General features: G+C 42.8%; 8 protein-coding genes across 13 annotated transcripts; 2 read left to right on the top strand and 6 right to left on the bottom strand.

Moving 5' to 3' along the window:
* Nucleotides 1–2,270: 2,270 nt before the first annotated feature.
* pde6gb (phosphodiesterase 6G, cGMP-specific, rod, gamma, paralog b) lies at nt 2,271–2,704 on the bottom strand. The gene is made up of 3 exons (XM_041029586.1): nt 2,559–2,704; nt 2,434–2,474; nt 2,271–2,347 (listed from the first exon to the last, which is right to left on the bottom strand). Exons 1-3 carry the CDS (start codon nt 2,702–2,704, stop codon nt 2,271–2,273), a joined length of 264 nt encoding a protein of 87 aa, XP_040885520.1.
* Nucleotides 2,705–6,554: 3,850 nt separating this feature from the next.
* oxld1 (oxidoreductase-like domain containing 1) lies at nt 6,555–8,922 on the bottom strand. The gene is made up of 2 exons (XM_041029584.1): nt 8,737–8,922; nt 6,555–7,984 (listed from the first exon to the last, which is right to left on the bottom strand). The coding sequence occupies exons 1-2, from the start codon at nt 8,785–8,787 to the stop codon at nt 7,613–7,615; spliced, it is 423 nt and encodes a 140-aa protein (XP_040885518.1). The 5' UTR covers nt 8,788–8,922; the 3' UTR covers nt 6,555–7,612.
* Nucleotides 8,923–16,936: 8,014 nt separating this feature from the next.
* Nucleotides 16,937–24,435, bottom strand: gprc5c (G protein-coupled receptor, class C, group 5, member C). 4 transcript variants are annotated; one of them, XM_041029569.1, is made up of 6 exons: nt 24,368–24,435; nt 23,978–24,075; nt 21,293–22,317; nt 19,573–19,673; nt 18,819–18,953; nt 16,937–17,825 (listed from the first exon to the last, which is right to left on the bottom strand). In XM_041029569.1, the coding sequence occupies exons 3-6, from the start codon at nt 22,278–22,280 to the stop codon at nt 17,793–17,795; spliced, it is 1,257 nt and encodes a 418-aa protein (XP_040885503.1). In that variant the 5' UTR covers nt 22,281–22,317; nt 23,978–24,075; nt 24,368–24,435; the 3' UTR covers nt 16,937–17,792. The 4 variants fall into 4 exon arrangements, with proteins under 4 accessions (XP_040885503.1, XP_040885502.1, XP_040885504.1 ...); XM_041029568.1 differs by lacking the exon at nt 24,368–24,435 and having other exon boundaries at nt 23,978–24,262; XM_041029570.1 differs by lacking the exon at nt 24,368–24,435 and having other exon boundaries at nt 23,998–24,262.
* Nucleotides 24,436–28,636: 4,201 nt separating this feature from the next.
* On the bottom strand, nt 28,637–30,795 carry gpr142 (G protein-coupled receptor 142). Its single transcript, XM_041029200.1, has 2 exons — nt 30,654–30,795; nt 28,637–29,595 (listed from the first exon to the last, which is right to left on the bottom strand). The coding sequence occupies exons 1-2, from the start codon at nt 30,790–30,792 to the stop codon at nt 28,637–28,639; spliced, it is 1,098 nt and encodes a 365-aa protein (XP_040885134.1). The 5' UTR covers nt 30,793–30,795.
* Nucleotides 30,796–33,276: 2,481 nt separating this feature from the next.
* LOC121175441 (BTB/POZ domain-containing protein 17) lies at nt 33,277–42,368 on the top strand. Of its 3 annotated transcripts, XM_041029210.1 has the most exons (4): nt 33,277–33,304; nt 38,974–39,024; nt 40,487–40,760; nt 41,294–42,368. In XM_041029210.1, exons 1-4 carry the CDS (start codon nt 33,277–33,279, stop codon nt 42,366–42,368), a joined length of 1,428 nt encoding a protein of 475 aa, XP_040885144.1. The 3 variants fall into 3 exon arrangements, with proteins under 3 accessions (XP_040885144.1, XP_040885143.1, XP_040885142.1); XM_041029209.1 differs by lacking the exon at nt 33,277–33,304 and having other exon boundaries at nt 38,931–39,024; XM_041029208.1 differs by lacking the exon at nt 33,277–33,304 and having other exon boundaries at nt 38,931–39,027; nt 40,484–40,760.
* Nucleotides 42,369–43,502: 1,134 nt separating this feature from the next.
* Nucleotides 43,503–62,724, top strand: map2k6 (mitogen-activated protein kinase kinase 6). The gene is made up of 12 exons (XM_041067092.1): nt 43,503–43,889; nt 53,802–53,865; nt 54,533–54,581; nt 55,216–55,329; nt 55,785–55,904; nt 56,274–56,390; nt 56,548–56,599; nt 57,297–57,424; nt 58,546–58,623; nt 59,789–59,928; nt 61,282–61,327; nt 61,581–62,724. Exons 1-12 carry the CDS (start codon nt 43,799–43,801, stop codon nt 61,656–61,658), a joined length of 1,077 nt encoding a protein of 358 aa, XP_040923026.1. The 5' UTR covers nt 43,503–43,798; the 3' UTR covers nt 61,659–62,724.
* Nucleotides 62,725–97,197: 34,473 nt separating this feature from the next.
* On the bottom strand, nt 97,198–102,551 carry kcnj2a (potassium inwardly rectifying channel subfamily J member 2a). Its single transcript, XM_041029197.1, has 2 exons — nt 102,402–102,551; nt 97,198–100,504 (listed from the first exon to the last, which is right to left on the bottom strand). The coding sequence occupies exon 2, from the start codon at nt 100,256–100,258 to the stop codon at nt 98,975–98,977; it is 1,284 nt and encodes a 427-aa protein (XP_040885131.1). The 5' UTR covers nt 100,259–100,504; nt 102,402–102,551; the 3' UTR covers nt 97,198–98,974.
* A 2,454-nt stretch (nt 102,552–105,005) lies between these two features.
* Nucleotides 105,006–112,421, bottom strand: kcnj16 (potassium inwardly rectifying channel subfamily J member 16). Its single transcript, XM_041066420.1, has 2 exons — nt 112,294–112,421; nt 105,006–107,555 (listed from the first exon to the last, which is right to left on the bottom strand). The coding sequence occupies exon 2, from the start codon at nt 107,543–107,545 to the stop codon at nt 106,292–106,294; it is 1,254 nt and encodes a 417-aa protein (XP_040922354.1). The 5' UTR covers nt 107,546–107,555; nt 112,294–112,421; the 3' UTR covers nt 105,006–106,291.
* Between the last annotated feature and the right edge of the window lie 6,883 nt (nt 112,422–119,304).

The raw sequence follows: 119,304 nt of genomic DNA, 5'->3' as shown, positions 1-119,304 counted from the left end.
TATCATAGTTACTCAGACTCAACAAAGTGAGACTGATGGAGGATAATTTGTGTTGGAAGTGCAAAATGGAAGTGGGCACTTTTCCTACATTGCATGTGAGAATGTAAGATAATTCTGGTGGAAGCCCTGAGTTACTGGTTTAGATCAGCTATCAGGTCTCAATCATGGTTTCATTTTTGTCTATTTTTAAGTCCATGGAATAAAAAGTAACAGAGCATTAACATTTGAAGAAAGGGTCATTTTAACGTCTATTAGATTTTTTTTTTCCACTTCAAAAATTGAAGATTAACAAAATATAGAAATATGGCCAGGGGAGCCCGGACTCTTACATGCAACTGTGTCATGCTCACATGGTACATATTGAAGAAGAAGAATAAGAAGAAGGTTTATTATCTCAAAGTCAGAATGTCCCTTTTCCTAGTAATATATCTTATATGTATCAAACTAGCTGCAATAATCTTGGTTCACATCACTAAACCTTATTTTTGATGAAATACTGTATGAAAGCACAAATGATGAAACCCAAAATGTCACTTTATCAATAGGTGTATATGTAGACTGTACATGTATGTGTGTGTATGTTTGAATAGACACTAACAGGGTACATTTATTTTAACTTCAAGCCCAAAATAAACATCAGTCAGTGGCTCACTGTAAGACTGCTGACTCATACTCTGAGGAAATGTTTGATAAATAAATAAACCACTGTTTCTATTTTCCTCTTTTTATGCTTTATTTTTTTCCTCATCCTGTAGAGAGGACAAAGCTCCATTACACATCTCTTCAGATCTGGGTGTATACTAAAACATCCATCCCACTCATCCCTCTGCCATCCTTTGCTACTACAGTGCAATCATTGGAAACATCATCAGAAAAGTCCACAGGCTCTTCCATCACAAGCTTAGATCATCAGGGCAAAGTTATCAACTTCTTTGTTATTATCTTCTTGATTTGAAAGAAATTTGGGAGATAAAATCATGATCACAGAAATTACATTACAAGCCGAGAAGCTAAATGCAACTCAAGGTGTGAATGTATTGGTCTTATGTTTACACTTAACTGTCTAAACATCAACACCATGAAGGAGCAGTGATGGTGAAGAGGACGATGGAGATGAAACGATGAGAAGGGGAAAAATGTAAAATGTTCTACTCTACAAGATACAACAAATGAGAGCTCAAATAATGAACTTATAAACACAAATATAAACACAGGGCACAACAGTGTTGTGTGAAAGTATGTGAAATAAACATGCAACAATCATAAAATACATATTTTCATGTACATTGATATTATACAAGGGAGATATACAAATAGAAGAGATATGAAACTAATGTTAACACAAGCAAACACAATACTGTTAAGATTGCTAAGATTGGTTCTCAGTGTGGGCAAATGAAGAACGACACACACTACTGTCCTTCCAAAATACAGGTTGAATTGTTGCACGTTGCAAGGAAGTGGGTTCTTTCTTATTTTTGTCATGCAAATAAGGTCAGAGGTCATGTATTTCAAGCCTTTTTCCCTGAAAGTACCTCACATGTATCTAACAGGAGCAGACTTTCACATGTTATGATGGTAGAAAAAATGGAGAAAGAAAATGGGTGACAGACATTTATGCATCCTTGAGAAGGTGGTCTGCAATTAAAGGTCAAAACAGAGGGAAAAGAAGGATATCTGATGATGGGTGTTTAACGTTATCCCACTGAAAGGTTACGCTCAGCAATGGCAAGCTGGTGTCCAGTCTCTACAGAATACAGGTTTTGTATTTTATATGTTCGGCGTGGATGGAGAAAACCTCTCAGATGACGAAAGAGGCACCGAAGCACATGAAGTGGGAACCCACCCTCTTCATGGGTTTGTCACTTGAACTCACTTTGAGGCTGGCTTGCTTGCGTAAGTTTCATGTTTTAGAAGAAGAGGAAACGAGAAAAAGAAGGAGAGCAAGAGAAGAGAAAAGGATGCTGGTAGTTAGAGGAACAGTGCAGATCTAGTCAAGTCACGAGAATCAAAACAACAGATGCTACACATGAGCAGATATTGTGTGAGCTGCAGCATCAGAAGAAGAATCTGGTGTAAGAGGACAGAAAGTTGTTTTTTTTTGTAGATTTTTTCTCTTTTTCCGTTTTTTGTGTTCGTTACAGTTCATTGTGGTAGTTTGTTTGGAATAGTTCCATTTAAAGCAAGAAGATGGAGCCTGAGGCAGATGGCTTGAAGTGCATGGATGTGGCCTGTAATCCCCAGAGGACTGCAGGGAGATGCACGAAGGCTCAGATGATGCCGTACTGGGCCAGCTCATGCAGCTCCAGGTGATTGAAGGCCTCCCAGGGGCAAATGACAGTGATGTCTGCAAAAGAAGAGTGAGGTTGTTCAGGTCCCTGCAGATCACAGAAACCAATATGAGATGCATTTTAAGATCTAAAGTGAACTCACCTGTGCCCAAGCCCTCCATTCCAGGGATATCATCACCAAAGCTGCAATGACAGCATGAATTATACACCATAACTTGCCATTATTTCTAATCTTCTAAAGACAAAATGTGCATTTTCACTGCATACCCCTGGATTCCCTTCTTTGGAGGCTTGCTCTTGAACTGACGAGTCTGCCTCTGCTTGAATTTGGGGGGTCCCTTGCGTGGAGTGGCAGGGCCTCCGCTAACACGGGTGGCTGACTTGATCTCAGCTTTGGGCGGCTCAAGATTCATTTTGAGCAGTTATGGTACCTGTGTGCAGGTTGTTGGTTTGGAGACACCTCTCTGAAGTGTAGCTATCGTGATGAAATCTTTTATTTGAGGATATGAGAAAAAAAAAATTCAGATAATTCATTAAAACCAATGTATCAGAGGAAAAGATGGATGTAAAGGACCATTTCCACCAATTTATTCTCTGATATTCTCATTTGTGTGCAGCAAGTTTAATGTAAAATGTTGTATTTAACCATTAGTTTCATTTTAATAGTTAGCATACAGCCTCTGTCACCTCTGTCTGACATTACAGGCCTTAATCCTCTCACTGATCTGACGAACACCAGCCAGGATTTACACTCATATTTCCAAGTAATTGACTGTCTGAAATGGACTACCTGGCAGCGTGTTCTGTAGGGATGACCCAATTTCCCATAATCCCTGGCTCAAGTTAATAAGCACTCCCCCTCTCTGTTTCAAGCTGGCCGTCCACATGTAATCTCGTTAGAGCAAGGACAACACGGGAGATATGCTGAGCATGCACTGAGGGTCTAAATGATCAATCCGCTCACCGTGTCCCACGGACAATGACAGTCCTGAACACGTCTTAACCATTAAGGTGGTTACACTGCTCTGATAACTGCATGAACGAGTATGATCACCGTCACAGCCTAAAAAGCTTTGTTCATGTAAAAGACACTGTACAGTGAGTGAACAGTGTCTTTATATCAAATGATAACTGTAAGTGTTGACGTGTGTAGTCTTCATCTATGTTTTAAGTGACTGTTAACTGACATCAAATGTCTGTCATATTCATCGCCTGTACTTATTCTTTGATCTTATAGTTCCTGATTTAAATCATAATTTTGCCCATTTCAGACAGTTTTCTTCTGGCAAAGTTCTTGTGGTTAGATAACATTTAATGCAAGAACACTTTTTTTTGATTAAAAATTTAAAAGGGGTTTTGTAGAGAAACATGTTGTTAAGTAAAGGAAAAGAAGTATTGTTTTAATGTCAGCACCAAAACTCTGTATCAAAAAATTCAAACAATACCCAGCTCTGTTCTCTAAGCAAAGCAAACAACTGACATCCAGTGAGAACAGCCTCAGAACAACTGACTGATAAATGTTCCACCGAGGAACAAAGGAGAACAAAATATCTGGTCAAGAAAAAAAACTGCACAAGACAGTTCTAATGTTTGTTTGTTTTTCTAAAACCTTTATCTAGTGTCAAACAAAGCACAATAAAATCAAATTATATTAATGCTGCAGTCTGATCTATGGTGGTGATTGTGTTCACACCATAAACATTTTACATCTCAAAACAGGTTCATTCCAGATCCATTACATTGTTGTTGTTAAGAAAACATCACTGACATGATCAACTAAAATTTAAAAGGAAACTGTGAAGAATAGTCTGAGGCCTTATTATCTTTTTTAAAGTATTTTTTTGTTTTGTCAGCATTTCCATTTTTTCATTCACATCATTTCAGAATTTTCTTCAGGTCAAGAGCTAATAATGATAATATTCATAATATCCACTGACTTCCACTTTGCTCCAGAACAGTCACAATGGTTCCTACCACTACAATAAATCCCAAATATCTCAATGATAGCATTGTTTGTCCTCATAGTGGAGTTGTGGTCGTCTACTCACCGGCTGCTTGGGTGAAGGACAGCCAGACGAGTGGGTGTGAACGCAGCACTGCTCTGTCTAGCAAATGAGTGGAGTTTTATGCTAGGCTTGCTGTGAGGGCCAGTTGGGGCTTAGGGCCCCTCTTATATGCTGAGCCCTGCACAAGATTATGAACGCACCGCCTCCCTGTTTTAATGTCAACAGTCCACATGTTTGAGGTTTTGGTTGAAGAGGGTGAGGGTGTATGAACGTCCAAACTTCCATTTTTCTGATGATATGATCTGATCTCTATGATATGATCTGCATCTTGGATTTGTACAGTCGTTTTAGAAGAATTTTAGATGGATGATGTCAGTTTTCAGATTTAGTGCTGGTTAAAGATTCTGGATGAAAATTAGTGATTTGAAAGTCACTTTTTGCAGTGTTGACATTACACAGTGTTTGTGATGAAAGGATGAAGGATGTAAAGTGTTTGTTTTGATGCTGTTTGCCTTGTTTTTATATTTCTAAAGCATGATATGGGCCTACTGTAGGTGCATGTCTGCAGAAAATTCAAGAAAACTCTAAGCTGTGCTAATGAGATTGCTGATTTGAAGCAACAGGATACATGAGATAATACATTTGTTGATATAGATTATGGATGCAGCAGGAAGCTTCCTGAAAGGCCTACTGGCCCACTCCCTCTTTGTTGCGCAATCGTCTCACCATCTGCTTCAGGCAAAACCCTTCAATCCTCCATCCTGCAAAAGTCTCTTAGATCATCTTCATGTAATTCCCTGCAGTGAGAGTGCTCTCCATTTACCAGAGAGTAGAATAATCCAACAGCAGCCTGCACACCTGTGACACAAAATTACAATCTGAGGCTAAACTAGAGGCCACATCCCACACATCAGAAATCAGTCACTAGCCTGCTAATCAGGACTTTACTGATTCAGGAGGATGTGCCCATAACAGCTTTTTCCCTTGAAGGCGTATTCCAACAATTTAGTATTGCACATCCATAAATTTGGGGGACTTCATTCAGAAATGAAACTGAGACGTAAAACATTATAGAAATAACCTTTGAATTCTTCTTGTTTGGGGAATTCAATATTTTTTCTTTAGCAGCTTCAACACATCAGTGCCCTTAAGTTGCTATGAAATGTTGACCTTGCTCGGTATAAATGCATGTTAACACTTGAACACTTGAATTCAAATGAAATAGATTTGTCCCAGTTTCTTTTTATTGATCATTTTTTAGGGTGTGGTTGCACGTGCAGTGGGAGGGGCCTTAAGGGCCAGCTGCTCCTGATGACCCCTAAGCTCTCAGCAGGAGGGCATGAGGGTATTTTAATTATCTACAAACGTCCCATTAACTGATTGTTAAGTTGTAAACACACACACTACAGACAAGAGATCAAAACAAAAGCTTCCATCTTTAGATCAATATCGGGTTGAATTGTTTATGTATTATGAACTAAATCAGCTGAACGTCACAGAGTAATAACGAAAACATGCTAAATTTCAATCACTCAGTCCCATGAAGATCTGAAACGTCTACAGTCGACTCATGTTGGGAGAATATTACACACTGGCATGACGCAAACTGACACATTGCATGGGTGGCATGGGCACTAATCTGTGTTGAGTTTTTTCCATCACGTCAGAGTCATCGGGTACAGTGTTCTGTATATGATCAGTGAAACACCTCATTTGTAATCCCCAGTAGAACCCTGATCAACGAAGAGCTGCATGCCGTGTGGCTGGCAGGCTGGAGCCCAGTGGCTCCTGTGTAATCAGGACTTATAGAGTATCACCATTACCAGACTACTGCTGACTCAGTCAGGGAGATCAGGGTCACTGTCACCTCAGAAACTGGTCCTGTGAGATGTACAGGCTGCAGGCTGTCTTCACTCGCTGACACTCAGCTGGCTGAAAGACGTCATACGAACATGTCAGGACTGAACATGTTCTGCTTTTCTGACATGATCCCCCAGCTTATTGTTATGTCTGCAAGAAGCCTCCTTCATGCATCATAATCTCATTTAGACTGAATTTAAACCGAATATTATAACCGAATATATAACAGTCTGTTGTTCCTGCTGAATAAAGCCACATCACGATGAAATGAACAGGTTAAGAGGATCAGTCACAAATATTTTCTCCTAATTAGAGCAGATGGGCAGGTTTATGTGTATCTGGCACTCCCTAGTGGCCTGTCCATGTGCTGATGACAAGGAAAACAGTTCTTAGAACAGTTCCACATTTATTTAACAAACAGGTCTTAAATACATTTCAAATACATAATTTAAATATACTCTTAAATATAATGACACAAATGACAAAAAAATATACTCTTAATAGTTGAGTTAAAACTTCAAACAAACTGATGAATCAAAAAACAATGACAATGAATTATATTAAAAAAGTAAAAATCAAATCTGGTGATTTTCTAATCCAAAGACACAAGCTGTTCATTTTCTTATCGTGACAACAGCAAAAATCACATTTAACGTACTGATCACGTACTTTCAGAAACCCAGTGACTCCATGCACCTTATGAACTAAAGCAAAGACTAATGTGAGAGCAGCTCAGGCATTCCTCGCATGTAACAGTGGTTTGATTACATTTTAAGCGACATTTAAGCTGAAATACTTCCATTTTCAAACAAACTGGGTCGGATTTCTCCATTTTTTTGACATTATTATTGTCAGTAATAATAAATACTGGGTGAATGCAGCCTTATTAAGCATTGGTGCTTTCTTTCCGTTTGTGCAGAAAAAAAAGATTTGTATCTGTAAACACAGCAGAATTTAACTGTTTTAGTCTAAAATAATAATTAAATAAAATAATTAATAAATCCATCGCTGAAACAGCTTGGATATTAAATACTTCTGCTGACACAAAATATTAACGTACACTCTTGGTGTAGTTTAGCCCCGTTTATTTCTAACCTGTGTGATCATCTGCTGATGTTTGCCGTAGCAACTGAAGCTATCATCATAAGATCCAAATTGTAATTAACCAGAACGAACCTTTGACGTTCCTGTTTGTTCATTATCAACAGATCAATTTTTATGTTCCTCAGGCAGAGCAGGTGGATTCCTAAAGTCAACAGCTTCCTTTCCTTTTTACCAGCCAGACGTGGTAGCATGCGTCAATTTTGTGAAATGTCCTGCAGACACGAACTGTGTGACCCAAAGGACATGGAAGTGAAACTATGGAGGTAAGATCACTAACTGGAGTGTGTTATAAAGTGCTTACACTCAGTCTGTCAACACTGTGGTTTAGGCCACTGGCAGTAAATACATCACTCATGTCTTCTTCAAGAGTCTGATTTCCATCTTTAGGTAGGTTTTAAGGTTCTCATCCAGGACGTTCTCCTCCACAGCAGCGAGCGCCCGGTCGCCCCCATCGTGCTGGTAGTACGCCAACAGCTGCTCTGCATGTTCAATCCACACACAGTTGTGACAACCACTCATGCAGCAGTGTGTGGGAGCAGGTGGTGGACCCTGGTCAGGAGACCAAGCAGACGTACTGCTGCTGGGTCCTGGCTCAGTGCGCTCAGGGGAGTCAGTCATTGTGGAAGAAGAAGGTGAATGCGGTCCAGTAGAGAGGCAGCGAATGGTCCCTATGTATGGACTTCTCCTCCACGACTCCATGTGCAGTAGGGAAAAGATGCACAGCTGAAAAACAGTAAAATATATAATATACAATTCATCACTGTCATACTCTGAAAACCTTTTGCTAAGTATTTTTGTTTTATTTATGGAATCTTTCAAACATGTAAATAAGTGAGACAGAGACATGAAGAAAGGCAGTTTAATGAAAGGGGCAGAACTGTTCTCAAAGCTGTGATATCACTTACTGAGTCTGTATTTATACTTTAAGAACACTCACCCAGGACCAATGAAAATGCCCCAAAACTGGAATCTGTCTGTGCATCCAGTTATTATCATCAGCAACATCTCTCATCTTGTGCCTATTACATACACCCCAGTACATTTAAAACTGCTGTTTAAGTTAAACAGAGATAATACCGTCATCAATCACCGTAATCAAGTATTGATTTAACAACTAACACTTGAGTTGATGTTTAACTTTGAATGTAATTATCACTGCAAAGGCCATAAAGGATATGTTCACTTTTTCAGTCAGTTTTAAATCAGCTCACATTAAAAGTATTATTGGTCATTGTAGTTGTTTCCCGTGTCCATCGTGGCTGTAAACATATGGGAAGTAACAAAGCTACAAGTGGCGTTTCTCTGTCTTACAAATTACGAAGTACAAAAAACAGAGCCTCCCGCAGTTAAAGTAAAAAAAGTTTTTTTGTAAGTTTTACAAAGAGAAGTGAGTAAATGAAAGGTTAGGTCAAAGTCAACCTGTGGGACTGGGAATAATCTACGCTAGCTTAATAGCTTCGGTACCGTTAGCTTACCTTCTGTAAAGATATCGACGACCTGACTGCATTTACACCCAAACACAGCATCGTCAGAGAAAATGCGAAGCCTTCTTATGTATCTGTATGATTCATTTTCTTTGTGCTATATATTGTTATTTCGTCCGGGAATTATATCCACGGATTCACCTGAGGCGCAAGCTAGTTGCGTCAGTTCATATATAGCTGAACTATGACCTCTGTGCGTAGTTGTAAACAAAAGAGTTGATTGGCTGGCAAAAACAATAAACGGCCAATAAAATAGCACTATTTATAAATTCAAACCAATAGAAAGCGTAGAACAGTTTTGGGCGGGCCATAAGAGACGGGTTGTACTTACGACCTGTGGCCAGCAGGGGTCAATGTTTCATCTGCATTTCCTAAGCAGAGACGCAACAGAATTTTTTCTGCAGAAAATCTCACACAAATATCACAGCAAGCTCTAAAATATGGCGAGGACAACATTCACAGTGAAGCATAACTGTGTGTTTATGAATATTCTCTGACACTGTAGTACAAATTATTCATCCTTTAATAAAGAGCCCAGTGTTCATAGTGAGTTTCTGTTAGGAGTCAGAGGAAATCACTGTTGCCTAAGCTCGTGTTTATTGCGTATTGTTGCCATGCACCACTTAACAGACCCAGCTAATTGCACTGAACTCGACTGTTTGCAGCTGAGAGACTTCATGTGCCCTGTCATCAGTTGCTGAGACTGAACAGCACGATTTCTCTTCAGCGGCACAGGTCGACACTTTAACATTTAATTTAAAACCTTGATTTGTCTGACTATAACAAAGAGCCTATGATACACTGTGTCCGTTCTCCTCGCAATCATCTTTCCTTTCTCTGAATTACTGAGTGTTCTTTGAAAAATGATCACCCCGGTGTAGAAACAAATCCCTTAATACCAGCACACTTTTGCTTTTTCACTTGGAAAGACTTGATACAAAATGCAGCCATTCATGTTGCAAACTTGTGTGTTTCCCATACACCTGCACTGAAGCCAGAGTTATATTTAGGTGTAAGCAGAAACTTTTATTATTGGGTCAAAATGTTTTCTCCTCGAGATATTTTCACTGACCTAGATTTTGATGAATTATATCTCACTGCACTGAAAGAGCATTACAACCACAGTAAAGCAGATTAAGTCAGTCAGTGAAACAGCTACATTTTGCTCAAGAGTGAATGCAAAGCCCCATGATGTAGTTTTCTTTGTGTGACTGTGGTTCCAGTTTCTTAACTAGGTGACCCATGCACTGATCCATGAGGATCCATGTCTGTGTGTCTTTAGTATATGGAAGAGAAGGAGCGTGAGTCTGAGGTCCCCACAGACCTCTATGTTTGCAAGCCACAGCCATGGTAACGTGGTGTGGAAACCCAGCAGCTGCTGAGCTTGGCATGAGATACCAGGTGTGTGGTGGGGCATGTTATCTCACCAGAGGCCCCACCCGTAATGTGACTTTATCCCAAGGAGAGGCTCTCCCTCAGTCAGCCATGCTTCATAGAAACTCAGACCTCAGTTCAAACACATAAAGCCAACCATGTTTTAAAGGCTGCTGATGTTATTCTGAAAGAACAGATGGACAGCAAATCATCTAACAGAGTAACAAAGAGACGAATAGAATGTGTCTGTGTACACAGATGGTAGGATAAACATACACATGTAGCCTCAGTGATTCGGTCTTAGTCTCATGATAATAGTTTTATTATTCTCATATTAAAGTCCACTCCACAGAGGTTATTGTTATTATGAGGTGTGTCTGACCATTCCAATCTCACCATAAAAGCAAAAACACAGAATAGATTTTACTCTATTCATGGAGTGACATGGATATGATAGATAGACAGAAACCAAGACAATGAGCTAAAAGACAATAAAATGTAGAGCTAGGGCAGGTGCAGAGTTGGGTGAAAACTCTTGGTGGGTACGTCAGTAGAAATGACACCTTTCACATACACATGGTTACTTTATCAATTGTGAATTAAATGTTATTAAATGTTGATTATTGAAGCTTTAATCGGGCACTGTTTGGTATCAGGTTGTACAGGTCAGCTCAGAGAGTCTCCTAAGTATGTCAGGTATGTGCACACTGAGGAGGCGGTGGGGTCTGTTTTGTTGTTGCCCGCCCCCCACCTCCAACCCCACTCCCCAGCCCTGCTGCTGGATCAAGTTTCTCTCAACACCTTTCCCTTTGGAAATGCTGGAGCCCTTCTTCACCTCCGGCAGGCATTTCCTGAGGGGCCCTTTGCTTGCAGACTGGGAGAAAGACAGATTAAATTCAGTGAATGAAAAATGCTTAAAGAAAAGAAGCTCCAGGGAGGGAGACTATTTTTGATTGAGTTTGAAACATTTCACATGACCCACTGGTTCCCAAGGTGCGGTATGAGGACTCCCTTGGGTCCTGAATGGCTTGTAAAGATGGGTTCAGTGTATCAGCATTATTTAACTCCATGGATGTTAGCACAGAAGTAATGTAACATGTATAAGGACGGCAATGTTGATAACAAACATACCGTGTACAGATAGAGTCATAATTAAAGGTGCATTCTCTTATTTCAGTGCTCCACAGCTTTGCTCTGGCTGCAGGCTTTCTGCTGGAGCTGAGGGATTAGCTTCATCACTGATAATCCTACTGAAAACCCGAGTCACAAAAGGCCTGGCGGTATTTCTAACAACTTGTTGCACATTCTACAACCCTGTGCTGTCCCACTATATGGGAACGTTTTTCCAGGAATGCAACTCAAACAAAGATGAGGGGAAAAAAAAGGAATTTAAAAAATGCATTGAAGCAAAAATAACAGTGATATGTGCTAACAGTCAAATCTGTAGTTTATGACCTCAAATCAGGGGCAAAAGATGTGCTCACTCTTCTGGGCGGTTTAGAAGAGGGTTGTGCAGAGTTCAGGTTATCTGGGCTCATACTTCTGATACAGTAGCCTTTTCTGAATGAAGTCATATTTTCTAACTGCAGCTGTGTCAACAGTCTGGACAGGTTTCCTCAAATCCCTCAAAACACAGAAAAGTGGCAACAAGGCCTTACTGTTTCACTGCACCCATTTATGTGCTGAAATGCACCAACAGTAGTGTCTCTGATAAAGAAGCATCTTTCCTCATTTGTGGATCTGCGAGGATGAGCTCAGAATGTGACAGCCTGCGTTTAAAAAAGGTAGCAGGGAGGTGTTTTGGTGCTCAGGTGTCCTTCCTCAAGGTCTTCTTGTCTGACTCACAGCGCCAGCTTTGTCCTGAGCGCACAAAGACCACACTGTTCATTTACCCAGAGTACACGGCAGCTGTGCCACTGCCCTGAAATGACAAGTCAATGGCACACCTCAAAGTGGCAACTTGTCAGAATTTGCAGAAATAAGTTTGTGAATGAGTTAGGAGCCTGAAACAGGAGACTGGATGGAGTCAACTCACCCAAGTCAAATTAAAATGAAAATTATTATTATTATTATTACAGTGTAGAATGTTCTCACAGGCATAGAGGCTCATAATTCTAATGAGTTTCATAATAAAACAAGTGCTTCTCCCTCAGAGGATGTGCCACTAACAAGGCAAACAAGGGAGTCATCAGAGGAAGAGTCTAATTAAGCACAAACGAGATGGGAACTGTTCCAAGTAAAACTGCAAGAGCTACTAAGAATTCATCCAGCAGTTCAGTGGTTTTCAACCCTGTAACGAAGGTTTTGTCACTGCCATCCCCTAAAACAAGTCTCTGTTCTGAGATGTGTAATGCTTTACTATTTTAACCATGACAGTTCAGGTCTGATACACCTGCCGCCGCACACCCCAGAGGGTGGGGCCAAAGGGCCTATAAGCTTCTTCAGATTCGTTCAAACCACTGCTCAAGCATCTGGTCTCTTCAGAAAGAGGCAGCCTCCTGCTAACACTGATATGATATTTAGGCTCAGCCCAACAGACGAATCACTGTTCAGTGAATCAACTCCATGTTTACCCTGAACACAGGTCAGGCTCCTGGTAAATCATTCTTTAGTTTGCTGGCGAGGTCACATGAAGGTCTGCGATGGTTGAGTAACTGTAAGTGAAGGGACTTGAATGCATTGTGTGTTTCTCTTGGGTAAGGAAATGGGCACTGACCAATCAGTGGCCCTGGATATTAACACTTCAGTCACTGAACACGTCCACCGCTCAAACCTTCAGCACAGCTCAGCGGCTCTGTGCAGCAGCAGCAGGATGTAAAGCTGTTAATGAACAGACTGTTTGCTTTCTAAAGTCATAATGTTGTTTTAACTTAAATCTGCATTATATTGCAAATGTGCATTACATGATAAGAGAGAGAACCAGAACAACTGGGGGCTGTCAGTGTGTACCTTGGCTCCCGATGTGAACTCACTGATGGCTGCAGTTTGCTGAGAGGTGGGGGCAAGGCCCGCTGGGTTTGCATGGGAAGGGGGGGCGGCTCACTCGGAGGGAGGTGGGTGTTATTTTGGAGAGACAGAGGTGCTTTCACTCAGGCTGTGAAGTGCCAAAGCTCCAGGCTCAGGTTTGGCTGCCAACTATGCTGGGCTGAGTTTATCAGTGCTACCAGTGCTTTACTGGAGCAAACAACAGGAAAAGCAAAATGCAGAAGAGGAAAATAACAGTACATGTACTGCAGTGTTTTCAATCAATCAATCAATCAATCAGTCAATCAGGCTTTATTTCTCTATCACTTTTCATACAAACATAGTGTAACACAAGGGTCTTTATCAAGTAGAAGAAAAAAAAACCTCACTGCTTTCAAAGTTCTCACTGAACTGTTTTCAGAGAAAAAGCTCTGAAAAGCTTCCGTCCACTTCCTGCTCAGCAACACACAGCAGACACACTCAGTCAGAGAGCAGCTGGTGAACATAACTCAGCATTTAGCAGCTAACGAGCCAGATATTTTCCTCAGGAGGAGGTGGAGACCAAACCAGAACTAAAAGGAGAGTGAATGTTGGACTAAACATTCATCAAATGACCAGAAACACTATTCCAAACAAATACCGGTTTTGCCCTGTGTCTACCAGATGTATACAAAAGCAACTTTTTATTGACATATATGCAAAAACAAGTATAACAACCCCCCCATCAACTGACCCCCTCCCCCCTGTGACTATGTCTTCCAGTACTGGCAAACTTTACGCACATTAAAATAATAATAATCTAACTTTGTGATGCACCGTCTGGAAAGTGTGTTTTGTCTCAATCAGTGTGCGCAGGTGACAGAACCTGAGTGTCATGTGTGGATATTAAACGCTGCACTGCAGCTTCTTCCAGACAGTTCAGTGCAGTTTATTTCCGAGCTCGATCGAACACTCTGTTTGTGTTTGTGTGTTACTAGCTGATTGGACAAACAGCTCGGCGTCTCAGATACCTGCGCTATCAGCAGGATGCGGGTCCCGGCTTCTAGCACCAATTAGCTCACAGTGAGATTCTCCTCACACTCCTGACGCTGCTGTTCCAGGAAGTTGTGATACCTTTCGTATTTCCCTAGACACACACCTTCATCCTCCAACAAACTCAAACAACACACTGAGGCTTGTTGGCTTATAAGGGCATAAAGCTGTCACAGGTTTCAGGCTGGTTTTCAGCATTTATGTCAAAAATAAAAACTATATATTAAAAACTATAATTACTATGCACTAAAATGAAGAAGTCAGCGAACAATTTCAGCAAATGGCTGTTTATTTTCATAGTTTTGGCTCTGTATATTACTCTATGAGTCTGTCATATTTTCCTACATAAACTTTGGGGTAAAAGTCTGAAAATTATTTCTGTTTTTGTTGTTCAGCAGCAGGTCGTGTTTTAAAAGGTATTCTCATGTTTTCTTCTTCATGAGTTTTCTGTCTTCCTGGAAAGATAAAATGAAACTAGCATTTCAGTGCTCAGCGGCTGCCTTTCCATATGTTCACAGCAAAGCGGAGCAGCAGTCTGAGGAAATATTGTTTCTGTGCGTCAGAGCTGAACCAGGCTGTTGGTGAACATGTTAGCATTTTCTCTCCTTTGACAAACGATTTTACTTTTCACTATCTTTTGTAGTTGGTGTTTATCTTGTTCCATCATCTTCCCTAATAATTTCAGAGTAATATAACCAAGCATATTCACCTGTTGGTCACACTTCATTCAGTTATTCCTCCCTTGTTTGTCTGACTTTACCATTTTCACTATCTTATTTCAGACTCTGCCACTCCCAGCTGCCCTGCATTAACCCCAGCCCCTCCTGCTCAGCCAGTCAACTGCTCACCTGTTCCCCATCACCTCATTAGCTCCATAGTATATATGCTGGTCCACTTCCACTTACAAACGGGAAACTTCTGGAATCTTGGGAAAGTACTGGCCCTGAGCAGGGATTTTTCTTTGTGGGTGGGGGGTAAAACAATCTCCTATTTACCTGCTGTCTATAACTTAATTTATATCCCGGTTCCTCCGGACGTAGGGGAGTTGAGTTCCTTTAAATCGTTCCTGTTCCCCGGGGATGTTTCCTGCGGTGGAAGTTCACCTTTGTAGTGTGGCAGAAAAACAAGATGATTGTCAAGACATAATCCACTATGAATAACACTGACCAGCACTGTCTGTGGAGCATTTCATCACAAGGAGCCAGTTGTGTAATAGTAATCTAAACACAGCCTGAAATAAAAAGCTCCATGTCCTCGTTTAACCCTGCAAATCTTACATAATATATTGGTCCTGTCACCGTTACCTTCGGTGTAATGAATTGAGGTCAGAGATTTTATGAGTCGACATGAACACAGAAGTATTGAATTATTTCCAACAGACATAAAAGGTGAAGAAGACAAAGCTTATTGTTGCACATTCCATTTATCTTCTCACATGTCTTATCTGGCCTGCAGCAGTAGTTTGGCAGAATTTGACTGCACCGTCTATCATGTGAAAGTGAGAATCAGTGACAAAGACCCATGTGATAGCAGGGCCTGCTGAGCCTAACGCAGGCCTGGGATGTAGCTTCGTATCACCTCCTCAGGAGACTTGGAGGTTATCAGGCCACAGCAGCTGGATCAGTGATGAATCACAGTCCAAGGTCTAAACAACAACAAATTCAGCATTTTACTGTATATGGTGAATGAAACTTCACAGAAGCTGTAAACTAACAAGTGATACCAGGTGTCACATGCAAAGACAAACACATGGTATGAGAAATCTTTGCTAATTTTCTAATTAAATTTAGAGTTAATTCGCTTAAGATTTTGTGTGCTTCACCACATTAATTTGAATTTTAATGAGGTTTGTTTTTATTTTTAATTTTGTTTTACTTCTGTTTTCATTCTTCATGACTAAAGTTCTGTGAGCTCATGTGTTCTTCTGTCAGGGAGATCATGACAGGACTCGTTATATAATGTTAAAAAAAAAAAAACCCTGCAGTTTACACACCAGATTTTACCTGCTCCCTGTTCTCAGAAGGCTCCTGTATGTTTAACACAGCCAGTGTGGATCTTTGAAAGGCTGTGAGTTATGGGACTGCATGGAGGAGCTGGCAGCTGACACTGTAACAGCTGAGCTGACACACAGATGGTGGATGCTGCTGTATTCTAGTAATAAATAAAGTTTCTCTTGAATAGAGACAGAGCACTGCATCTGTCGCCACCAGTGCTGGAATATTGAGAGGATGTTCATGATTTAAATATAGCACGCTGCAGTGTTTTCCTCTCCAGCAGAGATATCGAAGATGATTTGGCATTGTGGGGAACAGATAACTGAAACCATGATCAATTATTTCCGTCTCCTCTGATGACCTTGATGAATTCAGTCCTCTGATGTCAGTGAGGCTCGATCGATTGATCTGTTTGCAGGAGTTGATGAACAAGATTGAATTTGTGCGCCTGCAGTTATTCCTCTCACATAAAACTGGACCTTCAACTCGTAACCAAGCAGGAGCAGATCCTGCAAGAACACTCATGTTGTGCGTGACGTTTGCTAGTTACTGACTGGCTGAAAGAATATGCAAAGACTGCGTGTTCATTCAAACAGAAAAACTATTATTTCTACCGGTGTGGTAAACAGTAAAATCCTAATCAAAACACACGTCAGAGTGTTTGTCAAGTCTCCAGACTGATGTTTGTCTGCAGCTGGACACACGGCCATCTTTCCTCCAGCCTCCAGAATCAGTTTCTATTCACAAGGTCCCTCCAAATGTCCGACCCACCCTCTGACCACCCTGCTGCCCTCTACATTTCGATGAGCACACACAATTCGTAGCATCACTAGTGAATATTTATTTGCTGTATATTAAAAACAAAGTGAGTGTGATCTGGGTAATCAACTTACTTAGATACATTAAAGTCAGTCTAAACAGCTGAGGTACCACAGGTGGGACTTCAGCTGACTGTTCTCATGATTATTTAATTGGGAGAAATTAGATGAAATGATTTAATAGCACACGTAGTGCTATAAATAGTATTAAATATACATATTCAATGCCTCCATGCAGTGTAGAACCATTAACACTTTAACAACATATTTACATTAATTCCACAGCAGCTCAGTTCTATGTGTGAATTTCATGGTTATTACAATATTCACAATCCAGCCACAAAAATATATATTGAATCCCATAATTAAACTTGACTGTACACAACATTTTGTTAAATATAAGTGAATGCAATAGTTCTGTTTTTTTCCAGCCTGTGTTTACGGTGTGTGCAGGGGGAAGGGGGTTCACGTTGAGCCGAAGACACCACCGACATGTTGTTTTGCACCATCAGCACCATCACTCTTCATCTGTGTGATCGGGTCCAGCAGAGAGCTCACAGTTCACCCTCAGTGAATGACAACCATTGCAAAAAGCCTTTGTTGTGCAGAAAAGCTGTGGCTTCGTCCCCTCGCTTTGACTTCCAAATGAAGCTCCGCACTGTCTGATACCCAGTGGCACATGGGGAGTCAGTCAATAGAAGGTTTAGCTGTTTTCCATCAGCAGTTATGACCTAGTGTTGTCGGGGCTGAGGGTTCCTCTTAGAACCAGCTTAGGGAACCACAAAGAACCGCAAACATACAGTCAACAAGTGCAAAAGACAAGAACTGAAATTATTTAGATGAGGTGCTGAAAGCCGTAGTGTGTTCACCACTGGGATGTCCTATGCAGCCCATTGCCCTGCAGAAGAAGAGTGAGAGACGAGTTGTTGATCAAATGGCAACATAACAAAATTTTAAACAAATACAGAAACAGAAAACTGTAATGTCACATGCCCCCGAAAGCTTTGAAAAATAGCACTGAAAAGTTTGCAGCTTCCTCATTCATGGAGAACAGCAGATGTAGTCAGCTTAGATTCACCAAAGTCACATTATTCAGTGGTAACCAGGATGTGCCGGAAATCACTCCTATTTTTTACCTACTGAATTCACAGTATAAAAATTTGCATTATCAGAAATTCTCCTCGTGCATCAGAATAGTTCAGTTGTGTACTTAGTGTCTGCTGTTCTCAATGCAACACGTTGCCTTTGACAAATATGAAAATTAGATTTATGTGACCTGATGACCTTCACAAGTGTCTGAAATCTCAATTTACTGCTCATCATGAAGTAAACTGAACATACATGAGCTCACAGATGGAATTAATAGTCTGAGAAATTTCAGTGGTTGTTAATCCATTGGAAACTAAATGGACTCCATGATGGATGCTACAAAGTTTTCAGGGCAACCTTAACAGCTTAGGAGCAAGTGTTTAACACTCAAAGATACAGATTTAGAAAATAAACGTTTAGTACAGAGAGATATGGAAAACAGTATAATGCTAACATGAGACAAAAAATCATGTCAAATCAAACACTACAGTTTCCACCGTTATTTCTTGTGTTATAATAAGAGATAGATGGAAGAAGAACAGAGTGCAGTCGACCCAACAGAGCAAGTAAAAGACACAAGGCCTTGAGAGAGTGAGCTCCGCAAGGTAAGAAAAAAAAACCCCACACAAAGAAGTGTTTCATAGTTAACCTGTAGAAGAAGTTGCTATGGATACAGCAGGAGCTGAGAGGTCGATATGCACAGAGGCAGGGGAATAGAAAAGCATCTGGAGGTAAGCAAGTGAAATGAGGAGAAGTGTGGAACGAAGAAGGAGAGACGTCGGGGCTTCGGGGTACGACCTACACTATTTCCGTTTGTCTGTGTGAATGCAGTGTTCCCAGTCTCAGTGTGTGTGGAGGGGGTGCTGCTCCCGCTGTTGGCTGCAGAGTTGGTGGAAGCTCTGGGAATGACCATGTCACAGGATGGGTCTGGAGGGTGCTGTGTGAAGTCATAACATGGGCCATGATAAAAACATCCAGGACATAGGGAGGGAGAGTTTCTGTAACTGTCTGCTGTTTGGAAAGACCTCAGGGAGGCAGAGTCTGTCTCCAGCTTTAAACCACGTCATGAAGCTCTGCGATGACTTATTCATGGTTAAATTTACCTTTTTAGTTTTAAGCATTTAACCTAAGACCCCTCAGACTTGCTTATATCCTCACCTACAGACAGTGAACTGCCTGAACTGACTGTTATTCCACCTGTCAGACTCTCCCATCAGAACTCGTGCTATCTTGTCAAACTGAGGGTTTATGATTTAACACAGAAATAAACAACACTCTCACTTTTTCCAGCAATAAACCTACATGAGACTATCACGTCAGCTTGCTGTGTGTCAGCCCTGTTCACACGCTTCACTTTATGTGTCTCATTTGTTTTGAATGTAAGTGTTGATTCAAAATAAAACCTCAAAAACTGTCTCGGTGACCAGGTTGCTCATTTTAATAATAATTTTCCTACTGCAGGATATGAATATACGATCTATTTATCTGCCTTTACAATGTTAATGTTATATTCAAATGTGTAGAACTGTAAACAAACCACATGGGAGTGTACTCACATTTCCTACTGCTTTGGTGATGAGAGCTAGTTCAGTGGGCTGGTAGACTGAACTACGCAGCTGCCCGGTGTAGCCGCTGTATGGAGACACAGGCTTGGTCCCTGTAATGGACAGAGAGACAACAAATGTCACCATTTTGTCACCTATCAAGCCCTCTGTGTGATATCTTTAGGTCTCTTTGGTGCTATCATTTCCAGCAACCACCTCTTAAATCTTTCTTTTTCACTCACTGCATCGCCATAACAAGACCATCTTGTTTGTGCCTTCACTGATGTGTCAGAGTGTGTGCTCAGCGTGTGGGAACACCCAGCAGAGATGGATGTGAGAGATCACATCCTCTGTCACACGTTGTGGCTCCTAACGTCAAATATTTTCCCCTGGATGAGACTGTTGCCACACCTCAGTTGCCGTGGAGACAATGCAAACAAGACGAGGTGTGATGTTTCTGGTGGGACTCAGAGGCAGAGTGGGAGCGGTGTGTGATACAGTGATAAGGGATGCAGTTAGACATTAGACACTCATTAACAGGAATGATTCAGAAGTCACATTCCCACTGCATCTCAGGCTGAAACTGTGGGAAAGCAACGTCAACAGACGTTTGATCAAATATTTTCATGTGCTGACGACTGTTACTGACATTTTAGTCATGGCTCACAATACAAGGAAATAATTTCACTATCGTGGGAGTTAACTGGGGAGTTCATGAGGTTAAACGTTGCTGCTCTGTGTCATAAACCCAGATCTGAACATTTTCATATCACACAGCAGGTGTGCACAACATTTCACATTCAAGAATTCAAAACAGAATTATAATGTTTGTGCTGAAGACTTGGGTACAATAAAACAAATGATGACACAACACCATCCTCGGCTGTAGCCCGTGGGGCTTCTGTTTTCTGTTCAGTCTGGATTTTCTTCACTGCGGCATCAGATCCGGTTCAGCTCAGGACTCTGACATCAGCATATCAAATTCAGCGGGGTCATCACGTAGATGCAGATCAACCTTTTGAGGACATTTTGCAGAATATTTGGTCTGGTCTGATGTTTTTGTGGGCATGAAACTTACTCATCTGTCCAAGGTCATTCTGTACATTCTCTGATAAGTATAATACAAACAGCCCAGTGCAGAGACACAGGACAGACTGTACAAGCCAATGTTCCCAGGAGTTCCCCCACGTTCCCAGTAGATTTTCATTTTAATGAACTTCCAGTTTGACCATGAGTGACATGTAGTCAGGGAGGTTAGCATGTGACTAGTGTGTTATATGCAAAGTGAATAAATGGCAAATAAAGTTTCAAAACATCGACTGAACCAAAAACTACTGTCATTTTAACCAAAGTCACCCTAAACACACCACTGCTCGAGCTAAAAGGAGGCGACAGTGTGACAGGGAAGTTTGTGGAAACGGTGACTGGCGTAAGCAATTTCTGTCATAAGAGTAATCAACAGGAATCAACAGGAAGAAGTGTATTAGGCGTTTTTTTGTGATGACCCTGGGTTAGAGGTCCTCACAAATCCTCTCTGACCCATGTGGCTGGTCCTGTGTAGGGTCCTGCTCTGATTTTTAGAATCAAGTCCAATTATCCTCAGCTATAAACATGCTTAACAATTCTGTTTTTCACAGAGAGTTTTAATTCAACTGTAAAGGTAAAATAAACAACCCACGACACCTGAAACTCAGTTATAATGTCAGTGAGTGAGAAGTCATACATTAAATACCTTGGTTGGGCTCGTCCATAGAGAAAGCCTTGTTTTCCATGAATATGCTCTGGGAGCTCTGCTCCTTCAGGATCGTTTCGTAGCCGGCTCCTTGGTTTGGGTACAGATTTCCTCCATAGCTTTGCTGGCTTTCATCCTCAGCAGTCAAACAGCAGATTTCAGGAATAGTGTAGATGATGAGGAACACCCAGGCGTTCGCCACCAAGGCGATGGCCAGGGTGGGGTCATCCCATGTGGGCAACCCATTCGTCTCATTCCCATAGACGTACATAACGATCCACGCCACCCAAATTCCCACAGAGAACAGGCTGGTCAGAAGGATACAGGCACCTTCCTTCCTCCACTGCTTATGTTTGCCCGGCATGATGGTCAGACTTGCCACCACCACAGCCAGGATCAGCGTCATCACGTAGATCAACGCCATGACAAAGTCCTGATTGGCGATGTTGCACGGTGTAGCCGTGGCTCTGCCAGTTTTAGCTGTGGCATTGAGGGGCCGCTGTGGGTGGCGCACCACTGTGATAATCAGCCACTCTGTGTTGATGACCACCTCCACCAGCCACAGCCCCAATGCCCCCAGACATAAAGCCCAAGCCCGGGGCCTGCTGTTCCGCCTGGCGAGGATGTTCAACCTCACACACTGCATCAGGAGACAGGCGAAGCAGCCACCAAACAGCACCCCGAACAGAAACCTTCGTGAGGCGCAGGTGGAAAAGTCCTTTCCCACAATGAAGGCGAAGGTCAAGCAGAAGAGACCGGTGGTGCAGACCAGGAAGCAGGCATGGAGAGCCACTGAGCTCTTGCGGTTCTTGTCGTTCATGAAGGGTAAGCTGGCCAACAGCGAGATGAACAGCACGAAGGAGAAGACGACGCCAGCCGCCGCGAGGGCCTCCAGCACAATGCCCCACACTGCACTAAGGTCACACAGGTTGTAATAGAGGGAGTCCACATTAGGGCCACAGCCCTGAGGTGTGATGTTGGCAGCCATTGTGACCAGTAGAGTTCAGTTTGGATCCTGTGAGTACCTGTTCAGATGGACAAACAGGGAGAGTCTGAGAAAGGTCTGATGAGGACAGATCTTAACAAAGACGTCACCCAGTAGTCTACACCCAGTCAAGTCAATATTACATTTGGATGAGTCAGAACACTGTACTCACAGAATCCCATGGGATTCTAAACAAAACCTTTGTTGTGATGTTTACTCAGAACACATCCAATAAAAAGAGACTTCAGTGTCATTCAGAGGTGGAGAGAATAAGAACTGTGCATCAAAGAACTCAGCAGCCACAGTAAATATGAGAGGAATGTCAAACTGAACTTTCTCCTGAACTCTGATGTTAATAATTGATAGGATCTGTCGGCAAATATTGTTTCTGTACATTACACCTGAATCAGTGAGGTGAAGGTGCATTAAACCTGAGGTAGAACAGGAGTTTTACATTTCCAGTGTAAATAATGTACACATCAAACTGAAGAGTGGGACATTTTTAGGTGTTCTGTATTGAAAAACATAAAATCAGAGTATCTGCTTTGTGAATAAACACACTACCAGTCTTGTCTTTCTGTTGTGTCTCTCTGTCCCCGTCAGATCCAATTACACTGATCTGAGGACAGTCTCCGAGCCAAATCGATTAAAGAGTGGCAGGGGACGTTCAGTGTTTCTAACTCCTGTGTTTGACTCACATCAAGGATTTTTCTGGAACAAAGAAATCACCCAGATTCAGTTGGTCCCTTACGCACCTTTAAGACTGTGTGAGATTTCAGGCCTGTGGTTAATGCACTGTATGACCACAGGTCCCATTCTGCTCAAGCATCAGCTGTTTAATGGCATGTTTAAAATTTCTGAATGCTCAGCGTAGAAGGTGAGAACAGAAGACAGATTTTCATTCCAGTATTAGGCTAAGAAAAAAAATGAAGGCATGAGGCAACAGTTTGGCTTTTCAAATATCTCACATATGTGAGCACTCAGCAGGTTCAGGTTCATGTAAACAACCTGGAACAGAAGATTAGACCAAGGACTCTCAGCTGGAGACACTTTGTCTGAAGGATCTCAAACGTTTTTTCTTTTTTAGTTTTTGGGCTTTTGGTCTTATTGCATGATCTTCATCAGCAGATTTGTTTTGGCTTGTGAAACAGCTTGTTCAGACTTTTACTGTCAGACAACGTGAACAAGAAGAGCTTCAAGAACGAGTTCAGAGAAAACTGAAACTTTGACCAATACAGGTAGAAGAAGAGGCGTCCTTGTATTGTACTTCAATCCAACGTGATAAATATACAGAAACAGGAATACACTGAGACTCAATACCAGAACATTTGACTTCATATTTTATATTTTTAATATCTGTTAATCTAACTAGTTTTTAACCTTTTCACTACCATTAATTTAGAACTATTTCAGCAGTTATTACAAAACACACATCTGAAATCTGTTGGCTACAACTAGACTTTTAAAGAACAGTCAGAAAAGAGACTGATGGAGCCTTTAACTGACAAAATATTTACCTCAATATCCTCAAACACTGCACTTATTCTCTGTTACCATGTCCAGATTTAACCTGCTGATCTCTTCTCACATCATCAGTCAACTTTAGGATGACTGTGAATCGAATAAAACCACAAAAACAAACAAACAAACAAACAAACAAACAATCTACATGAAATGAAAACCAAACAAACGTTACACACGTTAAGACGCGCTGACCCACCCGGATGTTCTCTGCAGGCTTCAGCTCTGCGCTGGCTGCTGATCTCGCTTGTTGAAACGCTTCTTCACCTGCTGCAAACTGCGGAGTTGAAGATAAATCATGGAGAGAAAAACGGAGTTATCACTACAGAAGTTTCTACTCTGAGCCAAGTCTCACATCACACCTGACGAGACTGATCTCAGTTCAGTTCATCTGAAAATAAACGACGATAAAAAAAAGTTAGTGAGTCCTTCGAGGAGCGTTTCCTCACGGTCTGACTGCTGTGATGGTCTCTCTCTCCCTCCCTCTCTCTCTCTCTCTCTCTCTCTCTCTCTCACACACACACACACACACACACACACTTTCACGTATGAATGTACAATTTTCTCACATTATCTCAGCTTCTCTAAAAATTCCCGTCTTCCTGTCAGACGCCGCCTCTGTTCACGCTGATGTGAGTGTTTCCACTGGATTTTTATTCTCTGTATTAAACATCAGGTAAACAGACCCGATGACAGAGAAACTCAAACATCGACCCTCTGGATGAAGTAAAACTGGTGTGAGGAGACATCTGGTGGTGAAAAGTCTTGAATCCAGCAGCCAGTCAGACTCAGAGGCTCGGCCACATGAAGGTGGCAGCAAAGAGCAAAGGACACAAAGGAAACTGAGGAAACATGAATTAAATGCACTAGATTTTCTATTCTTCTGTTTACCAGGTTTTTTTTATGTCATTATTTTAAGATACTGTTCATGAGAGAGTTTTATTTTGCTGTGTGTTTCCTTTATATCTCATCTTACTGGCTCATGTGAAGCCCCTTCAGTGTCCTCGCTTTTGAATACTACATAAATAAACTAACCCTGACCGGCCTTACAATGAATGACAATGTTCACAAATGGCAGAAAATAATAATCTATCATTATTATTATTTCAGTTATAATGCCCCAGTCTGTTTCCTAAATCCCAAACGTCACGGTTCCTGTCTCAGCTGTTTGTTTGGTCCATTCTGTCTCCGTCTCCTGCTGTTCTCCATCCAGTCACCAGTTGTCCCCAGACCTTCTCTAGGGGAAACTGTCCTCAGTCCTTCAGGTACTTTTAAGATTTATCAGGTAAACTGCTGTATGTCCACACAAGGTTTTATTTTCAGGGTTTTATTTTCTCAGTTGATGACGACATGATGAAGTTAGTGCTGACTGGCAGGCTGAAGAACAACAACGCCACCGTGTGGCCATTCATCAGGCACTTTATCTTTAAGCCCTCTTTTCTCCTGCAGGATCTTCACCTGCAGAGGTGCACTCTCTGGTGCCTGCAGTAAATCAAATAGGCTCCATAATCATCTGTGGTCTTTGGAGGATCTGACTTTGCTCTCTTGAAACTGGGCTGTGACACTATCAGTGAGGATTTTGGTGCTTATGATGTTTTGGTCAATGATTAAAGGACCAGTCCACCCAGAGAAAACCCCCCTCTGCTCTTTAAACGTTCCTCCAGCAGACTCTCTCTCACAGTTGTTGCTCAAGAGCTGATTTTTCCTGCTTCATTTCCCTCAGTCTGATCCCTACAGAGTGGACAGCTTCTCTGTGTGGACTTTCACTACCTCTTTTCAGCTCCTCCACTGGGCTCTCACTGATGGGAAGTCATTATAACCTGTAGTGAATCATCCTTCACTCTGGAGCTCTGCAAGGACAGATTCATTAGTCCAACCTTTCTATCACAGTATGTTTCTACATATTAAATTTCAACATAAAATTATACCTGAAACCAAAGAAGAAGCAGCAGTAGATGCAAATGACCAACTCATTTCACTTTAATGCCTGAGGACAAATTCATTAATCTGAAAAATCTATCCTGCACCTGAGCATGAATCTGCAGCTGCACAGAGTCTATAGCTGTTACTACAGCTACACTCAGCTGATACACAACATGTCCAGGCTGTAGATGCACAGTATAAATGACAACTGCAAAATCCTGTGTTCAACATTTATTTCCTCTCCATATAAATCTCTTCTCAGTGCTCACAGACAGGATCACTCTGCACTGCAATTACATTTGTGCCAAAAGAAAACTGAGGAATAGTGTAAACAGCGCACATGAAGCCACTTTAACAATAACAGGCCAACATGCAGGAGAACATGCCTTTTAACATTTACCATATTAAGTTCACTGGAACAGCAAATAAAGAGTTTTCAGACTTCACATCCAGCTTAACAGCAAAGGATTCATGTTGTTCCATAATAACGTTTTTAAAGGGCCTGTTTTAAAACCGATTTTAAAAGAAAATCAAATCAACTCTCAGAGAATTGAAACATCCCAGTAAACACATTTGGTTTCTTTTCTTTTTTGTCAGATTATTGTGTGTGGAATTATTCCAGAATAACAACTTAAAAACTCAGCAGCATCATCTTCTCAAAGAAATAATGCCCTGTTCGCTCCGAAAAACAGATTTATGTTTAAGTATTTCCTTTAAGTGTCCATAAAATATGAGATAAGTGAATTTAGACAAGTGCGTCTGATAGGATACATGTGTTACTCTCTGTGGTGCTTTGTCTTGGATTGGTTCCTTTTGACACCAGCTGAGCGGCAGGTACAGCTGAACAGAAGCAGAGTCGAAAGACATAACCAGGTGTTTGAACAGGCACAAAGGACAGATGGCAGGCCGACAGGGGACGTGTGGCTAACAGGGTTTACCTGCTCTCTAATGTCCTCACCCGTCTCCTCCCCAGCAGCTCAGTGGATGTTTGAAAGCTCCAGCACAGATTCATTTAACTTTAATCAAAGCCTGCTCTGGCTTCTTAACATCATATTATGGTCTTAACTGTTTATTTACTTGTGTCTCCGAACCCCACTGTCCTCACCAGTGGAGGGCCACCGCTCTCTCACACCCCCTCCGTTATTGTCAGGCAGCAGGAGGCATCTTCAAAGAAACGCTTCGTATCTGCATCTGTGGACGGACTCTCAGAACTCAGTGTGGGACGACCGCAGGGCCACATGAGCAGATTGACATGGGGACAGGAAGGGGAACTGACACTGTGTCTCTTACTGTTACAGTAAACACAATGAGGACTGTGGAGGGATGAGAGCAGGCAGGTGGCTTTACACTGGAAACTTTAACCCTGAATGAGTGGTCAGAGAAGTAAATGGAAGAACGAACTAAACTTTAAGGAGGAGTTGTTTGTACAGTACACACTGTACTTGAAACTGCATTATTGGGTGAAGACTGAGCTAATTCCAATAATTGCTCTCTTTTTAGCTCGGGTTTGGTCTCCAACAGCTCCTGAGAAAACCAACAGGCTCTTTAGCTGCTAAATGTTCCATTGCTAACGTTGTTTTTCTTTTGGTGCTGAGAGGAAGCGTACGGTGGGCTTATCAGAGCTTGTCTGCGCTACACAATAATTGTGTCATAAAAGCAAAACTACGAGCTGAAAGACGCTAACACATCCCTACAGCTGCAGAGCTGGGTGATAATTTGCTGTGGGGATGTCACAGTGAGGGAGCCCTTTCACATGTGTCATTAGATCCAAAAACATACATGAATTAATCTAGCAAATGAGTGATCTGCACCAAAAATCAAACTGACAGCGTCTCTCACTTTACCCGAGGGCATTAATTAAAACATGTATATACATCAACAACAGGTGGCGCATTCAGAACTCAAAATTATTTATGCACATGCAGTAAAACTGACACTGATCTAACATGAAAATCCCTGTTGTAGCAATGGAAATGTACTAGATAACATTTGTGTGCGTGCACGTGTTTGTACATGAATGTGTGTGTTTGTACATGAACGTGTGTGTGTGTGCGCAGACCATCAGGCTAATCTGTGGTTTGTTTAGCCGGAGCTGAGGCCCTGTTGGTGATGTAGCAGAGGGTCTGTTTGAAGAGCAGGGTCTTCTCTCCTGCCGCTTAAACAGCGAGCTTTCATTTAAGGCTCCATCGAGTTGCATTTCATGAAAAATAAACACTCGTCCGAGCAGCTGTGGTTTTTGTGCCTGGGAGCGCGCTGCAGAGACGGAATACAATTTCTTTGCTCGATTGGCTGTGCTCAGCAGGGCGGATTGTCTTCTCGGCATTCAGCATCCTTACACAACGGCAGAGGATGGCAGCCAGTTGAAATTAAAACTCTTCTTTCTCCCTCCCTTCAGGATGGATGTCATACCAGAGTATTTAAAAGAGATTGAAGCAAACTGCCACTTGACATCGTAAAAGAGGGATTACGTGCAGCAGCTTCATTTTTTTCACTTTTTCTTTCTACTTGTTTACTTATCACAGATCAAACTACTGATTTAATCACAGAGGAAACAAACTGTTATTCTTTTCTTTTTTCTCATAACTCTATAAAAAATATTTTGTCACATTACTACCATGTATGGAAAAGAATAAAATACCAGAAACCAACTTTTGTTTTGTCAAATTCTTCTGAAGAAAAATAAATACGTTGTCATCTTATCTGATTTACATGGACAAACAACACCCGGTGACACACTGTAATGCAAGAAACATACTTCTTCTGGGCTGAGTTCATTTCAGGGCCTTTGAGAGAGATCCCGGGTTGACTGGCAGCTGTCCAGGGTTGTAGCTGGGACCTGGGTCCCTGGGGTCGGAAGTGATCAGGGACCGTGGGATGATGGATGTTTTGGATTATGAGGAGGGGGCACATGAGCGTCATGAGGGCTTTCTCGCCCGGCGAGGTGACAAGGGGGTGGATTCCCTCTGCGAGCGCTTGTTGTTCCCACTGTACAGAGAGGAGATAGAGGCATTGGTGGGGGCCTGCTGTTGTGGCAGGGCGCGGCGAGGATACAGCGGACCCCCCCTGAGCAGTAAGACGTCCCGTACAGCGCCACGGAAAGGCTTACTGACGAAGCAGTACAGGAAGAAGTTGACAGCTGTGTTGAGCATGGCCAGCATGTTGGACAGGTCGTAGGCCAAGTGGACGCGCCAGTCTCTGTGAACTGAGGACACATACAGGTGGTAGATGACCACGACAGTCCTTGGGGCCCACAGCACAGAGAACACAGAAGTGATGGCCAGAAGCATGGCTGTGGTTTTCCCAAGTCGCCGTGGAGGCGCCGACTTCGGCCCGCTCTCCTCCTGGCAACACTGCTGCCTCTGCCTCACCCTCAACGTTTGGATTATCAAAGAGTTCAGCACCAGGAAGATGCTGCAGGGCAGGAAGTAGATGATAGTCACATGTGTCCATACGAGTACAGTGTCCATCGCTGTGGGCGGGTGGCTGTTCCTCCACATGTCCGACCACCAGAAGAAAGGCACGCCCGATGCGAGCGATAACGTCAGGACCACCACGATGATCCTCCTGGCGCGAGCCGGGTAGCTGATCTGGCGGTGGAGGAGGGGGTGGCACAGCGCCACATAACGGTCCACGGTGAGGGGTACGGTGGACCAGATGGAAGCGTGGTTGGCGGCGAATTCTGCAGCACTGACAGAGTGCAACAGGAGTGCAGGGACATCGCGGTGAAAAACCGCGGTCTCCAGCAGGAAACCGACAAAGATGATAAAGAGCTGGGAGAGAATATCTGAGCCCGTCACTGCCAGAAGGTAGTAGTACAGAGCTTTTTTGGTGCGGGACGCCAGTCTGGACAAAGCCACTGCCGTGAGGATGTTCACTGAAGGAAGCAAACAAAAAGATCAAATTAGCTGCTGTTTCCAAATGATACTTACCTACATGAAAATGTCTGTGGAGTGAGAAAGTAAAGGTATTCCAACACTTCTGTCTGGTACAGTTTGCCAGCCTGAGCAGTTTTTCTCTGTTTCTCTGTACGGCAGCTTTCTCACTCCACAGACGTTTTCATGTAGGTAGGTAATACAGTATCTCCTCCGTGCTCTTTACAGTATTTGCAGTCTGTTTTTCTTTTTCTTTTTTTTTGCCAACATTTCCACTGTAACTACTTGAATAACACCACCAGTCTGAAGACCCCTTCAGGCATTCAGCTGTTGACTCTGGCCCTTTGGCCTTTATATTTATTTCCCTTTGGGGACAATTACGTGACATGACCCAGAGGTCATCTGGATGCTCTGTTGACACGTCCGCTTGTTTTGGACACCACTCTGTCTAAGTCCCTGCTAGATCAATTCCAATTCACTGCCATCGACATGTAGAAGAAGGACACTAATGAGAGTTATGAACACTTTCCATCAAAGTGACAGTTATTTCCAGTCTCTGATCACTGAGGTGATTCCAGAGACACTTGGCTGGAGGGATGGATGGACAAATACTCATAAACCCTAACACATTGATTATTATATCTTAAATTATTGTAACCTGTGAAAAGAACCATCAGTGCTTGGTCGCATGCTGCAACAGTCTATTATTTCACTGGTCCATTAGAGCACAGGTAATGTACCTCTAACTCACTTGAGTATTGATTTCTCTTGTCGTGTGCAGTTCCCACTTCTGTTATAAATAGATATCAGTGCAGAGATTCCTGTCTCCACATTGGCTGTGGGTCAGTTCAGCTGCAGCTAATAAAATGAAGTAGTGTGTGAGCTACTTTTCTGGCCTTAAAGGTTCACCTGGTTCACCTGGTTCGCCAGTTCACCTGATTTATAAAAGGAAATCTTTCACTGTTTAACCCTCCTGGTCATGCTTTAGGTGTCTACCCCGATCGAGCTTTAGGTCAGCTGATAGTTTAACTTCTGATGCACACAGTGCTCTCCACTGTACCTGGTACTCCCACACAGAGCAGAATGCTGTAGTAGATGACAGGGATGAAGCCCAGAACACATTTGGACTTCTCCACCTCCTCAGGTTTCAGGCCCAGCTCCTGGTGGCCGGACGCAGTCACATTGGGCCAGTCGATCATGACCTTGGTCACTTCCCCTAGAGAATAAGGTAGAACTACAGTAATGTTTTCAGCACTCAAAGTCTTCGTTTCAACTAAGAAAGCAAGAAAAACCAATGATTTTGTTAAACTGTGAACTTGGATGAGGATGAGTCTGGTGATATTCTATACTTTTCTTGTTGTCAACAAATCCCATGAAAAGACCAAACCAAAGCTTGATATGTCTTTTCCTCTGTGCTGTGGAGCTCACCATGAACACGCACACACTGTAGTTTATTTTGTCCCAAATACTCTCTAGATCACCAAATGTGGATTAATCCTCCGCTGAAAATAATCCCCAGCATACACACCAGGCAAACTTTTTCACTAGCTAGGACATCTAGTTCACACATCTGGTACGCAGGTCTTTAAATGAGGTTTAATTTGCATGAATGAAATCTAAAAAATGATATATTTTTTTGTTTCTGTAGCTGAGGTCAGGAAGGAAATTACCATCGTATCGGTGACAGAGGACGGACCTGGCTGACGATGTGTCACTCTGATATAATGATATCAAGTTTCAACAAATCATCATTTGTAGATGATGATGCATCTTGCGTCAGAGTAATGTCAGGAAAATGTTGTTTGCTGTTTTTCAGAAACAAACTGTGGAAACAAAAAGTCAGTTTGGACTCAGTCAATTAAACTTCAGGTCGACAACAACAGATGGGCCGACTGTTGACCCTGTCACCCTCCACCCTCCCCTGCATCATTATCGTCTTGTCTCCCCATCTCACCTTTTCACCTGGGTGCTATCCATCCTGTTTTTCTCCGTCTGTCTCTCCTCTGCCTGCTCTCCTAATTTGCTTCACTCATCCATGAAGCCATATTTGGACTGTGTTATCTCTCAAGCTTTCAGTCACAAACCATTTGTAGATGCTCAACCAACGTAAACATCGTCATGAAGCCACAATCGCCCCATCGGTGAAACTAGCCTCATGATGTGAGTGAGGCAATCGCTACCACTAACAGTTTGTCATATTTAATTATTGCCATTGTAAAAGCTATTCATATGCCAAAACCCTGCATGTGTATTATATGACTGGCACATTTTATGGCCTGTAGTGGGATTGTGATCATAAAATAGAAGTGCATCAAATATCTTAGTGCTTGGCTGCTCAAATTCACCTCAGCACAAACCAGAAAGAAAAGCAAGGACTGAAAAGGAATAATCCGGTATGTAGGACCAAAAGGGAAGTGGTGGGTGTGATGGGAACTGTCTCAGGCATTTTGACATTTCTCAGCTCTAAAATTTTGCCTTCCTAACCTTGTGTGCTGTGAGAGATGGAGAAGGACAGTGAGATGATGCATTGTGGTCGTCTTGGACAGAGTTGGCAGACGGGAGCAGGAGGTTTGTCACTGGAGACGAACGCGTTTGATTCACAACTTCTAAAATTGTCTCCCTGATTGACGTCATTGGTCAGCGGCCGCTGAAGGTCTTTGTGTTCTCTGTTACCTGCTGAAAGACCTGAAATGTCTCGTCCTCAGTCACAGTCCACATTTTCAAATCAAAACAAAGTCACTGGTGGATCTTGCTCATTTTAATAGTTTTATCTAACATGTTGTTATTTTTTTTACAAAGCAGAAAAATAGTAGTTGACACTGAAAGTTGTTTAAATGCTGCAACAAAAGGGAAATTTGATCATCTGCAATTTCATGACAACTGGGCAAACTCCATCAGTCGAAAGCTCCAGAACAGCTGCTAAATATATATTTGTAGAATATTGCTCTTTCATATCGGTCCTGTCTACATCTGATGTATTTGTCATTCTTCAGTCTCAGCCATGATACAGGTTGTGATAAGAAGTCTTTATCGCACCACATGCTCCCAGCGTTTTGGCACAAAGACTTAAATTCAGGCCATAAATTAAATGACACGTCTGAAGGAAATGTGTGTACAGAATGATGTGATTCTGCTATTTAAGCGCAGATTGGTTGCTTTGTTTATCAATAAAAAACATTCTCATATTTCACTCTTTTGTAAACGTGTCCCATGTGCTGAGATAGGATTTCCTATTCAGTATTAATAGGGGCTCAACTCCCATAGGGGACGCAGTGCAGCTATACGGTACATTCATCCCTGCAGTGTGTGACCTCGGAGAAGAACACACCTCTGTGCCTCTGTTTTCTCTGTTGAAAATATGTATTAACTGTATAATGTGATAGTTGATGATGAACAATCTTTGTAGGCCACGTGAAAAAGGGATAAAAACTGTTATTAAACACAAAGAAGGATTGTTTTCATCATCAATATTATATTAATCTGTAACTCTGTAAATTGTAAATTCTCAGACCCTAAGGTGACGTCTCAAATTGCTTGTCATTCCATGTTGTCAAAATTATTTATGGTCAGCATGATACCACTGTATTTCCATTCGGTAATTTTCTATCTACACAGTATATTTATTGTTGGTGGTGGAGGCGGCCATTCCCATCTCATGGATTTTAGCTTTAAACTCTTTATCAATGATCAAAATTCTTCCCGTTTTATTTTGTAGAACTTGTCACATCATCAGCTGTTAAAAGCACCAGTGCAGTAATTGCAGAAGCACTGCTGCTGGATGAACTGTGGCATTAATGTAACAGCACAGTTTGAGGTGAACTACAGTTAAACTTGAGCAGCAGTTCTGCATCAGCTTACACAGAAAACACCTGATCCGTTTCCTCCTGAGCCTCGTCTCAGGACCAGCAGTGAGAACGATGATTGTTATGAATGAGAAGGTTGTGAGGTCGCCAGCAAAACATGGCACAAGGGACCCGTAATTACAGCAGCCAATCAATATCCCAGCAGCCACTTCTCTTACACCTCTTTAATCCTGAGGGCAGGGGATAAAATCTTGGACAGTTCTCTGTCCCCTCTACTTTCTCCATCAGGGTTTACTCTCTGGGAAATGTCCTGGCAGACTAATCGTCACATTCAGTCCCTCGGGTGCTACAGATTCTCAGGGTGACAAAGAAGCTGTTCTCACTTCAGAGGTGTTTTATTAAATCCACTCTCGGACACTTACAGTCTTTCCACACAGGGGAAATGAAACCAATTGACGTGGCAGCAGAATAGGTTGATCATACTGCCTCCACACACACAGCTGACCGAATACAGTTTGTGAAGATCAGGCCGAGGCATGTTTCTGATTAAGACTGTACTCTGGACACTCTTCCCATGGTTGGGATGCAGCTGGAGGCTATAGGATGAGGCTCTGCAGGGGGGCTCAGAGCCCAGAAAGATGAACTGAACTCTGTCTGTGCTCCACTGAGTCCTCTTAATTATTCATCAAGAGACGGAGCACCTGAAACAACAACGCTGGGAGACAAAGGGTGCTGCCAGCATAACTGTGCAGCAAACATATCACTGTTTCAACAAAATCGATGGCTGACAGGCAACACAACACAAATGTCCTCATCATGCAGATCGTGAGCTGCATTGTTGTTCAAAGTACGTTCATGAGGCCAACATCCTGACCTCCGGTCAGCGTTGTTAGGAAGACAGAATCCAGAAGTGCAGTTTGGCACCAGAAACTACAGGCTACTGCGCTGACACGTCTCCTTCTCAGAAGATTTAGGAGGTGAAATAACAAGAAAACTCTACAAGTAAAACCTATTAATACAAAAGCTCAGAGCTCAGTACAGTGTCAACCATGAAACAACTGGAAGTGAGAATATCCAGACTGTGTCCCAGCTTCCTCAAATAACTTTTATATTAAGACTGTACCTTACACCAGCATCTGAAGTCAGTGATGTATAACAGCGCTGATTGCACAAAAAGAAAAAACATTTTTTTTTACAGCAGAGCAACTCAGACGCTCGCACATGAACAGAGAATGGAAAGAGTTTTCTTTGACTTTGTATGGATGGTCTCGCCGTCTGCTGTCCTACCTTCACATCCAGTTTTCACAGCGACTCTCCACCTGGGTTACAGCCGGTCCCCTGCTCCGTCGTCCCCCCAGAGGCTCCTACAGAGTCTCCGACATCGCTGCTGGACACACGCTGAGGAGAAGTGGAGGAGGACAGAGAGGAGGAGGAGAAGTGGAGTCCAGGCAGCTGGTACATCACTGCAACGAGTGAGCTGAGGGAAAGGGGAGAAATGAAGCAGAGGGGAGTGAAAATGTGGGGAGGGTGAGGGAGGGGAGAGAGGGAGGGATTGATCTGCGGATGGAAAGAGGTGAATGAAACGGAGAGAGAGAGAAAAAGAGCGCAGACAGGAAAAAACTGCTGGAGAACCACATTAAGTCTGACAGGGAATAAAAAGTGGTCCCATTTCTCAGGCTGTTCCATTTCATTCTAACAGGGATTTAAGTCTGAAGACAAAATAAATATACACAGAGCTGTCAGCATGCAGACCGAAGCTGTGCCCACATTCCATTCTACAATATTCCTACTGTATACATACGTACGAAGTAGTAATTGGTACAGTACATGAAATCCACGTACTAACACAATTTTACAAACATTCACATAACACATGGCATTTAACATGGAATTAGGACAAAAACTAAACTGACTGTGTGGGGACCAACCTTTTGTCCTCCTGTCATGGACACATTTATATGCCTACAACTTGATTCATACAAGCACACACACACACACACACACACACACACACACACACACACTGACAACAGGCAGGAATCAAACAATGAACAGACACCCAACAGCAGCAGCTTCATAATTTTATGTATGTGTTCATAACAGCATTGGAAACGAATGCACTTACAAGCAGGGAAATGACTGAGATCAGTGGATCTGGGAGCCGGTTTGTTGTTGTACAAGACAAATGTGTCCTTAATTTAGCTAAACCCTCAGAGAAAGCACGTCTCACGACTGCAGATTGTTGACGATAGCAAAGCTCCAAAGCAAACAGTGCATTAAATGAGCAGATGTGAAGAACTAATTCATCCATCAGTTCAGTCTGTTGACAAACCATTTGCAAACCTGAGGCCTACGTGAGTTCACTTTGACCCGGTCTGGCGTCCCTCACTGTGCAGCTGCATTTCACTTTATGTGTTTATTTGACATACAGTGTTACACCTCTGACCTCACGCTGCAGCAGGGGGCAGTCAAGCAAATAATGAACCTGTGCAGCCAGCGATCATACACAGACATGACTCAGTCTTGATCAGACCTATTAAACTGTAGGACGATGATGATGCAGAGGGAATAAATAATGTGAGGGGTTCAGCTTCATGTTTTCTGCTTGACTCTGATGCTGTGATTGATATGTATCACCACAATCAACAGAAAGCAAATGAAGTCACCTTAGAAAACCCCAAGCCTAAGACTAAGGCTGCTCAAATACAATATAGTGCCTTCACTTTGGAGCCAGCTTTTGTAATTCTCTAATTTGTACCTTCAAAAGCACAGCTGACTGTTGGCAGAATTCATTATTATTCATTCATTATTCACTATTTACATGTTATCAGACATGTGTGAAGGTTTAAATGCTCCTGTGCTCGTTACCTCAAAATCAGTTTAAAAGTTTCCCAAAACAGAAACAACATTACCTCAGAAATGTGCTGTACTTCCTGCCTCTGCTTACATAACTGAGTATTTACATATTGAGGTTGCATTCAAATATATAATGACCATCTCTGCAGAAGTTGTTGCGGAGCCAATTTCACGCCTGCGGAGTCTATTGGCAACTCAGATTTATATCCAATCTCTACCTGCCAACATTCAACTCAGCTCTCACAAAGAAATGCCACTGAAAAACAAGTGTTCCTCTGCAGCTGGAGTCTGAAGGGGAAAAAGAGAAAGAAGAGCTAATGGAGCTGCAGCATTGAGATAAACTGATGTCGAGGCACAGCTCTGCTCACAGGTCACCTCAGTCTGGATGCCTGCCATAACCTCAGCTCTCCAAACTGTCACTGTGCAGCTTTCAAGCAGCAAGACTCTCAGTGACTGTAACATGAGCAGCTCTTCAGACAAACACTGTCATCTTACCTCCGCTCAGGCACACATGCATCATGACTCTGTTTATCGGCTCCTTCCTGCAGAAAAATCAGGGATTTTGTTCCTCAGTTTGTCTTTTGAGTGTAAATAAAGGTTGAAACATATAATTCATGTTTTTGTTGAATGCTCACTTGTGTTCACTCGTAGTTTCTGATTTCTTGAGCCACTGTTTGAGCTTTTCATTGCACTGACATTTAAAACTAGTGGCACTGAGATTTAAAGACGTTTAAACCTACCACACAAGGAGGGTTTGATGAAATAGGCCATCAGGTTGCATCATGGAGAAATGTAGGATTCAGTGATTTTGGAGGTTGATCCGCACAAAAGCTTCAGTTTGGATCATTCTTTTTTAATCTGTCTCACACAAAATCTCCCAGTTTTTTTACTTTAACTTACATGAAGAGAGAGAAGCTCAGAGTCATCGGTTTGTATCTGTACTGAGGCCATGATTGGAATATTGTTGATCACTTGAATCTTGGCTACTGATGAGATGCAGCTAGTCTGCCCTCTAGTGGACGGGAAATGTGCATACAATTAATCAGCTTTAATTGCAGCCTTTGTTTCTGGAGCCTATGAGCTTCTGCACGTGTTGCAAAGACTTGAGGTGGTGACACACACACACACACACACACACACACACACACACAAGTGTTGATGTTGTCCAACACAGCCACAGCGCTGGTTCACCCATGTTTTCTCCTGTTCTATCCAGTCAGGCAGAAAGCTTTGTTTTCATTTGTCCAGGTTCTGATACGTACGGAAACAGATCTCACTGAGAGCAATTTTTTGGGATTTTTACCTTTGTAAAAAAGTGGTTGCACTGAAAATTGATCACTGCATGGTTATTGGATTATCCAGAGATACAGGAACATTTCTTCTGGAAAGGGTTTAGAATTCTGAAAATGTACGTTTTCAATTCAGTAAGCACCAAAAAGAAACTTTCATTTACTTCAGTCCATTGTGTTCGGAGACAAGACAGAAATCTCTAAGACTGATCTCAAAATCTGGACACGTAAAACTAAAACTAGCTGCAGGAGTAGATGCTGCCAGAGGTGAAAGGGTAATTTGCTTTTTGTAATAAAAGCAAACCAGTTGCAGTTCAACCTTCTCATTAACAAAACAACTCTTTCTGCCAAAGCATGTATCTGTGTTTTCAAGCAAAGCTTTAAGAAAATTGTGTTTTTACAGGACAAAGATGAAGCAAACATTTTGCATGAGCACTTTACAGGCCACTGTGTGAATGACCGACCTGCTCCAAACACAGAGGAGTCCTCTCTACCCAGTGTCAGACTGGGATAGAAGACCTCATCCGGTGGGATCACCATCGACTCTGACACACGTGATCCACTCACAGAGGCCGAGGTCAACAACACGGACATGACACCACGAAACAGATCAGGGTCAGTGTCAGATCAGTGCAGACATGGCTTCTGGGATCTAAGGCCGATGCTTTCTCTCGAACAGAGCCTGAATTTTCGGTTTGTGATCGTACATCTTTTCAAACAAGCAAGGATTTTAGTCAGGATCATTAAAAGAGAAATATTGATCGTATAACTTACTCCCCCTCTAATGAAGCGTGCTGTAGCCTGAAGCAGTGAATAAATTGCTTGTGTTGCTGTGTCACGCACATGTGCTGGTTTGGGTGAACACACTGACACACATATCTGCATGTGGAGTCTAAACTGCTGCCTGAATTCTTAACACTGTTGGCTCATTATCAAGCTTCAGTTCTGGCAGACACCCCAGATCATAACAGCGGAAAGGAACCAGATCAGGCCTGTGATGAAGACAGTTTTTGGTCAGGAGATGTTTCAGCCACAGACCTGCACTTTGATCAAATCAGCCCGGCCCTCAGTGTCCCAGCTGTTTCTCATCCTCCCAGTCTCCTTGTCCAGCTGTCTGAGGGTCCCCGTGGCCTCCTCACAGAATCAATGTCATGCGACACACGCTGATACCCAAGGACAGGAAAATCAGAATCAGTGGTAGTCATGGAAACAACCCAGGCCTGTTTCCACCCACCAATCGATGGAGTTCTGTGTGTATGTGACGGGCCGGATGTGGACAGGAGAACCCCTGTCCCACATTCAGACACAGACCCCTCGTCCTCCACAGCAGAGCAGACAGAAAGAGAAATCCAGACGCAGTGAGGACGGACAGAAGACGACCAACAAAAGATGGTGAAGCGAGCTGTTCAGATCCACGCTGGGATGCTGTTAGTGGCTCTCTGTCTTCAGCTGAGTTCAGCTGCTGCAGGTAAGTTACTGCTCAGTGATGCTTCAGCGGCAAACTCGCTCACACTGAATCAAACTTCACTGAGCAGGACGCTGTTGTGTTGGATAATTTGTCGTCTGATCAGAGACAAATTACTCGTCTCTCTGTTGTGATGATTCTGTGTGATTACTCCGGAGGCTAAATTGTAAATTGTGCATTTGATGTGTATTTCAAACTGATGGTAGTAATTATGGATAGGTTTCTCTTCATGGAAATAAATGAGTCACTTAGTTTAGTTCACTGTAGTTGTGAGTTTAAAGGTCTGTTTCACCCAAATTACAAAAACAACATAATGCTGTGGATGTTTTTGTTAGAACGTATGAAAATTAAAGGCTCTATGTTTTATTTCTAAATTTAGCTGCGAGGCAGTAACGGCAGTAGCGTCATGCATAGCTACAGATTACAGTTTTTGTTTGAGGTCCTGTCTGTGTGTCTGGGTTTTATTTGGCCCATTATTTCACACCACTGGATGTGAATCAGGATCCATTCTCTCTGCCTTCTTTCTGAACTAAGCCCAAACCCTTTTGTAATTTGGTTGAACCAGTTCTTTCAGTTTCCTTTCTTTAAACTCTAGACCTCAGTAGAACCTTTTTCTTTCTACCCAAATAAAGGAACCATACTAATTACACAATTAGTTGCCAGTTTATTAGGTACACAGTAGTTAAAACTACTTCAGTCTCAGACAGCTGTCCTGCAATAAATTCTCCTTCATGAAGGTTGGAATGTTTTTATGATCATTTTGGAGGATGTTGTTTGTAGTGCTGCTGATTTGCATTGCAGGTGTTTCTATTATCTTTGTCCACAACAAAATGAACTGAATAAATCTACACCTCTCTGAAACAGTTTCAGCAGAAAGTGAACATTATAACCTTCGTGAAGGTGAGATGATTTCAGGACTGAACCAGAACCTGTGCCTTCAGTCCAGACTGTGATTTAAAGGGAACGTCACAGCCCACAACTGAGTTCACAGTGTGTTCCGTGTTTATCAGGGCGAAAGGAAGTGCCAAATATTTATCAAGAAGGAGAAAGAGGAACTACAGTTTGGTAATATGAATCAAGGCTTGCATCCCAGCAGTTACGGTTACAGCAACTCTGCAGGGGAGAGAGAGTGAGGGTGGAGGAGGGGGTGGGGGTGGTGTGCTACAAACGCCTCAGCTGAGACAAAGCTTTAATTAAATGTGACCCACAATCCCTCGTTATCCAGACAACCCGTGCAGCTGGACTGATCAATGGCATGGATTTGGATGACACTGGCCCACTATCTGCCCTAATAAATAACTGACATGCAACCTCTGCACACTTCTCCAAGAAACTCAACTTTTTAATTTTGCCTTGAAGTAGTCTGTTTGGTATTTACATTTTTGTTGCTTTGAGCTGCGTTTTAGGCATGAAAGGTGCAAATCTGCTTAATTTCCAATCCACTAACTCCACCTGTTCCTCCCTGCTTCTCTTCCACCAGGTGCAGATGGAGCTGGCAGCAGTGGGGACACCATCAGCCACTCTCTGACACTGGTGCAGCGTCTGGAGGCCCTGCTGGTTCAGGGAAACGGCAGTGACGTGTCACTCCGGGTGGAGACGCCCAGCGCAGACGAGGTGAAGATGATCCAGGCTCACTCTCTGGTTCTCTCCCTGCAGAGCCCCGTGTTTGAGGAGATGCTGTTGAGCCGCAACAGCAGCACTCTGGTCCTGAAGGAGAGCTCCGACTGTGCTGCTGTGTTTGACAAGTTCATCAGGTGAGACGGGAGGAGACAGGAGGAGACGGGAGGAGAGTGGGTTTTCACCTCAGTAAGGAGATGTCAGATACAGTACGTCCTTGGAAGTCGCATCAACCCTCTGCTTCACACAGTCTAAGTTATCATGCCCTCTAGAGGGATGAACTCTGTAACTGCAGACCTACAAACAATCGATGAGTAGTTCATAAAACAAACTGACCAATCAGTGAACTGCTGGGCTGCTCAACAGCAGCTCACAGCTCGCAGTAAGACATCGAGGAGCTTGAGCTCTGACAGCAATCGATGATAAAAATCTATTTTTATCTGAAATGCGAACGAGGTTGAGCTAAACGTGAGCTAGTTCTGAGTGAGAAAGTCTCCTTGTTCATGTTGCACATTCACAGAATTAAAAGTGCAGCTTTAAAAGAGCAGGTCAAATATGGGTCAGTGGGACAGTGTTTCAGGCTAAATGGCCTTTATGTTGTCATTGTACAGGAACTAAGTTCAGCAAGTTGTGCTTCTACGTTCAACCTCCTCCTCCTCTCTCCGTGCAGGTATCTGTACTGTGGAGAGATCTCTCTGCGTCTGGACCAGGCCACACCTTTACATAAACTGGCCACTAAGTACCAGGTGCTGAGTCTCCAGCAGGGCATCACCCAGTACATGACCCAGAATCTGGCCCGGGACTCCCCCTCAGGCCACGTGGCGGGCTGGTACGAGTACGCCCTGCAGGCCGGGGACGTGACTCTGAGGGACAGCTGCCTTCAGTATCTGGCCTGGAACCTGTCCTCTGTGCTGCAGAGTGGAGAGTGGGTGACCATCAGCAGCCAGCTCCTCATGTCCCTCCTGCAGCGCTCAGACCTCATCCTGCAGAGTGAGATGGAGCTCTTTGCAGCACTAGAGGCCTGGATTATTCAGAATGAGCCAGATAGTTTGACAGCAGAGAACGCTTTAAGAGCTGTGCGCTACGCCATGATGCCTCCACGAGAGCTCTTCCGCCTGCAGACCCAGTCCTCAGTCCTGGCTCGCTATCAGGAGTCAGTGCGTGACCTGCTCTATATGTCGTACCAGTTTCACTCAGCCTCACCGTTACACATGGCCAAATACTTTGATGTAAACTGCAGCCTCTTTGTGCCCCGGAACTACCTGTCCCCAGTGTGGGGGTCACCTTGGATCATCAGCAACCCCACGCGAGATGACCGTAGCACCAGCTTCCAGACCCACCTGGGGCCCAGCGGCCATGACGCTAGCAAGCGGGTGACATGGAACGCCTTGTTCTCACCTCGCTGGTTACCCCTCAGCATGAGGCCGATGTACACAGAGACAGGCGCCATGCAGCCGACACGAGTGGAGGGAGGGCGCCCTCGCATCATCATCACCCCAGCCACATCCAGTGCTGATTTTGCCGGTGTGAATTTCCAGAAGACGGTGCTTGTGATGGCTCAGCAGCAGGGGAAGGTGGTGGTGAAACACGTCTACAACTTCCACCAGAGCACGGAGGAAAATGGTGATTTCCTAGCTGAAGTCGACTTGTACCGCCGGACGTCTGAATACCTCACTGACAGCTCCCTCTTCCTCCATATTGTGGTGAAGCCACTGTACCAAACCCTCATAACCACCAAGAACTGACCCTCCACCTCACAGAGTCCAACCCTCTGAAGCAACATCTCACTCATATCACATCATGGGAGATGGATCTGAATCCTCCTCATGTGTGATGTTTGGATCACTTGTCTCGTACATCTACTGTTTTCATTGGGCAACTAACGCACCAGAGCTTGATTCATGAGTATCTGAGAGCGTCTTGTAAATCACAGTGTAAAATCACAACATTTCTGTTTCTGTAAGGATAAGGATGATGATATCTGCTGAAAAGGCCAAAACCAACAACGAACATGTCCTGCTAACAAGTATTTTCTGTTTATTCAGAGTCTGAATTAGAGTCAAAATTAAACTATATGTTTGTGAGCTGTCTTTAAAAGATTCAGAGGGTATGAGAAACAGATCAATGCACTGTTGGTGTTGGTCTTTCCATGGGATTTGTTGGTAAGAAGAAAAATATAGAATATCACCAGCCTTATCTTTTATGCTTGAGGGTCTGTTCCTAACACATTTTCTTAGTTAGTTGTATTTGTAGTTTTTTTTTTTTATTGGTGCTATTATGCCCCATTTGCAATGAAGGGGTCACAGTTGTCAATCAGAACCCAGTAAAATATTGATTTGGTGATTTGCAGGTCAAACTACGTATGGATGTCCAGGTCTGGGCTTAACCAAAGTTGGCTGAGTATTAACCTACAGGTTTAAACCTACATTTCCTTTGACCCACAAAGCTCCACATCATTGCTTACCGGGCTCCAAATCCTTTTGATCTTCAGGTTTCCAACACGCACATTTTCACTTTTTACTTTTCTTTTAGTCATTATTTATTCACAAAACCACACTTATAAGGCTTCACATCACAGTAGATGGCAGAGTACCTTGCCATTAGTTGATTATTGTTATTAAAGATGTTAGATTCACTGTTGCTTTAATCAGTGTTAGCTGATAATAAAGATTTTTACTAAAGTTTTAAAAGCAAACTGAACGTTGTCTTGATTGTTGTGTGATTTCATGGTTTCACTTCACTGCCAGATGCAAAATGAATTCATTACCATGACGTCTTCGGCCTATTGTGGCAAGTAAAAGCAAAAGTAACACAAAGACAACACAACAGAAAGTTCGCTGCTAAAAGCTGTTGTACCTCCGGGACTACATTTCCCATTATCCTTTGCGCACCAAGCAGGAAGAACGTTCTCTCGCAGGGGCTCACACTGATCCAAGTTAGGAGCTTTCAGCTGCCAGCCTTGGCCCATCATGTAAGTGCTGCGGAGAATTCTTTGCAGTGCAATTGCAAAATTACCTCTTTTCCCGACGCCTGTGGGGGCTGTGCACTTGTAACAGCGCTCTTTGCACGGACACGCACGCTTCGGACGCAAAAAGGCTCCAAGTGCATGAAGATCGAGGCTTGTATTTTGCATCTTTGTTGCAAAGCAAGCCGCTGAAGCTCCAGTGCGAGGGCGATGGAGGGAGGGAGTGAGAAAGAAGGCAAAGTCTTTTGTGCTTCCCCTCCCCCTCATCAAAGCAAAGGGGAAATGTCTCAGCCAAAGGGAGGTAAGAATATGAAACCGATCTGTGCAAAACTACCGATATACAATCACTGCTGCACGGTTTGCAACATGCGCCGCTGCAGGTTGATCACGGCCGGTGCATTTTAAAGTTAGATGGTTTAGAAGGGTCAGTTGCATTTCCTGTTTAAGATCTTCCCCTTTGCACAGTTCCTGGTAAGACGATGCTGTGTGTACTCACTCATATTGACGTTATTAGCAGGGTACAGACAGGGATGTTGAGCACAGAGCGCCTTCAGCAGTCACGAGATAGACAAGGACACTGCAACTCTTTATAATAAACTCTGCACGAGTTGATGCACGGCCCGTGCACATTGCTTGAGGTAAATAATGAAAGCCATGTCGCGTGCAGTGCTAGAAATATGTGTGGTTTGGTGCAAGAGGGCAACATGATGTGACAACCTGCAGCTGTCAGTGGTCAAGTTTGAGGGTTTATTGGCTGCAGATTTGTTTCAGCTTATAGGATAGAAAATGAAATTCTAATAATAGAATTAGTTGAGAGCTTTAAGGTGGTGGTGAGTTCAGGAACAGGGGCTTCTATGGGCTATTAAAATACAAGTCTCCAAGCAAAAAGTCCTCGTTCTGTCAGCTGCTGCTTCTGTCCAGGCAGCTGGATATGTGTCAAACCCCTGGGTGCGTGTCCACGGATTTGCAGCTTTTTCCTCAGCATGAATACAAAAGCTTGCGTGTCACACTTTGACCCCAACTTTATCAACATGCAGCACCAACAGGAACAGTGAAGTAACATCCCTGCAGCCTGAGAGCTCTTTAAGATCATAAGTGAATTCAGCTTGCAGGGAAAAAAACAGCTGCAGTGAAGGCAGCTCAGGCGCTTTTCCTCCTCTCACTGTGTTTTCCAAGAAGTCCAAAGTGAGGCTGGTTCATTGCACAACATGCAGAACGCACAAACACATGTGTACACACACGTGCGTACACACACACACACACACACTCAGAGGCTGTACAGGACGTGAACAGGTAGGAGAGAGCCCCCAATGGTCAGAGCCTCACAGTGTTTATCTGGTACAGTCAATTGTCCACCCACCTACACAGAGGAACTGTCTTGTTGCAGCCGGTTCATCTTGTGATGAATAATGCACAGACATTTTTTGTTTGTAAATTAATGAGTCGGTTTGGGACTTTCCCGAGATCAGAATTTGGTTTCTGTTATCATTCGCTGATGTTGTCAAGTACTGAAACCGATATCGGATCAATGAACAGGTTGATTTTCCTCTGAATCAAGTTCTTGTCTTGACTTTTTTTGGACTGCAAACACAAACAAAATGGCTCCGATAACAAAATCACTTCTGTCAGTCACCATCAGGCCAAATACACGGCTGAGCTGAACCTGTGTCAAAGCAGGAATCCTTGGTAGTGTTGAAGCAAATAATTAGTTAGTTACAAAAATTAGTCAATTAATCAATAGATAGAAAAATAATAGGCAGCCATTTTGATAATCAATAGATTATTTAGATAATTTGTAAAATAAAATTGAATGTTTTTTTTAAAAAAATATTTGTGTTGGTTGAACAAAGCAGACAATATGACAACATCGATTTGGGCTTAGGGAAAATGTGATGGACTTATTTCACCATTTTCAGCCATTTTATAGACCAAACATTTAATAAAGAAAATAAACGACGGAATATTAGATAATGAAAATATTTGTTAGTTGCAAACCCATTTGGCCTAATCCTGTACTTTGTTGTAGAATTGGCCTTGTTTAGTTCGGTGTGGTTCCTCCACCGCCTCATTTGAGTGACATGCCGACAGCCCAGTCAGCCAGCGTCTTCGTTTTGAACCACTTTTCTCACTCTGAATCATCGCCTGAATTCTTGGATTTGTTCAGCAGTTTGAGGTGAAGGGTGCTGTGTGGATGTTACTGTAAAGCAGCTTTACCTTTATGAGCTTTTCATTGACGGTGTTGAATCCAAAATGTCTCCACACATTATTTAGTCATGTTGTCATGGTTATCTGTCCATGGCTCATGCTTCCTCCATTTTGTGTTGACAAAGAGAACAACATTGGTCTGGTTTACTGACAGGACAGCAGAGGCAGCACTGCTGGAGCACAGAGCCTGGCCTGTTGTGTGTGTATGCTGTGAATTTTGAGTTTGAGCAGATCATTAGAAAGTCAGCTGGTGAACATAGCGAAGCATTTAACGGCTAAAGAGCCAGATATTTCTCTAAGTTGCTGGTGGAGACCAAAACAGAGCGAAAAAGAGAGGAAGCATTGAAATTTGCAGTGGACTGAAGCAGGGGTCCAAACGGATGCTGATGTTTCTGTTGTTTCTTTTTTTTTCTCTTTAACAAAAGAAGCTAAATTTCTCAAAATGTTAAATGTTGTTTATCCTTAATTGTCAAAAGTATAAATGAAATCAGAAACTATTTGATCAGAGGATAAATAAACAAGACTGCAACCCTGACCAGACATTTGATACCAACTTTTGGCACCTGCCAGTTTGTTTTAATAGGCAGTGATAACAAACACATATAGGTTTGAACTAGTGCACAACTTCTAACTACTGAAGGAAATGAGTACAAATCTGCAAAGCTAAAATAAGCATCGTGTCCTTGTGCTTTAATAAATAAAAAAAAAAGCCAGACTGAGCTAAGTCACTTCATCCTGCTGCTGGCTTCCTTCTATTCTCATATCATTTGGCACAGATGCATGTTAAGTCTTGCGTCTCCTTCTCGGGCACTGCCTGTGTGGCCCGGGCACTTTTTGCCTTCACCATTGTGCACTGTGCTGAGTGCTGTAGTGTGCCGGGCTGGTCGATGGCAGCGTGACAGCGGCCCTCCCAGCTCGTGTCCCCCTGCAGCCTCGGCTGGCCCTCGCGCCCCTGCACAAATGTCCCGTTTGTCATGCAAATGGAGGCTGCGTTTTCAGCTGCACTGTTACTAAATTTGCTGTTTCGACGAGCTGATTGTTGGTCTGCTTTCAGGCCTATAGTGGCTTTTTTTGCTGCAATAACAGTAGAATTGTTCACAGTATTGTTCAGATGATCCACTAACTGTACTTCTCTTTTCGGGGGGTGGGGTGGTTGACTGAGTAAGCATGCATACAGCAACTTCTCTCGTGACAAGAACCATGAAATAATTCCTGTTTATCCCAGCTTTGTTGCAAGCAGAGGTGCATAATGCAATTTTTTGGGCCCCGAAGCTAAAAATGAGTGTGTGCTATGCTGAAATTGACCTAAATCTAGGTCTTGTCTCAGTTCAGCCTGGAGTAACCCTTGTGGTTGTGATGGCAGCAGGTTTCCAGATTTCACTGCTAAGATGGAATGAGAATCAGGGTGAGGATGGGGTGAGAGAGGGGGTGTTGCACTGTAGCACAGCTTTGCACCCACTGTGCAAGATACTGGATGCAAATAAATGAATTTACTGCAGGTGGATCCAGACATTAATCTGATCCATCTAATCGTTGCATGTTTGCTTCTGTCTTTTTCTTACATCCTTTTTTTTTAACTCCAACTTTCCAGTGTTTATTTAGGCAAAATTTAGAATGGTCTGAAAAATATATGGAGATGGTCCCCTTGTTAATGCATCACTAATAGTTTTATTCGCACTGGTCACATTCATCAGATCATCCTGTTCTCAGCTGCAGCAGAGCTGCTGTAAACATGGCTTTCTGTTTAATGACGTCTGATTTGAGACATCGCTGCATGTCAGTGGGAATGGAAGTATTCCCAACATTTCACTCCACATTCTGATGGTGATTCAGGAAAGTGACTTCACTGGCAGCTATTTTCTCTGGTTTCTCTGTGCTGTTAATGCTGACGTTACCTAACAGCCAGCACCATCCACAGCTACACCTGTTTGCTTTTTTCAAGGCACTTGTGGTTTTTACTTGTGCCGAATAAAACGACTCATCACCAGCTCCAATTAGCAGCTCAGCAGTTATTGGAAATATGAGGTGTTTCAGTAAATTGGTGACTTGTGCTTGGTTGCATGTGTGCATGTGCATTGCTGCCTTCATGCGTCTGCTGAAGTGATGGATTGTGGGATTTCTAACACAGTTTTCCACTGCACTGCTACAGATCCAGCTGCAAATCTCGCCGCAGATTAAAAAAATACAAAAAACAGCTGTGCGACAGAACAGTCTTCATGCTAAGCTAAGCTAACAGGCTGCTGGCTCGAGCTTCTTTTTGAGCACACAGACATGAAAGTGGTATCGATCCCCTCATGTCACTCTCAACTAGAATGCAAAGAAGTTTATGTCCCAAAAAGGGGAACTGTTCCTTGAAGTTGGACGTGCTTTCTAATTTTCCCACAGGCTGCATCAGTGATTATTATGAATCTGTTCTGCAGTTAAAGATTTACATGTTGACATGTTAAATACTTTTTATATTTAAAGTGAAGGTATGAAAGAACTTTAACAAAAAAGAAATTACTGTCATTTTTCAAGAAAAACATCCAAACATTTTCTGGTTAAAGTTTCAAACGTGATGGTTTGATGCTTCTCGTCATCATATCTGATATATATCTAATTAATTAAGAAAAGAATTGATAATGAAAGTAATCGTTAGTTGCAGCCCTAAATCAGAACAAATATAAACAAACTTTAACATGCAGCTGTTGTAGGCTACTGATACATTAGAGTCTATGTACAGGCCAGGTTGTTTCTGAACGTTACACAGGAAGTGCAAGAAAGTTGACGGTGGTGAGAGAAACGCGACCTGCTGCTGCGACCCGTGTGTACAAACCGAGCAGCCAGAATAAAATGATGAAATCCAGCAGATTGTGACAAAGGTTTTATCAGGCCCATCTCTCACAGTGTGACATGCAGTGAACCTGCAGGATCTCTGTGTGGGCCTGCAGGTCCATGTTGTGTCCGTGCAGTCATGCTCTCTGGTATTTGTTGTGGCCTCAGTCAGTGGGAGCAGCGTTCTTGCTCTGAGGCCACCTGAAGCTGACACCTTGGCGCTCTCCACTTTCTGCGAGTATCATTTAAGTTGAGCCGAGTGCACAGGAAGTGTAGCGTGAGCCGCTGACGACATGATTCCCAAAGGAGCGTCCAACAGCTGTAACCTAAAGGAGCTGCCATCTTTGGAAGTGTAGAATATCTCACAAACTGCCAGAGCGGTCGGAGGGCGGCAAACAGCCGAGGGCTCCAACTGGAGTTATTTTCAAATCTCTCTCTGCTACCAACCGGCCGACCCCCTACCCCCACCCCCACCCTCTCCCTGTGTGCTGCTCACTGTGCTGCTGTCTTTTCCTGTCCTTCCTTGTGTCAGTGGTTGCGGTTCACTGCCTCCCTCTCTCTCTGTGATTGATCTGTCTTCCTCTGGCTCTGTGGAATTCCATTGAGGAACATTTGGGATTGTTGGAATTCCAGCCGGAGTGCATGTGTGGGTTAGCAGCGGGCACCATGTGTCCCCGTCATCCAGGGCTCATTATCACGCAGGCCCGACACCGCCTGCCCTCACACACCGAGGCTTTCTGCATGCACTCTGCCTCTGTTTCTGCACACGCTGACCGCCCTGCAACTGCCCTGCAAACCTTCCTGTCAGCATAATTTTTTCTCCACTGCTCACAGACTGACATGCATGACGAGGCTGATTGCACTCTCATAGCGGGTGTGGCAGAAACTGGAAGCACTGTCGTCCTCAGCTGTTCTCTTCTCAGTCACTTCTTGAGAAAATGATAATTGTGCATGTTACAGCAAAGCCAATTATTCCCCCTCCTTTCTCTTGCTGGTTTCAGCGGGAACAAGGAGTGTCCCGACACAGACACCCATCTCCTGTGGCCTCCCTCTGGCATTTCACTGCATACTTCAGCTCATGTGCTGCAAATCACTGGGAATGATATGTACTGCTGCTTTTAATTAACCCATACTGCCTACCACAGCATGCAAGTTTGATGCTGAGCTCAGCAAGAATAAAGGAAGGAATTGTGTGTTTGAGTTATGCAACATAATCCGGAGAAAGTTTGAAATGGGATATTTTTAGATCACTCATCGTGTTTCGTATTCAGGATCTTCAGTGAGGAATGACAGAAAATCCCAGAATCCAGGTGTGCAAAGCTTGTTGCATCATATCCAGGAAGCCTCGAGTCTGTAACCGCTGCAAAGGTGCTGCAAGTAGTACTCTGTAGTACTGTAGTACTGTAGAGCTGAGTAAAGCGTCTGAAGCACAAAATAGTAACATTCTGTTTTTGCTTTGTCATTATGGGGCTTTGAGTGATGTAAATGAATTTAAACAGTTTGAGCTCACAGCAGAAGAGCTCTGAAAACTTTCTGAGAGCTCTGTATTTATACTTCACTTGTGTATTTCTATTTTATGACACTTCTGCTTCTCAGGGGGAGTACTGACGTTTTTACTGACCTGATACTGAAACCAGTCATTACAATCTGCTCCAGCTCAACCGGCTATAACATGTAAATGTTCCTTACATGTTAATGCATCACTAATAATAATCTCATACTATGTGACATATGACATTTAAAGATTTTATCAAGCAAAAATGTAAAACAAAAAAACTCAGATATAATTACTCAGTTTCTCTCTGAACGATGTGAATGCTTCTTCCATCGTTGCTTTGTATTATGATACAAAGCAGAGCACAAGCTTGTTCCTGCCAGCTACACCGATTACATAATCAACTGCCCCTCTGACCCCTCCCCACCCCCCCCACCCTCTTTGTTTCTTCCTTACACCTCTGTTTACTCGTTCTCTTCTCAGTCAGCAGCAGCAGGTTTGGAGCAGTGCAGCTCTCAGCTGCCTGTCAGTGTGATTTGCATGTGTCCCTGCTGCCTGTTGGAACGCCTGCATCACCAGCTCAACGTGCAGCACGCCACTACCTGCCTCTCGTGACTTGCAGCACAGCACACACAGATCTGTGCCTCCAGCTCTTATTGTTCGTGTTGGGACGGCTGTGTGTTGTCTGTGTGCGTATTAAAGTGGACTGAAGTGCACTGAGCATGTTGATGGAGGAATAAATCTGACTTCCTCCTTTGAGGAGCATGCCGCCTCTTGTCTCATGATCTTAGTGCAGCTGTGGGGCAGAAGCATTTCTCAGTCAGTCATGGAGAAAGAGAGAGGATGCTGTGGCTTCCGTGGAATCACACAGTGAACCTTCTGTTCTGACGCTGTCTGAGGTCAAACATCTGACACAAGTTCCAGGTCTGGTTAATGCATATGAACGTAGTAAGGGATCCGTAGTTACTGGCCTTCATCGTGTGAAGCCACCGTTTGGCTCTGCTCTTCTAATGTTTTGGGTCATTAACTTGCTTCAGGATGAACCTCTGACCAACCAGTCTGTCTTCCTTTGTTTGTTTGCTTTTCCTCACCATTCATCACAGAAATATTCAGTCCTGCTTCCTACAGTACAGTATTGTCCTAATAAAGCACCAGAGGGTGTAGTGACACAGTTTGACAGTTTGTTCCAACATGGAAGCTGAGTCACCTGTAGGAAATGTTTGCATTGACTTTCATCCCTGAAAAACGCTTGTTTTCTATGATATTTGGTGACCTGAACCTTTTTTTTTTTTTTTTTGAACTTTGAGCAGTTTACTGTCTTAGTACAGTTAAACTTTATTCCGTGGACCTGATCTGTGTCTGGTGTGGATCTGGATCCATCAGTGTGAAACACTGCAGGCGTTTTGGAGGAAAACAAAGCAAAGTTTTGTGCTCAGATTAATAAATTGTGACCTCAAATCAATCATTTCTGCACATGAACCAACTGAACACAATGTTACACTGGAAGTTTATCCACACATCTCTGTCCAAAATCCAAACCTCAGTGAAGTGTGTCAGAGTGAATTCAGTGAAGCAGCAGCACAGAAGCTGCAGGTTGTTGTGTCGTCTCAGCTCAGTTATGGAGGAACATGCAGAATGTTGCAGCAGCCTGGCAGTTTTACTGAGTCACATACAAACACGTCTCTTCCAGCGCTACGTTGAACACAGTTTCAGCACAGACTCGAAAGACGCGTTGCAGGTGTTCTGTGTCTGAGTGTATCCTAGTTTTCAGTGTGTGTTGGTCATGGAGCTGTTAGCAGAGAGCTGGTTTCCAGTTACTATTGTTGTCTGTGTAAATGTATGTAGGAGGAGCTCAAAGTGACATTTTAGTGCAACAAAGCTGCTTTGGAAAGTGTAGAGCAGGAGGCAGCAATGGCCACCAGTGGAGGGCCACATAGCACAGCAGCGTCACACCCTGCACTGTTTGAACAAACCAGGACACACTGGAGAGTGTGTGTGTGTGTGTGTGTGTGTGTGTGTGTGTGTGTGTGTGTGTGTGTGTGTGTGTGTGTGTGTGTGTGTGTGTGTGTGTGTGTTGTTTATGCCTTCAGGACAGCTTTTTGAATGACAGATCTGTCCACAGCTGCATGTGTTTGTATTTTCATGACAGCAATGTGAGAAATTCCAGTTATTCCTCTGGCGCCGCTCCACGTTTTTTTGAAGAGACACACCTTCAGTTTTACTGTTAATAGCATGTTATGACATCAGGGGGCGGTGCACAGTGTGGTGACCTTAAGTGTTACCTTAATGCAGAGTGCGTCAGCTGCTCAGAGCGTCACATGCGCTTCCAAGCATTCACAGGGAAAAAAAACCCCACAAGCTGTTACAGATCCAACATGGCTGCCCCTCCTCCTGGCTTCACCTTTGTCACAGCAGGTCTGTGTGTACGTTTCCTGCAACAACCTCTGACTGGGTTCAGCTGCTGGGTTCAGTCAGTCTGAGTAGGTTTGAGCCAGATGCTGCCTGCAGACAAGGCAACAACTCAGACAAACACAACAGCACACACATGGTCACACACACCTTCAGGGACGCTGTGATGCCCTGTTAACAAGGCGCTCGGCCATTACACCGTCAGTGCACCACCTCCAGATGCAGCGAGCACACCTTAGCTGCCAGACCTCCTCCTCCTCTTCTTCTGTGGACAGAAGCAACAAATCATTATTTGACGTTGACTCCTGATACTTTGAGTCACTTATTTATCACAAACCTGCTGCTCTGAATGTTCAGGTTTCACTGAGTTTAACATTGTGCTTTACTCGGTTTTGCTTTAGTCTTTATTTCAGTGGTCGCTGTGCCTTTTGAAAATGACTACACACGAGTTTACAGAGCGTTGCAGGGAAAACGCGAGTGAAAGGGCGACCAGGATGAACCCTGATCAACTGATCTCATCCTGAGCTATGTTAAGAAGTGAAGTATGCTTTCATCTTGTGCTCAGCTGCCAGTGAAGCCATCAGCCTCTCTGGAGTCTCATCAGTCTGCTTTCTCCTGCTTCTACTTCAGTCAGACCGAACTGTTGCACAGGTTTGCACATATTCAAATATGTTGGTGCACAGATTTACGACAGGGAATCAAACCAGAGCTGAAATGATGAACTGATCAGTTGATCCAATAAAATGTCAAAGAGTAGTGGAAAAGGGTCATTGGAGTTTTCCCCAAAGTGACGTCACATTTTAGAAGCTGGAACCAGTGAACTTGTGGCACTTTGATTAGACAGTTAATTGATCATTTAAATTGTTGTTGATTGATTTTCTGGTGATTGAATAATTGATTAATCCGCTCAGTGTTGCAGCTCAAAATATATTTGTCAAAACTTCAACATCAAGATTTAATTGTTAAATATAAAGTCATTTATAGAAAGTAATTTAGATTTTAGGCTAAAAAGTGAGTGAATAAAAAATTCCACAAATGAATAAATAATGAAAATAATTGTTGTAAAGAGAAAGAAAATGAACCGAAAGCTGTTAACTGATGAATGAATGAATGACTGTCTTTGTATTAGATATTTAAAGGCAGCATATGTTTCACATTATGGATTGATTCAACCAGACACATGAGAAATATGTGTTGTCTACTGTTATATGTCGTCATCTCACTCAGCCCTCGAAGGTTGTGTGTCTAACCTCAGAGTTTCTAATGACGTGTGCGTTTGTGTGTTTTCAGGTAAGAGGAAGCCGGTGCTCAAGCTCTCCAAGGAGGTGTTTGAGCAGCCTACTCCCACCCCAGTGTAAGACATCCCAGCTTATGTCTGCAGAGATCTTCCATTCATCCTCACATCCTGTTTTGCACATACGTTTGTAAACCTGAGTGATTTTAAACCAAATCAGAATGATGAATATGTGAAATGAGAAACTGGCAAACAGCAGTAAACAGGAAGAGGAAGCTGTGTTCCCGCTCTCACATTCAGGTGTCTCAGCACAGGCACAGCAGCTTGTCCTGGGGATTGTAACATGGACATAAACCTGCATGTAAAAATATTAATGTCTTCATATCACACCCCTGATGTTCACACATTTTCAACACAACGAGACCTTCTGCAGAATTCGTTGTGTTTTTTGTTCCTCCTCGCCGTGCCATCTCCTCGGTCTCGTTAACGTGAAGCTCAGGCTGCAGCTGAAATTATTCTGAGCTGCAGAAAAACTCAACATTCAGTTTGTTTTAAAGTGAATAATCTTCATTAAGAAACCTGCAGCAGCAGCAGCAGGCGTTTTGGTTTCAGGCCAGCTTCATGTGAAATGTCAGACTGTTGGTGCTGGTTTTCTTACACATTCTGCATAAATCTGTGATTGATCTATGATTCTGATTGATGCAGTTTGTTATTCTATTTAACTGATTTTTACTTTTTTAAATTTATTATTAATTTTTTTTATTTTATTCATTTCGTTTCGTTTCAGACCCCCCAGAGATTTGGATTCGAAAGCTTGTGTAACCATCGGAGAGAAGGTAATTTTATTTACCTCCTTTCATCTTTACGCTTTTCTTAATCCCATTCAAGCTTTATGTTTTTTCTCGTACCTTGGGCTCTTACATAACTTTTCACTGTTTGTTTTTTCTTCCCTCTCCGAATGTATTTTTGGTTGAGTGAGGTCCCTCACTCTGAGTCTACAGAGGTCGGCTTAACAAAGGATCTGTTAGCTGTAAAGAACGCCCCAGTGAACATTACTGCTGAATTGAACACTTGTGATTGTGGGGAGACTGGAATGTCTTTTATTGCCCATCGGGCAGTAAAAATATTTATTTTAAACTCATCAAATAAATGGAATTTTCCATTGGCAGAAGTGCCTGCTTTTTCTCTGCTCCAGTTGGCCACAAGTCAAAGTGAAATGCTTTTTTTTTTCTTTGCTTGAATCATGTAAAGAAGTAAGAAAAGAGGTTTTGCATCTTGCTGCTCTGGGAGGGAGACACTGTCTCAGATTTCAGAGCTTTGTTATCGTGGACAGGAAGTGAGAGATACCTGCACGCTGCTTACCTGTGCTCACTCCTGTAATTTTTCTTCTTTTCCTGTGTTAAAGTGTTTGTTATCGAGTGTTTGTATCCGCCCTCAGCTGGTCCTTTTCTCTTGTCATGTCTGGAGCAGAATTTTGAGGTGAAGGCAGATGACCTGGAGCAGATCTGCGAGCTCGGCCGAGGAGCGTACGGCGTGGTGGACAAGATGAGGCACGTCCCCAGTGGCCTGATCATGGCCGTCAAGGTGCGTGAAGGGATGATCAGAGGACGGTTGATCTCTGCATTTTCACATTTAGGCTGGTGTGACAGCAAAACAGACAAACTGCGGAACTGTGTGAGAGCAGATATTTTAGCATGAATTCAAAATCACATGGTTGTTGAGCGTCTGGAGAGAATTTATCATCAGCTGATCTTTCCTAATGAAGATATCGGCCTGCCTTAAAAATCGGAGTCAATTATGAAAACTTAATTTGAATGTAAGCATCTCACCCGTGTTTCCCAAAAATGAAACGGAAAACACCAGCAGAACTTTCACTGTCAGCGTATTTATTTGTTTTCCCGCTTCTGCCGACCAAAACGAGATTAAGGGTTTTATTCTGTTGCCGAACTCAAACACAAAGACACTGAGGTTTGACTGAAGATGCATCATTTCACTCTGTGCTGGTGTGAACCTTTGTGCGTCCCGTCCTCCTCCCTCAGCGGATTCGGGCCACAGTGAACACTCAGGAGCAGAAGCGGCTGCTCATGGACCTGGACATCTCCATGAGGACAGTGGACTGTTTCTACACAGTCACCTTCTATGGAGCACTGTTCAGAGAGGTAACATAACAATCTGCACTATACTCATTTAGAGCTGCAGGGATTTGTCAGTTACGTCCCTAAAGAAAATTAAAAAGACAAAATGTGGAAAACATAATTTAATGAGTAAGTTGATTTTAAAAAATAATGGTGTTCTATAAAAATCAGGCTTGATAAATTTGTAATCGTGCATCCATTGTTGGACTGTGTGTTAACAACAAACAGGCCAGTAATGAAAAAAACCTCTGAAGATTTTCGGATGCAGAAAACTTCAGGATTTCCTCACCGCGGCTAAAACACTGGAAAATCTGTGGCTTCCTGTCTGTTTGGAATGTGCTTTGTTTTTGTTGCCGTTTTTCCTGATGTCTTTCCTAATTTGCCTGTTGCCAGGGCGACGTCTGGATCTGCATGGAGCTGATGGACACCTCTCTCGACAAGTTCTACAAGCAGGTGATCGAGAAGGGCATGACCATCCCTGAGGACATCCTGGGAAAGATCGCCGTCTCAGTGGGTTCACTTCAGACACTTCAAACAGCATAATGTGAACGATTAAAAATTAATTCCAAACGACATACTTCCTGTGAACGCTCAGCTCATGTTAGCTTAATGACAGATATTTGTTATGTAACTCTCATTTGCCTATTAATGGGCTTTGTTATTACAGATAGTAAAAGCTCTGGAGCATCTGCACAGCAATCTGCAAGTCATACACAGAGGTAAGAGCCTGAGTGGAAACCCATTAAACCTCTCAGAGACAGTGTCAATATCCACTTCTGTGATGCATCATCACTCAGTGGCATCAAGCTGCTTTTGTTCTTCCTTTTTTCTTTCCCTTTCCTTTTCTTTCTTTCTTTCTTTCTTTCTTTCTTTCTGCTCCGTCCAGCTCTCCTTAAAGGAGCTTACCGGTGTTTGCATTAACTCGTTGGTGATTAGGAAAAAAACAAACTTCTCCATTTACTGTTTATTGATAATGTGACACCAGTAAAAAAGGAGCACTACATCTCCTACAGGGACACCATTCCATCCTTTTTTCTGTTCACAGCAGCTTGATAGGATTCCAGTCACATCGTTTGTCATGTGATTGGAGGTGAGTGATTTGTAGTCAGGGAAGTAAAAACTTACTGTCACGCTGTTGTGGTCATTGAAGGGTTAATCCTTCCTGTGTCAAACCTCTGCGGCCCGGCTCTGACCACTGTGCGGCTCTTGTTGCATCAAAGCTCTGCGCAGTCGTTTAGAAAGATTATAAGTGGCTAAAATAAAGTCACACAGTCGGTCTCTGCCAGCGACCACAACGCTGTATCATGAGTGTGACAGGACATGAAACACAGTTGTTCTTTTAAAAGCCGGAGTGTGTTCAGCAGCTGTGCTCACACTAAAACTGCAGGTTCCTTCTCCGTCTTTCTCTCGTCGTAGATGTGAAACCCTCCAATGTGCTGATCAACACTCAGGGCCAGGTGAAGATGTGCGACTTTGGCATCAGCGGCTACCTGGTCGACTCCGTGGCTAAAACCATGGACGCGGGCTGCAAACCTTACATGGCGGTAAGCAGGAGGGTTTAAAGTGCTTGTATGATTCGGCGTAATTTAACTGGCAAACCTGAAGCCTCATTTTACAGCTTCACTCCTTTTTTTCATTTATTTAATTCTGTTTTTGTATCATGTCTGTTCGCTGCCAGTTATCACCTGAATGTGCAGCTTCCCTTGACTTTACGCTGCTTTATAGAGAGATTCAGCTCATTGTTAATCTGTGCAACCTGCAGCTTCACTGTGTTAGTTCCCTCTCACTGCTCTCGTAGTGTTGCTTTCAGCTGCAGCTGTTTTCAGTGTAGAAGCTCTGATAAACTGACCGTTCACTACCTCAGCAAACAGCACGCAGACTCAGTCACAGAGCAGCTGGTGAACATAGTGGAGCATTTAGCCGCTAAAGAGCCAGATGTTTCCCTCAGGAGCTGGTAGAGACCAAAAACAGAGATAAAGCACGATGATCATGTTGTTCCTGTAACTGCTAAATGTCTGAATAGTCATGTTTCCTCACAAGCTCAACATATCAGCTGAAAACTTGACCAGTGTTGCGTTCACAGCTGGTTTCCATTGCCCCCAAGTGGCCAGAAAACCAGTGATTGCAGGTTTGATCCTGCTTACGTCCTCACACAGCTGCTAGCATGACTGTCAGGAAGCATGGGATGTATTTACTGAGATCATCAGTTTACTGAGGCAGAAAAAAAACATGGAAAAAACATTTAATTTCAGTTTATTGACTTTCTCCAATGATTCAGTTTAATCAGATAATATGATCTTTGCTCTGGATAATAAGTGACAGTAGTTTAACCTTGGAGCACTGACAGCGAGTGAATGAGAGAAAAATCTGCTTTTTGTGAGTCAAACATCTATTTTGATTCTCACAGCTCCAGACGAAAAGTCTTTTTATAACTTTGGCCTCAGCTTGTCAGTAGATGGTGAACAGGTTCCTCTTCTCTCTCATTATGATCCACACGATTAAGCCTGCCTGCTCGGCTGCTGATTGGCTCAATGGGTTTTAGAGCCGGGTTAGTGCTCTGGGAGTATCGCGGTCTGTGTGTGTTCAAGACGTTTAGGACGACAGGCGGCTGTCCTCTTCGTTCCTTTACAACCGCTGCTATAAGTGACGTCTTTCTGTCCCGCAGCCGGAGAGGATCAACCCCGAGACGAACCAGAAAGGCTACAACGTCAAATCTGACATCTGGAGTTTAGGAATCACAATGGTAAATCAGCTTTTATCACTTTATATCTTTAATTTCAGTGTGAATTTATATTGGAAAACTTCATCTCACTCACCCTCATACACACCTTTAATTTCCTCGATGTTTTCATCCCAGTCCTTCTAAATGTCTTCAGAATTGCAAAAAAAAAAGTAAAAGTATCTGAAGGGTAAAAATGAGTCATAATAAACGGAAGGATCTGGCGTGCTGTGAGGCATAGCCCGAGACCAAGTAGTGTCTAGACATTTTATTATGAGTTCTTAAATATTCATAGATTTCTCATTTGCACATTTCCAACTCAGACCAGAGAATATTTTGACGTCAAGGATTCAGCAATCTATGGCATTGTCCCATGATTTGAATGTCCTCGTCCTTCTCTCTGCGTATTAGATCGGCTCTTACATATGAGCAGTGAGGAGTAAATGTACCAGCACAGGTCTAATCTGAATGGTAATCAGAGTGCTAATGTTGGGTGGGTGGAGGAGAGGGGTTTTAAATGATAGAGGTGAAGGGAACAGTTCAGCTGTTCATCATGAATCCTGAGTGAAGGAGGGAAGTTTGTCTGGACACCAAGACGAGACAGAATTGGACAAGACAGAGTGAGCAATCAGTGTGTCGCCTAAACCACACTCTGAGTGATTCAGGCTGATTTTTAGAGCACCTGTTACTTCTCAAGAACTGTACTTCATCCTCACCTCACGGACGAGGAAAACTCAGCAGACGATGAGACTTTAGTTTGAATCAGTCGGTCTGAAGGTTGGAAAACAGGAAGTTCTGCAGCTGAGCTCATTAAGGTCAATTAATGAATGATTTGTGACGGCAGGTGAAACAGTGAGGGATGTTGTGTGTTTCCCTGCAGACTTGTGTTCATGCATGATTGTGGTCTTTCAGTATTCTGGTTGTGTGTCGTGTTCACATAAATTGGGGCACTTTTACTCATTTATTAATTATTTCCCATGGCCTGAGGTGGTGTAATCAGTTAGTTTATTTTATTCAATCAACCAAAACCCAAAGATACACAGTGTCCTCTCAGATATCTCAACGAAAAACATCAAATCCTCGTGTCTGAGAAACTCAGACCAGCGAACGGAGAAAAAGTGAAGGATTTTGCAGTAAACAGGTGAACGTCAGTGAGAGTGACCTGTCTTTGTGTCTCTGTGTGGCTCAGATCGAGCTCGCCATCCTGCGCTTCCCGTACGACTCGTGGGGCACGCCTTTCCAGCAGCTGAAACAGGTGGTGGAAGAACCTTCGCCCCAGCTTCCTGCCGACCAGTTCTCCCCAGAGTTTGTGGACTTCACCTCTCAGTGGTGCGTCTTTTTCTGTTGTTTGTCCCATTTGTCAGAACCACATCTCAGAAAACTCACTGGAGCCAGAGAAGCTGCAGTAAATCAGAGAGAAATGTGTATTGATTCCAGCTTAGTGGGCTTCAGTTCAGGTTGAGTTCCCAGCTTTTAGCCACATCTCATGGTCTTCCTCAGCAGATGGAGTTTGCTCTGATCCAACAAAAGCAGAAAATCCTCACATTTGTCCATCGATTGTTTAAATATTAATCAGTTTTCAGAATAGTTTTTTGGATCATTTTTTTGTCAATGAAATAATAATTTATATCTCTAATCTATAAATCAACTCCCACTGTAACAGCGTCAGTGGAAGCAGACTCTCAGAGGGTTTTCCTCTGTGATGCAGCAGCTGAAATTACACTGAAAGTCTCTCTCATGAAAGCGACAGGAAGTTTAACTGAACAGCAAATGTGCAGAGGTTATTCTTCTTCTGGTTTTTTGGCAGTTAACAGTCAGCTTCAGGTTCATTACCACGGCCCTCTGGAGTGGCACAGAGCCGGCCCTGGTTTGCATGCAGCTGGGAAACGGACAGATATCGATCAGATCTGTGATCAGGGACACACACCGGATATGTGACTGTGTAAACGAGGTGGACTTTTTTTTTTTACGTGGATGTGAGACACTTGAAATGACTTGAGTAAAAGTGGCCTGTGTTTCTGATGAAAGCGTTACATCAGGTTTCATTTCCTGCTGCTGGGTTTGTTGTGTGCATTGTTAGCTGCTTACTCACCCGTGCAGGTTTTCATGTGGTGGGAAGACGCAGCGTTTGTGTCCCGTATGGTTAAAGGCATTGTTGAGAGTTACACAGGGTTTTCTTACTTACATATAGATTCTATAGCAGAGTGATGGGTCTGGTTGGATTAGGGAGACTCTCTGTGCAGAAATGTTCTGTGCATAAGTGCATCTGCAGAAATGTGTTGAATGAATATTCCCAGTAGTGACGTCCCTCGTGTTACAGCGCTGTCAGAGTTCTGTTTTCTTAATGGAAAATACAGGACAGTGGTTTTAATTCATGGAAAACGGATTCATCAGGTCAGCTGAGAACAAACAATGAACCGGAAACAGGCAAATACCTGATATAATTGTTTTGTCTACGATTGTCATTAAAGCTTCTGACTCATTATGTTTGGCTGTATGTTTTCTCAGTCACTGGTCAGATTCAGTCTGTGAAGTTTGTTGTCAGGTTTTCGTGGAATCACTGTGAAGTAAATGCTGAACTAAAACCTGAGCTTTCGGGCCGAGGCTCAGCTCTTGCTGTGGTGTCAGTGATGAGTCACAGAGGCTGTGAATTGATCCTGATGTTGTTTTTTGTTTCTGCAGCTTAAAGAAAGTTTCCAAAGAGCGGCCGACTTACACAGAACTCATGGTGAGTGTGATTTTTTCTGTTCATTCTCACACTTCTTATTCACTGCTGTTTTGGTGTCTTTGCTCCATGCTGTAATACTGTCAGTCAGACACTGGAGGGTGCACTAAGACTATTATTTGTACATGGCTGAAAGTCTCTTCTCTAACACACTAACATGCTTCTGTACCCACATCAGTTGTTATAATACACTGAACTGATGTTCTAATGAAATCTAATTAGACTCAGACTGAATTAATGTCACTCTTCTCCTCAGCAACATCCCTTCTTCACCTCCCATGAGGCCAAAGAAACCGACGTGGCTAGCTTTGTGAAAGTCATCCTGGGGGACTGAGTGGCCACACTTGCACAGGAGTGGAGGGAAGATCTGTTAAAAAAAAATACAACAAACAAACAAAAAGCACCAATCGCAGCCCCTGTTACCTGCAGGATTCCCCTCCCTCCACCTCACCATGCGCTCACCCCACCCTCCGCAGACAGACGGACAGAACCAAGAGGAGAAGCTGGCGCAGCAGAATGAGGAGTTTGTCCCTGCCTCCACCTGGCCTCCATGTCCTCTGTACATTACCTGACATGGGAGGGGTGGAGGTGACGGGTGTCTCACACATAATCTGGAATAATTTAAGACGTCTGTATGCAAAAACTCCCTCTTTGGTTAGATTTGTCCCACTTCTGTGCACCGCCTATTACTCAAACGGTGTTATTAGTCAGCGAGTTGACTGTGTGGCTTATCGTAACAGTCAAACAAACTAAAGTTTGTTTTTTTTGTTTTTTTTTTCAGATAAACAGAAGTGAAAAGAGGTGCAGATTATATAAAAAGATGAATGATATAATGCTATCTATGTATAATCTAAATGTTTGTATACTCAAAGCAAGTGTTGCATCGGTTTATTAATTGACTGCATGTACAGAATATATCTCTGAGTAAAAACGGGCTCAGATGGCCAGTGAGGAACAGTTGTAGAGTCCGATGGTTGAAGACCTGCAGATGTACAGCCTCACTTCAAGGCCCTCCTAGTGGTCACAAATAGGTACTGCACTTCAACTGCTTTCCCTTGATTTCAGTGGAGGTCTACTACACGTTTTGGGCTCTGGCTGCCTGTGAGTGTGTGTAAGTGTGGTTGTGTGTGTGTGACCTGGTGCATGAAATGTGTGTTCGTAGAGCTGCACGACTCTGGATAAAATGAAATAATTTTGTGTGAGGTTTTTTGTGTAACGATGAAATTTTTCCTCTGCGGTCTCGTGAGACTTCCCAGTCTCGTGCCTGTGAGAGCTCGTCGGCTGACGGGATCTAACTTGCTCTTGTGGTTGTGGATCTTTTGGGGTTGATTTTGTGACCTTCATGGTGTCTTTGATGTCATTGGGTTTGATACTTAATCTCCTTAATTCTGGCAAATCTTTTTTTGGTCGAGCTGCATTTAAAACAAAATTTTTGACCAAAATTGATTCTTTTCAATGGAAAACTTTGAACTTTGAACTCAGAAGAAGTCTCAGAAGTCTGACTTTATTTCTTCTGTTTTAGTTTTTTGGATCCATTTTTGTTTGTGTAAAGCACAGATTGTCCATGAGGGTCAAACGACCTTTTGATGGAGTGAGACGCAGAGTTACAGGACGAACTAGCGATTTAAATCCAGTCAATCGTGCAGCCCTACGTGACACACACACATTTTTAAGTGAGGTGTGTGTTGACGTTGTGGTCAGTTGTGGGAGAAGACTGCCCATATTCTCCTTGTTGTCTGTACTGAGCCAATCACAACCATCTCCACTCCTAGTTCGACATGAAAGGAACTGGATATTATTACTGTTAATATTATTATTATTATTAATATTATATTAATTATTGTTGTTATTATTTAGATCCAGGTTTTTTCCCCAGACATTTTTACTGCAGTTTCTCTTATTTATTACAACTGCTGTTTTCCCTCTGAAAACTTGACCGATCCATTGGAGACTTTTCTTGTGTGTTTGTGTGGGCTGTGTTTGTTTTTGTCGTGTTCTTCTTGGCTCAAACACGTAAATGCTTTTAAACTGTAACTTGCAAGCCTTCTATGTGCCTCTCTATAGAAAACGACTAAGGAAAATAATATGTTGTACTAAGGATGATGCAGGGATCTCTGCCTCTCCCATCATATCACCTTGCTCCCTCGTCACACTCTGCATGGCATCGTAATTCCACTTCCTGCTTGTTGTGTTTACTGTGTGTTTCTTGTTGTAGATGCAGCTTGAGATCGTCAGTATTTTTCTTCTACATGTTTGCATTCGTCTCTATTGTTGCCTCGGTTCTTGGCTTTTTTCTCATGATCGGTTTGTGATGGCAGAAAGTGAGGAGCTGCTCACAGAAGAGCTTAGCTGATGCTTTTAGTTGTTATGCGAGTACTTTAATGACAAAATGGGAAACTTGAAATACTGTACGTGACAGGATGGCAGGGTATTGTCACAGTTGGAGAATTTACATCATCTTCTTTCTTAGTATTTTGTTGCTGGGTAATCACTTATATATTTTTCTGCATTCATTTCTGTCTTTGAGCCCATTTTTGCTGTGTTTCGGTTGCTGCACTGCCACGCTGTAGTTTGACGGACTGCTAGCACTAAGACGTGAATATGTAAAATGCACCTATGAATAGATTAGACTCTTCTTTTTGTTGTGATCATTTTCAGAAAGAAACCGATTCTAGGTGCAATGCATGGCAGAGTACAGAGTCAACATTATAACAAACCCTCGAAAATGCTTCCGGTCCAAAACTGTCACACAGGTTTAATTTTAAAAAGTCAATTTGTTTGTTTGAAACTGGGCAGGTTGTTAATATAGGGGCAGGTTGTTAATATAGAAACAAACAGATAAATTTAAAGTTTTTCAAAGTTTGTTTACATCAGTAATATTTGTATGAATGTGTCGCCCTCCAGTGGTGATGACACTACAGACACCGCAGTGCACAGTGAGGCACCTTTGTAAATTTTGAAGACTCTTTGGTGCGATAGAACGATGCTACAGTCAATTAAAAATCCCAGATACAGCAGCTTTAGATTATTATGCAATTATACCTGTAGTTGCTCAGATCAGTCCCAGATTGGGCCTTTACCAAACGAAACCAGGTTGTACACACTGTTCAGTACGTTCAGTAGCATTTTTATCTCTTGAAAAATAATATTCTGTCTATGCTGTTTTACCTCCATTCAAAACAAACTCTTTTGTTCTTAGTCCAGCACAGTCCGCTCTGTCATTTAAACGCTTTCACCAGGGAGTTTCCTGTTTTGGAGCAGACAAGCAACCTTCCTTTCACCCATCACCCCATAATCTGCTCCCTGCTGGGCTCAGGTGCCAGGACCCTTAGCCTACTGTTCACCAGGTGACTCCTTGAAGTTCCTCGAAGTGTCACTAACAGACAAACCCCTGGCTCATTAAACGTCCCTCTCTCTTTACTTGTTTACTAAACTGTCACCCTCCTCCATCATAGTTCCAACGCGTTTCACCACAGCCGATTCTGCTTAAACAGCACATGCTACACAGTGGATGCGATTGTGTTTTTACTCCTTCACGCTCCTCGTTTTGCTGCTTTCCTAAGTCTTCTGTTGTAGTGAAGGTGAGTTGGGGGTAGGTGGTAGTCTGTCAGACAAAACTCACTGCCAGTCGCCATAATGAGGACATTAGGGCTCCCTCATTAGTGCATTTCTGAGCCAAAGATGGAAATATACTCCTGAGAAGCTCTAATTGCCCTCAATGTTTTATTGCATGATGAAATTATCGAAATTCAAGTCACACTTTTTCTCAGCAGTGACGGTCATTTAGGCGCAGCGCGGCCTCTCGCAGGTCTGTCCTGATTCGTCAGGTTCGTCCTGCGTGCTGTTTTTTTTTCTTTCTGGAAAAGACCCTGGCGAGTCCCCGAGGGTCTCATGATGAGCAATGTACCAGAGTCCTCTTCCTTTCATAAGATAATCATCATTTTCACTAATCTAGCGAATGTGACCAAAAAGCCGCAGCAGAAAAACGAGGGCTCACATGGAGCCGGGTTCAGGGGACGGGGAGTCTTTGAGGAGGGGGACAGTGTGTGCAGACCTCCTGCTGCTTGATGAGCATCCAGGAGAGAACTAGTCCAGACACTCTGACATCCCACCTGTCGAAAATGATGAGATGCTCCCGTTTCATTCATCATCACGTGCACGGTTTCGTAGCAGTGGTTTAGGTGTGTGTAGTGTAGGTGTTTTAAGTGCCTAACAATGCATTTCTGTGGTGTACATTTACATTTAAACACTTCTCCGTTGTTGTGAATGATGCTTAAACACTGTTTTTGTCCTTCAGTTCCTCTCTGGGACTCACTGACACTGCATGTTGCTGTGATGTTTTGCACTGTACTGAGGAGCCATATCACACAGTCACAGTATGAGTGTGTTACTGTAAGCAAATGGTCATTTGCAGCTTCAGTTTTTCTTTTTCTTCTTTTTTTTTAGTTATAAGGTTCTAACTTGTTTAAAATGAAATTGTGATATTGTAAATTCTGAAGTAGTGGCTGTGTTTTCCTCACCTACACAGGGCACTGTTTTTCATTTAGTCGCTTTGCTCCGCCCGATCTTTGTCTGTTTTACATTATGAAAATACATTTTCTGAGCTTTAGGGCCAGTGTCCCTTAACTTCCCTCAAACACTTTTATTTTGAAACATTTGCTGGAAGTAAAGGAGACCTGTGGCGTTTTTCTCACCAACATGCATTATGGCTCACTAGCACACTAGGTGTACGTTCTCCCACATAAGCATTAGCAAAGCTGATTTTTTAAATATTTAAATCATTCATTTTTTTCCAGCCATGTTTTCTAGCTCACAGTCGTCCTCTACCTTTCTTTTGCTGGTGCTTTGCTGCATTTCTTCATGAATTACCACCATCAGCTGTCAGTCAGTGCAGTGGTGTGGATCCTGTGGAAAATGGGGAGCATTGCTCAGTTGTTCTACTGATGGTCAAAAAGTCAAGGACTCTGTTGTCCCACAATGCATTGTGTGAAGGAGAAGCACGGAAAGCAGCAGCTACTCACAGATGGAAAATATGCTAATGCTAATTACAGCTCCAGCAAGATCATAAAGAGAAAACAAAACAAACTTACTGAAATGTTTGGAATAACATTTTAATTTTCCTGTGTAGAGTTTAATTGGCAGCGTCATTTAAATTTGCCCTTTGATTAACATCTGTTAAATGAAGTTAATAATAATCAAAACATCAAACACTGTGTGTGATGGTGAGGCAGCTCCATGAAAACAAAGAAATAAAAGATCAGCTACCAAACCGGGAGGAGCAGTTTTCTTTAAAGATTATTTGGCAGCAGCAAAAAACGGAAAGATGTGCAGATAGTTTGCATTAGGTGAGTGTGAATTATAGAACTGGGAGAGTGCTGGGTTCATCAACACTGTGCTGAGCAACGTTTCAGAAATACCTTGTGCTGAATTTACCATGTCACCAGTCAGTGTAGGTTTCTCCTTCCCTTTCTCTGGAACCAACAATCGTACCATGTTCTGAGCTTTATTTAAGAATTTACAGTATCCACATGTCAGTCGTGATATTAAATTAATTTATGCTTATGCAGACGTATGTTTTTTTTTTATATATATATAGAACTGTTCATCTTTGGAGAAACCTTTACCTTTAGCACTTCAGAGAACTGTTTTATCAAATGTTAATTCAGATATTCAGAACCTTATGACTCCACACACCCTGGTTATTTCTTCTGCTTAACAAGCTTCTGGTCATAGTTGACTCATATTCAATTTTCAAAAGGCTGTAATGAGAAAAGAGTCGAGTCCAATCACTTGTCACATGGTATTTTCCTGTGTGTGTGTGTATGTGTGTGTGTGCGTGTGCGTGTGCATTGTCTGTCCCAGTCAGTGTGCTGGCCAGAGGGCAGTGCTATCTTTACCCTGCTGTTCCTCTCTGGGGAGATAATGGAGCGAGTGTTGTCGCTCACACAGATAAGTCAGATCAGTCATTTAGAAAAGGTGTTTTTCTCTTTTGTTTCAGCTTCTCTTAAACGCCGGGCTTCGTGTTTTCTGTCTGACTGTTTGTATGTGTCTGCTTACACGTGTCAGTTCCCGTCCATGAGTCTATTTGTTGCTTGCGCTCACCTGCTGAGTAAAGCTTGGACACTGGGGGTTAACGGGGGCAGGACGTCCGAGTGGAAACTTTTCTTCACGGGTGATTATTGTCACATCCCATCATTACTCCCCTCTTAACCTCTGAGTTTACACGAGTGCCCAACAACAGGCACGTATTTCTGGATGATCTGTTGGTAACATCCAGTAGACGAGTGGCTGTTACTGGAACAAGGCGCCTCTTTTTAGACGTGCTTGGAGGTCAGATACAGATGTGAGGCTCAGAGAGAATCAGAGGAAATTTTGCTCACCTTCTTCCTCATCCTCAAAATGTGTCAGCAGATGAATCAAAAATATCAGAAGAAGCCTGTGTAATGTAAGAGGAACGCTTCCGGCCCTTTACCGATTGTGTTCTGCCAGATCTTTGCCAGATTATATCGAGTGTAAATCTGTGGTTTGTGTGGGAACCGTGCTGAGGTTTTCTTTGTTTCTTACCCATCTATTGCACAACATGTCTCACTTTGAGCGTTCTCGAGGTTCGATACTACGACATGACTTGTGAACCGTGGAGCTTTCTGTCTCTCTGTTGCAGGTGGTAAACTGCTGGTACACTCAGCTGTATGTGACTTCTGATGTTGCCGTGTTGTGTTCTTTTTTTTGGGGTGGGGGATGTGTCGGGGCAGCGCCGGGCTGGTTTTTCAGAATAAGACGTATCTAGAGATGCTACTGTACGTGGAAGAGGGTCTTTCGTTGCTGTTGGGTGGGATCGGGGAGGGTTATCATGGCTACAGCTCCTCGTTCCATGGGAAGTGAAGTTCTCAGTATATTTACACGTCTCTAAAGCCTCTGCTAAAGACTGATGACTGTTCATTTAGAGCTCAATGAATTTCTATAAATATTTTAGATTGCTCAAACTGATTGTGTGCAATTGTAATGATGGAAATTCAATAAAAAAGAGGTATTTTTACACAATAAGCTCCTTGTCCACTCTGGTTTTTAGCTTGTGTTTTATTTGGGTGGCAGAGGGTGACAGTTCTAAAGGGTTCATTATATTTCACATGAACTGAGAAGTACAGTATCAACATCTAGACACAAGATAATCTTTCTTTCTTTCTAAGCTCTGATCTGTTGATTTGGAGATTAAGATATTTAGGTTAAAATCTGAATAAATTTAGTTGAATTTTCTATCTCACTGTTGTTTCAGCTGCATGTAACTTCGTTTCAGTGTGAAACACGTCACAGCAACTTGTTGAAATGTTGTGATTTAAATTCTGAAACAACTGCTGGAAACAACTCTTTTCTTACTCAAACATCCAAAAAACTTTTCGACCAAATTTAGCCTGAACCTAAACATCTAAACCCTGTTTGAGCTGCTTATCAGCACATCTGGACGTATTTGGGTCTTTCTCTTTCGTTCTGTTTTTTTGTTGCCCTCTCGGCCTCAGACTGATGGTGTTTGGGTTGTAAACTCTCCCCTGGAGGCCAGAGAAATGTCACGTAGCACGGCAGCTCCAAAGCGGTGTGCTCCAGGGCTGGGAACTGGACTCAATGAACTTCCTTACAGTATGAGGATATTGCGTGCAAAAAAAAAGGGAAAATAAAAATACAGAATCTCCTGTATACTCCGACAAACAAAAGCAAGTTAAGAGAGCGAGGGGCAAAGAGAAGCAAAACAAACCCAGTAAAAGCTAAACAGTGTGCTGAGAGGTGATTGGACGAGTGTGCGAGGAGCCCCACGACAAAGCAAAGTACCTGTGACTCCTCGTTTCTCACACACCACCTGCTCCGACACACAACGTGTTTTGACGCACATCCCTCCCACCCAAAGTCAATTCTTAGACACAGACTTTTAAGTTGGGAGGTGGATATTTTTAGCTCTATGCTGCACCACACAATGTCTTCCTTCCTTTCTTGACCGTCTCTCAGACTTTAGGGAGCAAAGATCACCTTACAGTTCCATCCTGCATTCATGGAAGGTAAAGTAAAAGCCTGATATATGACACAGTTATGTTTATTATTTTCAAAGGCTGGAGGATTTTCCATCAGACCCCCCTGAGCTCGGCCACTTTGTGTAAACCAGGCCACCTCTCAAGGCTAAGGTCAGGCTTCTTCCAAATGCCCAGCGTTATCCGGTGTCACTGGAATGCTGTTCTGTTTATTTTTAACAACACCACAAATCCAAAAATGAGAGAATGACGGACTGTTTGACATCAAAAGAAATGTTCTCATCTGTCAAGTAAAAAATGAATGAAAAAGTGTCACCTCATCTAATGAGAACAGAGGTCACACTCATTAATAACTTACATTCAGCGTCTTTAAAGCTGACTTTTATTCATACTGAGGGTTGTGTACAAAAGTTCGTAGTGATAGCATTCAGATCTTCACAAACTGCTGATAAAGCTAAAAGGAAATAGATATTTATGATTATTATTTATTTATGATCACACTCTTCTGATGTGTGGATTACAGACTTAGGCTCTGAAGCTTTGTGTTTTCATTTTTAAGACCTCAGGGTAAAAAACTTCCTCTGTTCATGTCGCAGGTTTTGTGCCATCATTCAGACGTGGGGCCGAGCGGGAGATTCCTCGCTGCTCGCCTGCCATGCTGCTGCTGCGTGCCCTGGTTTGAATTTCCGAATATAAGCGACTGGCTTCCCATACTGACAGCTGATGATGTCATGGAAACTCTTCTGAGCTGCGCACTTAAAAACTGGAGAATGATTTATAATGAAATGCAGCCCCTGAGTTTTTTTTACAGAGGGGGGGATATGAGGTTTGGGTTCTGCACTGGACTCGGTGCACGAGTGTGGAGTTTTTATGTTCATTAAACTTAGTAAACTGTTCAGAAAACCAAAGCAGTCGTAGGATTTCTCTCATGTCGTCATGACTGGAAGAAAAAAAGATGGCCTGCAGACAAGTGGAGCCTTAATGCATATTTTACCTTCAGAATCCCACAGCTTCGAACTGTAAATATCATTCAACTGAGCCTCACTTGACCCGTTCTTTCTCCTCTGAGAGTGCAGTGGATAAAGAGCCTCTGGAGGATAATAGCAGGCCTCTCAGGCCTCAGGCAATGCAACTATATGACAGGACTGACAAGTGGATGTTTTCACTCCTGTTAAAAGGAAAATAAGTGTTACATAAGACAAAAAGTCCTCACAGAACCCCTGATCCCTCCGTCCTCCTGAATCTCCTCAGGCTGCTGATAGATCAGCGATGCCAGAAAGTCCAGAGGACTGAGAGGAGAGGAGGTGCCACCGCACACGGGAAGCGCTGTACTTATTTGGGTAAAGGGAGGGGAGTGAGGGCCGTAGAGCTGGTGGTGGTGGGACGGGGGCCGCTCGTACACCTGCATTAGTGTAGCTCCTTGGGAAAAGGGAAGAAAACAGGATCTGAAACTCAAACAACATCCTGCAAACCCCCCCTCCTCCCCCTGTCCCAGAAGTGTTTATGCTGTTTTTCCTGCTCTTCTCTGTAGAAAGTGGGAAAGAGATGAATCAGTCAGAGTGAGGCTTGTGTAAGGCTGCGATTGGAGAGAGGAAGAGGGTGTGTGTGTGTTGGGGGGGGGGGGTACTTCCTTCTGGCTGGCCCCTGCTCATCTCTGTACGAGTCATCTCCTCCAGAAGTTCATTCATCTTTTTTATTCAAATTGTCGTTCGTGACCAAAGCCTTCTTTAACCTTAAAATAACACTGCTGTGACTCTGATTCATGTCACCTTGTATAGCACCTGCTGCCTTTTGGGAAGTTTGGAAAGAGGGGGAATTTCATGTAACTGAAATGAAAACACAACATTGTATTTTTGGATTTGTGCTTCACGTGCCACACACACACATGCACGCACACACACGCACAAAAAAAACAGAACATGAAACCACTGCAGCTCATTCATCCTCACAAAGAGGCATTCATGGAGTCATCTCATGGATTTTCCAACACATAGAAACCACACTGAGCAGATCTGAATTATAAGGGAAGCTAATAAAAATAAAAAAGACAAATGAACTACAACATGAACATAACAAAAAATGGGGAGCTTCATTCAGCAAACCAGACTTTGTACGACTCTTCCAGCGAAGGAGTCAGTGTCTTGTTTAGACATACCTGGGGATAAACACAGCTGGGACACATCATGTGTAAAATATCACATTTTCAATTGGAAAAAAACAAATAAGAACTGAATAAAAACTGTTGGAAAATACATAACTTGCTTTGCCCATGGGGAGATTGTTCTGACCTACTCGACTGGTCTGACCACACACACTCAGAGTGAACGTGGTGCCTGCTGACCACAGAGGAAGTGACTGCCAAAGAGGAAGTGAACATGTCCCGTATGTGTGCACAGCAAAGGGGAAGAAGAAGTGTTAAAGTTATTAGCTGAGTGGGAGCGGTGCGTTAAGGGGGCATCCTGTGCACAACAAATGTTTCCTGCTCCTGCCTCTAATGCCACAAACAACCACAGAGGGAGGGCAGGGAGAGTGGAGCGGGGCATGAAGGGAAACTCAGAACTTAAACTACCCGACATGTGAACCTGCCGACAACCGAACACAGGTGGAAACTATACGGTGCCCTCAGGAAAACACAGTCATTCCCCAGAAGGCTGCCTCTCTATCTATACTGTGAATGCCTATAGGGGTCCTTAAAGTCCACAATGGAAAATTTATGTTTTTCATTTTAGCAGGCACATTCCTGCACAGACACACACACACAATGGGGCCCCTCCTGAAATGCAGCATGGATGGCTTATTAAACTCGAGAGAACATCAGACTTCTCCACATTATGAAATTACTGAATAAAATCTGTGATGCAACTGGGAAGCAGGATTAACAAAGTCTGTTCCTGGCTCAGCGCATTACCTGAACCCGACAGTGATCTGATGAGGCTCATCAGAATCGAGATAATAAGTGCAGGATGTTTTCATCCCCCAATCTGGGCGAACACACCTCTGTGCACCTCTCAGGGCCTGATGATCTGTTTTTGGCTCAGGGCCTGTGACCAAAGTTTTGAGGATTAAATTTAAAAATGCTCCAAAAGTCCAACAGGAGCAAAACGCTTCTTTGCTATTTACAGTAAAGTGTCTGAGTAACTTTTAGAGTAGCTCTCATGATTAAACACGTCTGCTTTGCATAGTGCTTTACATAAGGTGAAGAAATGCATTACCAATGAATGAAAAGCAAAATAAAATAAAATTAAAATAGAGTAAAATAAAATGCAGACAGAAATATTTGGAGGAAATTACTTGAAAATAAAGGAGATTAGAAAGTGATCACATAGAAACCCTTCTAAGCCCTTTCAGCCCAGATTTCACTGGCAGCAGTTAAATTAAACACTGGCCCGGCTCTGTGACACCACAGCTATTTATTCCCTACAGTCGTCCTCTAGCTTGTCTATTCCTGAGCGTCCGCTCAGACGTGTGCAGGCTTGACTGTCTGGTCCAAAGTGGGCGTAGGTGCCCCTGTTGCGCCTACGTGATGTGCACCACTGCCAAACTTGTGTCCCATCCCTGCAGGGCCACATCCCCTGAAACACCCCTCTGGCTTTTGTTTGGCCGACTGGCACTGACAGGTTCAGCTGTTATGGGCCTTCTTGTGGCACTCTCACCTCTGGAGCAACCCACCTCTCAGGCCCTAAATAGAGAGGAGGATACACACAACACATACCAGGTTCACCCTCTGCTTCCCCCGCTCCCTCTACCATCAGTCATTTTGCTCATGCATGGTAAATAACAGTCGGTGTTTGGCTGGATGCTGCAGCTGTCTGAAATCGCAGAGGGGGCAACATGAAGTGTGGAGACTCATCACTTTACTTTCCTCTGGTTCCCAAAGACAACAGAATTCACATCAGGGCCCGCCATCATGATCATTTAAAACAGAATAAACAAACATTATTTCTATAACAGATTTAAAATGTCCTTTAGTTTGTCTGAAATGAGCTGGAGTCTGTCCCAGGTCTTTGGGTCAGAACTCGATGTGGACAGGTCGAACAAAACCTGAATTCAGATGTGGATGTGCAACCGTTAGGGTCTACATGTTAGCCCGAACCCTCCCCGCAGACATGTCAAACTGTTAAGCTAACAAATCACATGACTCCTGCAGCACGCACCGCAGCACAAATCAAACGCACCCTCTGGGATCTGGCGGGATATTTGAATCGCTGGCGTCTCGTCCTTCGGTTTCGGCTCGTTAACGTTAATTTGCTCAAACGCAGCGTTTCAGAACCGAGCCAGTCCGTCAGAAACGGGATGTTTCGCGTCAGGACGGTTTTATGGAGGGAACCACCGTGTTTGGAGCTCCGCCGGCGCCTGGTCACAGCACCTGCCGGCCTCAGGTGATTTGGGAGTTTACCTGTCGGCGCTGTAGATACCTGAGACTGCTACACCTGTACACCTCTCTCCAGACGGAATCACTGCTTCACTTCAACAAGGTGAGGATGTGCTCGTCTCTAACGTGTGTTGACCTCATGAGTCTTTATCAGTAAGCTAAGAGGCTGGTTGTTGTGTTGTGTTGACTGTGCGGGTTTGTTTGTTTGTTTGTGTCTGATTTCTGCTCTTAATGCTGCTGGTTTTGACGTGTCCGCTGTTTTAATCCCATTAATGATCAGTTATTTACTCTCTGGATGAGCTGTTTGCTTCCAGTGTAATGCTTTTGCCTTCCTGCTGTTGAAACGTGAATGCTGCTGTTTGAACCTTGTGTCTTGTGGCCTCAGACGGTCCTGCAGTAAGCTGTTGGTCTCATTTGGAGGTTTTCTGCTGACTCATTGCATCAGCTGGTTTTATGTCTTGGCTCTGTGGATGTAAACATGAGTGTTGTCTTGCTCAGCGTCCATTCGTATCATTATTTTCCTGTAATATTAGGTTTATGAGGACACTGGCTTTTTTGATGCAGGATATGTCTCATTCTCATTCACACTTTGTTATATTCAGCAAATATAAGTCCTCTATCAGAGAACTCCTCTTCCTTAAAGCAGTGGGTTTGCGTGATTAGAATGGTGCGTGTTTCTTCATATGGAAATACAGAGCTCCTGGTTTGGGTGTAAGCTTTAGCTCACATCCATTGTTTGCCTATGACTGAGTTTTCTAATTATCCTGTTGTAAGTATATTTAAACTTCAGGCCTCTTATATACGGCTGTAAAAGCACAGTATTGCAGCCTGCTGCGTGTGAGTTTCTGTTGTCCTGACAGTATGTGTCTCGTGTGGTCCGAGCTGTCCGGCAGAGGAAGTGTTCAGTGTTCAGGAGTTCTGATTTTATTTTTGTGCAGAGATGTTTGTTAACATAAGTCCCCATGTTTGCTGTGCTGAGGTTAGAGAAGGCTTGCTTGTGTGTAAGTCACCAAAAAATAATAATGAATAGAAGCTGTCAATCCCAGGCCTGTTTGGGCCTCCTCCGGCTGCTGCTGTAAAGTGTTGATGCTGCATAAACAGCACTGATGAGGAGATGTTGTTTCAGGTACAACACAAGATCCAGTTTTGAAAAGTAGAAGCATGAGTTTGTACCAAATACTGCATCTTATCAAAGTGCTGGTTGTTCTGAGTATAGAAAAGAGGCTGTTCAAGATGCAAATAATCTGCCAGCAGTTTGCAGTGGCATGTTTGTGATTGGCCAGTGCCGCACCTATCTGCATGACGATGTTGATTTTACCATCAACATGCATGAAAACATACAGAAAATGTGATTAATGGTGTGATAATAGCATTTACTATGATATTTTTGGCCACAGTGATTGTAGCGTGAAAGGTGGTGACGAAGTCAGAACCTGTTTGCCAGATATCAGCTCTGCACAAACTCTGTCACATAATAAATCCGTTCCACACGACTCGGGTTTCAGTACTGTAGCTGAATATCACAGGCATGTTAATGCTCCTTTAATACTGTATAGCTGGTAAACAGTCTCCATCAGTGTTGACCTTCACACAGACAATTTACAGAGCAGCGAGTGTGACCAACCTGATACTGTCCTCTGAGCCCGGCTGACACGCAAAGAAGCCGTCGGACTCATTAGCCTCGCAGCCGTCGTCCCGAGGGTTTAAAAGTTCAGGGCCATTGGTGCAGGAACTGAGGATTAACTCCACTGTCAAACTATTCATCACAATGCTGCTGTGCTATGTTTTGAGCAAGAAACTCTACCCGGTAACAACAAGGCATTTCCGAGCTTGAGGCAGCGATGTGGAGGTGACACTGAATGACCTGGTGGTGTCTCAATGCACAGTGACATTGCATGAAGTGGGTCAACAGCCTCAGTAAAACTCCTCAGGCCTTGAAATGTAAACAGCATATAGAGTGACAGACTTAAAGAGCGGTCGCGTGCCCACATCCCCTACACGGGTGTCCTGTATGGCCAGCTTCTTTATACAGAAGCATGACGACATGAGACAGCTGACCAGCACATGAGGGGACTGCCAGCTAGTGTTGGTGTTTGGAGTTTAAAGTCAAACATCAGAATAGCAAAAAGGGAGAGGAAAACAAGGAGAAGAGATTATTGATGAAACCCACCTGAATAAAATATAACAGAATTATAATTATAGATATTTATATTCTTTTATGTGTCTGCGCCAGCGATGTTTTCAGGTTGTCCGTCCGTCTTTCCGCTTTGAGGTTTCTCTGTCAAACTTTGCACAAATGTTGACTGTGACTTAAGGCAGACCTGAAAGGAGTTTGGAGGTCAAAGGTCAAAGGGCAACGTTACTATGACCATATTTATGTTTTGCATGGTAATGCGATATCCTAAGAACCGTTTGAGGGATGGCTTTCAAACTTTGCACAAATGGCAACTGTGTCTCAAGGATGAACTGAGTAGATTTTGGAGGTTTGAGGTCAAAGGTCAAGGTCCCTGTGACCATGTTTAAGTTTTGCTTGGCAATGCGATGCCTTAAGAGCACTTTAAGGGAGTTTCTTCAAACTTTGCACAAATGTTGACTGTGACCCAAGGATGAAGTGATTAGATTGTGGTGACAAGGTCGCTGTGACATTTGGTCACAGCGACCTTGTCACCTGTGAGCCCTGTCACCTGTGAGCCCTGTCACCTGTGAGCTGTCGTGGACACTTATTTTGAAAGAGTTGAATAACGTGGGTGAGCGTTAACGCTTGGGAACGTTTTGGGTGAACGAGGAGGGAAAGCAGAGCAGCAGAGATGTTGGCAGCCTCACACAGTTTCTCCCCTTGTGGTTCCATTGTATCGTATGTCTCCTGCCCTTCTTTCTTTCCACTCGCTCTTCCTCTGTGTAATTCAAGACCACACAACACAACTGGCTGTGGCTCAGGGTAAAATTGAAACATCAAAGGGAAGTTTGCTGAATGGATAAATAAAGAGAGTAGAGATCATGTATTTTTTCCCCCTTCTGCTACTTTGGCTCGTCACATTTTTTCCATCTGAAAAACCTGGGCCGATCATGTTCCTTGATTGCAGTTTGTTTCCCCTTGTTAAAGAGAAAATAGCAGCATAGGGGTTAAATTTGGACTTACCGAATATCTGCTTGGAAACCATACTCTCCTGCGTCTGCTGGGGTCAGTGCATCTGTCTTGCTGTCTTTATTTGTGTCCCTGCAAATAGCGAGTGAGGAGGGATGGGTTGATCTTGATTGATGGATTTAGTCCACCATCAAATCTGCTGGTTTTAACCATGAAATCAGTGTTCAGTTTAATTGAAAACTTATAGTTAACTGGAAATATTATTAATATATTAATATATTAATATATAGTGGAGGTAGGAATTTGAGGTCTAAGCGTTGGCCGCCTCTGACTGAAAACAAACAACCCTTTGTACGTCTTGTAAAGGGAATCTCTTGGAGTTTTTTCTAGAGCAATAAAAGCAATCTGAAAATTTCAGAATCTCAGAACTTGTGACAGACATTTTTAAATAACTTTGACTAAATGAAAACAGTTTAATTGATATTAAAAATGATCAACAGTTGCAGTCCTGTAGTAATTCCTCGTCTGTGTGATCCTCCTGGTTTCACTGACACAGCAGTGACTCACCGTCCTTTGTTTTAAGCCTGGATACAGCACACGGCTTAAGGTCCCGCTCGTAATCACTTCTGTGTGATTGACATGACATTCTCACAGTGTTTTACCATCCACGGACAGACCTGACCTTCTCCTAATATTTACCAATGACAGAGTGAGTGTTTGGAAAAAATATAACACCATCCTCGCTGATTCACCATCCACGTGTTAGTTACCACAGACGTGGAAACTGTGCAACAGGAGGTGCAAATATTTCATTATTCCCATCTGAGACACTTAATGGCCATCAGTCTGTTAATAGCTGAAGTGGGAAACACAAAACAGAGTAACCCAAGCTGAGTTCTCTCCACCACGTGCTGTTTACTCGTAGCTCAAGACCACACCGTTTAAAAGAAACTATTTTTGAATCGACCCTTTGAGAGGAAAGTGAAACACAATATTTTACCTGTCACAAAACAAGGACAACTGTCCGTCCACCAACTGTACACAAACACATACAAACAGAGGTCAGGAGGACAGCTGTGAATCGTGGGAGTGAACGGGGCTGGTTGGCTCGTTCCATAAAGTGCCTGGATGTCCCTGGTTTCTCGGAAGCTGCAGAGAAATGCAGAGAACTGCCTCTTCTGCTGTTGCAATCAGGGTTAATTTGACTAAACCAAGATTGAGTAAGAAATTAGTTTCAAAAGCCTTTACCGTAACTTCTCTGTGGGAAAATTACCACAGAGGAAGACTCACTCCTGAGCCCTGAAGAGTGCACTGCAGTCCATCACTGCAGTCCATCGTCACAGTCACTGATCAGGCTCCGCTGAATCTGACATTTTAAGATTTTTAGGCTTAGAATTCTGTCAGGATGAAAATATGAATCATGCACCACTGAAATATTTTCTCACTCAGACTGAAGTTTAGGTTCAGCAGTTCAGACACTGTTAATATCCAAGATTTAATGAACCCAGTTTGGTTCTTTAAATTTACACTACAGCACAGTTTATATAAAAACAACAGTGCACTTTAAACCTTGAGTCTCAGGCCTAAAATGTTGCAGATGTAAAATTTGCAATTTATATATTTTGCTCATATCCATCAAGCAGAGGCTGTAGATAAACGTCATTGTATTCAGAGCGTCATATAGAGACCTTGCACCAGTGGAGACCTTGTGATGAAGGCTGACCTTTCCCTGTGAGCCAGCGAACACACACAAGTCTGCAGCGCTGCAGAGCCGTGCTGTGATAAACTGTGGGAGAGCTGACGTAGGCCTGTGTCCGGCCTGAACCGAGCGCCCGGCTGCCTGTAAACAGCCTCTCCACTGTGTCACACCGACTCCTGCAGCAGCTGGTTCCGCCTATTGTTCCACGCTCCTGGGGAAAGCGTCATAAGCCGAACAGTGACACCTCTCAAGGGTGTCCCCAGAGCGACCCAGTGCACCTCTTTCACACAATTCATCTCAATCTGTCAGGAAAACGCACCCTGAGCGCGCAGTGGAGAAATCGAAGACATTCAACAATCAAAAGTGAACCAGGCTGGAAAGCAGAAGCATTAATGCACAACTGCGCTTCATTTAATGGACAGAAGAGGAGTCAATGCAAATCCTCCTTCAGTCTCTGTGTCTTTAGTCAGCCAGTTGACTGAATGATTGATCTTTTCTGATGCTGATACAGGGCACAAATGAAAATGGTTACGGTCTCATAATTTAATTACGGGATAAAGATGATTTAAAATGTATTTTATCATTATGCATTAATAGTCAGATCAGCATCAGTGGTGCTGAAATTTACTCTGCGATCTGTAACACAGACGCGATGTGTATTTGTGAAGCTGTCGTTCGTCAGCTGTGAGCACAGGAATGTCAGACAGGTGCACAGAGCCCTGACAGCAGCTCTGCATGTTAGACCAGCCTGCAGTCCTCTGCAGGGCAGGACGGAGGGGATCACCTGCGTGACTGCAGGCGAACACTGTGCACTAATGAATATTTAAAAATAAAAATAAGTGAACGGCCTCTGACCTGTCTGACCTCGACCTCTGCACGTTGCCACCGTGTTTACTCTGTGTTTTTCTTTGGTCACTGAGGGACACTATTACAGGAAATTTGTGTGAGGATCTGAATCCGGCCCTTCCTTCTATCTTTTTCCTGAAGTTAGGAAGTCCCTCTGTATATTTAGACCACAGCTGTCCACCATGGAAATATCCAAGGCCCCAGAATGGCTCATGGAAGGTGAGAGCGACCAAACTAAAACTTAAACTCACGCCAGAGCCAAGCCTGGTCTGAGGCGTGGTGTTAATGCAGGGACACTGATGAGACAAATGTAATCGACTTAATTAACAAAAAACAATTTTGATCATTTTCATATTCAATCATTTATCAAATCAAATGTGAGGATTTCCTGCTTTTCTGTTTGACGTCATTATTAACTTCAATATCTATGGATTTCAGACTTTTGGCATTTTCTGACATTTTGATTGATTAATTAAAAAAATTATCAGCATAATCAATAATTTAAATGCCTCCAGTTAACAAATGCAGCCATAATTTAATGGTCTGCAGTTGTTTGTAAATTAGGGAAATGTCACCTAACAATTATTTTCTTATAAATCATTTGATTTGTGGCGGGCATGGTTTTGCACTTTGTTTATACACTTCAAAGTCAGAGACTGAGAAAAGACCATCGCTGATATTTAACGCACAACGTTAACAGACTCTTACACGGCCCGAGGCCTGTGGTGTCAGTGCCCAGTGTCGTTTGGAGAAATAAGAAATAGAAAGAGAATCGGAAAGATGAACAGCCATGAATCTTTTCCGCTCTAACAGCAGACGGTAAAGATTCTTCAGAAACGATCAGGCTCTTCCCATCATTTCCAGCGCCTCCTGCCCTGGGACTTCCCACAGTTCAGTGTGTTTCCTCGCCACCCTGACCTCGGTATCGTGCACGTTCCACGCAACCAGCTGTCATGTTTCTCATGTGAAACAGCTGTGTGAGGGGAAAAAGGGTGTGACGGACGGGAGACAATAACTGTTGGAGGGCTAACGTCTGTATTTAGACTCACTGACCCGTTTCTAGTGTCATCCAGAGATTGCAGTGTGTTTCGCTGCTGCAGGAAGGGCTGGACAACTGTGCTGCAACTTGACACTCCATCAAAGAGCCTCTGAAAATAAAGTTTTCATCCTCTCGTAATAGAGGTGTTTTTATGTAAAGGTTAGTGAGGCTGGATGCCCCCATCTTCCTGTAATTGTCTCAGTCATGCTCCCATTTCCATGACTGAGCGAAATCCAGCCGCACTGAGTGTGATATTTTGTGCAACAGGCTCAGGCGACCCAGTGCTCATACTGATACGGACACAGCTCCGTGTACAGCCTGTAGAAACGGAAGAGAACAATTCATTCATTCGTTCTTGTGTTTATATTCGGTGTCAAACCAGAAACTACTGTGTTTCTTTTACAAGGCCCTGAGAGCAGTGCTGGGCTGTGTGGAGGTTTTGGTGAAGTCTTTGTCAGAACTTGTTGTGGCTTAGAAAGACTTTTTCCATCATTACAAACAGGGCTGTCCCCAAATCCGGATTTTCAGAGTCGACTGGTCAGTTGCCATCTTGGGCACTTGGCCAGTGTTTGTGGTTTGTTAGTTTGTGTTTTTCTTATCTATATTTTTTGTTTTTAAAAACTCTCAACATTATTACTGATGTCTTTTCGTCATTACACCTTATTTCCTGTTTATCTGTAAATAGGAAAATAGGAGAAGCAGTCCAGGATAGTCACAGAGCAGAGCGGGATAACCTCACAGCAAGTGGTAAAAGTCTTGTTTAAAAGTCACCTTAATGCAAAATCCTGTAATGGAAACAGAGAAGTTTGATGGAAATGGAAAACAGAGCGACGCACGACAGTTGCTTCTGTTCACTGCTCGGTGCTAAACGCTGGGCGGCGGCTGCTCTGCAGGGGATTAAAGTGTAACTGGATAGTGGTTGTAAATACAGAATATTTCTCAAAGCTGTATGTCAGGTATGTTTAGCAATGAAAAAAAAAAAAAGCAGGAGCCCCAAACACACGATGAAATAAAATGCCACAGTAAAACAGAGCTCCCTCTGTTTTAGTACCTGATTGTGAAAGGATTTTATATGTTATTTTCTTTCCTGATTCCCATTGAGAAACTGTTCTCTACAGACGTGTTCTGACCTGCAGCTTTGTGGGGAAGTAACAGGTTTACATTTGCCATAAGGATCAAAAGGAGCATAGTGAGAAACATCCGGGGAAATGCAGACAAAGCTTGTTTTGGACTCCTGCGATCAGAGAAAACATTACAGAGCAGGTCAGGGAGGTCAGAACAAGTGAAGCATGGCAAGGTCAAAGGTCAGCTGTCCTGTGCAAGTTCAACACTACGGTTAATTCTTTGTTTGACTCCAATCAGCACACCAGAGTTGTTGTATCTGCTTACACTGAAGGTTTGGCTCTCCATCTTTCACCTGATCGTAGGAAAACCACTGAAGCGTGTTAGAGGGTGAGCTGGTTTACAGGTAATCCACTTTACTGAAACTGAAGATCAACAACAGAAGCACAGAGCATCTGCAAAGTTATACTAGAGATAGAGGCAAGAGTGTCAGAGATACATGTGGTTTATTGTTCTGCTTTTACTGGGGACAGCTTCACTGGAGGAGAGAGTTATTGGTTATGTCCAAATTATGTGCAGATTCAAAGTCTACAAATTTTCCAGCTCTGCTTAGACCACATTGTTCCACTTTGCAGTTGTGGGTCTGACTTGCCTTGAGGCCGTGTCACAATGTCACCGAGCAACTATCACATTTCAGATAAGTAGAAGCCACAGAAGCTGTGATAGGATACACTGTGGAAAACAAGAAGAAAGGAAAGATGTACCTTTTACCCTTAAAGCTTGACCCTGCTTCCGATGTCACATGTGGACACACTTCAGGAGGTTTGAGGTTAATGAATAAGGACGGTCTCAGTCTATTCAGAGCTTCTACAGCAGCTCCACTGACATAAAATATTATAATATTCTGTACAAAATAATATTCTGTACAAAATACAAAACAGAGCCAAAGGAGAATGGTGATGTAGTTTATATTTTCTGTTGGCTGCGTTTTTAATTTGCTTTACAAAATCTAACATAGTCTCGAGTGTTGAAGCTGAATTATGTAGGAAATATTAGCACAAATATGGATAAATATCAGACTGAACTTAATATTTATTCCAGAGAAAAGTACAGTGTTCAGTGACTCAGCAACATTTAAATGATCCACAGCTACAGAACTTCTCTGGCCATCATTTGATGCACCGAGACTCTGACCGAGAAAACTCCTCATGGGACATTTCCTCATTTAGCAGATTTGTGTCAGTCCACAGATCACATGTCGAGCTGTACTGCTGATCCCGGGTAGCCCGCTCTGCCATCATAATTAAGGAGGGACATGAGGTAATTTGCATCCGTGTTATGTTCAAAAGTCCACAGCTTAAGCCGAACCCATGGTTTTGAAGTGTGTATCCCAGGTTACCCACTGATCTCAGGGACGAGTGGAAAAGTACAACCAGTCCATGTCAAACTGGACAAAAGGCTGAGTGGCTGATAGAGGCCTGCTGGTTAATTTCCATAAACATGCTAAAAGACCTGCCTGACACCGAAGCAACGATCTGTCTCCAGTCTGGAGAAACTACTTCTAAAACAACACTAACACTAGTGAGATCGATAAGTTTTCACTGTAATAACAGCTCATAGAAACAGTACTGGTCAGCCAGGTAAAGTCAGTCTCTCTGTCTGTTGGTCGACTCCTTTGGTCCAGAGCGAAATATCTGAGCCATCATCAGTTTGTCCAATACTTTGGTTTATGACCTGGAAAACTAACAGCGTTCCCATCATCCTCAGCGGTCCTTTAAATGTAGTGCTAATGTGAACATGGTAAACATTATACCTGCTAAACATCATCATGTTAGCATTGTTGTTGTGAGCATGTAAGACATCATGATCATTTCACAACACTTGAAGCTGGCCATTTCACAGATTATGTAATCTGGGGCCGCACAAAGCATTGGCTCTTCCTGATAGTGTGTCTCTCACAGTGTGTGTGTCCCTCTCAGAGTGTGTGTCTCTCTCAGTGTGTGTCTCTCTCAGAGTGTGTCTCTCAGTGTGTGTCTCTCTCAGAGAGTGTGTCTCTCTCAGAGAGTGTGTCTCTCAGAGAGTGTGTCTCTCACTGTGTGTGTGTCTCTCTCAGAGAGTGTGTCTCTCTCAGTGTGTGTCTCTCACTGTGTGTGTGTGTGTCTCTCTCAGAGTGTGTCTCTCACTGTGTGTGTGTCTCTCTCAGAGAGTGTGTCTCTCTCAGTGTGTGTGAGGCCTGGGAGGCGACTCTCAGCTGAAGAAACAAGCAGCTCCATTGATGACAGAATAAGAGGAGCTTCTCTTTCCTCTCTTCCTTATCTCAGGATGCATCTCAGGCCTCTCCTAATACCTGCCATCCTGATTAGATGTGGAAAAAAAAGCTCTGTGCCGTCCTTCCTCCTCTAATTTCATCATCTGGATTGATCGTCCTGAGATTAAATTAGATACTTTTTAAATTGATTGATGTTCAGACTACAGCCGTCAGTGGAATTTCAACAAAGCTGAGGCAGAAGATTGGGGTTTGAACTGTAGTAGAACAGTAGATGTAGAACACTTCCTACTTGTAGAGACTATGATGTGACTGTGGATCCATGTTAGCGTGTATATCTGTTAGTTGGAGTGTCTCCCTTCTCTCCAGCCGTCCAACACTTGTGTCCACTTGCTCTGTGTAAAAACTGTTTGAGATGAGTCTGCCAAGCTGTGCCTGAGGTTTCATTTTGGAAACAGTCTTTACTCTGGTGCCACATAGCCTGGTTTCATCGCTCTAAATTGACGCCCATGTATCAGTCATTTGTTCAGAAGTTATTATAGAGCTGGTGTTCTGTTCACTGTCAACTGTTTACCAGGTTAGAGGAACAACTGACCAATCAGATCACAGTGGGTGGGATAATAATTAGACACCACTTTTATTGGACAACAGTAAACTCTTGGTGGACTGATAGAGACCATGGGAATACAACCTGAGGATGAGCCTCCACATGTGTGTTCTTTAGACCAGGGTGTTTACTATAGCTCATGCCTCTGGGACATGGAGGGACCTCCCACTCTAAAGGCCTCAGGGCCTTTAAAGGATTCCCAAGTTTCTTATGAGAAGACATGACAGCATGTGACTTCAGGGACCACTCTGTACGTCCTGGGAGTTGACGTTTAATCAGGAATCTTCACTGATGTGGAGCATTGCCATCCAAAACAAGAAGCCGTGGAATAAAATCCTGCGCTTCACTTCATGACAACACTGAATGAAACAAGTGAAAAGTCACAGTGAGTCAGAAAAGTCCATTAACAGGTACAATAATGTTTTAAAAATGGAGTCATATATAACAGTGCATCAGTGACTCTGGAAAAAATATAGCAAAGCAGAGATAATGTGGTTAAAATCTAACCATTAGTAAATGATCATGAAATCGCACTCAAGAATGTCTAAGATGTGTTTACCTGACACCACACACCCCCGGTTGCTATGGCGAGGTGAGAGCTGCAAAACGGCGAGTCTGTGACTAAGGACCCGAGCAGCGACAACAGCAGAGGCATCAGGCCAGGTGACAGTGGCAAACACACACATATGCACACTTACACACACACACACGGCACCATTAGCATCCATAAAAAGCCAGGGCTTGTCAGCATTAATCACCCCTGGCCTGTTATTGTGAACTCTTTAGCGGAGGCGTACATGGACATCTAACAACAGGTTTTTCCCCATCATCATGTGTGCACAGCCCATGTGATCCGAGAAACAGCAGGGTACCTGAAATTTGTCCTGTCCTCCACCAGGAAACTGTCACAGGGTGTGAAAAAAGTTCGATTTTACTGCCCCCAAACTGTTTCATTTGAAAGCCCAGGAGCACCAGGTGGTGAAACACTTATGTTCAGATTCAGCAACATTTTATTTCCCTGGGCTCAGTCGGGTTTACACCCCGGATATGCATGAAATGAATGTTGGTACAACTGAACATATCTTAAAGTGTTTGTGAAGTGCTACAAACTTTGTGTTAAAGTTTAAATAGTCGACACAAGGAGTGATTTATTGTCAAGCTGTCAAGCATTTTTCAAACTAGAGCTACATCCAATTAACGTGTGACATTATTTCACGGTGTCTCGTCCGTGAACAGGACACTGCTGCTGTGCCGTTGCTGTATTCAGGCATTCTTCCATGCTGCACAGCAGAGCGACACAGGAAATCATTCCTGCCTGTCGAACGATATAACTCTGAACTCCATGAATACTGTCTATACGTCGTTTTAAACCTTTAAACCTCAAACCTCATGTACATATGCAAATATGAAGATGTGTGCAATTTTCTTAATTTCCAATTGGGAGTTTGTACGTAACAAAAGAATTTGCCTACGGGGATTAATAAAGTTTTTCTGATTCTGATTCATGTCCATTCAGTCCCACAGAATAGGGACGGTGATGAGCAAAAGATTTCCAGTGTATTCGCTCCGGTAGAGCAGTTTCTGAAAAAGACTGTGGTGTAACCTTGGAGCCTGTAGCTCCTTAATGCAGATGTATAAATCCAGCTAAAGCTTCACAGACATGGACAAAACAATGATGGTTCAAATGAGGATAACGGTGTTCTCATATCGGGAACTGTGTCCCAGTTACTACTGTATTTGGGACACAGCATAGTAAAACAGCTGTTATGGCTTACAAGGAGATTTCTCTTTAACAGTAACTCAGTAAATGAAGGCTCCGTGTTGGTTGCCTTGGTGTTGTTAGGACTATATTAAGCCTCTGATTGAAGAGATTGTCTGAGCCCTCAGATGCACACCAGTTCTCCACTCCTCCTCACTTTGGCTAATTAATAAGACTGTTGAATGTGCTGTGATCCATAGCAGCACAGACAGCGACCTACTGCAGCATAAAGTTTCCTGATTTGAAAAGACGTGTCGCATGAGGAGTGATGACTTGTACACCCAAACAGGAACGTCTATTTTTTTTTTTTAATGTTGTTTTGATTAAGGCCAAAGACAATTCTAATGATAATATGTGAATTATAATGATGTAAAACAGAGAAAAGCAGCAAATCTTCAGATGGAATTGGTGAATATTTGGCTTCAAAATGTTTTAAATGGTTAATCAATTACCCAAATTACTCACTTGAGCTTTTTTACTGAATCAGCAGCAGTCAGTGTAGGGAGATATGTCCAGCAGTAGTTGGTGTACCTGGTGAAAGGCTTATGGAAAAAATAATGAAGAGATCTTTTGATCTAAAAAGTTGAAATCAGTGGAAATCCTCTGGTTTTCAGATCTAATTGTGATGACATAATCTGGTTTGGCACTGGGCCAGAACTGGCACAGCAGTGAAACCAAGTCTACGCTGCTTTTCTCTTACCAAAGCTTTTGACTTCTCCACATTGTGAATAAGAGTCACGCTGCGTATTTGTCCCCTGTGGGAGCTGAATCTTAGGTGAAGTACTCAGTGTTCACCAAGCATCGAACCAAACCTCGGCTTTACATGAACCAGTTACAGGTTCATTATGTCACAAACCAGCTGGGTCTTTCTGGCAGATTAACTTTTTTTTTTATTCTGTTCCCTTTTAACTCATGTACGTGCCTGTTACCAGTTCCTTCTAGATCTGGCTCTCTCTCTCTCAGGGGTGTGGACCCAGAGCTGACGTGGCTGGTTGTTAGCATCCTCTCACTCCAGGCTGTGTGCCCATAGCAACAACTGGGCACAGTGGGGGGTGGGGTGGGGGTGTCGCATCTCTGGTGTATGCAGAGATGAAGAAAAAAAATCACAGTGTTCTCCTGTGCAGACACACATCCCGAGCTACTTTTATCACAACTTAACAACACACGTCACATTTTTTGTGTTTTTTAATTTAATTTAAATTTAAATTTTCATGCAACTGTCACAATTGTCACAGTCTCCACAGCCCGGGACAGTGTTTCTGGAAAGACGTGTCCATACTGAGTTTTTCAAACTGAATTCCCCACTCCTTTGAGCTACAAACCTCACCTCTGTGTATTGAGGTGGCAGCAGAATTTTCTGACTAATAATTCAAAACCTCAGCACATAAAACAGCAGGTTTGCATGCTGCACAGGTCTTTTTGTAATTTGGTTGAACTGAGCCTTTAAGGCTCCATTTCAGTACTTTGACGGGATAGTTTGTCCTAACTGTCGTGTTTTGAGGTCAGGCAGAAGTTGGAGTAATGTATCCAGGATGCGGCTGCTCTCAGAAAAGGTGAGAGAAGTGAAGTGCTTGCCAGACTTCTGCCAGTGTAAGGCTCACTCTCTAAAACAATCCCATCCTGTCCACAGCTGTTGTTTTCTCTCCTCTCTGTCCCAGTCCCCCGACTGACCACACTGACCAGTGAATAACCCTCCCCCCCCATTCACTCCTCCCTCACTCTGAATAGTTAATCCCTCTGTGTTTGTCTGTAGATATCTGGCACACACAGCAATGCAGCCTTATCCCGAGCTTCTGTGGTGTCCATTTAATCATTGACAATGTCTTTGTATATCTTGCATCCTGTGCGATAAAATCACCATGCTAACAAAGCCACGAGCCCTCCTGACAAAATGAAAACGAATGGCACTGTACATGGAGCTCTGGAGTTACCATTTTCAATGCTAATTGTTGACTTTGTGTGCCCACTGCAGCGGTGAATGTGCTCCAAACACGTCACGCGTGATGTGTTGATACAGTAAGACTTGTTTTTAATTAATCTTGCAGAGGCTGGTCATTTCCACATCATCACATTCTCTGCTAGTTAGTTGCTGCTACTATACAGTGTGTGTATGTATGTATGTATATATATATGTATATAAGGATGCAATTTGACTTTTAATATGTAATCTATAATCTAGCTTTGACAACAAAAAACTTGATTTATATTGCAGTATAGTAATATAGCTCCAGTGAATGAACCCTGCAGTGTTTTCATCTGTCCCTTTAAAGTCAGAGATGGTGACTGCAGGCTTTCTGTGAGACATGCAGCAGCCTTTCAGATAAGAAGCTGACAACAACTGAAGCCCTCTGAAAAGCTCTGGGATGAAGAGACCCCGGAGCACAGAGCATTTTTGTTCCTGTAATAGCACTTCAATTCAAGCAGCAAGGGTAGTGTGCAAAACTGACCTTTCTCTTTCAAGGGGAAATCCATAAGAGCCTGGTGAGCTGACCCTACAATTCTGCTGCAACATCATTACCCAGATCCTGAAAAATGTATTTGTAGCTCACCAAAGGATTAAAGTAAGTCACTGTGACGTTAACTAGACACCAAGAAACACGTGTTCATGTCAAAAAGTCCTTCCAGTATAGATACTCTCTATAAACATACTATAGATAGATCCTCCAGTCAAAGTGAAACCATTTATCCTGCAGTTGACTGCCCAGAGGAGGAAGAGGCACATCAGCTGTACCACAGCTGCTAAAACCTAGAGCACAGTAATCCCTCTTATTACTGAATCACTGACACCTCGAGGTGGAGAAGGAGCTAGTGTTAAAGCGAGGCACACGATGAGACAGCTCAAACAATATGGCAGCCCACGCACTGGCCCGCAGGCTGGCATGTGACGGCCTGACACGACTCCCAGGAAAAAAAACGACAGGTCAGCGCTTATCCATCGCGGTCGAATATAAGCAGTCACATCATGGAGGTGACCGAGGCTGTAACGCTAACGGAACACCAGAAAACTAAACCGCTGCAATGATTGAAAAAAAGATGGAAAATATTGTTGCGCTCAGATGATAGTGGGGTAAGAAAAAATAAGGTTGGGCCTGAGGGTGGTGTCAGACGGAGGAGTTGATCCTGCACTGACCGTTTTAGCACATCCAGGACTCGGCTTGTCTGGCTTAGCTTCACGTTGTGTGACGTGGCTCAACTTTTATTAGTCTCGAGGCGTCAGTATGCTGACCCGTCTGATTTTCTGACACTGGACCTGTTTTTAGCAAAGTTGGCACATTCAGCCGTTATCTCAGAGATCAGCAAGTAAATTCACTCCCAAGAAGATCAGAGATTTTCTTTTCTTTTTTTTTTTTATCCACATGTACTGTGCAGCAGGACGATCTCCACTGACAGCAGCAAATCAGGAATTAAGCCTTCACAGAAGACCCGGCAGGTTGTGTGCCGTCAGTGCTGCTATTGTGTTTTACGTCACCACTGAAAACACGATCAACAGCTTGGTTCCAGTGGGTGCCACAGGCAGTACGGTTATGATGAGCGGTGTCTGTGCCAAGGCCTTTTCTAAGTCCACACTTCAGTAAATCTCCAGCCATCATTCATTACACAATATGATTTAGCTGCTGAGCAGCTGCCACACAGGATACAGACTCTGTGAGGACAAATTTAGGAGGAGCAAAGACAGTGAAGACTCTTTTACATGCATGTCCTCCCAGCACATCAGCTGATGACCTTAGATATAGATCATGTAGGAGTCTTTCATTAAGAAAGATTGTACATGTAGCTGTGATGACCTGAAGTAATGATTCATTTTCATTTTCATTCTTTTCTTTGGTTGTTTGGAGTTTTTTCTGTTTTTCTGTCTCTGGCAGAGGAGGATCAGTCAGCGGGTGCTACGTTGCACTTCCTGTGTTCGCTTCACAACGAAAGCCACTTCGTGCTTTGCCAGTTGAACACGTGTAAGGTGAAGAAGCATCGGTAGAAAATGTTGAGTTTACAATGAACAGCTACATACAAATGTTTCTGTAGGTCAGAGGTAACCATTCCTCTCTCTTTATCTTTCACACACACACAGATCCCTATTTATAACTGCAAATTAGCCAAGATCATATAACATAGTGGTTCATTTAGCGGCTAACACACTGTGGGCCAGTTGATTTTATTAGCACTCGAGCTCGTAAATCAGGCTTAACACCAAAAATCTAAAGCAGAATCAGATTATCTGGTGTGACCCTGCATGTGATCCTGATGTCTAAATAACACATGCATTCATGTTGGTCTCTGCACATGATTGTTGTGGTTTTTTTCCCCCTCCCCAACAGAAGACCTGTGAGGGAAAGTCTGTTCTCTGATTTGATTTGTTGAATGGCCGCTGCTGTTTGTGGTGTCTGTGTCATGCTCTATAAAAAGTACAAGTGAGGCCAGATTGAATTAACAAAACGATTCGGTCTCGTAATGATGATGGTGATGATGGGAACGCTTCCTAATTGGCCGTTACAGTGTGTGTGCGTGGAGTTATCTGTGGGATGAGGCATCTGTTTCGTGCTCTTAGCCGGCACTGTGGAGTTGTCACCCCCTCTGAAACGTTGTCACCCTGTTGTGGTCCGTTACAAAAGACCAAATGACTCTGCCGTTACGCAGCTACATCATGCTGCCTCTCACATCACCCACATTCTTTGGCTTTTTTGCCAACCTGACATTCTAGTGGGCGTTTGATAGGCGGATAATAGGAGGATCAGAACTGGAATTTGTTGAACAAACTGGGGTGCTGTGACTCGGAAACCTTTGTGCGTCCACAGGGTCCGTTATGCTGCATTCGTCACGCAGATGAAACAAATGGAAAATGGTTTTTTAACACTTTTTATTACTCATTCAGTGTGGTGTGAAGTCTTTAAAACAAGGTAAGGACAGGAAAATTACACAAAAGTGTCAAAAACAAACAAACAGACAATCTACATGTGATCAACACAATGAGCTGTGCTGTGTAATTTACATAAGAAAACTACTGAATCATCTGTTTGTAATCTTTAGCGTTGGTACAATGCAAAAAAATTAGAAATGTCTGAAATGTCCCTTTGTCCTAATACAGGACGGACAAAATTTGTTCTGGCTGGAATTTCAAGATTATGTTCAGGCATCCATAATCAAAACAAGTCGGACGCCACTCCCCCAACTCGGTGCTCCTTTCTATCTGATGATGTGAGGAACTGCTTCAGTTTCCTCACTTCAGAAGGCGACATGTTGCACGTAAACTTCTCTTTGACCACGTAAAATAAAACATGTTAATGAAAGACAAAGGAAACCAACATCAGAGATGTTTTTCCATCAGGCTGTGATCACTGCAAAGACACTGAACCTAGCACGCCAGGCTAATGCTAACCCAGAGCTGTGATTAGCAGTCCAAGGTGATGAACTTGAATCTGGCAGTGTTTTTTTTCTGTACATGGTGTTTTTGGTTCCAGGGTCCAGATCAATTTCATTTTCAGTTAATCTGCTCATATTTAAGAATTGTGAAACTGGCCTTCACAGTTTGTCGTAGCCCAGAGTCACGTCTCCCTCCTGCTCGTTGTCTTAGAGAACTCATCACAAATCACGGATGAGTGACAGCTGTGTGTCCAAACGTCCAAAGGCTCGGAGCTAAACATGAGGACAGCCCCATCTGTCAAAAAGTAAAGCCCCCCTGCCAAGCTCAGGTTGCTGCGAGTGGCTGCATCACCCCCACCCCCCCGCCACCCCCCACTGTCCTGTTAACCTCAGTTCCCACTGCTACAGCAAAGGTCAAGGTTAGACAGAATGTGCCAGGTCAAATGTAGGTCTAATCCTGTCACAGTCTGCAGAACAGACACAGCCTCCAGGAGTGAGCCTCTAACCAAAATGATCACCAAACTCTGCCCGACATGTGTTCCTGATATATTTGATATTACAGAGCATTTGGTCCATTAGCTGATCCTCATGAGGTTTCTTTTAAAGATTATCACCTCTCATCCAAGAGGCTTCCTCAGCTCTGACGAAGCCTCTTGGATGAGGATTGGTTGTAGATCTCTTCAAGATCTACAACCAAGTCCAGTTGCCCTCGATTCAACTCTTCTTGGATAATTATGACCTGGATGACTGAGAATCTTCAAACATGAACACAAACAGGCAGTTACTTCTGTGTGAATCTGAAAAAATCGCATGCATTTTGGTTCACTTTAAGAGAGATCAACCACCGTATTTACTCTTATGATCAATTGAATGGTCGATGAATGAAGTGATAAATTATAAAAAATGTCAAGCACATTGCCTCAAGCCAAAGATCACGTCTTCAGATGTCTTGTTATGTCCAGCCAACCGTTCAAAATCCAAAAGTATGAAGATACAAAGATATAAAACAGAAAGAAGCAATAAATCCTCACATTTCAGAAGCTGGACTCAGAGAATGTTTGGAGTTTGCTTAAAAAAATGACCGAAGTGATTAATGGATACTGAAAAAAAGTTGCCAGTTAATTTTTAGTCAATCGACAGTTTCAGTTCTAGTGAGGAAGCATCTACTATTATCGAGTTTCTGTTTCCCGCCTTGTTTGGTGTTTGTTAGGAGTTAAAATGTCTGAGAACTATTTGCTTGTCATGGATGATGGATGTGATGGATGTCAGTGATGCAGATCAAACACCTTCACCTGTTGTATTTGATTTAAAATCCCACACACTGGTGATGTCCTGACGCAAGTTAACTACACAGAAAAGCTCCATGTTTCATCGTTCACATTTTTCAGACCTGACTCTAGTTGTACTGGTTCAGTTTTTCTCTCTGTGAGGGTGAAGTGTGAAATACTCTCTGGTTGTATGTGGAGTAGCTGCCAGTGAGCAGATGCAGGAAATGGAGACACCTCTTTTGGGGATATGATTCATCTGGTCAGCAGCACAGTGAGCTCTTATTCTCTCTTGAAAGAGGACAGAACACGAGGAAGAGAAGTTTCAGCACGGCTGATGAATTATTCACGATGTGACATAATCACAACATGTGGTTAACCAACCTTCAGTTTAACCTGTTTACCACACCTGCTACAATCTGCTGTTGAAGCTGTTTCCCTCAGTGTTTAGCTTTGTGTCAGTGAAAACGTCAGGACACAGCTTCTGTGGTGTTTGTTAGTGGTTTGTCAAATCAAAGCCTAAGATAACTTTTCTGAGCAGGGACTCTACAGTACCCAGAGCTTCCCCTGACATTGGCTGTGACCTGTTTGTTGACTACACAAACCAGCGATGAAACAAAGCACCACTCGACCCCACAGCTCTGCATTTTGCCAAATAATGCCACCAATGCAAGCAGACCTCTGCAGTATGCCAGTTACCCAGGACTCAGGCAGGAGGATCTGAAAAAGTCTGACTGATTTGCTGCTAAAAATTTCAACGATGAAAAGAAAATTTCAATGAACGTAAGAGAGGTTACGGTTCAGGAGAAAACGATTATAGCCGTCTGATGACAGGGGTTTTTTTCTCTGACGGTGACGGCGTTTGGCGTCGCATCAAAGACGGGTCAACTGCAGCTGGCAGAGCTTCAAAGTAAAGCTCCGCTGAGAGGCAGCGAAGCGCATTTGATGTCCACTGGATGGTCAGGTCCTCGGAAAATTCCACCGTCTCTGCAGGCTCGCATGGCCGGGATTCACCAAAACCTACTGCATTATCATTATTATTATCATTATTATTATTATTATTGTGCACAGTACTCTGCTGTACATGCCAGTCTGTATGGGTGAGTGCTGGCACAGCACACGCACTGGTTTGCACTCCTTGGCTTTCTTTGTTTCCAGATTGCACCTGATTGTATCTGTGTTCCCATTATTATAGTGCCTCAGCCCTCAGTCACATTGTTGTGGAAAGTATTGCGTACACAGGAGGGAAGGGATTTTTTTTTTTTTTTGAGTTGACAGTGGGAAGCAGGCTCTGAAAGTACTGTCATACTGAAACGCAAAAAATAAGAGTTTCCACTTGGTGCAGATGAGTAATAACTCTTCGTAAACTGGCAAAGCTCAGGCATCTTAATTTGTTTGGCACTGTATTCCTCACTGTAGAAGAATCTGAGCAGCTTATGTCGTCCACCTTCTGTGACGATGGTGTTTTCTGGCTGAGCAGGGGTCCGTGTGAAGCAGGAAGACTTTGCTTCAGCTAAAGACAAAACACACTGAGGATCACAGGTCTGGACGAGAGCTGAGTCTGTTTGAACGTCAGGTTCCCAGAAGCTTCGATAAAAGCCAGAGGTTCCGGTTATAGTTCAGGAGCACAGATTGTGTTTGTGTTGCAGGTCCAAGCTTTTTACTCCGACATTGTTGTTTCCAGATTGCAGTTGTAGCTCGGAGAGTCTGAACTAGGCTCAATCAGCTGTGGAGCATGATGTATAAAACACAAATAAATAGTGATAAAAAGTAAACAGTTTGGATACTTGATATCTCAGGGGTTTACACAGAAATAATGGAAGTTGGCCTAACATTTACCTTTGGATGTTTACTCCTCTGATATACAGTGTTATTGTTTTCATAAACAGGGAGTGAGCAGAGCTGCACAATAGAAACACAGACGTTCACCTACAGCAGCAAGAGCTGCACCACTGTTACACCGCACAATGCTTACAATGTGGCACTATTCTTCCCCTCGGACAGGAAGTAACCTCAATGTGCCTTTCCTGGTCACAACTTTAAATTAATAATTCAATAAATAAATGTAATATTAAATGGTGTGACCGGAAGGTAACTCCTTACTTTCCCACCAGTGTCGCCCTTCAGGGACAAACTGGTGCCACCTTCTGCACTTTTTGTTTACAGGAAAATAAATAAGGTGAATTTCTTCAATGGCACCTTATTATATTAGTATTTTTCCAGATGCTTCACTTTTATATTTTCTGTTCAGTCTTGTACTTCGTGGTGTTTGTTGTGGTTTGAAGCATAAAATGTGATTTTAAATCATGTCTCACGGAGGAAATATGAAACACAGATCCTGATTATAATAAGCGACTGAAACAGCTCTGACTCATTCTCTTTCTTCCCCTTTCAAAATGATCGAGATGAATCAGATACTGTAACTGCTTTATGTCAGATGAATGAAACACACACTGACACACACAGAAGCATCACGTTCAAAGCTCGAACTCTGACTGGAGTTCTGACTCCACAAGTTGACATTACTGTCAGTCTTCCTTAATGGTAAACCCAGGAATTTTCCATTGAGTTGGGTTGACGTCCAGTGTTTTTGTTTTTTTTTTTCTTTAGTCTGTGCAGTTGAAGAGGCAGAGCTGTGGAACAGAAGGCAAAGTCGTACCGGCATGAGAAAAACCGTTTCCTCTTTCTCTGCTTTCAAAGAACTGATAGTTGAGCACAAATGACACTGAAATCCTGATGTGTATCATTGATTTTGAATAAATCAGGAAGAAACTGTGTCTGCTTGCAAACCTTGCTATTCCTTCTTCCTTAAAAAAAGGTGATTTTTAGACCTGAGAGGCAAAACTTTCCAGGAAAAAGAAAAGATCGAATAAAAAGAACGTGTGCAGCTTTGTGTAGTAGAAATAGGTTGTTTCCTTCTTTCCCATCCTATCGTTTCGTGACCCTGACAATTTATTGTATGACTCTGTAGGGAGTGTGAATCTACGTCCAGTATTCCCTATTTTTTTAGCTCTGTTTTTGGTCTCCACCAGCTCCTAAATATCTGTCTCTTTAGCTGCTAAATGCTCCACTATGTTCACCAGCTGGTCTCTGACTGTGTCTGTCTTCTGTTTGGTGCTGGGCTGGTAGTGGACAGTGGGTTTATCAGAGGCTTATTTTGCAGAAAGCATCTGTCGTCTGCTGGAAAAGGTTGATGAAATGCTGAGAGTGAAACATAAATGTGGCCGTAAAACTAAAACTATGAGCTGAAAGAGTTGGTGGGTTTGTCACTATGAGCATAATAAGTTGTTTCAGTCAGTTTATATGAAATACACTGGTTTGTGCCAGAAAATGTAAACAATCAATGTTTTTCCAACAAATGTGTTCTCAGGGTACGAGCTTCTTCAGCAGTGTGGTTTAGACTATTGTGCGACGGTACTGCTGTGAAGGGATTCAAACCTGAGAAATGACAAAGACCAGAGATCAGAGAGTGAGACAGGAGGGTGGACAGGATGAGGGACGGATGAGCACAATGTGTGTCAAGAGCTCGACAGAAAAAAAGATGTTAATCCCTCCTGTTCCAGTGAAGGACGCAGGACGAGGCGGCTGGTTAGTGTCACAGCTCACTGCTGCTGGAGATGTTCAGGCTTCGAATGCGTCAACATGGCCCCTACAACACGCTGCTGCTGGGGGGGCTATAGAGGTGGGAAGTAACGGAGCACATTACTCAAGTAATACTATAGTTTGAGGTAGTGATACTTCATACACATCTGATTTTACCTTGGCTGTGAGGTGATGCCACACAGTCCTGCTGATGCCTGGTAGACATCTTGTATCTCAAGAAAGTAAATATTTCAAAGTTATGTAAAATAGATTCAGAAGATTTACACTGCAAGACTTTTCCTGTTTACCTTCCTGTTCTTAATTTAATTTCGTTATTTCCTTTCCTTAACTGATATACAAGTGTAACTAAGGAACCTCTAACGATGGGTTACAACACTTGTGCTTACTTCTTATAAAACGGTAACAGTGTTTTTTACGCTGCTGTTTATCTGTTATTGATCAGTTAAAGGATTAGTATGGCATAAGAATTTATGCTTGATATAATATAATAATATAATCATCAATAATTTTAATCAAACAGAAGTACAAAAGTCGTGGCAAGACAATATACTCCAAAGTAAAGTCATCAGGTGGTGTAATGGCTTCTGTCAGTGATATATTTTATTAGTGATTTGTTATTACTGATGCATTAACATGTAAGCAGCATTTTAATGTTGTAGCTGGTGAAGGTGCAGCTAATCTGAGCTGTTTAATCTGTTACAGCGCATCTTTTTATTTAAGGATTACATCTTTTGAATGTTGCATCTCGATCTTTGAAGTAACTAGAGCTGTCGAGTATAGTGAAGTATTATTATTAATATTTACCTTTGAAATGTGGAGTAGAAGTAAAAAGTGGCATAAAATTCCAGGGAAAAGTGAGAAAATGTCGTATCTGCTTCTTCATGACAAACAACAGCAGGATTCTGACTGTCCACTGACATTTTATTGAAAAAGAACAATATAATATCATGTACAATAATAATAATAATAATAATATTAATACAAAAATCTGTACATTCCATGGTTTTGCAGTACATTTGGAAGACTGATACAAAATAACTGCAACAGGGAGGGAGGTATTTACACATGTAGGATCTATGGAGCCTAGTGGCTTCTGTCACTGTTTAAAAAAAAAAAAAAAAATAAAGATGCAGGATATAAATTTGTATTGATGCAAACTCTTGTGCAGTACGCTGTCATATGCAGGGGTTACAGTACGTTTGGCTTTGAACTACGCTTTTTAAAATCTTACATTCTGAAGTAAAACAAAACAACAGAGACTGAAAACTCAAGCAGTGTTGATAATGAAGTAGGCCGGTCTGTAGTCTGCACGCAGCAGAAAGGGAAAGTGGCTTTGAGAATGTTTTACTTGGACTGTTGATATTTTTGCAAGAAAATGAGACATTTTTTTCAATCTCCAGTCATAACACTGTATCAGATTCAGGCATTAGAAAGGAGATGTCCATTTCTTTGCAAAGAAGTTATTTCATCACATACCAAATTATTATTCTTTAAACTTTAAAGTAGATTTGGCTTTTTGGTTCAAGCTTACACCCAACAATCTGATTTATCTTCACTTTCCCCTTTTTTGACTTTCCAGATTAAGGCTTGATGGAGTGGCTCAGGATAAGGATGATCAACATTATAAAAAAACAAAAAACAAAACTGAAACTGTACACACGTTCTTCAAAAACAAACCTTATTAAAACTTCCTAAACGTTCTACTTCTCTGTACCAAATCTAATCAGGTGTTGTTTTTAAGAAACACATAACTATGATAATAATACTCTTTGGCATTTTTATCAACCGTGGAAATAAAATATAAAAAAAGACAAACAGAAGCAACATCATAGCAGCACTTTTAGGAACATTCAGATTCTCATATTACCCCGGTCTCAGTTTAAATTAACGATTTCTGTCAGTTTGATGCCGTTAATACTACCCTGCTCTATCTTTGACACGAGCAGGCATGTTTCTGTCAGTCTGACCAGCAATGAACAGTTTCCCAGTGACTGCAAAGGATAAAGCAGAAGATAAGAAAGTCGGTGCTGTCAAGTCAGAGGAAGTTCCTAAATTTCAACTTTACTTGCACACAGAACGTTTCTGGTGCAACTTATTTAGACTCCTGTGATGTCTGCTATGAGACCAGCTCATGAACAAATACTCTAATTGTACCTTCATTGTTCCAGACATCTGCTTATTGTGTACTCTTTGGTTTTATGTGAAAGCACAAAGTGTGAAAATGAAAACATCATTAAGAGCTTTTTGTTTAACTTGCACTGTCTTCTAGCAGCACTTGAGAACATATATTCTATAAAAATATAAAATCCACCTTTCTGAAAGCGCCATGTTCTTGCTGGACAGAGAAACTGAGACATGCCTGCAATTTTTCAAGTCATCTCAACAACCTTCCTCTCTGTCATGTTGCAGTCACCAGACACTGAGCACACACATTCATGGGGACTTCATGGAGAATTCATCCTGCAATATGCACATGGTTCATAGTGCTGTGTTTTGTCATACTGTATGTAGTCAATGTTCAGACTCTTACATACAAAGTCCTAAACCTTGCCGCTTCCCACAGCAGTACCGTTAGGCTTGTCCTCTGCCCAAGGCCCAGCTCGGCTCATTGTGCCTTTTGGAGCAGAGAGGTGATTTGAAAAAAAAATCTCTCAAGTGAGGTTTGAGGTCTCAGCAGTCATATCTCTGATTCTCGTCTCAGAGGCCGGGGCTCTAGCGGCACCGTGGCTTGGCTATGTTCAGTCTCTGAGATGTTGTCTGTCTGGGTGCCGTCGGGCCCAACACTGCCCCCATTCCCCTCGTCCGTGTCCTCTTTGTTCTCCAGCGCCATCTCGTTTTCATAGCAGAAGGAGTTGGAGTTTGAGAGAATGTATTTTTTCTCTGCGAGGTCTCTGGCGCTGCACAGAGGGGTGCTCGGCACCTCGTATGTCTTATGGAAGCGGGAGTAGTCCACCTTGTAGTAGTTCTTCTCCTCGAAGAGCACAGGCTCAAACCGGTGGCCCCAGAGGATCTCGCTGGCAACGTAGGAGCTGCGGCACTGCGTGGTCATGGCTGTCGCCTCGACCATGCCCTCCAGGATGACCACTATTTCAAACTCGGAGTTCTCCAGGTCCTGTTTGCTCATGTTGTAGAAGGGGCTGTCCTCGTCAATCTCGTGGACGATAGTGATTGGGGAGACCAGGAAGATGCGGTCGACTCCACTGTCAAAGCCCACATCTATGTCCATCTGGTCAAGGGGTATGTACTCCCCCTCTGCTGTTGTCCGGGATTTCAGAAGCTGCGCCCGCACATGCGCCTCTACCAGGTGACTCTTCCTTAAATTGCCCACACGCCACATCAGGCAGAGCTTGTTGTCCCTCATGGCCACAGTGGCATTGTGGCTGAAAACCAAAGTTTCATTCCTCTTCTTGGGCTTTGCCATTTTTGCCATGACAGCACCAATGATGAAAGCATCAATAATGCAGCCCACAATGCTTTGGAAAACCACCATGAAGACAGCAACAGGGCATTCATCTGTCACGTATCTGTAGCCATAACCAATAGTGGTTTGAGTCTCAATGGAGAACAGGAAGGCGGCAGTGAAGCTGCTCACGTTGGAAACGCACTTCTGGGTGTTATTTTCTAAGTCTCCATGGAAGATGGCTACCAGCCAGAAGACGCAGCCAAAGAACAGCCACGACAGGAGAAAGGCAAGGCAGAAGATGATGAACATCCACCTCCAGCGGATGTCCACGCATGTAGTAAAGATGTCAGCCAAGTACCGCTGACCTTTCTCGCTCACGTTGATGAACTGCACGTTGCAGTGGCCGTCTTTCTTTACAAATCTGCTCTGCGGCTGGTGCCTCGTGTGCACTTTGCTCTTGCTGTTGCTGTAGCCGTTGGGTACTGCCATAGTGGCAAGCTTCATGCCGTCCTCCTCTGATGACACAATGCTGTATCGACTGGCTCGCACGCTTCCCATCACCTCAGTCTGGGAGGGCTGTGCTGCTTCTGCTTTGGAAAACAGTCTGAGTTTCTGGAAAAAGCGTTGGAGAAACAGTTTTGAAACACTTCTGGGGGACCAACTCAGAGGTGAAATGGTGACAGAATGAGGTGGGCTGAAGGATGCCTCTTCAGCCTCACTGGCCCCTAGATGCAGTGCAACGAGAGGAGGATGAAGTGGTCACTCCTCTTTCATCATCTGACTGGACCTCATCAAGTTCATCTGCTACAAGAAAACAGAAACAGAGGACGCCTGTTAGAAAAACCAGGTCCAGATAAATCAGATCAACTTTATCAAATCATGTTCAGGCCTATTAATGACAACACATCAAAAAGGATGGTTCAACGTTTGAGCAGTTACTTGTTAAACATAAGCTATCAATAGCTTGTCAGAGCTGATAACTTCATCACTGCTGAAGCAGACGTGTGCACAGCCTGAGAAAAACCATCAAAAACTTTATACCCAGGGTCAGAAAAGCTCGTCTCCCTGTGCCAACAATATTTCATCCAGTTATGACAAACAACAACAGTGATATTTAACCCTGATCTAACATTTCAACTTTCACTGAGAGAGGCCACACAGTAATTGCACGCAGGTCCCGTTATTGGTCATTTACAAAGCTGACTTGTTTTCCTTGGCTGCTCTGCGCTGACCTGATCATTTCTTGCTGGATTGTGGGTTACAGCATTTCTGTGGGATCCCATGGCCTCTGATGGTTTTGCACTTCCAATAGCTTTTGCTAAAAACTGAAACTGAGAAAGTTCAGATATGCAGATCATTTTTCTTACTGTCACCTTCCAGTTTTCAGTTTCTGTATAATATCCTGCAGAAATGCTGCATCCAGTCAGGGTTTGAAGCCGCACTGTCACATAAATGACATCATGTCGGTCGTACAGCTTCAGTGAACTCCGTCTGTTATTTTACAGAAGCTTCTGCGAGCTTTGTCTTTGCCTGTGCAAGAACTACACAGCTTGTTGACTCTCACAGAGCCTTTTGGGATTTCTTCTCTCTGCTGCAATAATGGCCGTCCTGTGAGGATTGTCCCGGCACAACTAAAACACCTCTCATTAGTTTTGGCTGTCCTAGCAACAAGTCTAAATCGATCTGCTTACAGTGTTGCCTCTTTTTATTTTTATTGTTGGGATGAATTTTTCTCTAAAGGCACAAGAGTTTTAAGATGAAAAAGAAGCTGGTCATGAAAACTGGACATTTGCGTCTAGTCATTTGAGTCATACAGTATCACACAAGCACGGATTGAATGTATAATTATTATATTTGATGTGACCACAACTAAAAGCCACTGAGTCATACTCTGGTTTCACACTTGCACAAAGTAAAACTGGCTGATGAAATTTGTAAGGCTTTTACATGAAAACCACAGTTCCAGAGTAACCAGCACATCATCCAAGTAGCATCCGATGTACATGCACTGTTCCTAATTACAGAGGAGGCTGTATTCCTAAGCCATGTGTAATCTTTCCTCAGATGATGTCTGATATGTAAACATTTAAATTAACAGCAGCGGGTTTTCATGCTTTTCCTACATGGTTTTCAAAATGAGAAAAAAATAAATAAAAACAAAGCGGTCCAAAATAACACAATTTAAATAATATAAAATGATGATGATTAATGTAATAACATTATTATTATTGTACTCATATAGCCTTGTGGTTTAAGCAGTATTATCAAACAGTGTCTGCCTGTGAGGAGACGCACAGAGCTGCCCTCAGAATGCACCAAATGCCAGCGACAAATGTTAACAGGTGCGGGGGAGAAGGCTCTGACTTCTGATGCAACCATGCACACACACCCCTCAGACTGAGACACATGCACGTTTCATTTCCAACTCAGGGCATCAGAAATTAGAACTTATCATAAAGTCCTAAAATATGAAGCGAGACGAAACTTTTGGCGGTTCATCAGACAGTTGCGGCAGAAGCGGTGCGTAACAGCCAGGAAGTCGGCGCGCCATGCAGAATAAAGTTCAGACTATCAGAATTTAATATGAGCGGTTGGCTGCCAAAAGATAAGGGCTCTGACTTATTACAGGCATCACGTTTGTATGAAAGCATAAGAGGATGAGATGTATGAAAGAAAAGGCCCAGACTCATTTTTCCTCTACCTGTTGCTCATTTGTAGGCCGGCTGGGATCAGCTCGTTGAAATATAATCCAGACGCTTTTTGGCCTCTGCTGTTCTCGGCGTCGTTTCCGCGCGCTTGTTATTTAATTTGGCCGAACAAGATCAAGCGTGAAACTTCCCTCATGTCTCTGGAGAACCGGTCTGCATAATGTGCTTCGCAGTGAGCGCCCCCAAAGCGCTTTTAACACCGCGCACCGGGCACGGCCCGCCCCCCGCTCCGCGCCCGGCCAATGGAGACGGGAGGGGAGAGCACACTGCCAAACAGGCGCAGTCGCACTGTGTTTTTGTGTGATTTTTTGTGTGTTTGACCGATGCGACTGATGTGTGAACAGAAGACAACATGGAAGTAATGAAAAGCAATTTAACAGTAATTGGCCGGTGACACTGTAAACCTCAGTCAGGGGTCAGATGGAACGGGAGGAGGGAAGTCAAGGATTCAAACCCAAACTGGAATATAAACCAAATCACATGTAATAAAAGCATCAATTAAAGTTTCCCCCCCCTTAAACACTAAACCTGGACATTATTAGTTGTACTTAATAGACTTTTAATATGTACTGATGAAAAATGTATGAATTTAATGATCTGACTCTGCAAAACAAGTTCAATTTACCAGGAAGTTTCACAATAAGGAAACTGAACAGTTACGACTTTCAAACCCCTCTGACATGAATTAAAAAAAAAAAAGCCTGTTATTTTGTACTGAGATCCGTTTCACTGCCGAGGCATTAAAATGTGACCTGTGCCTGTTCCCACCTGCTGTTGACAGTGTAAAACCCAACTGCCCATCGCCCTCATTTGTGTGATACCCGTTGTTTTTATAGATCTTATTTTTTAATGTGGGTATGGAAAATGTGTTCTGTTGGAAAGAATGACTCACTCAATAAGGACCTACATGCCTGTATTATGATATGACTGTCTTTCTCCACTGAGCTATCAAGTTGCTTCGGATGTTTAGACTATGCATCTGTTGCCCTATAATTTTAGGTCAGGCTGAAGCCGTGTTGTCTTAGCGCCATTGACTAAATCATTCTTCCAGCTTACTAATTCATGATAAACATTAACCCACAACTGCATGTTTTTCAGAAAGGCTTTTGAACTTCTGTTTTTTTCCCCCTCTGAGTCTTATTTTTAGCACTGGTTATTTATAGCAGTACATATATTTAGCCCAGACCACCTGTGTCAGTGAACTGTGCATGTTGTGTGTTTGCTTTCCATGCCCAATTTCCAGCAATAAAGAGAGCGATGCATGCAGTAGCCCAGTGCTGCGTGTGGACCACAAGGTGGAGAACTGGAGACTGGAATTAACCAGTGATTGTCTCCCACACACAGACCTGAGCAGCATAAGACAGAGGAGGAGGAGGAAGACACTGAATCTGAACTTTTCATGCGACTTATGTCGCTGCAGCAACAGCATCTAGAGGTGTAGCATGGAAAAAGTACAATATATAATAGAACACTGATGGTAATAACAATGAAAACGTCGTTATTTAACGTGCAATCAGCAAAGTTTCTGGACTTTTTAGCACAAATTACTCTGTTGTTACGCTGTTAGATGAATACGTCTAAACTGATGGCACAATGTGGTTATGGTGGTGACCAGGGCAGAAGCTGCCATGGACCAGCCATCAACAGTTAACTTATCTCTTCATTCAGGTGTAGTTTTGAGTGTTTATGAGCTGTGTTAAGTTGCTGCGAACCAGGTGGACTGAAGCTTTTATTGTGAAGCAGGAAAAGCAATGCATTTGTCACTTCACCAGCGATGCTTCCTGTCCTATAGTTATGTAGAGTAAACACATCATTAAATGTCTGGATTTGGACAATTAATGTCCCTGGTCTAACCCCTGCAGCAAACAAGCCCGTAGCTCGTTGCTTATTATGACCCATATTTGTATTGTATTGTTAGGTGACCTCTAGTGGACGTAGTAATTATGACAGGAGCAAAGGAGGAAGCTGGGAGGTGTAAAGACCAATGAGGTCTGCGTTAGGAGTAGGTTGGGATGGATGGATTGATAGAATAAGCACAGGAGACAGCTGTTTGTCTTTCCATGATGACGAAGGTCCTCTAACCTAAAATTAAACTGTAAGCAGCTCCTGTACCTTACCATGCTGTACTATGAAAGACCACTTGTGCAGTACCAGCACACGGTCTGTTTGGCAGGTGAGGTGTGAGCGCAGGGTGAGCGGCTGTGGACTGTAACAGGGTCAGAGGCCGAGTAAACTTCAAACTCCAGCTGCCAAGTTAATTGATGGACGGATAAAAATCACATTAAACCACATTAAAACAGCACTGTCACGATCTTGTGTCTGACCAGCGCCTGGATAACATCATAAGCTTTGGACTGATCTACTGTGGATAGATGATTAAAAAAAATACGTGTTTCTAATAGGATTACACAGTGATGCAAATCAAAGCAACACAGCAGCATGTTACAAAGAAGCGTCTGGTTGCTTTTGCTTGTTGGTTTACTTGACATCAAAGTGACCTTCCTGATACGAGCTTTTGTTCTCAGACAAGAACCATGATCCATCTCAGACAGACGCACGATTATTAGAGGAAATGAAAACACAAACCAGATATTTAAACATCACTTTAATGAAATTTTTGACCCTGGTATTGTGTTATAAGCAATATTGTTTTAATATTTTATCAAATCTGCTTAATGATACTAGAACAACAAAATTAGAAACACATCTGGTCAGTCTGTTGCAACAGATCCTCCCATTCTTGTTTTCAGAAAATATTTAAGGATATAAAATATTATTTGTCCTTCACAAAAGTCTGAGACAAACAGTCACATCACATTTGTGTAGCTTCTCTTACTTACTAAATAAATGTAATTTCACAACCACAAATATAAAGGAAACTTTCCATTTTCCATGTGTTTCACACAAACTTTGATGACTTTACTCATTATTATCAGGCATTACTGTCTGGTTATTTACTACCAGCAGAGACTTAACTTTAAACTTTACATTAAAACATTTGACCTGACAGTGACTCGAACTCGTGGAGGACATGAAGGATGAAATATAAAACACAGACCAATTTACCAACATTAACTAACATACTCTAAAGTTTTGGTCTATTTGTATTTTCTTGTCATAGAATTTATTTTCATACGAACTATAAAAACAGTTGACATAACAATCTTAACACTATGTCCACTCACTAACTGTTCTGGAGCTTTTTAGTGTATCACATGATCTTCAGCAGATTACCCATTTGGAATTGCAGATGTACAAATTTCCATTTTTCAGAGGATTTTGAGAACATTTCATCCGTGTGTCGTAAATGTTGAGATCGAAAGTTCATTCTTGACCTTGACAAACAGCTGTTGACAGAACAGTCTCGCCACAAGCTCCATATAAAGTATAAAAACAAAAATGTTTACCCATTTAAATATGCATCACAACATTTGTTGTTTTTTCGCCCGAGTCCTCAATAACTTAACACTCACATAATATCTATATTATGTGTATCTTATATTCATCTATTGGCTTGAATGGTTGCTGTATAAAGTTAGAGTTTCAGCTTTTATTCATACGAGTACCAGGATTCCAATAGTGACCAGTTTTAAAGATGGAGAAACGTATGTCGTCAAAAATATCTCAAACCATTCTTGCAGCACAATCCACTTCTTCTCCCTCAGCACACAGCGATGGAAACTCAGTGGCTGTGATGTGATACTGAGTGAAACTGAAACACTACATAAATCCCACATAATTCCCACCAAACAAACTACCTGGTGGAGGAGTGTATCTTAAGCAATCTTACAGGATGTAAGAATCAGTGGCTTCCTCATATATATATAAAAATGGAAAATGAACAACGTGTTTGGGAATGACCGCTGTGAACATTGCGACTGTTTTATACTTCTGTACTTGAGAGGTCGTTTGGCAGAGTCAGAGAGTCTTGATGTTGACTCTCTGCTTGAGATGTTGAAACAGTTGGTTCATGGTGGCTGTCGCTCACAAGTTCTACTGTTACTGTTGGAGGTTTCAGAAGTGTTTCTTGATGATTTTGCCGTTGTGACCTTGGAGAGGGCCTTGGGGAAGATCTGGGTGAATGTCGTGGTGAATGTCGAGGAGAGGGTCGCAGCTGCTTCTTATGTTCGTACTCCTCAGCGCTGACCTCAGGCACCAGCACCTTAGCAGTGTGATTGAACAAGGTGTAATCCACCCTGTAGTGCCTCCTGCCCACCCTGATCATCTCCTGGAAGAGCTGACCCCAGAGGATTTCGGCTGGAGTGTACGAGGTGCGGGTCTGGTGCAGCATACCTGTGGAGTCGTCTGTGTAAGTAAACGAAACCACCAGCTCAAAGTCTGCTTTACGCAGATCTGCCAAACTCATCTTGTACAGCGGGCTGCTGGGTACGATCCTGTGGAAGATGGTGGTGGGCGTGACCAGGACAATGTCCCTTTGTTGGATGACCAGGTCTTCGTAGGTCACGTCCACCCTCCCTGTAGCATGCACCGTGGAGCGGACTATCTGAGCGCAAGCCGTCCCCTCCACCAGGTGGTGTCTGCGGAAGTCCCCGACTCTCCAGGAAAGACACAGGTGACCATCACGAAGGTTGATGACAGCGCAGTTGCTGAAGCCCACCGTCTGTGCTCTCTTTCTGGCTGAGGCCATTTTGGCGACAACGATTCCAATGACAAAGGTGTCGATGAAGCAGCTGATGACGTCTTGTATAGTGACGACGATGATGGCAATCATGCAGTTCTCGGACATTCCTCTGAAGCCGTAGCCAATGGTGGTTTGAGTTTCGAGTGAGAAGAGGAAAGCAGCTGTGAAGCTGCGCACCTCATACACACACGGGTCATTTGTGTCGTCTTTGATGTCACCGTGAGCGAGAGCGATGACCCAGAAGAGGATGCCAAAGAAGAGCCAGGACAGGATGTAAGAGAGGGCGAAGATCAGGAACATCACCCTCCATCTGATCTCAACCAAGGTGGTGAAGATGTCAGTCACAAACAGCAGCCACTCCTCGGGAACATGGCGGAACACGACGTTACAGCTGCCTTCTTTACGTACGTAACGATATTTCTTAGGTTGAGGTCCATTTTCAGTCTTCACACTGACGTCATCGGTGGGGCTCACTGATTTATACTGTTTATGCATCTTCCAGAGTCTGTAGGGAAGACAGTGAAATATATTTAGCCACTTTATTCATCAGAATGTCATGATAAATATCAGGCATTGTCAACACGTTGGTGTTTAAGTGACCTCAGACAGCATTGCTTTCCCCGGTGTGAACCAATCCCCCGTGAAAGCCCCAAGTCAACAACTTTCTAATGTTTGTCAGTTTGGGCCGAGAGCTTTGTAGTTAGTTGTATTGCAGCTCATCTGACCCAAAACTTTGCCTGAGAGAAGGTCACTGGAGTAGTGCAGGTCATGAGAGCAGGAGCAGACAGACGACTGCCAATGAGACCAAACAGCTACTGAAAGCTGTCTGATCTCTGACCCACATGGGAATGCAGGAGTCCACATTTGCAAAACAAATCTGACACGGAAATCCAGAGTTTGCGCTGCTTGTAATTAGGTTTCTGCATCACTTTACAGGTGTTTTGTAAAAATCATTTCATACTTTCTTTAGTTCCAGACTCTCAAAGGGCTTTCCCTTTTTCTGATATACAAAACAGACATCCACTTAAACCAGTCTTGCCCATTTTCCTTCCTGTTTTTTCCAGCCGCTATTATTGGAGGAAACAATTAACAGTCTTCCATGTATCAGAAACATTGGCAGATCACTGGAAATCTCCAACCTCTTGCTCTCCCTGCTGTAACATGCAATATAAATACACAATGAGCTGCACTTTGCAACCAGAACAGTACGACAGGACCAAAAAAAAAAAATCAATGACAAGGGAAAAATGTTTTTTTGTTTTTGTTTGTTTTTTTCCGTTATGGGTTATTCTCATAATTTCATTCACATGTTCTCTGTCATATTTTGACTCCTACTTAGTTTTTTTGTCTGTGCTTTGATTGCTCTCAAGGTCTGTTTTTAAGATAGTAATCTGGGAATGTTTACCGTGTATGATTCTCTTTTTCCCGTCGCTTTGTTCTGTGTCAATACATTCAGTCATAATGGGGCAGTTGCCTGGAGACACAAAACCCTTTGCAACTTGGGCAGCTACTTTTTTTTCTGCAGCTGATGTGCTGCTTTATTCCACTGATTTTTTTTTTTCTTGTACATTAAAGTAAGAACACTTAAGATGCTGCACATACTTGAAATCCACTGATTGCTAACAGTGTGAGAAATATTCCCCTTCAAATGAGTCTTTCTTGGCCAGAGGCTCTACTGGAGGAAGGAAATTAAAAGTCAATTTTCAGCTGCTGTATCAGAGTTAGACTTAATGATTAGTTGATTAAAACTGTTGAAATTCTGTAAATGCATCAAACGCTGCAGGTCCAAAAGACACTCTGCATTTTAATTCTGTCAATAAAAATGTGTTTAGTGACAGGCGGTCTGTTGTTGGGCCACAGTAGGATGTATTTTGCCCCAGTGAAGTTAAACAATCTGTAAACATTGAATAATGTTTCCATGCAAAGGTTTGCTGCTGTCCAAAGCAATGGCCCAAGACCTTTTTTTTTTTGTGGGTGGAGGTCAAAGAACTGTCAGAGGGCCAATAAAGGAAGCGCCACAGGACTGAACTGGTCTAAGTTAGCAGGGGAAAAATGAATGTGGAAACTGGAATAGTGTCATGGTGCGATCACGGGCAGAGGAAGGATCAATAACAGCCAAACCACTGAGAGCATCCTCTACGCCCAAAACAAATGGGGTTTGAATCACCGCTATCTGACTGAGTGAACTGGGCTCCAGTCACAGACTCCACTTTCTCTTGGCTACAGCGAACGTCCCCACTGCCAGAGTATGGAACTCACTCCATGAGGTCATCGAAATAACATCCTATTAGCTTCCCATAATCCCTTCCTAAATACCCTGATATGGATGAAAAGAGAAAAAGGCAGCATCCTACTGGAAAATCAAGAGACGCTGAGTTACTGTTTCATTCGTAGGTTATCGGTCAGAAATCAGATCTCCAGCTGTCATGGAGATATATCATTTATTAGACATCTGCAATTTCTCAGAGTCAACATCCAGGTGTTTCAGGTGATTTAACTCACTGCTGCGTTTTCCTGCTTCTTTTCCCTGCTCTCGTTTCAGCGTTGAGTAAATTTCAGCCTCAGTTGTTTCAGTGCTAAAGCTGCAAAAATTAATCGAAGGACAGAACATGAGTTGGCAACTATTTTCATATTCAGTCAGCTGTTTAATTCATTTTTAGCCATGTTAGCGGTGTGACGCTGGGTGTGGCAATGTTAGGTTGGTTGGTCAGACCACCACCGAAATATCTCAACAACTATTGGATGGATGAAGATGAAATTTGTAACATTCATGTGCCCAGAGGAAGAATCCTGATGACTTTGGTGAAAACCTTGGCATTTTATAAGCCAAACAACTGTTAGAGAAAATAATCAGCGTAATAATTGATACTGAAAAAAATTGTTGGTTGCATCCTGAGTAATTCCATATTGTTTTGCAGTTTTGTGACAGAGCTACTGTTCAGACAGTTGTCCCACTGTGCAGAGGGCTGTAATTGTATCTTCCTGCTCTGCAGAGTCTGGATTAACTGCACACAATGAAGATGCTCAGGCAGTTTGTCACTCTAGCAAATAAAGCTGAGCCCTTCAGGTTTATTAATACAGGCACAACGATTAAAGTAGGATACTCCCGGCTTGTTTCATGTGGTCAGCTAATAAACTCAACCTCGAAAGACAATTCATCCTCGGTTCATTCTTCGTTTTCTGACCTGATGTAACTGTTGTCGGAGTGATTTTGACCGTAATAGCATCTGGAGAATCCGGCCATGAAAAGCCTTTTTAATCAGAACTGAATGTCTTTTAAATGGTTCAAGACACTGAGGAGGAATTTCCACCACATGCAGTTGACTGAATATACTGTCTGCCAGTGTAATATATCATATATTCTTTTGTTTTTGCAGGAAACGATGGACATTCATAGCGATAAGCAAATATCCTGAGCATTTAAGAGCGCTGATAATTAAGTCTTTTGAATTCTGACAGCAGTGCATTTCAGGCGGCCCTGACTGTTCCCTGTGTTGTGCCGACCCACTAGGTTGAGCTGTTTTCTCCACATTCGCTCTGCTCGTTTGTGGAGCCTGAAACAAGCAGCTCTGTGTACAAAACAAGACATCACACAGAACAACCAAACCCAGTACAACCAAAACACACACTGACCTTTGGTATAAAGTTTCCACTGCACTCTCTATGAACAAAGCCGTGATACTTTATATTTTTGAGGTTTGTATCATCTTGTTTGTACAACATTAACAGTGTCCTTTTGTTTTCTAAAGTTAGACGAAAGGTCTGTCATCCACTGCTGACAATGGGAATCGAGGGATGAACTCTGGAAACAACTTGGGCAATTGGCTTGTTTCCTCTCCTGCTCAGGGCACTTACAACTCCATTACATGCTCACTTGCAGCAAATTACACTGTGCCACCCATCTGTGGTTCACTGGAACAGAACTGTGTACACGGGTGGCTAGTCGTAGCTCGGCCCTGAGGCTTTCTGCCACCTCTAATGACCTTCAAAACCTCAACGCTGTAAAATATTTCCATCTTAACAAAGTTACTCAGCCTCACACCTGCTTGTCAAATGAACCTAGAAACAAGTGTCAGATATTTTAACATTGATCTGTGCTTGGAAGTTCTCCAAATGCCCAGTGGGCTGAGTTTAAAATGCAGCTTAAAGACCAGAGTGCTGAGACTTCAAGTATCAAGTCAGGCGGTTGTGTCTCATAATTTAGCCGTGTGTTCCTGAGGGTTAATGGTTTATCCAAGCTTCAAAGCACCAAGTGAACCAGGGCACATGTTTGGTTTTGTTTTGCTTCATCAGAAATAGCTTAACATTGCTTTTTACAGAGGAAGTGCTTGAAACCAGACGCTGGATTTAACCTCTGTCATTTTCTCCTGTGGATTTGGTGTCTGTTCCTGTGTGATGTCTATCAGTGGCCTCGCCTCCTCTCTCTCTGCTTATGTTTGAGTTTAGACACATGACGCTGAATTTAAATCATTGGTTGGTCTGTAACTGTTTAACGTCAGCAGTCAGTTCTTGATTTTCCTTTGTGGCTTCTACTGTACGGTTTTTCTCGAGGACCAACATGACCTTCAGAATCCCCAGTCTTGCATGATCCACTGTTTAAAAGATCAATAGATGCATATTTATGAAACAGAGTCAGGCCTGTTGTGTCAGCAGTTATGCTACCTCACACATTCACACTGTGTTTTATTTTACACTGCACTGCTCTTCTTACATCATTATTATAAACTAATTGGCCAAAACATTGATTACAAGACATTAAACTTTAAGCTTTCCTCTCTCGTGGCTCTAAGTTTGTTCAGATTTCACTGTGAAACTTGTTTTTTTTTGTTTTTAACTATTCAGGCATTGTGTCAGTGCTCTTAATACTGTGGGTCAGATTACTGATTGTTCTGTTGTCCACCACCTTTACTACCCGTTGCCTCAGATTTTTTTCAGCTCAGTGTGACACCTTCAAACAACAAGCAATTTTATAAAGGAATATATTGTTAAATGTCCAGGCAGTCATTTTAAAAGCAAATATTCTGAGTGAAAAAAAACAAACAGTGCTTTTAGGATCTAAATGCTTCTATAAACCCAAAAACTTTATGCGGTGCAGAAAACCACTTTTACATAATCAGATTTCATATCCTGCTTTTCAGATCATCTCCGGGTTTGACATCGGATTCAACGTGACGTTGAAGTTTCTTTAATTGAAACTTGCAGGAGCATAACAAAGACAAGAGATTTCTCAGATCGGTTCTTACCTTTTTGTAAAAAGTAAATGCTGAAGCTGCTGCAGGAAAGTCTGCACCTAGGCTCAAAGGCTCTCCAAGGAGCTGAAGAGTAGCACAACATTCACCTGCCGGAATGAGCCAGCCCACTGCAAAAACTAAAGATTAACACCTCCCCTCAGCATCACATGGTGTCACACACACACAGGTGAGCGTTTTTGTTACTGACTGTGTGTGTGAGGGTAAATCTGAATATGCATGACTGTGTATTGTGGGTATGCACACAGTACATGCAGGTGTTTATTGGGATTTGGTGCATGGTTGCACTCAGTGCTTTCTGATGTGACACCTTTGTTTTAAATAATACACCATTCAGGTGTACAGGAGTGAACTATACCAACTCGTATACGTAAAACGCGAACACTAAAATCCATTCTAAAATTGATGTGACACGATCAGATGATTTTATCCGTGAAACTGAAGACGTCAAACGTCACTCACACGCTAACTTTCACTGCAGATGCGTTGAAATGCTGCAGTGTTGAGGAGAGCAGCTCTGCAGCACTCGCAGGCTGAGGTGGATAAATATCAGTTGAGCTCAGTAAAGAAAGAGTCAGGTTTATTGTAGCCAACACAAATCCAATAGACTGTGCCTGATCCTTAGAAACATCTTCAGATGTCCTCCAGTCTCACAGTGAGGTCTTTGGATTAAAGGGACACGGTTTCTGGAAAGTTACTGCTGAGTTTTCTAAATGTAATGTTTTAAAGCAGTGAGCTCATTTTACCTTTTAACATAATCCCATCAGTTATTCCCACAGAATAAATGTTTAAAGGGAAAAAGAGAGAGTGTGTTAGTGTCGTATTAGTTCCTGTATCACAAGGGGAAAAGTGGAATTGGTCCACACCAAGTCACTGAGAAGTTTGAGGACAGGTTGTTTTACTTGATCTCATCTTTAGCCTGCTTACCTGTGCACAGCAGCACATTAAAACACGTTAAAATATTTGTTGCAGTATAAAGTGTGATCTCCTCTGCGCAGCTTCAGCTCATACACTTCATTCAGAACGGCAAATTACAAATTGGTGAACACTCTCCCTCCATTGTGCCTCTTTTCTTTTTTTCTTTTCTTTTTCTTTTTTTTTTTTTTTAAGACTGGACTGAAAAGCCCTTCTCCCAGCCTGGAACTCCTTAGAGAGCTTAACTCAAATATCTCTGCCCCTCTCACTTAATAACTGCTTTGCAACCAAACTCTATTCATTGTCCGGAGCAAAGAGCTTCACTCAGGTTTCAAACATGGAAGTCTATTGAGTGTCAGCCTGTACTTGTTGTGGAGAAAGGGCTCACAGGTCTTATATATTGTGATAATACTGGCTCTCCTTCTCATGCACCTACAAACAGATCTGGGACGATGGAAATGGGAGACTGCTGCCAGGTCAAAGTGACTTTTCCGTCCTGGTGGTGTTAATGTTTATTGTATGAATATTGTGAAGAAAACAGAGCAGAGACCGGCTACTGAACGTTGTTGTGTGAGGGTGTTATGTGCCTTAACGACAGCTGTCATTTGAGCTGGTGAGTGGGTCGATGAAAGCTGGAGATGGGAACACGTCCTCAGAAAAAAAAATTAAAAATTGTATTGTGCAATTGTGTCGTCTGAAAGCAAAAATACAGCAGAGGAAGAATTTAGTGTTGGTGTTGTACAAAGATGCTGCACTGTCAAAGTCATTGGGATTCATCCTCTGGGGACCATTAATGTGTGTGCAAAATTTAATTGGAGTCCATTTAATAGCTGCCAAGATATTTTAGCCAGCATCAAAGTGGAGAAACGAAAACCGAAACCGAAAACCATCATCAACATCACCATTTCTACAACCACACTACAAGCATTAGCGACATGGCTAAAATAAGTCTGACCTGGGTTTTATGGCAGATAGAAGGCCATGTTGTTACCTGAATCAAAAAGGTTTATCTCAGCGTCCGACTGCTTATTGCTTTCCCTGTCTTCCCTGCCATCGTTAGCTATAGTTGCATTTGGGCTGTACCTGGAACCGGGACTGTTTGACCTTTATTATAAATGAGTACCACTTAAGGTTAATGCTAACATGCTATCTGCTGGACAAGAGGAAGCTTTGACGTGTTAGTTACACTGAATTTGAATGTAATCAGTTACTAAGGTTTAATCTCTGGGGGCCATAAATATCTGCAGCCACAGTGCTAGTGTGGCTTAAAACCAGCTCCGACCAGCAGGTATGTTTGAGCATTTGAGGTGTTGTGGGACACTGAGTCCCGATACGTCTCCTTCCCGTGTTTTGTTGTGACAACTCTAATTGTTCGTTGGCCTCTGCTGCAGGAAAACAAAGTAATGCAAGCTATTTGACACCTTTGTAAAATCTGCAGACTAAGAGGGCAAATCTTATGAAATGATTCAGTGGTTTTATTTTTCTAGTTGGAGCACAGTGGGGCGTCCTCACAGTAAATTCCTCTGGGTGTCTAAGAGTATGTCTGTGAAAGAATGCCAGGTTTTATGTTTATGAACCTGATTGCATTTTTTAGAAGTGAACAAATTTTAGTGAGTGTTTGTGTGTCCATGCGTCCATGTGTGTCTGTATGCATGCAAATGTTACACAGTCGGTGGGTTAATGGGGGTCTCAGCAAAAAGTGGACCCATAACAAATCAGCTCATTTCCAGGAAAAAGAAATAATTTGTTCCCAATAAAAATGATCCACAAAAATACATGAGCACAATGTTGTACACAGAGCTCTGATCAAATGTTCGAACACAAAGCCAAGGCACAAAATTAAAGAGGCCAGAAAGATTTCAGGGTGTGAAATGCAGACACTGGCTGCTTTTTAAGCCGAGATTCTTCCAAAATTTCGAGAAAAAAGGAAGACATTTTTAAATAACAAAAGATCAGCCAGGATTTTTGCTTGTACAGGCTTTTGACAGACAGACAAGTTGCATCATGGAAAAGGTGAACTGAGGTAGCGATCATTTTTCTGTTTCAATGTTTTGTAAGTGAATCTTTATTTTTCTAGTGAGGCACAGCTGTCTGGACAAAATATATTTAGCATGTGCTTGAATGTTGCATGTACTTTCAATGTGGACCATTTACATGGTGACACACTATAATTTTAGCTTTCATTTCATGTTTGTTTTGTTCATGACTCAAGTATCTGCTCCTGAGAGCAGGATACCTTAATGCCACAGGCAGTGGTTCAGACTCCTTTGAGGTAATATTTTGCTCCTCTAAAGTTTGAAATACCAGCAATGATTTTCCTCTTTTGTCTTTATGGAAGCAGAATTATGGATTCACACTGAAATCTATCTGCTGTAAATGAACGTGAATAACCGATCAAACGAGGTCATTGGGTTTTGCTGTGGCTCTCACTGAACCGGGTTAAACTGTTTTGCCGGATGACTCTGCCGAAGCCTCTACATCTGCATGTCAGTAGCTTGTTGAAATGAATGTGTAGGTTAAAGCAGTGATATACCAGATATACCACAAATACCCAGTGAAAGTCACGTATTCGTCCATGTGTAACAGGTGACGTTGGAAGCTTGCTATAAATTCATGTCCTAGTTCCATGATCCAGTTTAAACGATGTTGTTTATTACAGGCGATGTACTTTTGCAGCCCAGTAGATGTTTACCACCGTTTGTGGCATTTCTATTTATTTTTCTGTTTTATAAATATCCAGATATATGGGGTATTCATACAGGAGTACAGAGAAAAACTGTGCCTGTTAAACACCTGCTCTTATTAATCCATAAATTTTTGTTTTTTGAAAATGTGTGTAATATACAACTAAAATGCACATTGACAGTGTGTACCATGTGTACCCACACCTGTTCTGCCCTTTTCTTCTTTTTGCCCTTAGCCGGGGTCCTCTGCCACGCTGGGCTCCTGGGTGTCCACTCAGGAAGTCCGGACATGTCCCAATCCCACATTTGTTTCCTGTGTGTGCGTGTGTGCATGTTTGTGTTTGCGTGTGTCTGTCTCTTGGCCATCTGCGCAGCGTGTGTGTGTATATTGTATGTGTGTGAGCGATTGCATGCATGTAGTGTGTGCCTGCATTAGCGAGTTTGTGTGGTTGGCATGAAATGATTCAGAGTGTATCTTCTCCTAAAAGGCAGAACAAGCAAACAAACAGCTTTGCAGTAGGAGGCTTGTCGGCTGCTTAACAGCTGCTGAGGTTTGGTTCACTGCAGTTCAGCTGCCTGATAATGGCTCTTAACTGAGCAGGGGACACTGTACTGCACATCCTGCCTCTGGTTTCACCTTGTATAGACCGACCTGCCTTTCATGTTCGTTGCACTTCAGCTCAGGATGCAGCCTCTCCCCTTGACTTCTCTGTGCTCAGCACAAACGTGGGAAAGCACTAAAAAGTTTGTGAAGGAACTCAGAATTTTCTTAACCAGTAGAGAAGCATCTGAAAAAGCTGCCTTTATGGTTGAGTATGCAGCAGAGACTGATGGGAGCTGGTCAGCGTCGTAAAGCCTTGGCCAAGGGCCAGCAGTTAGAATCAACCAGGGGCCGTTCATTTGTGAAAACACAGGCCTGTATGTTTTCAGTTTGTTTATTTCTTTTAACTTATTTAAGGACGAATTTGATTTATTAAACATTTTTGGGAGTGTATCTGAGGTCACATGTCATATTTCCCATTAGTTAAACTTAAACTCATTTGGCTAAAAAACAAACAAACTGTTAAACATGAATATTCAGTGTGTTTTTATGTTCTGTGAGGTTGGAGATGTAATTTAATACAATAGACAGTTTGCTTCGTGTGGTTCAATGAAACTGTGAATTTGTTCTGCTCAATAAGTCAAATTATATAATTTAGTTTATTAGACTTCAGTTCAGCACCATGTGCTGTTCAAACAGCCTCTTCATGTTGGGCCATGGATTATTATTATTATTAGATGTTACGAGGTCATGTTCATTGGGTTTCACACTGAGCCTTATACTTACTGTTCACTGTTACGGAAACTTTATGAAGAACTGAGTAAAGGTTTTGATGTAAACTACAAAACCGGAGACTAAATACAACCCTAACCCTAACTACAGTTTATCCAACAAAGCTAAACTCTAACTTAGCATCTGGATACTTGAGTCCGTTTTACTAATGCTTGTTTTGAATGCAGGATTTTTAATCCTCTGTATTTATACAGTGATGTAGTTTTTTGCCCGTTTGAATTTATTCAAATCCAGAATAATGTCTGGTTTTTTTTTGGCGTGATCGTGGTGTTGGCCTGTGCTGCGGAGCATGGAGCGTAAGGCAATGTGTTAGATTCTTCACAGATTTTGGAATTGCTCAATTTTCTCTGGAAAAAGGCGAATTAACAGCAGTGATCAGTCAACGGCGTATTTTATTGCTAGTACTTGTCTACTTTTGCCTAAATAAGATACCGAGCTCAGGATCCAATGTCTTTCCATTTCTTTACTTTCAGTAAATAAAGAATTTGATTAGTTCCATACTCATTCCGTGTAGTTGGTGCCGCTTTGTCTTTGTTCCTTTATTCTCCAGCGTTTAGCCGCACGGCACAGAGTTCACTCGTGTGTGTTCGGGCCTTCTTTAGATTACAGGAGATTTAGGTTAGTCCTTGTTACCCGGCTGAATGGGAAACAGCTGAAATTTTAAAATGCTGCTGTTTAAATCTCAGTGATCTTAGATACCAACACACACACACACACACACACACACACACACACACACACACACACACACAGTCTCATGTACAGACCAAAAAAAAGCTAAATCGATGAGGAGGTAATTTCGGGCTCACTGCACTGGCTGGCGATCTGTGAGGTAATTTCACTGTCTCCTGTTTCATTCAGAAGCAACTGTTATGTGTGAGTTTCATAAGCATTCTTATGTCACGGCTCATGAGGCTGTGACGTGACGCTAATCTAGCCCAGCACCACCAGGGGAAACAGCTACTTCATGCTGGCAGTCGACCACAGCGGACCATTTGGCGAACTTTGCAGGTTTCCATTTTTACTTTTTATTCTCCTCTCACTGCTTTTCAGCTCCTTCATGTGTCGTTGATTTCTATTATTTTTCTATTATTTTCAGCATTTCTTCATTAAACAAAAGAAGAAATCGCGATGATCGTGATAATCACAGGGTCTGAGCCAGAGCAGAGCTCTGAGTGGATTGGTTGAGCCATTAGTTAATCGGCAGCTGTTCATTGGATTTGTTTATAAAAGCTAATAACCCAGGTCAAGTTAGGTCAAGTCTAACTTCATTTATGTAGCATAACATCACAGATCATGAAGCCTCACAGGGGCACAACAATCTGCACTTCAGTACAATCAGCACCACACCCTCTGCCCTTAGACCCTTGAACTGGATAAGGACACGATAGCTTCGCCCATTCTGGACGCTCCTGCTCACCCCTCACGTCTCTCAGGACGACACCGTCCCTGTCTGTGGGACATGAACCGTGTTCATGTCATGTCAGAGTCACTGTAAACACCAGTTTCTCCACTGATTCAGTATCAGTCCCAGTAAAGTGGCTGTGATCACTAAATGTGAACAGTAAGTTTTCTAAATACATGTAAACTTTGAGGTTCTTTGACTTCCAGGTGAAATTCCGGTGAATACAGACCATATGTCTGATAGCAAGTCTTGTATTATTTCAGTATTATTTTGTGGAACTCAGTGGGGACACAGTCCTTTATGTCCCCTTGGATGGAGCAGAGAGCTAATGGGCCTGTTTGGCTCCCTCCCAGATGACGCTGGCTCAAACACTGGTCATCGTCACTGCTCTGCAATGCATCATAGAAGATACAGTCTAAGCCTCATAATGCAGCTATTATTGCTTTTAGACAATTTGATCAAACAGACTCATAAAAGATTAAAATCTCTATTAACCTATTTGGTTTTAATCTGAGATTAAATGCTTTATAAACCCTGTTTTATGGTGCCATGCTTAGAGTTTGGATCTATAAAATTAAGGTGTCTGTAACCAAAAAAACAAAAACAAAAACCAATTTCCTTCATCTATTTGTGCTGTTTACTGGCTCTTCTACAGGCAGTGTAAACAG

This window comes from Toxotes jaculatrix, chromosome 21 (genome assembly GCF_017976425.1).
Source record: "Toxotes jaculatrix isolate fToxJac2 chromosome 21, fToxJac2.pri, whole genome shotgun sequence".
In the NCBI taxonomy this organism is placed as follows: domain Eukaryota; kingdom Metazoa; phylum Chordata; class Actinopteri; family Toxotidae; genus Toxotes; species Toxotes jaculatrix.
This window is presented reverse-complemented; position numbering and strand designations above follow the sequence as displayed.

Excerpts from the sequence above, each read along its gene's own strand:
- gpr142 (XM_041029200.1), bottom strand. The coding sequence starts at position 30,792 with ATGATCGACTGGCCCAATGTGACTGCGTCCGGCCACCAGGAGCTGGGC. Across the intron at positions 29,596-30,653 it reads GCTCTGTGTGGGAGTACCAG|TGAACATCCTCACGGCAGTG; the intron begins GTACAGTGGAGA and ends TGCTTCCTTCAG.
- kcnj16 (XM_041066420.1), bottom strand. The coding sequence starts at position 107,545 with ATGCATAAACAGTATAAATCAGTGAGCCCCACCGATGACGTCAGTGTG.
- gprc5c (XM_041029569.1), bottom strand. The coding sequence starts at position 22,280 with ATGGCTGCCAACATCACACCTCAGGGCTGTGGCCCTAATGTGGACTCC. Across the intron at positions 18,954-19,572 it reads TCACCAAAGCAGTAGGAAAT|CACCCTCCAGACCCATCCTG; the intron begins GTGAGTACACTC and ends GACTTCACACAG. Across the intron at positions 17,826-18,818 it reads CACAGACAAACGGAAATAGT|GGCAATGGGCTGCATAGGAC; the intron begins GTAGGTCGTACC and ends CTTCTTCTGCAG.
- oxld1 (XM_041029584.1), bottom strand. The coding sequence starts at position 8,787 with ATGCTGTGTTTGGGTGTAAATGCAGTCAGGTCGTCGATATCTTTACAG. Across the intron at positions 7,985-8,736 it reads CGTCGATATCTTTACAGAAG|CTGTGCATCTTTTCCCTACT; the intron begins GTAAGCTAACGG and ends ACTGTTTTTCAG.
- map2k6 (XM_041067092.1), top strand. The coding sequence starts at position 43,799 with ATGGAGGGAGGGAGTGAGAAAGAAGGCAAAGTCTTTTGTGCTTCCCCT. Across the intron at positions 54,582-55,215 it reads GTGTAACCATCGGAGAGAAG|AATTTTGAGGTGAAGGCAGA; the intron begins GTAATTTTATTT and ends TGTCTGGAGCAG. Across the intron at positions 56,600-57,296 it reads TCTGCAAGTCATACACAGAG|ATGTGAAACCCTCCAATGTG; the intron begins GTAAGAGCCTGA and ends CTCTCGTCGTAG.
- LOC121175441 (XM_041029208.1), top strand. The coding sequence starts at position 38,931 with ATGGTGAAGCGAGCTGTTCAGATCCACGCTGGGATGCTGTTAGTGGCT. Across the intron at positions 39,028-40,483 it reads AGGTAAGTTACTGCTCAGTG|CAGGTGCAGATGGAGCTGGC; the intron begins ATGCTTCAGCGG and ends CTTCTCTTCCAC. Across the intron at positions 40,761-41,293 it reads GTGTTTGACAAGTTCATCAG|GTATCTGTACTGTGGAGAGA; the intron begins GTGAGACGGGAG and ends CTCTCCGTGCAG.
- pde6gb (XM_041029586.1), bottom strand. The coding sequence starts at position 2,704 with ATGAATCTTGAGCCGCCCAAAGCTGAGATCAAGTCAGCCACCCGTGTT. Across the intron at positions 2,475-2,558 it reads CCAAAGAAGGGAATCCAGGG|CTTTGGTGATGATATCCCTG; the intron begins GTATGCAGTGAA and ends CTGTCATTGCAG. Across the intron at positions 2,348-2,433 it reads AATGGAGGGCTTGGGCACAG|ACATCACTGTCATTTGCCCC; the intron begins GTGAGTTCACTT and ends CTTCTTTTGCAG.
- kcnj2a (XM_041029197.1), bottom strand. The coding sequence starts at position 100,258 with ATGGGAAGCGTGCGAGCCAGTCGATACAGCATTGTGTCATCAGAGGAG.